Raw genomic sequence first — 144,179 nt, 5'->3', positions numbered from 1 at the left:
GTGGGTTGCCATGCCCTCTTCCAGGGGATCTTCCCGATTCACCAATCAAATCTGCATCTCTTACATCTATGTGCATTGGCAGGTGGGTTCTTTATAACTAGCATCACCTGGGAAGTGCCAATATTTATTCCATCACCTTATTACCTGGTAGGTCAGCTGGTAAAGAATCTGCCTGCAACGCAGGAGACCCCAGTTTGATTCCAGGGATAGGCCACCCACTCCTGTATCCTTGGAATTCCCTAGTGGCTCAGACAGTAAAGAATTTGTCTGCAAGCGGGAGACCTCTGTTTGATCTCTGGGTTGGGAAGATCCCCTGGAGAAAGAAGCAGTTACCCAGTTACTCAGTATTCTTACCTGGAGAATTCCATGGACAGAGAAGCCTGACAGGCTAGAGTCCATGGGGTCGCAAAAAGTTAGACATGACTGAACGACTTTCACTTCACTTCAGTCAACCTCTGTTTGAAATGTATATAGGGAATACAACACTATCTAAAGACAAAAAGACTTCAATAAAAATTACGTTTTGAAAAAATGGATATCTTTCAGGAGATTATGACATATTTTAAAACTGTAGTGTTCTAATAGCCCTGTTTCATTAAACACTTACTATGTTCATAAACTTTTGCACATGTATTACTTAATATACTCTTTGAGTAGGCATTGTTTTATTGCAGAAAGGGAAAACACAAAACAGATATTTAAAAAAAAAGACAAAAAAAAAAAAAAAAAAAAAACACCTCACCCCCAACTCACTTAGATTCTAAACAACATGACTAGATGTCAAATCCAGTTGTGATTGAATGAAGATAAAATTTCAAGCACTACACTGTAAGGTCTGTAATAAATAATAAATATCACGAGTAATGTCTTAAAATCCTGATGTAATGACATTGAAAGGAATTTGACAGTCTTGCTACTGAGTTTTATTGTGTTTGAATAGCAAGTACCTCTCCTCCACAGGGAACAAGATGACATCAATTGGCAATTTTCTTGAAAATTTAGTCTAATTTTCAATGTTTTTTTAAACAGACTGAAGCGACTTAGCATGCACACACTCACACAGAGAAATATAAAATTCCTCCCTACTGAGTTCTAACTTTCATTTTCTAGCTCCATTCTACCATTCCTTGCTAAGGATTATGTGGTCTTATAATACGATTTTATTCTTTTCCTAGTTCCCAAACCATGTCCATGGTCAGGTTTCCCTGGTGGCTCAGACGGTAAAGAATCCGCCTGCAATGCAGGGGACCCAGGTTCAATCTCAGGGTCAGGAAGATTCCCTAGAGAAGAGAATGATTCCATAGTCAGAGGAGCATGGTGGGCTCCATGGGGTCACAAAGAGTTGGACATGACTGAATGACTAACACACTTTCTTTTTCTAGAAAGTCTTCTCTTCAAGGGAAAATTGCACTCTTCTTTACACTTATTTATCATCAGGTTTCTTCAAGTAGAATTTATCACTCATTCCTTCTGATTAGATTTAAATATGAGCTATATTTTCTGATCCATTTATCCAAAATGAGTTATAAAATGCCTTATAAATGCCAATCACAGTGTTGGAGATAGAATGATTAACAGTATAGGTATAGTGTTAAACTCTAGATGATGCCTTAGGTAATTCAGTGATCCTTCCCTACACTTACCTTCTAGCTTTCTTTACCTCAAGAGCAGCATTCATATTAGTCTTTTTCAAACCTTTCTCAACATTCACATATATCTCTACATGCCTTTGATTTCAATATATAAGCAGGCATACCTGAAACACAGGAGCCATTTAAAAATTTTTATTTTATTGAAGTGCAATTTATTTATAATTTTGTATCAATTTTTTATGCAGAAAATTGATTATAATACTATATATATATATATATATATATATATATATATACATATAAAATTACTGGGCTTCCCTCATGGCTCAGTGGTAAAGAATCCACTTGCAAACGCAAGTGAAGCAGATTCGATTGCTGGGTCAGGCAGATCCCCTGGAGAGAGAAATGGCAATCACTCCAGAATTACTGCCTGGGAAATCCCATGGAGAGAGAAGTCTGGCAGTCAACAGTCCATGGGATCTCAGAAGGGTCAGACACGGTTTAGTGACTAAACAACAGCAATATTTACCACAATGAATATTCTTCTTCACATTCTTTTCCATTAAGGTTTATCACAGGATATTGATATTGAATATCGTTTCCTGTGCTCTACAGTAGGTCCTTGTTTATCCACCCTATATAATAGATGCCTTGATTCCCAATCCAGTGCTGCCTTTGCAAAACATGCCTTAAGACCAAATGTCCTTGGGAAGCTTCTTTTCATAAAATACATGCTTGCATCATACTGTTTAACCTAGCACTTCTACTTTTACTTTAGCTGATAATACCAAGGTTTAACATAGCGATTTCTAAGACATAATTTGAAGCATGTGACTCACATGCTTTGAAGGTCTCAAAAGGTCTCATATCATATTCCAAACACAATCCAGATTTCTTACCAAGGCCATGGAGCTTTATTATAATCTCACTGTGCATTTTTCTTCAGCCTCACCTTGCATCATTCTTTCTTTTTACCAGTAATAAGGTGGCCCTCCTTTCATGCATTTCACTTTATTGCATTTTCTCGATATGGTGACAGTTTGACAAATTAAAGATTTGTGGCAACCCTGAGTAGAGCAAATCTATCAGCACCATCTTTCCAACAGCATTTTCTCACTCTCTTCTGTCTCACATTTTCATAATTCTCACAACTGTTCACATTTTTCCATTACTATATTTGTTATGGTGATCAGTGATGTTTGATGTTGCTATTGTGATGGTTTTAAGCACCTCAAACCATACCCATAAAAGATAGCCAAACTTAATAGATAAAGGTTGTGTGTGTTCTGACTGCCTCAACCATTTGCTGTCCCTCCATCTCTTTCCCTCTCCTCAGGCCTTCCCATTCCCTGAGACACAATAATACTGAAACTAGGTCAGTTAATAAACCTAAAATGGCTTTTAAGTGTTCCAGAAAAAGGAAGAATTTCACTCTGCCACTTTAAGGCAAAAGCTAAAAAAGTTTAAGCTTAGCTAGAAAGGCATGTCAAAAGCTATGATAAACCTACCAACAGTTAGCCAATTGGTACATGCAAAAAAAAAAAAAAAAAATCTTAAATTGTATTAAAAGTTCTGCTCCAGGGAAAACACACTTGATAAGAAAACAAAACAAGTTTATTGTTGATCTGGCTAAGATAGTTCCTGAAGGTGGCAACACAAAACAACAGATTTTCAATGTAAAAAATTAACCTTCTTTTGGGATGATGACATTTAGCACTTTCACAGAGATAAAGGAGAAGTCAATGTCTGGTTTTAAAACTTTAAAGGACAGGCTGACTCTTGCTAGGAGCTAATGCAGCTGATGACTTCAAGTTGGCACAAATGCTCATTCACCATTCTGAAAACCCTTGGGGCCTTAAAAATTATGCAAAATCAACTCTGTCTATACAATATAAATGGAATAGTAAAACCTGAAAGACAGCACATATGGTTACAACATGGTTTACTGAATATTTTTAGGCTGACTGTTGATACCTACTTGTTGAGAAAAAAAAAAAAAATTTTTTTTTCTTTAAAAATGTTACTGCTCATTGACAATGCACCTGGTTACCCAAGAGCTCTGATGGAGATGGACAAGATTCATGTTGTTCTTTTGCTCGCTAATACAACATCTATTCTGCAGCCTATGGATGGATCAAGGAATAATTTCAACTTTGAAGTCTTATTACTTAATAAATACATTTTCTAAGGCTGTGGAGAGCATTTTGGAAATAATTCACCATTTCAGATGCCATTGAAACATTGTTTATTCATGGAGGGAGGTTCAAATATTAACATTAACAGGAATTTGGAAGAAGTTGATTCCAGCCCTTGTGGATAACTTAGAAGCATTCAGAATTTCAGTGGAAGAATAACTGCAGATGTGATGGAAATAGTAAGATAACTAGAATTAGAATTGAAGCCTGAAGATGTGAATAAATTGTCACAATTTCATGTTTTTTTTTCTTTTTAAAATTTATTTTTATTTATTATTATTATTTTATTTTTAATATAAATTTATTTATTTTAATTGGAGGCTAATTACTTTATGATATTGTATTGATTTTGCCATACATTGACATGAATCCTCTACAGGTGTACATGTGTTCCCCATCCTGAACCCCCCTCCCACCTCCCTCCCCATACAATCCCTCTGAGTCATCCCAGTGCACCAGCCACCGAGCATCCTGTATCATGCATCAAACCTGGACTGGTGATTCATTTCACATATTATAATATACATGTTTCAATGCCATTCTCCCAAATCATCCCACCCTCACCATCTCCCACAGAGTTCAAAAGACTGTTTTATATATCTGTGTCTCTTTTGCAGTCTTGCATACAATTTCATGTTAAAGTTGAATGGATGAGGAATTGCTTTTATGAATCAGCAAAGAATGTGGTTTCTTGAGATGAAGCCTATTTCTGATAAAGATGCTATTAATATTATTGAAATTACAAGGTTTAGAATATGATATAAGCTTTGTTGGCTAATGGCAGGGTTTTAGAATACTAACTATAGTTCTGAAAGAAGATTTACTGCCAGTAAAATGTTTTCAAACATCATTTTACATGCTAAAGAGGAAATACATTCATAAAACGAAGTGTCAATATATGAGGCAAATTTCATCATCATCAATTTTAAAAAGTTGCCAGTCACCCTAACCTTCAACAACCACCACCCTGATTAGTCAGTAGCCACCAACAAAGAGGCAAGACCTTTCACCAGCAAAACTATCACAACTCACCAAAGGCTCAGATGATGGTTAGCAGCTTTTAGCAATAAAACATTTTTAAACTAAAGTATGCATATTTTAGCCATAATGATATTGCACACTTACTGGACTACAGCAAAATGTAAGTATAAGTTTTATATGCACTAGGAAACAAAAACATTTGGATGATTTGATTTATTGTGATATGTATTTTATTGTAGTTGTCTGTAACCAAATCTCAAATATATTAGATGTTGGCTATAATAGGAAAAGGAGTACATCGACGCTGTATATTGTCACCCTGCTTATTTAACTTATATGCAGAATACATCATGAGAAACACTGTGCTGGAAGAAGCACAAGCTGGAATCAAGATTGCCGGGAGAAATATCAATAACCTCAGATATGCAAATGACACCACTTTTATGGCAGAAAGTGAAGAGGAACTAAAAAGCCTGTTGATGAAATTGAAAGAGGAGAGTGAAAAAGTTGGCTTAAGCTCAACATTCAGAAAACAAAGATCATGGCATCTGGTCCCATCACTTCATGGGACCAGATGGGGAATCAGTGGAAACAGTGTCAGACTTCATTTTTGGGGCTCCAAAATCACTGCAGATGGTGATTGCAGCCATGAAATTAAAAGATGCTTACTCCTTGGAAGGAAAGTTATGACCAACCTAGACAGCATATTAAAAAGCAGAGATGTTACTTTCTCAAGAAAGCTTTGTCTTTTAAAAGCTATAGTTTTTCCAGTAGTCATGTATGGATGTGAGAGTTGGAGTATAAAGAAAGTTGAACGCTAAAGAATTGCTGCTTTTGAACTGTGGTGTTGGAGAAGACTCTTGAGAGTCCCTTGGACTGCAAGGAGATCCAACCAGTCCATCCTAAAGATCAGTCCTTGGTGTTCATTGGAAGGACTGATGTTGAAGCTGAAACTCCAATACTTTGGCCACCTGATGTGAAGAACTGACTCATTTGAAAAGACTCTGATGCTGGGAAAGATTGAAGGTAGGAGGAGAAAGGGACGACAGAGAATGAGATGGTTGTATGGTATCACTGACTCAATGCACATGGTTTTGAGTAAATTCCGGGAGTTGGTGATGGACAGGGAGGCCTGGCGTGCTTCAGTCCTTGGAGTTACAAAGAATTGGACATGACTGAATGACTCAACTGACTGACTATCGTATATGGTCTTTACTGTGTCGAGGTAGGTTCCTTATATGCCATTTTTGAAACAGTTTTCATCATAAATGAGTGCTGAGTTTTTTCAAAGGCTCTTTCTGCATCTACTGAGATTATCATATGGTTTTCATTTTTCATTTTGCTCATATGGTATCACTGGAATAAGCCCAACTTGATCATGTCGTATGAGCACCTTATGTGTTGCTCAATTCTGTTTACTAAAATTTTGTTGAGAAATTTGCATCTATGTTCATCAGTGATATTGGCCTGTAGTTTTCTTTTGTGTGTGTGTTGTCTTAGCCTTTTGGATCAGGGTGATGGTGGCCTTGTAGAATGAGTTTGGGAGTATTCCTTTCTCTTCAATTTTTAAAAGAGTTTTAGAAAGATAGGCATTAACCCTTTTCTAAATGTTTGATAGAATTCTCCTGTGAAGCCATCTTGTCCTCGGCTTTTGTTTTTGGGGGAGATTTTTGATCACAGCCTCACTTATAATTGAGTTGTTCATAATTTGTAATTCTTCCTGGTTCAGTCTTGAAAAATTGAAATTTTCTAAAACTCTGTCCATTTCTTCCAGGTTATCCATTTTATTGCCATATAGTTGATTATAATAGTCTCTTATAATCCTTTGAATTTCTGCATTGTCTATTATAACCTCTCCTTTTTCATTTCTAATTTTGTAGATATGATTCTTCTCTCTCTCTCTCTTTTTCTTGATGAGTCTGGCTTACTTTGTTTATCTTCTCAAAAAACCTGCTTTTAGTTTTATTGATCTTTGCTGTTGTTTCTTTCTTTCTTTCTTTTTTTTTTTTTGCTCTGATCTTTATGGTTTCTTTCCTTCTCCTAGTTTTTGTTGTTGTTGTTGTTGTTCTTCTTCTTTTTTTTCCAGCTGTTTTAGTTGTAAAGTTAGGTTGTCTATTGGACTTTTTTCTTGTTTCTTGGGGTAGGATTGTATTGCTATCAGCTTCCCTCTTAGATCTTCTTTTGCTGCATCCCATAGTTTTGAATTGTCATGTTTTCATTGTCATTTGTTTCTAGAATTGTTTTGATTTCCCTTTGATTTCTTCAGTGATCTGTTGATTATTCATAAAACTATTGTTTAATCATCTGTGTTTTTTACATTTTTTTTTCTGATATGGTTGTAGTCAGAGAAGATGCTTGATATGATTTCAATTTTCTTAAATTTACTGAAGTTTGAAGTTTGATTTGTGACCCAAGATGTGGTCTATCTTGGAGAATTTTCCATGTGCACTTGAGAAGAAGGTGTATTCTTCTGCATTTTGATGGAATGTCTTGAAGATAACAATAAGATCCATCTCATCTAATGTATCATTTAAGACTTGTGTTTCCTTATTAATTCTGTTTTGATGATCTGTCCATTGGTGTGAGTGAGGTGTTACAGTCTCCTACTATTATTGTGTTACTGTCAATTTCTGCTTTTATGTCTGTTAATGTTTGTCTTATGTATTGAGTTTTTCCTATGTTGGGTGCCCAGATATTTAAAATTGTTATGTCTTCCTCTTGGATTGATCCCTTGATCATTATGTACTGTTCTTCCTTATCTCTTGTAATCTTCTTTATTTTAAGGTCTATGTTGTCTGATATGAGGATTGCTACTCCAGCTTTCTTTTGCTTTCCATTTGCATGGACTATATTTTCCATCCTTTCACTTTCAGTCTATATGTCTTTAGGTCTGAACTGGGTTTCTTGTAGACAGCATATATATTATATGGGTCTTACTTTTGTATCCATTCAACCCATCTGTGTCTTTTGGTTGGAGTATTTAACCCATTTAAATTTAAAGTAATTATTGATATATATGTTCCTATTGGCATTTTCTTAATTCTTTGGGGTTTGATTTTATAGATTTTTTTTCTTCTCTTGTAATTCTTAACTATATAAGTTCCTTTAACATTTCTTGTAAAGCTGGTTTGGTGGTACTGAATCTGCTGTGAAAGTGCTGCTCTCAGTATGCCAGCAAATTTGGAAAACTCAGCATTGGCCACAGGCCTGGAAAAGGTAAGTTTTCATTCCAATCCTAAAGAAAGGCAATGCCAAAGAATGCTCAAACTACCACACAATTGCACTCATCTCACATGCTAGTAAAGTAATGCTCAAAATTCTCTAAGTCAGGCTTCAGCAATACATGAACCGTGAGCTTCCTGATGTTCAATCTGGTTTTAGAAAAGGCAGAGGAACCAGAGATCAAATTGCCAACATCACTGGATCATGGAAAAAGCAAAAGAGTTCCAGAAAAACATCTATTTCTGCTTTATTGACTATGCCAAAGCCTTTGACTGTCTGGATCACAATAAACTGGAAAATTCTTAAAGAGATGGGAATACCAGACCACCTAATCTGCCCCTTGAGAAATTTGTATGCAGGTCAGGAAGCAACAGTTAGAACTGGACGTGGAACAACAGACTGGTTCCAAATAGGAAAAGGCATACGTCAAGGCTGTATATTGTCACCCTGCTTATTTAACTTATATGCAGAGTACATCATGAGAAATGCTAGACTGGAAGAAGTGCAAGCTGGAGTCAAGATTGCCGGGAGAAATCTCAATAACCTCAGATATGCATATGACACCACCCTTATGGCAGAAAGTGAAGAGGAACTCAAAAGCCTCTTGATGAAAGTGAAAGTGGAGAGTGAAAAAGTTGGCTTAAAGCTCAACATTCAGAAAACGAAGATCATGGCATCTGGTCCCATCACTTCATGGGAAATAGATGGGGAAATAGTGGAAACAGTGTCATACATTATTTTTCTGGGCTCCAAAATCACTGCAGATGGTGACTGCAGCCATGAAATTAAAAGATGCTTACTCCTTGGAAAGAAAGTTATGACCAACCTAGATAGCATATTGAAAAGCAGAGACATTACTTTGCCAACAAAGGTCCATCTAGTCAAGGCTATGGTTTTTGCTGTGGTAATGTATGGTTGTGAGAGTTGGACTGTGAAGAAGGCTGAGCGCCGAAGAATTGATGCTTTTGAACTGTGGTGTTGGAGAAGACTCTTGAGAGTCCCTTGGACTGCAAGGAGATCCAGTCCTTTCTGAAGGAGATCAGCCCTGGGATTTCTTTGGAAGGAATGATGCTAAAGCTGAAACTCCAGTACTTTGGCCACCTCATGCGAAGAGTTGACTCATTGGAAAAGACTCTGATGCTGGGAGGGATTGGGGGCAGGAGGAGAAGGGGACGCCAGAGGATGAGATGGCTGGATGGCATCATTGACTCTACGGATGTGATTCTGGGTGAACTCCGGGAGTGGTGATGGACAGGGAGGCCTGGTGTGCTGCGATTCATGGGGTCACAAAGAGTCAGACACGACTGAGTGACTGAACTTAACTGAACTGAAGGGACCAGATGCCATGAACTTAGTTTTTTGAATGTCAAATTTTAAGGAGCTTGTTCACTCTCCTCTTTCACACTTATCAAGGGGCTTTTTACTTCCTCTTCATTTTCTGCCATTAGAGTGGTATCATTTGCATATATGAGGTTGTTGTTATTTCTCCTGGCACTCTTGATTCCAGCTTGTGATTCATCCACCCCAGCATTTCACATGATGTAGTGCACAGATAAGTTAAATCAACAGTGACAATATGCAGCTTGTAATATCCCTTTCCCAATTCTGAACCAGGCTGTTGCTCCATGTTCAATTCTGACTTTGCTTCTTGACCTGTATATAGGTTTCTCAGGAGAAAGGTAAGGTCCAGAGAATACCAAAATCATGACTAACTGTTGAAGAACCATTGATAAGAGGACATTGAAACCCATCAAAACAAACAAACAAAAACGTAATCCACATCAAGGACAAGGGAGAAATTGCAATGAGATAGGAGGAATGCAATCATGTTAAAATCAAACCCCATACCTGAAAGGTGGGCGACTCATGAACTGGAGAACAGTATACCAAAGAAGTTTTCACTCTGTTGTGAAGATTCTAGGCTACAAATCAGACTTCCCAACCTGGAGATCTGGCAAAGGGACTGAGGCTTTGAAGTACAGAAGGATTTAATTACAGAACTTCCACAAGACTTGGGAAAACAGAGACATGGAGGGCACAAACAAAACCTTTTAAGTACCAGGACACAGGGGAAAGGAGTAGTTACCCCACAACGGACTGAGCCAGACCTACCTGTAAGCATTTGAGAGTCTCCTGCTGAGGTGTGGGTCAGCAGTAGCCTATTCCAGGGATGGTGGCTCTGGAAGCAGGGTTCTGGCAGGTGCAGGTTGGCATAAGACATTTTGGAGTTCACCAGTAGCCCCACCATAGAGCCTCCAGGAATGGTTTGCCTCAGGCCAAACAACTAACAGAGAGTGCAGCCCCACTCATTAGCAGACAACTGGATTAAAGATTTATTGGCAAAGCCTTGCCCATGAAAGCAAGACCCAGTTTTCCCCACAGCCAGCTCCTCCCATCAGGAAGCTTGCACAAGCCTCTTATCCCTATCCTTCAGGAGCAGAGAGAAGAAGCTGTGGCAAGAAAACATAACTGAATTACAAGTATATGATAGAAACCCACATAATGTACTGGGGAAATATGCTGCTGTAAGAATTTTTGCAAATGAATGAAATCTGTAACATTAAAGACAAAATTTACTGCTCATAGGAAAATTCTGAAAGAGATGGGAATACCAGACCACCTGACCTGCCTCTTGAGAAACCTATATGCAGGACAGGAAGCAACAGTTAGAACTGGACATGGAACAACAGACTGGTTCCAAATAGGAAAAAGAGTATATCAAGGCTGTATATTGTTACCCTGCTTATTTAACTTATTTGCAGAGTACATTATGAGAAATGCTGGGCTGGAAGAAGCACAAGCTGGAATCAAGATTGCTGGGAGAAATCTCAATAACCTCAGATATGCAGATGATACACCCTTATGGCAGAAAGTGAAGAGGAACTAAAAAGCCTCTTGATGAAGGTGAAAGAGGACAGTGAAAAAGTTGGCTTAAAGCTCAACATTCAGAAAACGAAGATCATGACATCTGGTCCCATCACTTTATGGGAAATAGATGGGGAAACAGTGTCAGACTTTATTTTTTGGGCTCCAAAATCACTGCAGATGGTGATTGCAGCCATGAAATTAAAAGACGCTTACTCCTTGGAAAGAAAATTATGACCAACCTAGATAGCATATTGAAAAGCATAGACATTACTTTGCCAACAAAGGTCCATCTAGTCAAGGCTATGGTTTTTCCTGTGGTCATGTATGGATGTGAAAGTTGGACTTAAAGAAAGCTGAGTGCCAAAGAATTGATGCTTTTGAACTGTGGTGTTGGAGAAGACTCTTGAGAGTCCCTTGGACTGCAAGGAGATCCAACCAGTCCATCCTGAAGGAGATCAGTCCTGGGTGTTCATTGGAAGGACTGATGCTGAAATTCCAATACTTTGGCCCCCTCATGTGAAGAGTTGACTCACTGGAAAAGACCTTGATGCTGGGAGGGATTGGGGGCAGCAGGAGAAGGGGATGACAGAGGATGAGATAGCTGGATGGCATCACTGACTCGATGGATATGAGTTTGAGTGAACTCTGCGAGTTGGTGATGGACAGGGATGCCTGGCGTGCTGCGATTCACAGGGTCGCAAAGAGTCAGACATGACTAAGTGACTGAACTGAACTGAAGGATTTTAGTCTATAAATTTGTTTTCCAAATAAGTATGGGTTACTCTGATGGCTAAAGGCATCATGAATGCAATGGACATGAACCTGGGCAAACTCTGGGAGATGGTGAGGGACAGGGAGGCCTGGTATACTGCAGTCCTTGTGTCATGAAGAGACGGACATGATTGGAAGACTGAGCAACAACAATGGGTTAAATTTTTTTGGCTACTACTTTATACATATACTGAAAATGAACATTAAGTAAAAGAATTGACAATATTTGGCAGTGATTCCTCACAGTTGCAGTAAGAATTTACAGATAAATAAAAGAGGGTAGAATGATCCATTTTGTAATAGATTGGCATTGGATACATCCTTTCGGAGTGAATTTAACTTAATATACATATATACAAAATATTTTACATAGAAGGGGCTATATAATATGTATATAGATATTCTGGTTTGCTTTCTCACCTTATAGGATCTAAAATAAACACTCTAGCAGCAAGTAGCACACTTACTCCTGGATCTTAGTTTCAAAAAGCATTCTCCAATAAATATAACTGGGACTCCTTGGAGAATTCGTGGATTCTAGGACTGGGCAGTAAATATAAAAAAGGAGTTTGAAGTAGCTAATAATGCCAGAACGTAAAAAGTACACAAAAAGAAATTGCTGATGGGGATATGCTGAGACACAGGAGCCACCTTTGAAAGAGTTCCCAGTGGTGAAGACAGGAATACTTTCAGCAGTAGAATAAAGTATTCTACTGAATTATAACCCAAAACATAAGATAAATAAGAGCATATAGGTGGCTCAGATAGCAAAGTATCTGTCTGCAATGAGGGAGACCTGGGTCCAATCCCTGGGTCAGGTAGATCCCCTGGAGAAGGGAATGGCTGCTCACTCCATTGTTCCTGCCTGGAGAATTTCATGGACAAGAGGAACCTGGTAGTCTACAGTCCACAAGGTCACAATGAGTCAGATGCTTTAACACTTTTCTAAACAGAGCAACTAACACTTTAACACTTTCATTATAACCCAAAACATATCATAAATATGAGCATACATTTATGACTAAATTAATGTTTTGAAAGTAAATGACCTCCTCTTCAGAACAGTACCAAATAATTAATCTAGATCCACTCTATAAGACAGCGAACTTGACTCTCCTCAAGTATGGGCTGTAGATATGGACTTCCTTACTAAGAGTATAAAATGGAAAAGAAAAAAAATGTAATTTTACAGTGAACAAAACTTATAAACACTACTTCAGCCACATGATTAATGTCAATATCAACAATCATAATGAATATTTATATGAAATACTATGATATGATGGAATAAATATCATACTTTATCTATGTGGACTTACACTCAAAAACCCATGGCCCCAGTATAACACCAAGAAAAACATCAGAAAAAAAAAATCGATAAAGAGACAACTTAATTATTTGATCAATATACCTCAAAATTTTAAGATCATAAAACCAAGAAAAGTCTGAGAAATCTTCACAGCCAAGAGGATCATAAAGAGACAATGAAATATTAGGCTTTAATGGAACCTGGATGGAATCCTGGGGGAAAAACATATAAACTAGGTTAAAACTAAGGAAATTAAATATACAATGGTCTCTAGTTAATTAAAAAATGTTTTAAAATATCTATGATTCTACTAATATGACATTTTGATAAAGGAAAAAAGAAAGAAACAAAGATTCAGTAAAAACATAACTGATTTCCAGAGGCTTAGGGCAAGAGGGTAAGTTAAGGATTAAACTCAGTGAAGGACAGGGGAGTTTTAGGGCAGGAAAACTATTCTGTATGATAATAAGATCTTGTTGCTGCTGCTGCTAAGTCGCTTCAGTCATGTCTGACTCTGTGCGACCCCATAGACGGCAGCCCACCAGGCTCCTCGGTCCATGGGATTCTCCAGGCAAGAGTACTGGAGTGGGTTGCCATTGCCTCCTCCAATTCGTGAAAGTGAAAAGTGAAAGTGAGGTCACTCAGTCGTGTCCAACTCTTAGTGACCCCATGGACTGCAGCCCACCAGGCTCCTCCATCCATGGGATTTTCCAGGCAGGAATACTGGAGTGGGATGCCATTGCCTTCTCCGTAATAAGATGTTAAATACATGATATTATGCATTTTTCAAAAAACATAGAACTTTACAACACAATTTTGAAACTTCATATATGCAAATTGAAAAAAAAATTGAAAAGTTGAAGACTGAGACAAGAGAAATTAACTAGATTATATATCTATTGAAAGAACCACACTATAGGTGAAGTGGGAAAAGCTAACCTAAGTAGCTTTGGAAATGAATGAAGTCCATAAGACAAAAGGAACAGCTAACTGTATAGAAGCAAAATACTCATTACACAAATACATGTGTTATTGATAGTATTCACCCTTGACCCAATGTGATGAAGTTGATCAAGTTGTTTTCCATGTGGGTAAAGAAAACAATTCTGATTTTATATATAAATATATATATATATATATATATATATATATATACACTTTGAATTGAACAATTTCATGTTGCTGCTGCTAAGTCACTTCAGCCGTGTCCAACTCTTCGCAACCCCATAGACTACAGTCTACCAGGCTCCTCCGTCCATGGCATTTTCCAGGCAAGAGTACTGGAGTGGGTTGTCATTGCCTTCTCCAGAACAATTTCATGAATTAATGGCAAGTGCTGAGTTTCTCACTCTTGAGATAGATATCCACAGACAAGCAATGGGAAGCCAGAATGAACCATGTGGTAATAGATTCAGTTCAGTTCAGTTCAGTTGCTCAGTTGTGTCCGACTCTTTGCAACCCCATGAATCGCAGCATGCCAGGCCTCCCTGTCCATCATCAGTTTCCGGAGTTCACTCAGACTCATGTCCATTGATTAGAAGTGGATATTCAGCTTAAACTCATGTCTAATGTAATGGATTATTATACATATATATATTTCCTGTTAACTGAAAGGGCTTAAACATGTTGACACAACAGTAACAATGAACACACTTACTAGCTAGATATTGGCTTCTAATGCAATCCTCTTAAGAAAAGGAATTGCTCCTTGGAGAAATAGCTGATTCTAGGACTTGGGCCGGAAATATACAAAATGAGTCTGAAGCATCTTATAATATACCAGTAAGTAAAAAACTGCTAAAAAATATAATTCCAATAAATAATATATATTCATAATTCTAGTTATAATCATTAGGAAAATCTCAATAAATTCCAACAAAGATGCATTATATATTATACCTGATCAATATTCCTTAAAACTGTCAATTTCATCAAAGATGAGGACAAACTGAGAAATTATTACAGACAAAAGAAACTGAAGAAGATATAACAGCTAAGTGAAATACGGTATTCTAGACAAGATCCCCAAACTTAAAAAAAGTCAGATAAAGACAATAAATATCTGAATAAACTATGCAGTTTAGCTAATAATACTATAAATGCATTTGTACATAAATTCTAACAAAAATGCACCATACTGGTATAGAATGTTAATAATAGGGAAACTTGGAGTTAGATATATATAATTCTCTGTTATTATATTATAAACTCTTATGTAACTGTAAACCTTAAAATATTACATCTTTTTAAAAGGTGAAGGAGGGATAAAGATTTTCTTAGGCAATCAGATCAGATCAGGTCCGATCAGTTGCTCAGTCGTGTCCGACTCTGCTACCCCATGACTCGCAGCACACCAGGCCTCCCTGTCCATCACCAAATACTGAAGTTCACTGAGACTCACGTCCATCAAATCAGTGATGCCATCCAGCCATCTCATCCTCTGTCGTCCCCTTCTCCTCCTGTCCCCAATCCCTCCCAGCATCAGAGTCTTTTCCAATGAGTCAACTCTTCACATGAGGTGGCCAAAGTAGTGGAGTTTCAGCTTTAGCATCATTCCTTTCAAAGAAATCCCAGGGCTGATCTCCTTCAGAATGGACTGGTTGGATCTCCTTGCAGTCCAAGGGACTCCCAAGAGTCTTCTCCAACACCACAGTTCAAAAGCATCAATTCTTCGGCACTCAGCCTTCTTCACAGTCCAACTCTCACATCTATACATGACCACTGGAAAAACCATAGCCTTGACTAGATGAACCTTTGTTGGCAAAGTAATGTCTCTGCTTTTGAATATGTTATCTAGGTTGGTCATAACTTTCCTTCCAAGGAATAAGCGTCTTTTAATTTCATGGCTACAGTCACCATCTGCAGTGATTTTGAATCCCAGAAAAATAAAGTCTGACTCTGTTTCCACTGTTTCCCCATCTATTTCCCATGAAGTGGTGGAACCAGATGCCATGATCTTCGTTTTCTGAATCTTGAGCTTTAAGCCAACTTTTTCACTCTCCACTTTCACTTTCATCAAGAGGCTTTTGAGTTCCTCTTCACTTTCTGCCATAAGGGTGGTGTCATATGCATATCTGAGGTTATTGATACTTCTCCCAGCTATCTTGATTCCAGCTTGTGTTTCTTCCAGTCAAGCATTTCTCATGATGTACTCTGCATATAAGTTAAATAAGCAGGGTGACAATATACAGCTTTGACGTACTTCTTTTCCTATTTGGAACCAGTCTGTTGTTCCATGTCCAGTTCTAACTGTTGCTTCCTGACCTGCATACAGATCTCTCAAGAGGCAGATCAGGTAGTCTTGTATTCCCATATCTTGAAGAATTTTCCACAGTTTATTGTGATCCACACAATCAAAGGCTTTGGCATAGTCAATAAAGCAGAAATACATGATTTTCTGGAACTCTCTTGCTTTTTCCATGATCCACTGGATGTTGGCAATTTGATCTCTGTTTCCTCTGCCTCTTCTAAAACCAGCTTGAACATCAGGAAGTTCACCGTTCACATATTGCTGAAGCCTGGCCTGGAGAATTTTGAGCATTATTTTACTATCGTGTGAGATGACTGCAATTGTGTGGTAGTTTGAGCATTCTTTGGCATTGCCTTTCTTTGACATTGGAATGAAAACTGACCTTTTTCAGCCCTGTGGCCACTGCTGAGTATTCCAAATTTGCTGGCATATTGAGTGCAGTGCTTTCACAGCATCATCTTTCAGAATTTGAAAGAGCTCAACTGGAATTCCATCACCTCCACTAGCTTTGTTCGTAGTGATGCTTTCTAAGGCCAACTTGACTTCACATTCCAAGATGTCTGGCTTTAGGTCAGTGATCACACCATCGTGATTATCTGGGTCGTGAATATCTTTTTTGTACAGTTCTTCTGTGTATTCTTGCCATCTCTTCTTAATATCTTCTGCTTCTGTTAGGTCCATACCATTTCTGTCCTTTATTGAGCCCATCTTTGCATAAAATGTTCCTTTAGGATCTCTGAGTGTCTTGAAGAGATCCCTAGTCTTTCCCATTCTGTTGTTTTCCTCTATTTCTTTGCATTGATCGCTGAAGAAGGCTTTCTTATCTCTTCTTGCTATTCTTTGGAACTCTGCATTCAGATATCTATATCTTTCCTTTTCTCCTTTGCTTTTCGCTTCTCTTCTTTTCACAGCTATTTGTAAGGCCTCCCCAGACAGCCATTTTGCTTTTTTGCAATTTTTTTCTATGGAGATGGTCTTGATCTCTGTCTCCTGTACAATGTCACAAACCTCATTCCATAGTTCATCAGGCACTCTATCTATCAGATCTAGGCCCTTAAATCTATTTCTCATTTCCACTGTATAATCATAAGCGATTTGATTTAGGTCATACCTGAATGGTCTAGTGGTTTTCCCTACTTTCTTAAATTTAAGTCTGAATTTGGCAATAAGGAGTTCATGGTCTGAGCTACAGTCAGCTCCCGGTCTTGTTTTTGCTGACTGTAGGCAATAGTAATAGGAATTTCAGTCCGGAGACTTGTACCTTTTCACTACGTTAATGTTCACAGGGTTCTCACAGCAAGAATAGTGGAGTGGTCTGCCATTCTCTCCATCAGTGGACCATGTTCTATCAGAACTCTCCACTATGATCTGCCCATCTTGAATGGCCCTGCACAGCATGCATCAAGGCTTCACTGAGTTACACAAGCCCCTTTATCACAACAAGGCTGTGATCCATGAAGGGTAAAAAATTAAGAAGTGTAGGACAAAGCTGTATATTTTCACCCTGCTTATTTAATTTTTGTGTGAAGTACATTATGCACAATTCCAGGCTGGATGAATCACAGGCTGGAATCAAGATTGACAGGAGATATATAAACAACCTCAGGTTTGCAGATGATATCACTCTAATGGCAAAAAGTGAAGAGGAACTAATGAGACCTTGATGAGGGCAAAGGGAAGAATGAAAAAACTGGTTTAAAACTCAACATTCAAAAAATTAAGATCATGACATCTGCTTCCATCACTTTATGGTAAATAAAAGGGGAAAAACTGGAAGCAGGGATAGATTTTATTTTGGGAGGCTCCAAAATCACTGTGGAAGGTGATTGCAGCCACAAAATTAGAAGACATTTGCTCCTTGAAAGAAAAGCTATGATAAACCTAGATAGTGTATTAAAAAGCATAGACATTACTTTACTGACAAAGATCTGTATGGTCAATGCTGTGGTTTTTCCAGTAGTCATGTGTAGATATGAGAGTTGGACCACAAGGAAGGCTGAGTACCTACGAACTCATGTTTTCTAATTGTGGTGCTGGAGAAGACTCTGGAGAGTCACATGGACAGCAAGGAGATCAAACTATTCAATCCTAAAGGAAATTAACCCTGAATACTGATGCAGAAGCTGAAGTTCCAATACTTTGGCTGCCTTATACCAAGAGAGGACTCGTTAGAAAAGACCCTGAGGCTGGGGAAGATTGAAGGCAAAAGGAGAAAGGGGTGGCAGAGAACGAGGTGGTTAGATAGCATCACTGACTAAATGGACATAAATTTGAGCAAATTCTGGGAGGTGGTGAAGGACAGGGAAGCCTGGTGTGCCGCAGTTCATGGGGTTGCACATAATGAAACACGACTTAGTGATTGAACACAATACACACCGAACGGTACTACAAAATATGCTGAAGGAAGTTTCTGAAGTAGAAGAAAGTTGATGCAATTTTCGAAACCCTATACATATAAAGAAGAACATCAGAGAGGTAATATGTGAATCAAAATATGGGGAACACATATATACCTGTGGTGGATTCATTTTGATATTTGGCAAAACTAATACAATTATGTAAAGTTTAAAAATTAAGGAGGGAGGAGGGTTCGGGATGGGGAACACATGTATACCTGTGGCGGATTCATTTTGATATTTGGCAAAACTAATACAATTATGTAAAGTTTAAAAATTAAGGAGGGAGGAGGGTTCGGGATGGGGAACACATGTATACCTGTGGCGGATTCATTTTGATATTTGGCAAAACTAATACAATTATGTAAAGTTTAAAAATAAAATAAAATTAGAAAAAAAAATAAAAAAAATAAAAACCAAAAAAAAAAAAAAAAAGAAGAGATTAGAACACACCAGGATGTGCGCCAACAGAGAAAAGACCACGTGAGGACAGTGTGAGAAAGAAGGCAGCCGTCCGCAAACCAGGAAGGGGGCCCTCACGAGGACTTGAACTGGCTGGCACCTAGAACCATGAGAAAATAAATTTCCCTTGTTTAAGCCAAAAAAAATAAAAAAAATAAAAATAAAAATTAAATAAAATTTAAAAAAATATATTAATTAAAAAATTTTTCTTATACTTAATTGCCCTAAACGTGACTTACTTGGAGCAACAACTATGACAATGTGGTAATTGTTTATACCATATGTAAAAGTAAAATGCACAACATAAAGGGACAATATCATAAGGAACAAGAGGGAACAATTGGATTTATTCTGTTACAATTCATTTTCACTACATGTGAAGAAGTATAAGATATTTGAAAATGGATATACATTACTGGAAAATATCAATCCAAGGCAAAATGTCTATCCAAGGCAGCAACCAAAATAATTTTTAAAAACTAGAAATGAAATATTCAGATAGGAGGTTAAATGGTGTTATCAGAGATGCTCAGTTAAAACCAGCAAAGGCAGAAAAAGAAATAAAAAAGAAACAAGTCTTAAGCAATGAAGAACTACAATAAAATAGCAAAATGGCAAATTCCAATCTAATTATATCAATAATTCCTTTAAATGTAAATTGTGTAAACACACAAGTTAAATAACAGAGATTGTCAGATTAGATTTTTAGAAAAAAGATCCCAACCATATGCTGTCTATAAGATATCCTCTTTACAAATAAAGAACTACTTTAAATATAAAGATTTAGGATAAAAGTAAAAAGATAAAAGGATAGAAAAAAATATACCATGCTAAAATTGATTAAAGAAAATAGAAGTAATAGAAATTTCAGATAAAACTGACTTTGAAACAAGGATGATAGTTGGAGATAAAGTAAAACACTATACAATAATAAAAAGGAATAATTTCCAATATGAAGGATTCCCTCGTAGCTCAGTCAGTAAAGAATCTACCTGCAATGCAGGAGACCTGTGTTCAATTCCTGGGTGGAAAAGATCACTAGAGAAGGAAATGGCAACCCAATCCAGGATTCTTTCCTAGAGAATCCCATGGACAGAGGAACCTAGTGGGCTACAGTCCATAGGGTCGCAAAGAGTCAGACATGACTGAAGTGATTCAGCACAATTTCTGATAAGATGTAAACAATCAAATGTGTATACAAGTAACACTCTTTGCGACCTCATGGACTGTAACCCACCAGGATTCTTTGTCCATGGAATTCTCCAGGCAAGAATAATGGAGTTAGTAGCCAGTTCTTTCTCCAGGGGATCTTCCCGACCCAGGGATCAAACCCTGATTCTTTACCATCTGAGCTACCTGAGAAGCCCATACATCCATGTAACAAAAGAATGTCAAAATTCATGATGCAGTAAGTTTTCAGAACTGAAAACAGATATACAGAAATTTACAATTATTATTGGAGATTTCAGTGTTCCTTGCTCTCTAACTGATACATCATACAAGCAGAAAATCAGTAATGACAAAGACAACTGAAACAGAATTCATAATCAACTTACCTAACACAGAATTTCTTAACAATCTTTTTGCTGTGGGAGTTTCAATGAAATATCTATATCTCTACTAAGAATAAAGTTTTTAAATGCATATTAGAAACAACAAAGAATATAAAGTATACTGAAATGCAGCTGATAAAATAATTTCAAATATTTGATATATAGCAAGCTTCCCTTGTGGCTCAGACGGAAAAGCGTCTGCCTACAATGCGGGAGACCTGGGTTCAATCCCTGGGTCAGGAAGTTCCCCTGGAGAAGGAAATGGCAACCCACTCCAGTATTCTCGCCTGGAAAATCCCATGGATGGAGGAGCCTGGTAGGCTAAAGTCCATGGGGTCGCAAAGAGTTGGACATGACTGAGCAACTTCACTTAATATATATAGCATTTTCTTTTTTTGCTAAAATATGAAAAGTCTCTAGCAATTGATATAATGATTGCTATAATTTTAAAGCAACAGTATGTATAAAAGGTATTTTCAGGTATCTCCTGGTGGCTCAGGCAGTAAAGAATCTGCCTGCAAAGCAGGAGACCCTGGTTCGATCCCTGCATCAGGAAGATGCCCCAGAGAAGGGAATGGCAACTCACTCCAGTATTCTTGCCTGGAGAATTCCATGGACAGAGGAGCCTACAGTCCATGGGGTCTCAAACAGTTGGACACAACTGAGCAACTAACACTTCTAACAATTTTGATGGAAGTGACAGCCTCACATCTCAGGTACAGCCAACACTACTCTGGCTTATTATCTACAATCAAAGTTGAATGTAATATATAAGATTAATTTGAGGTTAGGGAAAATAGGAAAAAAAAGTTATATTTCTCATTTGACTTGCAGATCTCCTAATTTCTATTCATGAACTCAGGGTTAGGGATTCATGGTCTAAAATCTTTGAACAAGCTAATCATCAAACTATAATTGGGCTAGGTTGAGATCTAATGTAGTTTTTACAGATCAAGATGTAAAATTTTGTCTTTGACCTCTGGAGACTAGAAATACCATCTTTGCTAGTTGGAGTCTCCAGGATACTTCATGAGACATTGTAGATTATCTTTATGTTTAAATGATTTGTTGAATACTTCATATAATAATGTGGTTTTTTGCCACTTTATTTTTTTAATTGAAGGATACTTTTCAGAATTTTGTGGTTTTATGTCATACATCAGCAAGAATCAGCCATAGGTTGCTTAATTTTTGAAATTTTATATCAGTCAAAAATATTGATTTAGAAGTAGAAATAAATTTTTTTCATTGTAAGTAAAAATTTATAAATGTGACAGTCTTGCAAGATTTGTCAACATGTTTAAATTTTCTATTAGAATTGTCTTCATTCTTTTTCTGTTTTAGGCTGTCAGAAATCTGTGAGTTAAAGTGTTGTATTACCACACACATATCCATACCTGGAATTATCTGTCAGGTCACCAACAAATTGTAATATATCACTAAATCTTTAGCATAATCAAAGAATGAGTCTACCCTTAGCAGGCACCTAAGATTTATCCTACCTATCTATTTATTTATCACAGCTAGTTCATATAGGAATACAAATATCAGTTTGGGAAAGATTTGCAATAAAAAATGATAACAATTCATTAGTCTCCTGTGAGTAAGCAATGTTATAAAATTACAAAGTTTTGAAGTTTTTGAACCACAGAAATAAAATATGCTTTTGTAGAGTTCTTCTTAAATTATTTAATCACAAGAACATTTGTCTCTTCAAAGATTTAGTGCCAGTGGATGTAGTATACCATTATATTACACTTTGTGGTTTTTGAAATTTTAAAGATGAAAGGTGCCTTTCAAGCACAAAAAGCTATTATATAATTACATGTCACTTTTTATTAAAACTAAATATAAGTGATCCTCTTGGGCTGTAATCTTTCAGTTGTTGATGAAAGCCAATTTCATTTTATGTAAATAACATTTACTTTAATACGGATAAATTTTAAAGATATTTTTAAAGTGGTATTTGTTCAAATGAATAAATAAAATTTTAATTTTAAAAAAGCACAGCATTTGAACAACTATAACCCTCTTTCTAGAAAGGAAAATTGCATTTATAAAACTCATTACTTTTATTTGTTTTTCTCACATTTTGAAATGTCATCATTCCTTTTATAAATGGAAGTTCACATGTTCACATAAAGCCATGTATATAACTGTGATAAACAGTCTTATCTGCAAGAGATTGCCAAATAACCTGTTTTCAGACTAAGTAAACTATTTTCTCACTTTTAAAGTATTCTCCTTGATGATTTCTATCAAGAATAAGAAATTCACTGGCAAAATAAAATATAATTAAGAAATATATATAGTCATTTCAAGCATAAAACAATATTAATTATAAATAAATACATATTGAATAAATATGGCTTAAAATATAAATATAGGTATATTCATTCAAGCAAGTTCAATAATCTCTTTAGAAATTTGAAAATATCTTATTAAAAATTAAACAAATTAAATATTTTTCATTTTCCTTACTATTTGCTTTCTCAACAACTTGGAAACAAAATACAGTTGATTAGTATGATGTCTGATGCTATTATTTTCTGACTGTGTCACCATTAAATGGAAGACAGATAGACAACAATGTTCTAAACAGTCACACCCTGTTCTCTGGTTTCATGGTGAGCTGAATGTCTGTGGACAAGGGAAGCCTAACCTAACTTTTCATCCCTCATCTGTTCTGTTTGAAACTGCCTCTGACAACAGCTCTCCACATAAGGATAAGAAATTTTGTAAGATGGACACTTGCACAGAATATTTACATTCAGATCAGATCAGATCAGATCAGTCGCTCAGTCCTGTCCGACTCTTTGTGAGCCCATGAATCGCAGCACGCCAGGCCTCCCTGTCCATCACCAACTCCCAGAGTTCACTGAGACTCACGTCCATCGAGTCAGTGATGCCATCCAGCCATATCATCCTCTGGCGTCCCCTTCTCCTCCTGCCCCCAATCCCTCCCAGCATCAGAGTCTTTTCCAATGAGTCAGCTCTTTGCATGAGGTGGCCAAAGTATTGGAGTTTCAGCTTTAGCATCATTCCTTCCAAAGAATACCCAGGGCTGATCTCCTTCAGAATGGACAGGTTGGATCTCCTTGCAGTCCAAGGGACTCTCAAGAGTCTTCTCCAACACCACAGTTCAAAAGCATCAATTCTTCAGCGCTCAGCCTTCTTCACAGTCCAACTCTCACATCCATACATGACCACAGGAAAAACAATAGCCTTGACTAGATGAACCTTTGTTGGCAAAGTAATGTCTCTGCTTTTCAATATGCTATCTAGGTTGGTCATAACTTTCCTTCCAAGGAGTAAGCGTCTTTTAATTTCATGGCTGCAGTCACCATCTGCAGTGATTTTGGAGCCCAGAAAAATAAAGTCTGACACTGTTTCCACTGTTTCCCCATCTATTTCCCATGAAGTGATGGGACCGGATGCCAAGATCTTTGTTTTCTGAATGTTGAGCTTTAAGCCAACTTTTTCACTCTCCACTTTCACTTTCATCAAGAGGCTTTTGAGTTCCTCTTCACTTTCTGCCATAAGGGTGGTGTCATCTGCACATCTGAGGTTATTGATATTTCTCCTGGCAATATTTACATTAGTGATTTGTAAAAACTCCAAATCATAGGAAGAGAAAAAACAAAACTAGGTAACTTTTTAAATAATTTAACATGACATGAATCAAAACTGTTCTTACTTAATAAAGAAGGTGAACTTCCTATAAAGAACTGCCTGTAAAGGCACATAAACCAAGTACTTGGGGTAGAAAATTTTCAGGTAGATATAGAAAGACTGAGTTCTGCACCTTTAGCTCACCTTTTGCTACAGAAGTTTGTGCCAGGGCTTATATAAAGCTGCTCCTTATTATCTACAATAAAATAAGTATTTTACATGATATATTATCATTCCATGATATGTTATCATAATATATAATCATTGTCTTAATTACTTTCATTCATTGATATTTAACTTTCTCAACAATCTTATGCTATAATTAGTAAGTTCTCTTTTGTGTACTTGAGGAAATTAATGCTTGGAGAAGATAATTAAATCTTTCTTAAGGTCAATTTTTTCTCATATCCCACAGCCAATAAATTAGCAAAGATTGTCAGCTGGAGCTTCCACACAGGTCTAGAACCTGGGCTATTCTCACTGCTTACACTGTAATGTAACTAATACCACTATCTTTTACTGACTAGAGTCTAGACAATTAAAGTCATTTTTGACTGGTTTATTCCATTGAAACTTACTTCCTCCTACTCTCTTATCATCTCCTTATAATACTGCCCTGGATTGAAAGTTTGTGTACTTCCAAAATCCGTATAGTAAGCCTTAATCCCCAGTGTAGTAGCATTTGGAGGTGGGGCCTTTGGGAGGTAATTAGGTTTAGATGAGACTGTGAGGGTGGGACCCCCATGATAGAAGTAATGTCCTTATAAAAAGAGGCCAAGACTCAAAGAATCTCTCTCCCCCTACCTTTCTGTCCCTCTTCACTCCCCTCTGTCTCTCATCTTTCATCCTTCTGCCATGTGAGGTTACAGTGAGAGGGGGACATCTACAAACCAGTTAGAAAGCCCTCACTAAGAACCTGACCATGCTGCCCCCATCATCTTAGACTTCCAGCCCTTGCATATTTATGAAAACTATATATCTGCTCTTTAAGCCATCCAGTCTGTGGCATTTTTTTTTATAGCACCAGTAACTGACTAAGAGAAGTAACTAGTGATCTTTTTGAAACTGTTAGATAAAAAAATTATAGCTAAATTCAAAATCCAAAGTAATTATCATAGCTCAAGTTCCAAAGGATGATTTTCAGTTGCTTCTCTGACTCTCTTGCCTCCTGCACCTTCTTTCTCTCACTCATGTACCAGCCCCACAGGACCTCTGTTCACCCTATCTGCCATTCACTTGTCTCCCTCAAAACATTACATGAATGTTACTTAGAAGAGTATCTTCCTGGATGTATGTAACTCCTCTTTTACTTCCTTTCTGTTTCTAATAAAAAGTTTCTACAACCTATCTAATTGTAGCTCTCTCAATCTGAGTTGAGCTGGGCTAGGCTTCCCTGGTGACTCAGACTAGGTAAAGTGTCTGCCTGCAATGTGGGAGACCTGGGTTCGATACCTGGGTCAGGAAGATCCCCTGGATAAGGAATTGGTAACCCACTCCAGGACTCTGGAAATTTCCATGGATGGAGGAACCTGGTGGGCTACAGTCCATGGGGTCACAAAGAGTCAGGCATGACTGAGAGACTTCACTTCACTTCTTCAATCTGAGTAGTCATATTACTATTTATGCATTTTTAAAATATTGCCTTATTCTTCTATAAGGTCAATAGGAGTAGGAATTTAAGTGTTTTATTCACTTTGGTACTCTAAGCTCAAAATAGCATCTGAATTACTGCTCCTTAATGTATATTTGTTGAGTGAATGAGTAAAGTTTACTCATTTTAACTAGTAAGGATCAGAGCCTGAATTTGGTCCTAAAATTCTCTGATTTCTAAACCTATATGATATTGAATTTTTATTTCTTCCTACATAGGTCTAAGAAGTTCAGCAATATTTATTTTGATGCAACTAGCTTGTGAGGAAAAGAAATCAAAATAAAAGCAAAAGCAAGCTGGCACAAACCTCATCAGACATTAGTCTAGATGTTAAGTTGCTCTGGAATGGTTATGTTCAAGAGTTCTTAATATGGCAAACCTGAATGGAATTTTACAACTCAAAGTATTATAAACAAAAATAACTAAATGACCCAAGATGAAAGTATAAGTGAACTATTTACTGATTTATTATTAATAATAACCAAGTATTCTGGACATCAGTACTATTACTTATGATACCATTTACACAAATGTGAAGATAGAAAGAGTATAAAAGAGGGGAAAGTGAAAGTCTCAGTCATAGATACTTAACTAATTTTGGCATTTTCTCTGATTGTCATTGGATTGGCCTTTTTCTTCTATTACAATAATTTTCCTAGGAGAAACCTACAGTGCTTCATTACTTATCAAACTTCCTATAAAATTACCTCATCCAAGATTCTAATAATAAGATTCATAGTTTCATAGTCACTAATGTATTAATCTGCCTTCTGTTACACTTTTATTTTTCAGCATCTTCTTCCATATATATATATATATATATATATATATATATATATATATATAAATTTATGTTAAGCATAGATTGCATGATGGGGCTTCCCAGGTAAAGAATTTTTCTGTCAGTGCAGGAGAGGCAGGAGACATAGGTTTGATCCCTTGGTAGGGAAGATATCCTGGAGAAGGGAATGGAAACCCACTCCAGTATTCTTGCCTGGAAAATCCCATGAATAGAGGACCCTGGCAGGCTACAGTCCAGCAGGTTGCAAACAGTTGGATGTGATTGAGTGACTGAGCACAGCACAGCAGCACACTGCATGATAACTGAGATATGGTTTTATATTCATAAGGAAGAATAGCAAGTTTTTTATTTTATCTAGTTTATTTGATAGACCTCTGCTCTTGATTGTATTGTATTTATTTTATTTTGTAGACCTATTTTTAGTTTCCAAAAAATCACTTTGTGATAAGCCAGCTTTTATTCAGTTTTTATTTTGTTCTTTGCATGTCTTTCTCAAATGATCTTTTCCATTGTATTGCTTTATCCTAGGGAAATAGTCAAGATGTATGTATCAGTTCTCCAAGCCAGAGGTTTTCAAAGATGTATTAACACACTCAACATATTAAAATATATTTTACATTATCTCTCTATAGATGCATATAAATTTGAAAAACTGATAATAAGTAAAATAAACTTTCAGGAAAAATGAATTGCCCCAACTCATATAATTTTCTCTACCTCTTTCTCTCTTTAGAAAGATATCCCCAAGAACAAAAAGAGATTGCTTTGTTTCAAGGTCCCTTCTGTTGCCAAGAATCAACCCATATCTTACATTGACTGCAAATAAAATTCATACTTAATTTCTATGAATAGAAAATACCACTTCAGTATTCTTAAATCATTCATTTAAAAAATTTTGGCTTGACAATTTATGTTAATCATATTTATTATTGAGGTTGATTGGTTTCTAATTCTATTAAAGCAGATTTACTCTAATAGCCAGCTAATAAAATCTCAGGTTGGTGAATCTGCGTTATTGCAAAGAAATTTCCATGCAGGCCTTTGAACTACTGTGTTTTCCCCATCACTGCTATCAGTCAAGTTTGATCACACTGAAGATTCATTTGTAAAATGTTCTATGCTTTCTTAAGATTAAAATTTGGGTTCATTAATAATAAATTTCCATCCCTACATAAACTAATGACTTCAATATGTTTGAAACATAGAATCTAGCTATAGATATTTACTAAATCTTTTCTTCATGAAAGAAGAATATAAGGACACAGTCATTGTTAGTTGAATCCAAAAGGTCAAAAGAGCAATTGTCAAGTGATAAAGTATTCTAAACCATTATACACTTAAAATACTGTTGAGTGCATATTGAGGCATTTGTGATGAGAGTGGATAAATATTTTTAAAACTATTGTTCTGTCACTTCCCCTCTGGTAAGAGGAGTCAGAAGGCTGTCAACTTGCTGCAATAGAAAGAACACATTATAGTCACAAGACTTGACTCTATGGCTTTAGTCTAGTCTGCAATTCTTTTAAATTCTGATGAAATTCAATTTTTCATACACTGACAGTGATGAACGGTTGTTATTTTTAGATCCAGTGCTGTAACAACGAGTCACAGTGTGAGAAGTGCCTGGCTAACATGGCGGCTGTTACAGCTTTGATTGAGATTTCCCCTGACACAGGTCAGGCAGAGCTGCAGACCGGGTCAAGCTGTCCTGGCAGTTGGCCTCTTTCTTGCCCTTCTGCTCTAAAGAAATATGAACCTAATTCAGACCATGCAGCATTTGTGCTGGTAATCATTTCTAATGGAGTGTGGTTACAAGATGTTGCAGAAATATATATATCATTCCACCCTGGTAATACATCTTTTTTCCATAGAGCAAACAGTGCCCTATTTAACAAGAATGGCCACATTCATCTTGATCTGCCTTGGGTGCTAAACTTTGCATGGTTGCTGAACTGATTCCCTAAACAAAAAGCAGTAGAATGCTAAAATATTTTGGAATATGGACAAACAAAATATTTCTACTTATATAAGGTTTGAATGTCAAGATCTCTCTTTTTAAAAAAAAAAATTCAGATGAGCATGATTTTAAATATCAGTTGAACAATATTCAAAGAACAAATGCTTCTGTTATATTTTGTTTAATCTGATTTTAAAGGCACTTAAATATTACTGACACCAATAGAGAAGGGTAAAGGTATAATAAAACTACTACAATGCTTTCTTCAAAATTTAGCTTACAAGTATTACCATTGATTTCTTCTATGTGGACCAAAAAGAATGCAACAAGGCAGATGGTAAATTCAATCTGATTCCATGGTAGAGAAAGATGGCTACCTACTCAATACCGATTATCTTCCTCTTCCTTAGTCACAGAGAACCAATTTTACTTCATGTATCTATGTGTCTGTTAAAAAAAAAATATATATATATATATATATATATATATATTTTGCAGCCTCCTTTGCCTGTAGTAGTGAATGAAATGTAAGTCAAAGGCATTGGGGGTACGATATAGCTAATAAGTTCCTTATTTTCCTTATCATTCTACCTGATCTTGCTCCTTGCATCTTGCGACAGCTTGGTGACTTCAGATAGGGAAGTCATACACTACGGATACCTGAGCAGAAAGACAGAGGAACTGCCATAGACTGACTTCCTTTTGCTTTCTTTATGAGAGAAAAATAATAATAACTTGTGTAATCATGGAATTAACAGTCATCCTGCTAGCATCAGAACTTCATTTCTACATTATATGACTCCAAATTTTGAGACAGGGAAGTTTCTCTTGGAATTAGTGGCATTGCTCTTTTGGCATTCAATTCTCTCAGAATTGTCCAGGCCCATCATAACTAGAGAAACGATGTTGCCCTGAAGGAGAGTAACCTCCACATGCTCTGCCCCAGGGAGCACTCACTCCTTACCTTCCCCCTGCAAATAATTGTAAATTAATAATCCATATGATTGTACAGTAATTCCTCACCTGTGGTTGAATTTACATGATGTAATTGAATTTCAGAAAGGCTAATGCTGTAAGATAATTCACAATATCTTTTCTGCATAGGAAAATTGTGGATTAAATGTAAATTTTGGCTGAGAAAGGCAATATCTACTTTCATTGAAGTGGGTATTAGTAATTGCATCAAAGATCACATATCAGGAGGGACAGCTGGACAAAGCAAATTGGAAGTTTTGCTTCCAACTTAATTATTCTGTTTCTTGCAGATTGTGTTTGTATTGTCTATCTTAATTGGTAAGCACTTCAGGGCAGGATTATATATGTTGTAATGCTTCTGTAATTTGTTGTCTTTGGGATAATTATCACTTAATCTTTGAAATTATTTTTTACACATTTGGTAAAAGGGAATATTAGAAAATATGTAGCTTCAAAAATAGTCTAGAATTCCAGACAAAGTGACAGTGGCAACAGTGCAGTTTATGAATATCCCTAAATCATCCCATGAAAATAACAAAAATACTCAAAATCGCTTATAAAGTTGTAAAAAAAAGTATTATAGTCAACTTAGGTAATACAAATAAGTGCATAGCAACTCCATGAGCCCCAAAGGACATGCAGAGGAGTCCAAATCACTGATAGTTCCACTACCAGGAAAATAATGGAAATGAGTATCTGATGGCCTAACCATAAACTTTTTTTTTTAATTTTATTTAATTTTTAAACTTTACATAATTGTATTAGTTTTGCCAAATATCAAAATGATGTAAAACAACTACTGAAAGACAAGTATTTTAATAGAATGAAAAATATACACTTGAATAAGAAAATTCAGTACCAAAAGTATGTCATCCCTTCCTAAGTTAATGCAAACCCCATAAAAATTCCAGTTTTTATTTTTAGTATTTGTTTGCTTATTTTATCAAGTCAGACAAATTCATTATAACAATCAGCTTGAAGAACAAGCAAGCAAGCATAGATAGGAAAAAACTTGGAGCATTAATGGGAGGGCGTTATCTTACCAAACATGCAAACACATTCAAAAACTCAACAACTAAAAAGAATATGATGTTGGTGAATAAAACGAACAAGAGTACCAACAGAGGAAAAAAAAAAATATATATATATATATATATATATATATATAGACAAACCAAGTTTTATACAAATGTAATATATATTGAAGGTAGCTAATTTAGTTTGCAAGAAAAATAATCTTTTAACATACTCTATAGCTATAATTGGTTTATTATAGGAAAAATATATAACTGGATAAATTTCTTAAAATCTACACAAAATTAATTCCAAATTGAGCAGAGATTTAAATCTAAATATATAAAATATTCAAGTAATAAGATAACATAGGGAATTTTATCTGCAGAGGGGGATAAATTTTTCCTACTGATGATTCAAACTCTAACTGCAACAAAAGAAAGATTGATAAATTTGTACAAATATAAGCAATTTTGGATAGGAAGGGGATGACAGAGGATGAGATGGCTGGATGGCATCACTGACTCGATGGACGTGAGTCTCAGTGAACTCCAGGAGTTGGTGATGGACAGTGAGGCCTGGCGTGCTGTGATTCATGGGGTCTCAGAGACAGACATGACTAAGTGACTGATCTGATCTGATCTGAAGAACACCATACGGAAATATTAATTTTTATTGATATTAGAGACCAATGGTAAGTATTCTTACTATATTTCTAAAAAATGGAGGTAAAATCCTTGAAAACTTAATGCAGTTAAGAAATATGAAGAGTCTTCAGAAAAAGAAATAGAAATAGTCTTAACTTCACCATTGGAAAAGACCCTAATGCTGGGGAAGATAGATGGCAAGAGGAGAAGGGGGTGACACAGCATAAGATTGTTGTATGGTGAAGGAAATGGCAACCCACTCCAGTATTCTTGCCTGGAAAAGTCTATGGACAGAGGAGCCTGGTGGGCTGCAGTCCATGGGGTTACATGACTGAGCATGTGTGCATGAGGGTGGAGGGTGATGGGTTGGTAGCAATAAACTGGTAGAACTAAAAAAAAAAAAAAAAGATTGTTGGATGGCATCACTGACTCAATGGACATGAGTTTGAACAAACCTCAGGAGATAGTGAAAGACAGGGAAGCTTGGTGTGCTACAGTTAATGAGGTTATAACGAATCGGACATGACTTAGTGACTGAGTAATAACATCCTTAGTAATACACACGCAAAAAGAAACTATACTTAGGAGAACATTTTCCATTTTACAGATAAGTAAAATCCAGAAGTCTGACCACACACTTTGCTATTGAGACATTAGGTAAACAAGCTGTTTTATGCATTGCTACAGAGAACGTAAAATATTTCAACCAGACGGAGGATTTAGCCATATGTAGTAACATCATATAATGCATGTGCCTTTTGATTATGCAGTCTCACTTCTAATAATTTATCCCAATGATATACTAGAAAAAAATATAAAAACATAAATTTACAATGTATAAGGGGAAGTGAATAGAAAGGAAAACCAATGGGTAATTAATTATATCAATATACACCATGGAATATCCACACAATGTCATATTATGCAGCTCAAAAAAAAAAAAAAGAAAGAAAGAAAAAATGAAGAATGTCTCTGAATGCTTCCATGGAAGGATTTCAGGTGATATTTTTCTAAAACAAAGCTAGAAAGAGAAAAGTGATAGATTTCCGTTTATCTATGAAAATACAAAGTTAAAATTTAACTCACCGTATACAGTTCAAGTTCCATTTTGTCTTTGGTATATATTAGCTGTATTTTCAAAAGGTTTCTTCTGCTTTAAATTATTTGAAGTGAAGTGAAGTGAAGTTGCTCAGTTGTGTCCGACTCTCTGTGACCCCATGGACTTTAGCCTACTGGGTTCCTCCATCCATGGGATTTTCCAGGCAAGAATATTGGTGTGGGTTGCCATTTAAAATAAAATCAATTAAACAAGATTTATTTAAAGAAGTATATACTTGCCCTAGCCTAGCTAGCATGTTTACTCTCCCTCCTTCCTCCTATTAGGAAGTTTGCACAAGGTTCTTAGCTTCATCCATCACACTGCAGACAGAATTAAAGCCACAATCACAGAAAACTAACCAACATGATCAAATGGGTCACAGCTTGTGTAACTCAATGAAACTATGAGCCATGCCCCACAGGGCCACCCAAAATGGGTAGGTCATGGTGGATATTTCTGGCAAAAAATGGTTCACTGGAGAAGGGAATGGAAAACCACTTTAGTATTCTTGCCTTGAGAACCCCTTGAACAGTATGAAAAGGTAAAAAGTTATGACACTGAAAGATGAGCTCCCCCAGGTCAGAGGAAGAGCAGAGAAATAGCTCCAGAAAGAAGGAAGAGACTGAGCCAAAGCAGAAACGGCATCCACTTGTGGATATGTCTGTTGGTGAAAGTAAAGTCCAATGCTGTAAAAAGCAATACTGCATAGGAACCTGGAATGTTAGGTCCATGAATCAAGGTAAATTGGAAGTGGTCAAACAGAAGATGGCAAAGTGAACATTGACATTTTAGGAATCAGTGAACTAAAGTAGATGGGCAGGGGTGAATTTAATTCAGATGACCATTACATCTACTACTGTGGGCAAGAATCCTTTAGAAGAAATGGAGTAGCCCACATGGTCAACAAAAGATTCTGAAATGTAGTACTTGGGTGCAATCTCAAAAATGACATGATGATCTCAGTTTGTTTCCAAGGCACACCATTCAACACCACAGTAATCCAAGTCTATGTCCAACCACTCAAGCTGAAGAAGTTGAAGTTGAATGGTTCTATGAAGACCTACAAGACCTTCCAGAGCTAACATCAAGGAAAAAAAAAAAGATGTCCTTTTCATCGTAGGGGGCTAGAATGCAAAAGTAGGAAGGAAAGAGATACCTGGAGTAACAGGTATATTTGGCCTTGGACTATAACATAAAGCAGGGAAAAGGCTAACAAGAGTTTTGCCAAGAGAATGCACTGGTCATAGTGAACACCCTCTTCCAACACAAGAGACGACTCTACACATGGACATCACCAGATGGTCAATATCAAAATCAGATTGATTATATTCTTTGCAGCCAAAGATGGAGATCTATACAGTCAGCAAAACAAGACTGGGAGAGGACCATGGCTCAGATCATGAGCTTCTTATTTCAAAATAAGAATTTTACTATAAAAATTTTCTGCAGTTTAGTTTTCTATGAGTGTAAATGCAAATATACAAAAGAATATATATGTATATATGTATGCATATATATATACATCCTTTTGTGTGTGTGTATATATATATATACATTCTTTTGTGTATTATATATATATATGCATACATTTTATAAGTGTACATGTATTTCATTGGTATATAACTATAGAAGAAGCTATTGTTAAAACTTGCTCTATGTTTTATTCCATTATAAAATGTGATTATTTGAAAAGGTATTTGTTTTTTACAATTGTATCACATTTAAGAACAGGGCTTACCTGGTGGCCCAGATGGTAAAATATCTGTCTGTAATGCAGGAGACCTGGGTTCAATCCCTGGGTTGAGAAGATCCCCTGGAGAAGGGAGCAGCTACCTACTCCAGTATTCCTGCCTGGAGAATTCCATGGACAGAGGAGCCTACTAGGTTCCATAGGGTCACAAAGAATCAGACATGACTGAGTGACTTTCACTTCATTTCACTTCTAAAAACAGTTGGTCTTTGCATTGTAATAATAGTGATAATGATTATTATGCACTTGGCAATTTTCTAAGTTCTTTGTACATATTAGCTGACATAATACACTAGCCCTGTGTGATAAGGACCATTATCATTATACTCATAATTACAGAAAAGAAACAGAAGCACAGAAAAGTTCAGTAATTTTCCTAGTTGTCACCACACAAGTATATCATCGAAAGTGTATTCAAACAGGCTCTCTGAGAGACATTTTAGGTCCCTAAACACCATGCATAATACATATTATTATCGGTCATGTCTATATCTGATATTATTGAGGAAGAAATTAGGAATTTTAAGAATTTACAAGTGGGAAGATAAAGGGTTCAAGAAATGAGCTAGGACTGGAGACCTCTATCTACTCCAGTTCCCCAAGCATTAAGGTATTCCCACAGTTTTAGGGACTGGAAGAATGGGGAGATTCCAAGTTTGGGGCCCATAGGGGAAAAAATGAGAGGAATTTGCAATTAAGGTATGCTTAATATGCATGGAGATTTCTTGCATATTTAAAAGTTTCTTTAAAACACAGTACATAAGATCCTTTAAATATATGAGTTTCAATGGTGCTGGTCCACTTATATATGGATTATTTCAAATCAATTTAGAAAAATTTGAGGAGACTTGTGACAGTTTAAAAAAAAATCACAGGTGAACGACATAGCCTAAAAATTAAAAAGAAAAAAGTTAGATATATCATGAATTTCATAAAACATATATAAATATATGCAAATTCTACTCTTTTTATAATTTATTACCATAAAATTCATACATAAATCTAGTATAAAAAGGTTAATTTTATTAAAGCTTACACACAAACACAGACTGTACAGGGTGCCATTCAGTGTTAAGAGAAATTTAAGTGGAAAAATGCAGTATTAAATCATAATTACATTAAAATAACTGCAGTGAATACTGTACTACCATAATAATTTTGTGACCATCTCCTTTTGCCATTGCAGGGAGCCTATGTTTTACCACTATTCAATTGAAACACCCTGTGATGTTAGTGATCTTCATTTGAGCAGTTTGTTTCACCAGTAAATTGCATGGTGCTCACAATTTTCCATATTTTTCATCATAAAGAAATACCTTAAACCTTGATAACACTGCAGGACTCATGCAAATCACCACTAGTGAGTCTGAAAGTGCTCCCAAGAAGTAGAGGAAAAATCATGAGATTGCAAAGAAAACCTGAGATTCTTGAGGACTGCTGCTGCAGTTACCAATATTACCCAGATGCTAAAACAATAAAAACACATTAAAATAAGAAAAGAAATCTTTGTGATTAATGTTTTCATTAATATAGATTCAAAAATCCTTAACAAAATATTAGGAAATCAAATATAGCATATAAAAATGACATTACATCATAACCAAATGCAAAATTGGTTTATCATGCAAAAATAAATGCAATTCATATCAACAGGATAATGAACAGTCATATGATTATTTCATTAAATGTAGGATAATCATTTAACAAAAGTCCACATTCATTCATAATATAAATTCTTAGCAATCCAGAGATATAGAGAAATATCCTCTACCCATTACAGGACTCTCCAAAACTCCTACACTATTACCATATATAGTATGAAAGACTGATTATTCTTCCTCTAAAGTTGAAGAAGTGAGAGGATGTTTATTCTCATAACTTCTATTCAATATTATACTAATAATTATAAACAGTGAAATGAGTCAAGAGAAATGTACTTAAAACATTTGGAGAAATATGATTTAAACTGACTATTCACAGACAGTCTGGTTGTTTTTGGGGAAAAATCTAAGGAATCTACAAAAATAGTGGCTAGAATTTAAAACTTTATATGAGATTCAGAATGCAAAGTAATACAAAAATGCATTTGGATATGTCACCAGCAAACTATTGGAAAAATATCATTTAAAAATAATATTTATGATAGTGTTAGGTAGTTAGAATAGGAAACAGGCGTCCAAAATGGTGGTGGCTAAAAGACAAAGAAGAGAAAAGCCCGTGAAAATAGAACAAAGGAAAGTCAAAGGAAGGTCTGAGGACCAGAGTGAGGCCCTCAGGTAGAACAAACAGCACTCCTGGCTAGCCCAATTTACATAGGGCAGGCCCAGGGGGGAGGAAAAAGCATATTAAAAAGAGGAGCCAAAGGGCCGGGGGTCTCTCCCCCGTGCGTGCACACACTCACTCTCTCTTTCTCTGCCTCTCTCTCTTCTTTTTGCGTCTTTTGGGTCGGTATGCCCTCACACCTCGAGGATGTATTTTCCTTTATTTTCTAAATAAAATAGAGCTGTAACATGGAGCTGTAACACTGATCTAAGAGCTATAACACAGTCTGTCCGAGACCTGAGAGCTATAACATGGTCTGTCTGAGACCTATGATGCACCGAGGGCTCTAACATCCATCACTTCAAATTTTTTTGAGACGAGACAGAACTGAGAATACACTCACCTGACAATAATATCCCCAAACATGACATTTAGGAATATATTTGCTACAATACAACATGTACATGATCTGTATGGTAAAGAATGCAAAATAATGCTTGAATAAATTAAAGGCCTATAATGTTATGATTAAATTTTAGTCTTTTACTGGGCATGGTGCCTGGGTTGTAACCTTCACAAGGGTTTCTTTCTTTTTCTCCCTTCCCCATTTAGGTGAGACAGGATGCCTAGAGAGATCTGGAGTTGGGTGGTTACCTTTATGACACTGTGAGATAAGACTCTGTTAAAGCAGTTTTCACTGGAAAAGTAGGCTTTTGTTATGGAAAATGCTGTTGTTAGTTGTTACTCATTAATGTTCCACTCTTTGCAATCCCTTGAACTCCTTTGTCCATGGAATCCTCCAGGCAAGAATATTAGAATGCGTAGCTGTTCCCTACGGCAGGGGGTCTTCCTGACCCAGAGGTCAAACCCGGGGGCCTGCTGCATTGCAGATAGATTCTTTACTGTCTGAGCCACCAAAAGCCCATGGAAAAGAGACCCTGTATTATAAAGGCTTCCTTTTTTTTCTTCTCTTGCCAGGTGATAAATTTTTCTAGAATGTGGTGGAGACCTGGAGGTAAACCCAACAATAGTGTGACCTCCCCCACCCCTAGAAGTGTGACTTTCATGAGTTTCTTACATTCAAAATAGTTCCAACTCAACCTCCAGCAATTCATCCAAATGACAGTTTAAGTGTTCCTACCAGTTTATGGTTCCTGCAGCTTCTACTCTAGGTAAACTGATATCAGCTGTGTTTCTTGGCATTTTACCTGTTTGTCCATATTTTGGGGTGGTTTTCCTTGTGACTGAAATTCTCTGATAGGTCCAAGAAAATTCATGATTCTGAGTTTAACACTGTTTTTATTGTTGTAAAGTCTGAAGTGATGAGTTCTAAACTCTTAAGTGACTCCTTCACTTTTGAAGGTTATTTTTGACTGATTATGAAAGTTTATGTTGATAGTTTTTTTTTTTTTTTCCTCAAGACTTTAAAGATTTTACTGCCTTGTCTTCTTTGTATAATTTCTAAGGAGATGTCTGCTGTAATTATCCTTGCTTGTTTTGAAGGCAGTGTTTTGCCTCCTCTCTGCTTTCACTTTTCTCTCATTATCTTTGGTTTTGGGCAGTTTATGATACACCCATTTTGTGTGTGTGTGTGTGTGTGTGTGTGCATGTGTGTGCATGTCCATGTGCTTGGTAAAACTGAAGTAGAAATTGCTAGTCAGTCAGTGTAGGACTCTGAGACCTCAGTCTTATTTTCAATAACATCTTGCCCCATTAGCCTAAAGTTATGCCCTTTGTTCCGAATTCCTGGAATATGTCCTTAGTCTGATAAATCATCAGCACTCAGATCCAGGGAAGGGCAGTAATTAGCTTCTGTTCCATATGCCTGAGTGAAAAACAACTGGTGATAATCTTTAGCCCGTACATCTGTTCCATTGTGAAATGACTAGAGGGGCATGAAAAAGGATGGTGATTTAATCCAAGGACCAAGAGAAGCCATAAGGATGTCAAGCTGAACGTTTTGAGTTCTAAACTGATTGGTTAGAAGGACATATATATACCTATGGTGATTCATGCTGATGTTTGGCAAAAACCAACAAAATTCTGTAACACATTATCCTTTAATTAAAAAAATAAATTTAATAAAAAAGAAATGACATATTTTAAGGACAGGAGGCAACCAAAAATGTACAGATTAATACTGGTGAGGATATAAATTGCTGCAAGTGCCATCTCTTTTGGGGATTATTTTCCCCCTTTCAGTGTCTATACTGAAAACTTTGTACTTTCTTCTCTTTAATGAATCATATTTGCTTGCTACCATGAGATTTTGGGTGTTCATTAAGTTCATTCTTCAGTTCCATGAACAAGGACTTGGTTTCCGATGTCAGTACTATTAAATCTACTTGTTGCTCTTTGAGTTGCTTGGTCCTTGGAAGCTGTATCAATGCAAGGTATACTTAGACATGGAATATTTGAAGCATAAATATATTCATAATTTTATTATAATGAGATTACTACAGTAATTTATCACTGTCCTCTTACAAGTTTGAAAATTTGGCTGTTACAAATTTCCAGTTTTTGTCAATTTGTGGGTTTAAAGTAATATCCCATTTTTAAATTATGAATCTGAATTAATTGTGTCAGTGAATGTATTTTTATTCAAGTATTAGCCACTTGATGGTCTCTAACTTGATTTGCTGATTCTACCACTTTCTATTCTCTGTTGAATGCTCTGTTTTTCAATATAATCGTCACAAATTTCTAAGATATAGTATATCTGAATTCTTTCTAATTTCAGGTTTGAAATAATCATCTTTCATTTGATCAGAATTTTCTTAACTTCTTCACAAACTTTTATTCCCCCTTTTTTTCCTACAAACTCTTAACCTAAGTGTATTCAAATACCTCAACCTTATATATTATCACAACTCAAATTAACACAAATAGATTCTTAAAATTTAATTTATTAGATGTTTATTTTCCTATTTCATATATGTCTTTAATTCATCAGACTTCACTTTGGCTTATAATGTTAAAGAAAGAAAGAAATATAGTGCTAAGTCATGTCTGACTCTTGTGATCCCATGAACTGTAGCCTACCAGGCTCCTCTGTCCATGGGATTCCCCAGGCAGGAATACTGGAATGTGTTGCCATTTCCTTCTCCAGGGGAACTTCTTGACCCAGGAATTGAACCCAGGTCTCCCACACTTCAGGCAGATGCCTTATCAACTGAGCCACACAGAAAGTTTATAGCTAAATGGGGACACAAATTTATTTTCTCCATATTCTAAACCAACTTTCACAATACTTTCATGAACCCTATTTTTAAAAAAGTAATTTAACAAGCTAAAATCTATAATTTTAAAATTATGTAATTATATAATTTTTGATACTTTTGGATATTTTCAAATTAAATATATGTTTTCAAACATAATACATTTAAACATCCTATTTATTTTATACTTAATATCAAACACTTAAAAGTAATGTAGATATACTTTAACAATCATAAATTTTGATTTCCCCATGAATATGCTTGTACATTCTACTTTCTTCCCCAATTTTTCCTATATTTATTTAAGATTTTTATTGCTGTAAATTCCTCTAATTTTGTATAAGAAAAAGCTCTTTGATTATCTTTTTGTTAAAATTAATGTCAATTTTATTTATAAAACTCAACATTCTGAATCAAATGATTACTTTAATTTATATTAGTTTATGATTAATTGACTATGCTAAAGCCTTTGATTGTGTGGATCACAATAAACTGTGGAAAATTCTGAAAGAGATGGGAATACCAGACCACCTGACCTCCCTCTTGAGAAACCTGTATGCAGGTCAGGAAGCAACAGTTAGAACTGGACATGGAACAACAGACTGGTTCCAAATGGGAAAAGGAGTACGTCAAGGCTGTATATTGTCACCCTGTTTATTTAACCTATATGCAGAGTACATCATGAGAAACGCTGGACTGGAAGAAGCACAAGCTGGAATCAAGATTGCCAGAGAAATATCAATAACCTCAGATATGCAGATGACACCACCATTATGGCAGAAAGTGAAGAGGAACTCAAAAGCCTCTTGATGAAAGTGAAAGTGGAGAGTGAAAAAGTTGGCTTAAAGCTCAACATTCAGAAAACGAAGATCATGGCATCTGGTCCCATCACTTTATGGTATATAGATGGGGAAACGGTGGAAACAGTGGCTGACTTTATTTTTCTTGGCTCCAAAATCACTGCAGATGGTGATTTCAGCCATGAAATTAAAAGACACTTGTTCCTTGGAAGAAAAGTTATGGCCAACTTAGCACATTCAAAAGCAGAGACATTACTTTGCCAACAAAGGTCCGTCTAGTTAAGGCTATGGTTTTTCCAGTAGTCATGTATGGATGTGAGAATAGAAGTGTAAAGAAAGCTGAGCACCAAAGAAGTGATGCTTTTGAACTGTGGTGTTGGAGAAGACTCTTGAGAGTCCCTTCAACTGCAAGGAGATCCAACCAGTCCATCCTAAAGGAGATCAGTCCTGGGTGTTCATTGGATGACCTGATGTTGAAGCTGAAACTCCAGTATTTTGACCACCTGATTCAGAGAGCTGACTCAGTTGAAAAGACCCTGATGCTGGGAAAGATTAAGGGCAGGAGGAGAAGGGGATGACAGAGGATGAGATGGTTGGATGGCATTACCAACACAATGGACATGGGTGTGGGTAGACTCCGGGAGTTGGTGATGGACAGGGAGGCCTGGCTTGCTGCAGTTCATGGGCTCTCAAAGACTTGGACATGACTGAGCGACTGAACTGAACTGAACTGAACTGAATTAATGTAATTTGCATATATATGTATAAGGTGATGCATGTATATATATATTTGATAAAAACAATCATGCAAAATTTTAATGAAAATGTGTTCATTTTTCTCTTAATTATAGAGATAGTATTTAATTCCAATTAAGTTCATATTGAGTGGCTAAATATTTTTTATTGCCAAATGAACAGGTTTCAGGATAAAATTTAGCTTAAGACACTGTGAATTGGAACGAGATGCAGATTTCAGAAATCTTAGCCTCTGTAAGTGTGTAAGTGAATTCCTTAAAAATCTCTCTTTCTCTATTTACACACACACACACACACACACACACACTATACATACATCATATTGATTCTGTTTCTGTTTCTCTGGGTTTCACTACCTCTGACTAATTTAATACAGGATTCTTCTTTAAACCACTCTATCCTTTAAACTTTCTTTAAATTATAAGCACAATTACACAATAATGTCAAGAAAATTATTTTATGCCCTATTAACTGATGATTTTATAGCTCTTCTTTCAAATTAGTTGAGACTAAGAATCAGAAACAAATAGAACATTATAAGACTCAACATTTTCATCATGGACATTCACTTCTGAATATGTGAAAAATATATCATATGCATTCTGAAACTTAGAAAATCATTATTAAATAAGATTTTATACTTTCATTTAAAAATATATTATTTAAACTCATGCTAAGAAAGCAATGATAAAATTGATATGTAAATTGGCATGCAAGGTACTTATACCCTGTTATAGATAAAATGTTTTTAATAAATTGTTTCTTATATTCCCAGTTTTAAATATACTTTTGTTAATCCTTTGGAGATCCAGCTCCCTTCATGGCAAACATTTACAGTATAAATTGTACAGTCAGTCCCATTTGCAAACCAGTCAGTCATATTAAAATTACTTTCTCCAAGGTTATTATATCTTCTATAATGTGCTAATATTATAATGAGAAATAATCTGACCTCTAATTCCAAGATTAATACACAAGTATAAGAGAGGCATTAGAAGAAGCTTGCCATGAATTTGTAGCCTGGATAAACTAAATATTAGCCTTTTGATGTATTTTACACTCTCTGCTTTGCTATCATGGATCCTACCTGAAAGATAATGCATCATTTGAAATTTGAAAATAAGTCCTTTAATAAAATGTATTAACATGCTGAAAGCCCCACCCCACTTAAATTTATAAATCATCCTATGAAATCAATGCCAAAACTTCCCTTAGTAGGACCATATGGGTAGGGAGGTGGGAGGGGGGTTCAGGATGGGGAACACGTGTACACCCATGGTGGATGCATGTTGATGTATGGCAAAACCAATACAATACTGTAAAGTAAAAAAAAATAATAATAATAAATAAATTTTTTTAAAAAAGAAAAAAATTTTAAAAAAAAGAACAGGGAAGGACATTCTATTTCAAATTTCTGAATACAATTAAAAAATGGCCTCTCTTTACAATTACTTTATTAAGTCCTAATATTTGAGAATACTTTGTCATTTTTGAATTTTTATTTTTACACATGGGCAATCAACCATACTAGGGCTCAGGATAACTTAGAGCTATTCTTTTCTCTGTTAAAATGGAAGAGTAGGAGTCATGGAAGTGAAGCTGGAAAATAAAAATCAGCAGGATTCTTGGAACACAAACCATTTCTTTAAGAACAAAGTTCAGATTTTGATTTTATTCTGTTTACTTACCAAATTCTCTCTCTCAATCTTTTCTTCAGGAATAGCTAATTCAACATATTTAAATCTACTTCAGTTACTATGATATACAACTTATTTGCTGCACCATTTGTGGGCTGTTTTTCATATAATTATCATTTATTCCTTTTTTGCTCTTTTTTCATAGTCATCTATTGAGTAAGAGAAATGCATTGGTGCTTATTTGACAGATATAATTTCCATTTTTATGATTCTGGCAATTACTCTTTATTAAAAGCCATGTATCTTTAAAATGTATCAATTTCTTAGAATTTATCAAAGTATACATCTTCTGCTTCAAACTAAATCTACACTAAGATTTCTTTTTCAGTCTGTCACTTATCACTTCCTTTTCAACCATCTGATAAGAGCCCTGAAATTTTACAAGTTCTAATTATATTTTGTATACACACTAAAAATTATCTTAAGACCAACCGCATCAGAACTACCAGATCTTGTTAGAAATGTAGACTCTTAGGACCCACCTTGGATCCAAATTGAAACAAAAGTGAATTTATCAAGATTCATTAGTGAATTAAAAGCATATTGAAGATTAAAAATAGGCTTAATAATAGTCATGCATGTGCTATAAATAATCACATTGCCTGGAACATCCTTTGAGTACTCAGTGTATAGAGCAGCACTTGTATTAAAAAAAAACAAACTGTGAACCAGGGTGCAAAACACTGGAATCACCTAGTTTGTTTTACATATGGCTGCTTAATTTCCCCCTAGAGATTCTGATTTGATTAACATCTGGTGCCATCCAGAGTCTGGAGATTTTTCAAAGGTTCCTGGGTGAAAAAAAAATATTCAAGTTTGAGGACTACTAAGCAAAACTTTCTGTTTCATAACTATAAAATGTATTCTCTTTTTCTTCTTTTTTGAACTTTTTTATTTTTAAATAGACACAAATGCCCTTTGTCATTATTTTATTCCTTTACATCATCCCACATTTATTTGTTTGTTTATTCTTGCTATAGTTCAGTTCAGTTCAGTCATGTCTGACACTTTGTGATCCCATGGACTGCAACACACCAGCTTTCCCTTTCCCTCAATAACTTCTGGAGCTTGCTCAAACTCATGTTTATTGAGTCGGTGATGTCATCCAACCATCTCATCCTCTGTTCTCCCTTTCTCCTCCTGCCTTCAATCTTTCCCAACATCAAGGTCTTTTCCAATGAGTCAATTCTTTCCATCAGGTGGCCAAAATACTGGAACTTCAGCATCAGTCCTTCTAATGCATATTCAAGACTGATTTCCTTTAGAATTGACTGGTTGGATCTCCTTGCAGTCCAAGGGACTCTTTTTTTTTTTTTTTTTCATTTTAAGTTTTTGAATGTTGAGTTTTTGGGTTTTTTTTTTCTAATTTTATTTTATTTTTAAACTTTACATAATTGTATTAGTTTAAGAGTCTTCTCCAACACCACAGTTCAAAAGCATCAATTCTTCAGTGTTCAGTTTTCTTTATAGTCCAATGATCACATCCACTTATGACTACTGGAAAACAAACAAAAAAACAAACATAGCTTTGACTAGCTGAATCTTTATTGACAAAGTAATATCTCTGCTTTTTAGTATGCTGTCCAGGTTGGTCATAACTTTTCTTCCAAGGAGTAAGCATCTTTTAATCTTATGGCTGCAGTCACCATCTGCAGTGATTTTGGAGCCCCGACCCACCTCCCCCCGCCCCCCCCAAAAAATAATAATAAAGTCTCTCACTGTTTCCATTGTTTCCGCATCTATTTGCCATGAAGTGATGGGACTGGGTGCCATGATCTTAGTTTTTTGAATGTTGAGTTTTGAACCAACTTTTTCACTCTCTTCTTTTACTTTCATCAAGAGCTGTTCAGTTCTTCTTCACTTTCTGCCATGAGATTCGTGTCATCTGAGTATCTGAGGTTATTGATATTTCTCCCGGAAATCTTGATTCCAGCTTTTGCTTCATCCAGCCTGGCATTTCTCATGATGTACTCTGCACAGAAGTTAAATAAGCAGGATGACAATATACAGCCTTGACTTCATAGCTTCAAAAGCTCTCTAACTCTCTAGGTTCAAACTTCAACTTTTCTATTTATTACCTGTATGATCATGGGAACATTTCTTAAATTACTTTCTTTTTTTAATATAAATTTATTTATTTTAATTGGAGCTAATTACTTTACAATATTGTATTGGTTCTGCCATACATCAACATGAATCTGCCACGAGTGTACACGTGTTCCCCTTCCTGAACCCCCTTCCCACCTCCCTCCCCATTCCATCCCTCTGGGTATTCCCAGTGCACCAGCCCCGAGCATCCTATATCATGCATCAAACCTGGACTGGCAATTCGTTTCACATATGATATTATACATGTTTCAATGACATTCTCCCAAATCATCCCACCCTCGCCCTCTCCCACAGAGTCCAAAAGACTGTTCTATACATCAGTGTCTCTTTTGCTGTCTCGTATACAGGATTATCATTACCATCTTTCTAAATTCCATACATATGCGTTAGTATACTGTATTAGTATTTTTCTTTCTGGCTTACTTCACTCTGTATAATAGGCTCCAGTTTCATCCACCTCATTAGAACTGATTCAACTATATTCTTTTTAATGGCTGAGTAATACTCCATTGTGTATATGTACCACTGCTTTCTTATCCATTCATCTGCTGATGGACATCTAGGTTGCTTCCATGTCCTGGCTATTATAAACAGTGCTGTGATGAACATTGGGGTACACGTGTTTCTTTCAATTCTGGTTTCCTCAGTGTGTATGCCCAGCAGTGGGATTGCTGGGTCATAAGGCAGTTCTATTTCCAGGTTTTTAAAGATTCTCCACACAGTTCTCCCTAGTGGCTGTACTAATTTGCATTCCCACCAACAGTGTAAGAGGGTTCCCTTTTCTCCACACCCTCTCCAGCATTTATTGCTTATAGACTTCTGGATCACAGTCGTTCTGGCGTGAAATGGTACCTCATTGTGGTGGTTTTGATTTGCATTTCTCTGATAATGAGTGAGGTTGAGCATCTTTTCATGCGTTTGTTAGCCATCTATATGTCTTCTTTGGAGAAATGTCTGTTTAGTTCTTTGGCCCATTTTTTGATTAGGTGGTTTATTTTTCTGGATTTGAGCTGCAGGAGTTACTTGTATATTTTTGAGATTGATTCTTTGTCAGTTGCTTCATTTGCTATTATTTTCTCCCATTCTGAAGGCTTCTTTTCACCTTGCTTATAGTTTCCTTTGTGGTGCAGAAGCTTTTAATTTTAATTAGGTCCCATTTGTTTATTTTTGCTTTCATTTCCAATATTCTGGGAGGTGGGTCATAGAGGATCCTGCTGTGATTTATGTCAGACAGTGTTTTGCCTATGTTCTCCTCTAGGAGTTTTATAGTTTCTGGTCTTACATTTAAATCTTTAATCCTTTTTGAGTTTATTTTTGTGTATAGTGTTAGAAAATGTTCTAGTTTCATTCTTTTACAAGTGGTTGACCAGTTTTCCCAGCACCACTTGTTAAAGAGATTGTCTTTTCTCCATTGTGTATTCTTGCCACCTTTGTCAACTTTCTTTGTTCAGTCTTCTCAGGTGAAAAATAAAGTTAATTATTATAAATAGAATGCCACATTTAGAAAAATAACTGGCATAGTATAAGAGCTTACAGAAAATTCTAGTAATTACTATTATTTTCATCTTCACTATTAAAATGACATTGATTTGTTAACTTTCTGACAACTTTTGTCTTTTACTTTTATTTAGGTATCCAGCATGTTTGGAATATACTTCTTAAACTTGAGGAATTTCCTACTTTTAGAAACTGGAAACCAGAAATTCACTTTTTCTGCTGCCTTTAGAGAGAGCTTCATTATGTAATCTAGGCTCCATTCCAAAGCACACATCCAGTGGAGGCTTCCAGAAAGAAGCAAGGATCCTGAAGAGTCATATTCTGACTAGGGTGATGTCTTTGAGAACAATATCCATGGATGTTTTGGTGCCCAGGTCACAGTATCAGTGGCGTCAGCTGATCTTTTCATGCCCAGCAGAAGTGGTGGCTGATGATCCTCATTATTTGCACTTATGATTTGTATTCATTGCCAGCACTGAACTGGAGAATATTGGACATCACTACTAGGGAAATACAGGTTTTATTTCCTGCAAGCCCCTGGTCATATTTCATCAACAAATCATACATTACCTTTTCATGTGTCTCTGTTTAGAGACATCTCATTTAATATATATTTTAATCCATACAAAGTATCTTTATATTATGTTGAAACAGCTGATTTAGCATGCCGTTCTCTATGAGACATTTCACAGCTGTCTTGTGTTTAGGAAAACTGGCAAACACTGTGGCACTGTGCTTGGGGGCATTTTACACAGCAAAATTACCAAAAGAAGAAAATACACATCCACACATATGGAACAACAACAGCAAAGCCGTGCAAAATAAAGGTTAATTATATTGCCAAAAGGACACTAGTGTATAATTGCCTTGGTAGACCTCAACTAGTTACTTGCACCTAGGTAACTCAAGTTTTGTGTAAATATTTTGGAATGTTAGGTCCATGAATCAAGGAAAATTGGATGTGGTCAAATAGGAGATGACAAGAATAAACATAAACATCCTAGGAATCAGTGAATTAAAATGGACAGCAATGGGCAAACTTAACTTAGATGAACATTATATCCAGTTCTATGGGCAAAAATTCCATAGAAGAAGTGGAGTATCCCTTATAATCGACAAATGAGTCCAAAATACAGTACTTGGGTGCAACCTCAAAAATGACAGAATGATCTCAGTTTGTTTCCAAGGCAAGCCATTCAACATCACAGTAATTCAAATCTGTGTCCCTACCACCAATGCTGAAGAAGCTCAAGTGGATCAGTTCTATGAAGACTTAGAAGATGTCCTAGAAGTAACATCTAAAAAAAGATTATTTACTCACCATAAGGGATTGGAATGTAAAAATAAGAAGTCAAGATATACCTGGAGTAACAGGCAAGTTCTGCCTTGGAAAACAAAATGAAGCAGGGCAAAGACTACCTGAATTCTGCCAAGAGAATGCACTAGTCATAGAAAATGCCTTTTTTCAACATCACAAGAGGTGACTTTACACATGGACATCACCAAATGGTAACTGTCAAAATCAAATTGATTGCATTATTTGTAGCTGAAGATGGAGAAGCTGTATATGGTCAGCAAAAGCAAGATCTGGAGCTGACTGTGGCTCAGATAATCAGCTTCCCTTAGAAAAATTGAAGCTTTAAAAAAAAACAGGGAAAAATACCAGGCCACCAGATATGACTTAAATCAGATCCCATATGAATTTGCAGTAGAGGTAATGAATATATTCAAGGGACTAGATCTAGTTAACAATGTGCCTGAAGAACTATGTGCAGAGGTCCATAATATTGTACAGGAGACAGTGAACAAAACCATCCCAAAGAAAAGGAAAAACAAGAAGGCAAAATGGTTATCTGAGAAGGCTTTACAAATAATGGAAGAGCAAAGAGAAGTGAAAAACAAGGGAGAGAGGGAAAGATAAATCCAAATAAGTGCAGAGTTCTAAAGACCAGCTAAAAGAGACAGGAAGTCTTTCTTCAATGAACAGTGCAGAATAATAGAAGAAAACAGCATAAGAGGAAAGACTAGAGATATCTCCAGGAAAACTTAAGACATCATCAGAGCATTCTGCTCAAAGATGGATACAATAGAGGATAAAAATAGTAGAGACCTAGTAGACACTTAACGGATCAAGATGAGATGAAAAGAATACACAGAATAACTGTATAAAAATGATGTTAATGAACTAGATCACTATGATGGTGTAGTCACCCAGAGTCAGACATTCTTAAGGTCAAGTGGGCCTTAAGAAGCACCACTGTTAATAAAGCTAGTGGATGCAAATAAATTACAGCAGAACTATTCAGATCCCTAAAGGAGGATGCCATCAAGGTTTTGCATTCATTAGGTCAGCAAATTTGAAAGGCCCCGAAGTGGCAACAGGACTGAAAAAGGTCGATCGATCCTCATCCCAATTCCCAAGAAGGGCAATACTAAAGAATGTTCAAACCACTGAACAATTGAACTCATCTCCCATGCTAGTAAGGTCATGCTTAAACTCTTGCGTGCTAGGCTTCAGCGTTCTGCAAACCAAGAATTTCCAGATGTCCAAGCTGGGTTTAGAAAAGGAAGAGGAACTAGACACCAAATTGCCAACATCTGCTGGATTATAGAGAAAGAACGCAAATTTCAGGAAAAAAAAAAAAAAATATATATATATATATGTTTCATTGACTACACTAAAGACTCTGACTCTGTGGATCATGACAAATTGTGGGAAGCTCTGAGAGAGATGGGAATATCAGACCATTTTATCTGTCTCCTGAGAAACCTGTCTAGGGGTCAAGAAGTAATATTTAAAACCCTATAAGGAACAACTTATTGGTTCAAGATCAAGAAAGGAGTACAACAGGGCTGTTTGCTGTCACCCTGTTTGTTTAACTTATATGCTGAGCACATCATGAGAAATGCCAGGCTGGATGAGTTACAAACTGGAATCAAGATAGGTGGGAGAAACATCAACAGCTCAGATAGGTGGATTATACCACTCTAATGGCAGAAAGCTAAGAGGAACTAAAGAGCCTCTTGATGAGGGTGAAGGAGGAGAGTGAAAGAGCCAGCTTAAGACTGAATAATAGAGAAAAAAAGTCAAGATCATGGCATATGACCCCATTACTGCATGACAAATAGAGGGGAAAAGATGAAAGTAGTGACAGATTTGCTGTTCCTGGGCTCAAAAATCACTGTGGATGGTGACTGACACCATGAAATCAGAAGACGATTGCTTCTTGTCAGGAAAATGACCAACCTAGACAATGAGTTGAAAAGCAGAGACATTACTGACAAATGTCCATTCTTCCCAGTGGTCACATATAGTTATGAGAGCAGGACCATAAAGAAGGCAGAACACCAAAGAATTGATGCCTTAGAACTGTAGTGCTGGAGAAGACTCCAGAAAGTCCCTTGAATAGCAAGGAGACCAAACCAGTCAACCTTAAGGGAGATCAACCCTGAATATTCACTGGAAAGACTGATGCTGAAGCTGAAGCTCCAGTATTTTGGTCATCTGTTGTGAACAGATGAGATTGGAAAAGTCATTGAAAAAGTCCCTGATGCTGGGAAAGGTTGAGGGCAGAAGGTGAAGAGGGCATTAGAGGTGAGAGGACAGGATGGCATCACCGAATGCAATGAACATGAATTTGGGCAAAACTCTGAGAGCTGGTGAGGGACAGGGAGACCATGTGTGCTGCAGTCCATGGGACCCCAAACAGCTAGACATGAGTGGGCAACTGTACAACAACAAAAGTCCAAGAATGATCACTAAAGTACTGTGAGTATTGATTTTGAGGATACAGATAAACTTTAGTGAGTGAATGATTTTCAAATATAGAATCTGTGAACTGTGAAGATGAAATGTCTCAGTTCAGTTAAGTCCCTCAGTCATGTCTGACTATTTGCGACTCCATGAACTGCAGCATGTCAGGATTCCTTATCCATCACCAACTCCCAGAGCTTGCTCAAACTCAAGTCCATCGAGTCTGTGCTGTTATCCATCTCATTCTCTGTCGTCCCTTTCTCCACATGCCATCACTCTTTCCTAGCATCAGGGTCTTATCCGATGAGTCAGTTCTTCCCATCAGATGGCCAAAGTATTGGAGCTTCAGCTTCAGCATCAGTCCTTCCAGTGATTATTCAGGACTGATTTCCTGTAGGATTCACTGGTTTGATCTCTGTTCAGTCCAAAGGACTCTCAAGAGTCTTCTCCAACACTATAGCTCAAAAGCATCAATTCTTTGGCAATCAGCTTTCTTTATATTCCAATGATCATATCCACATACGATTACTGGAAAAAGCCATAGCTTTGATTAGATAGACCTTTGTTGGCAAAGTAATGTCTCTGCTTTTTAATATGCTGTCTAGTTTGGCATAACGTTTATTCCAAGGAGCAAGCATCTTTTAATTTCATAGCTGCAGTCACCATCTGTAGTGATTTTTGAGCCCCTCAAAATAAAGTCTCTCACTGTATCCATTGTTTTTCCATCTATTTGCATGAAGTTATGGGACCAGATGCCATGATCTTAGTTTTTTGAATGTTGAGCTTTAAGCCAACATTTTCACTCTCCTCCTTCTCTTTCATCAAGAGGCTCTATAGTTCTTCTTTGCTTTCTGCCATGAGGCTGGTGTCATCTGCATATCTGAGGTTATTGATATTTATCCAAGAAATCTTGATTCCAGCTTGTGCTTAGTCCATTATGGAATTTTGCATGATGTACTCTGCATTTAAGTTAAATAAGCAGGGTGACAATATACAGCCTGACTTACTCCTTTCCCAATTTGGAACCAATCTGTTGTTCCATGTCCAGTTCTTTTTTTTTTTTTTTTCCATGTCCAGTTCTAACTGTTGCTTCTTGACTTGCATACAGATTTCTCAACAGACAGGTAAAGTGGTGTGGTACTCCTATCTCTTTAATAATTTTCCACTGTTTGTTGTTATCCACAAAGTCAAAGGCTTTGGTGCAGTCAATAAAGCAGAAGAAGATGTTTTTCTGGAATTATCTGGCTTTATCAATGATCCAATGGGTGTTGGCAATTTGATCTCTGGATCCTCTGACTTTTCTAAATTCAGCTTGAGCATCTGGAATTTCATGGTTCATGTATTGTTGAAGCCTAGCTTGGAGAGTTTTGAGCATTACTTTTCGAGCTTGTGAGATGAGTGCAATTGTGTAGTTGTTTGAACATTTTTTGACATTGCCTTTCTTTGGGATTGGAATGAAAACTGACCTTTTCCTGTACTGTGGCCACTGCTGAGTTTTCCAAATTTGCTGGCATATTGAGTGCAGCACTTTCACAGCATCATCTTTTAGAATTTGAAATAGTTCAACTGGAATTCTATCACCTCCACTAGATTTGTTTGTAGTGATGCTTCCTAAGACCCACTTGACTTCACATTCCAGGATGTTTGGGTCTAACCATCATGGTTATCTGGGTCATGAAGATCTGTTTTGTATAGTTCTTCTGTGTTTTCTTGCCTCCTCTTCTTAATATCTTCTGCTTCTGTTAGATCCATACCATTTCTATCCTTTATTTTGCTCATCTTTGCATGAAATATTCCCTTGGTATTTCTAATTTTTCTGAAGACATCTATAATCTTTCCCATTCTATTGTTTTCCTTTGTTTCTTTGCATTGATCAATAAGAAAGGCTTTCTTATCTCTCCTTGCTATTCTTTGGAACTCTGCATTCAGATGAGTATATCTTCCCTTTTCTCCTTTGTCTTTCACTTCTCTTTTCTCAGCTATGTGTAAGTCCTTCTCAGACAACCATTTTGCCTTTGTGCATTTCTTTTTCTTGGAGATGGTCTTGATCATCACCTCGTGTACAACATCATGAACTTTGGTCCATAGTTTTTCTGGCATCTGTCTATCAGATCGAATCCTTAGAATTTATTTGTTACTTCCACTGCATAATCATAAGGGATTTGATTTAAGTCATACATGAATGGGCTAGTTGTTTTCCCTACACTGTTCAATTTAAGCCTGAATTTTGCAATCATGATCTGAGCCACAGTCTGCTCCCAGTCTTGTTTTTGCTAACTATATAGAGCTTCTCTATCTTTGGCTGCAAAGAATATAATAAATATAATTTTTATGTTGACCATCTGGTGATGTCCATGTGTAGGGTCTTCCCTTGTGTTGTTGGAAGAGGGTGTTTGCTGTGACAGGTGTGTTCTCTTGGCAAAACTCTGTTAGCCTTTGCCTTTCTTCATTCTGTACTCTAAGGTTAAATGTGCCTGTTACTTCAGGTATCTCTTGATTTCCTACTTTTGCATTCCAGTCCCTGATGATGAAAAAGACCTCTTTTATGTGTGTGTTAGTTTTAGAAGGTCTTGTACATGTTCATAGAACCACTCAACTTCAGCTTCTTCAGCATTACTTGTTGGGACATAGTCTTGGATTACTGTGATGTTGCATGGTTTGCCTTGGAAACGAACAGAGATCATTCTGTTGTTTCTGAGATTGCACCCAAGTACTGCATTTTGGGCTCTTTTGTAATGTTTAACTGCTTAAAAATGTAATGTTTAAATAAAACTTTCTAACATCCTTGGAGATTCAGTGTGCTACCTCATATTCACTAATACATTATTTATATTTCAATGCTATACTAGACTATTCTATATTTGCAAGACCATCCTAATATGGCATTGGCATTGATAGTTGTTTCTAATTCACTGGCATCTTGATAGAATTTTTTTAAATTATTTTATGGATTTGAATTTTATGTGATGTTTGTGATTTATATCATATTCATACCAGATCAGATCAGATCAGTCGCTCAGTTGTGTCCGACTCTTTGCGACCCCATGAATCTCAGCACGCCAGGCCTCCCTGTCCATCACCAACTCCCGGAGTTCACTCAGACTCACGTCCATCGAGTCAGTGATGCCATCCAGCCATCTCATCCTCTGTCGTCCCCTTCTCCTCCTGCCCCCAATCCCTCCAAGCATCAGAGTCTTTTCCAATGAGACAACACTTCGCATGAGGTGGCCAAAGTACTGGAGTTTCAGCTTTAGCATCATTCCTTCCAAAGAAACCCTAGGGCTGATCTCTTCAGAATGGACTGGTTGGATCTCCTTGCAGTCCAAGGGACTCTCAAGAGTCTTCTCCAACACCACAGTTTAAAAGCATCAATTCTTTGGCACTCAGCCTTCTTCACAGTCCAACTCTCACATCCATACATGACCACAGGAAAAACCATAGCCTTGACTAGACGAACCTTTGTTGGCAAAGTAATGTCTCTGCTTTTGAATATGCTATCTAGGTTGGTCATAACTTTCTTTCCAAGGAGTAAGCGTCTTTTAATTTCATGGCTGCAGTTGCTAGTGTGTTATGTTTTTCAATTCTTAAAAATAATGATAAGTAATTTAGAACTAACATCAGTGAAACATATGATGTGCCAGGTAATAGGTTAGATATTGTATGGTTTACAAAACTCTCAAGAATGATTTATAATTTTCAAGGTATCATAAGGCAGTTTTAAAATGATATCCTATGAATACTTTTTTCCAAAACATTCTTGAAAGGAAACCTTAATTAAAAATAAAAATAAATATGCACACATATTTTATATTTACACACATAAGGTACCATTTATATAATTAATTCCTTTGATACATCCACATTTATTTTGGGTATTACTTTTCTCCTATCTGAAGAGAATCTTTTAGAATTTCTTATACTTGATTTCTTTCTTTAATTGACTATTTTTAATATAAATTTATTTATTTTAATTGGGGCTAATTACTTTACAATATTGTATTGGTTTTGCCATACATCAACATGAATCTGCCACGGGTGTACACGTGTTCCCCTTCCTGAACCCCCCTCCCACCTCCCTCCTCATCCCATCCCTCTGGGTCATTCCAGTGCACCAGCTTCAAGCATCCTGTATCATGCATTGAACCTGGACTGGTGATTCATTTCACATATGATATTATATATGTTTCAATGCCATTCTCCCAAATCATCCCACCCTTGCCCTCTCCCACAGAATCCAAAAGACTGTTCTATACATCTGTGTCTCTTTTGTTGTCTCGCATAGTGATTAATTTTTTAAACTTTCCTTGGTGCTGAAAATCTTTATCTTAATTTATTTTAATATATTAATTACTTTTTCTTAATATATTATCTTATATTTTCACTTGATATAAAATTCTAGACAGACATTTTAAAACATTTTGGTCTGCTCATCTTTTTTCCAAGGTATTTTTTTCTTATGGTCTGTTTCATTTTGGATAGTTTCTCTTGTTATTTTTCAAGTACATTGATACTTTTTCTTTGCTGACTAATCATCAGTGAATCTTATCAGAGTGCTGCTGCTGCTGCTAAGTAGTATCAGAGTACTTTATTAAAAATACCAGTTTTTTTGTTTGTTTGTTTTGTTTTAGAAATTCCACCTGGAAATATTTCATATCTTCACCTCATTATGCTCATGCTTCTTTCTACCTATGTAAGCAAATGAAACCTATTTGTAAAAGCTGTTTTACCATCCTTGTCAGCGAATTTAATACCTTCAGTAATATTTGAATCTGCTTTTTTAATTGAACAACATTTCTTCTAATTAGACATTAAATTTTCCAGTCTCTTTGTATGTCTGGTTATTTTGGATTTGATGATAAAAATTTTAATTTTTTGTAATGATATGCTGGTTTGTGTGTGTGTGCCCTCATTTGCATGTGTATATTACTTTAAATAGTGTTGGATTTATCTTTGCACTCAAGTAAATTATTTAGGATAGGTTTATTCTTCTTGTGGCTTGTTTTTTTTTTTTTTTTTTTCCTTTTTGGATTGTCCAGAACAACGTTAGTTAAAGGCCAGTTAGCACTATTAAGGGGATATTCTCCTTAGAACTCTATCCAATGTCTCATGCTGGTGTGAATATGAATGTTTTTTAAGCCCTGTGTAGGATCTTGGAATAATTTATTTGACCGGTTTTTAATAGTTTATTCCTGAGGTTAAAGGATTTTTCCCTCATGTTTTCACAGATCTGAAGGTTTCCATCTGCAGATATCTGGAGCTATCTCTTACTTTCCCTCATTTTTTCTTTAACACTTCCCTGAAAATTACACCTGACTTTTATTTATTATATTATTTTTTAAATTTTATTATTTAACTTTACAATATTGTATTGGTTTTGCCATATATCAACATGAATCTGCCAAAGGTATACACGTGTTCCCCATCCTGAACCCTCCTCCCTCCTCCCTCCCTGTACCATCCCTCTGGGTCGTCCCAGTGCACCAGCCCCAAGCATCCAGTATCATGCATTGAACCTGGACTGGTGAGTCGTTTCATGTATGATATTACACATGTTTCAATGACATTCTCCCAAATCATCCCACCCTCTTTCTCTCCCACAGAGTCCAAAAGACTGTTCTATACATCAGTGTCTCTTTTGCTGTCTCATATACAGGGTTATGGTTACCATCTTTCTAAATTCCATATATATGCGTTAGTATACTGTATTGGTGTTTTTCTTTCTGGCTTACTTCACTCTGTATAATAGGCTCCAGTTTCATCCACCTCATTAGAACTGATTCAAATGTATTCTTTTTAATGGCTGAGTACTACTCCATTATGTATATGTACCACAGCTTTCTTATCCATTCATCTGCTGATGGACATCTAGGTTGCTTCCATGTCCTGGCTATTATAAACAGTGTTGTGATGAACATCGGGGTATACATGTCTCTTTCAACTCTGGTTTCCTCAGTGTGTATGCCAAGCAGTGGGATTGCTGGATCATAAAGCAGTTCTATTTCCAGTTTTTAAAGGAATCTCCACACTGTTCTCCACAGTGGCTGTACTAGTTTGCATTCCCATCAACAGTGTAAGAGGGTTCCCTTTTCTCCACACCCTCTCCAGCATTTATTTCTTTTAGACTTTTGGATTGCAGCCATTCTGATTGGCATGAAATGGTACCTTATAGTGGTTTTGATTTGCATTTCTCTGATAATGAGTGATGTTGAGCATCTTTCCTATACACCTGACTTTTAGACTAGACTAGCATTTCTAGTCTCCCACATCTGTCTCCTAAACCTCGTTATATTGTCAGATTCTGTTGGGATTCCACCTTCCAGCACTGCATTCTAAAAGTTGCATTCAAGAAGTACGTTGTAATAGGACTTATTTCTTTTTCTACTTCTCTCCTGTTCCTGTATCTTCTGTTGTCCAATGGTTAAATGTCATTGTTTTTTATGTTCTGTCTAGTTTTCTAATTATTTAAGATGGAAGGGTATTGAAGGTTATTTCATTAGTCTTAGAAGCAGAAGTCTGGAACCCCTCTTAATAAAGCAGATAAACTTAGATCTATTCTGCTTGAAGTGAGAGTGAAAAGCTTGGCTGCTGCCACCTAAGCTTTACAGGCTTCCCAGTTGGCACAGTGCTAAAGAAGCTTCCTGTCAATGCAGGAGATGTGGGTTTGATCCATGGGTTAGGAATATCCCTTGGAGTAGGAACTGGAAACTTGCTTCAATATTCTTGCCTGGAAAATTCCATGGTCAAAGGGGCCTGCTGGGCTACAGTGCATGAGGTCACAAAGAGTGGAACATGACTAAGAGACTGAACAGACATACATTTCTTCTCTGCCCCACAGTATCTCCACTGCAAAGCATAGGCCCTTAAGAACTTTCAGTGAGGTGAATCACAGTTTGAAAATAGCTCATCTAGGAATGGCATATCAGCTTAGTAATAAGTGGGTAATTAAAATACACTTTCATTAATTCAATATGTATTTATTGAATATATGCTGTGTTTTAGGTATTACAGAATACAATAATGTGCCTTAGCATACTCTCAGTCAAATAGCATAGAGACATACGTATGAAAATAATTACAAAGCAGTAATTACAAATAAAACCTAGTACAGTTGTGCAATGGGGATGTCTGCCTGGGGAAATTTCAATTTCGCTGGGCTTACAACATTTGTGCCATTATGAATCAACAGTGGGACTATGCCAGCTGTGTAATATATGCTGAAGCATCCAAGGCAAGGGGAACAAGTGGGCAAAGGGCAGTAGCCTGGTTTGCTCTAGAAATCACAAGGAGTAATAATAACTTGAAGATTCTAGATGTGTCAGTCATCCCATTAAATAAAGCAGGAGCTAAAGCATAGTCATTTTATTATAAAATTTAGATTTTGTAATTAATTTGACATAAACAATTGATTATACTTTAAAAGATTTATGGTTTGGAAAGATAACATTATCTGCAATTTGGAAAATAGCTTAATGTTAGCATCCTTAACAGTGACTGCAAATTACACTATTTCAGTAGCTTTAAAATATATAGATGTCTGAGGCAAACTAGACAGAGATTATGGTTCTGATTCTGAGTCCTAGTTCAGGAACAGTATTTTCCCAAGCTCCATATATTCATATAACTTGAAGCAAAACTTTAAAACTTTATGTTCATAAGAGAAAGATCAGTGACATTGTTAGCTATTATGTTATCTGTCTTTGATAGAATTGATGGGCAACTATAACTATAGCTAATGCAAAAGCAAGGGAATTGGCAAGGAGGAGGCCGAGAGGCCCTAGGCAAGCAGGTGTAGAGCCTCAGTTCTCTAAATGTGATATGCAAATTAATTGATTGAGATATTAGTCTAGAATGCAGAATTTTTAACTCTGTTTTTCAAGCCCATCAAGTTTGTATATTTGGTATAGCATACATTTCCCAGGGATTCCCTTGTAGCTCAGCTGGTAAAGAATCCACCTGCAATGAAGGAGATCTGTGTTCAATCCCTGAATTGAGAAAAGCCCCTGTAGATTGGAAAGGCAACCCACTCCAGTATTCTGGCTTGGAGAATACCATGGACTGTATATCCCATGGGGTCACAATTTTCCAAGAGTATTAGGTGATTCTGAATCAGAGCTTGATAATTTCACTTCAAAAGGAAAAATATTTTTGAGATGCTTAGAGATTTATTTATTGGATTCTGAAACATGAAACACAAAGGTAGATAAATACTATAATTCCAACTACATGACATTCTGGAAAAAGCAAATGGAGATAGTAAACAGACCAGTGACTGCCAAAAGGCTAGTGGCAGAACAGGATGAAAAGTTGTAGAACAGAGAATTTCTAGGGCAGCTAAACTACACTGCTTTTAGGAAAATTACCTAAATCTGCAGAGTTTACAATAAGTTTGAACCCTCTGGTAAGCTATGAATAATGATGCTTTGGTTATAATGGTGTTTCAGTGTAGATATATCAGTGGAAACAAGCATACTATTCTGAGGATGGAGGGAGTTTTACACAGGTGAGAGCAGGAGCTATTTGTGAAATCCTATTCAATATTGCTGCAAACCTAAAACTTCAAAAATAAAGTCTACACGTGTACATCCAGGGCAGATGCATGCTGATGTATGGCAAAACCAATACAATATTGTAAAGTAAAAAAAAAAAAAAAGTCATATATAAAAAAAAAAAGAAATTCAATTAAAAGATGCTAACTCCTTGGATGGAAAGTTACAACTAACCTAGATAGCATATTTTAAAGCAGAGACATTACTTTGCCAACAAAGGTCCGTCTAGTCAAGGCTATGGTTTTTCCAGTGGTCATGTATGGATGTGAGAGTTGGACTGTGAAGAAAGCTGAGAGCCAAAGAATTGATGCTTTTGAACTGTGGTGTTGGAGAAGACTCTTGAGAGTCCCTTGGACTGCAAGGAGATCCAACCAGTCCATTCTGAAGGAGATCACCCCTGGGTGTTCTTTGGAAGGAATGATGCTAAAGCTGAAACTCCAGTAATTTGGCCACCTCATGCGAAGAGTTGACTCATTGGGAAAGACTCTGATGCTAGGAGGGGTTGGAGGCAGGACGAAAAGGGGACAACAGAGGATGAGATGACTGGATGCCACCACTGACTCAATGGACGTGAGTCTGAGTGAACTCCGGGAGTCGGTGATGGACAGGGAGGCTTGGCGTGCTGCAATTCATGGGGTCGCAATGAGTCGGACACGATTGAGAGACTGAATTGAACTGAACTTAAGAAATTCTACATTTAATTTTGTTACAAATAAAAATTCTTTTTATGCAATACAAATGTATGATTCAAAATAAAGTTTTTTAAAAAGTAAAAATTAAGACGTAAAATAAAATAAGTAAAAGCAAGCAAAAGAAATTCTCTCACATGTATTTTTTTGCTTAACACACATATATATTCATAAGCTCATAGATATATAGAGAAAATGCCCTCCTATTTAATTAAAAAATATATATCCATAATTGACTGGGTTAATATTGTCTCTGTTTTGAGAAAGTCAACATATTGTTTTTTGACAAATTTATATTATTTACTTCATAAGATTTTCTTAATAGTAGAATATTATTTATCATAATCCAAACTTCAGAAAAATTGAATTTTTATGTTCAGAAATACAGACACAACATTTTCTTCCGAGAAATAGTAGAAACATCAGAAAATACTTTTTTTTTGATAGCACTAGTTCTTCTGTGTTACATAGAATTGCAAAACAGAAATGCTATTGCTTTTAAGAGCTCTAAAGATTGCATTTATGAAACCTTAAACTTAATGTTTCAAAAAGAACCTTTTGAAACAGCTTTCTAACCTGTTATGCAAATGACTGGCTTATTTTGAAATATTAAGATTGTTTTTGCTAAACATGTAACTTCCTCTACTTCAGAGGCCACAGTCATTATATTTTGCCTTAGTGCTGCTGTATGGGAAGGAGCATGCCAGGTAAAATATCCTTGAGAACAGAGGTACTTGGAATAATTTCAATTAACTAGAAAACACTTTGTTTCTTATAAGATGCTTAATCTACCATGTGGACAAATAAATCAAGAATGAAATAGGGAGAAGAGGAAAGATGCTTTAGTAAAAGCAACTCACTATATTATTTTGGGTCAACTTTTTGAGTGAAATCAATAATAGCACATTTAGTCTACATATAGAGTTAAAATTAATGAAAATTTAATATAAAATTATGTAAGCAAAGGTATTAAAGGTCAATTGTTTATTTAACATATTTAACTGACACTTCCCTAAAACCTTTCTTAAATATCATCTGCTTCTTTGCCGTCAAATTCAATTTAGATAACTAATGTTAGATTGTTTGCTGTTGTTTGGTTATTGTCTTTATAATATTTAAACTTTGGGTAAAATAATATGGGTTTCCCAGCTATCTCAGCTGGTAAAGAATCCATCTGCAGTGCAGGAGACTCCAGTTCTATTCTTGGGTTGGGAAGTTCCCTGGGAGAAGGGATAGGCTATCCACTCCAGCATTCTCGGGCTTCCATGGTGGTTCAGATGGTAAAGAATTTGCCTGCAATGAGGGAGACCTGGGTTTGTTACCTGGGTTAGGGAGACCCCCTGGAGGAGGGCATGGCAACCCACTCCAGTATTCTTGCCTGGAGAGTCCCCATAAACAGAGGAGCTGGGTGGGCTACAGTCCATAGTGTTGCAAAGAGTTAGACATGACTGAGCAACTAAGCACAGAACAAAATGCATGTGGCTACAAAGAAAATGTGACTGCAGGGGGGAAAAAAGGAGAGATATTTAAACGATACTTAAAGGAGACATATTTGAACATTAGTAAAGGAAATTTACAGAGAATAAAGAAAGGGTAGACAATGTATGAAGAACAAAGAGAAAAACAAAGCCCACTTAACAAAGATTAATTTGCCCAAGGACATGTTTGTGGCCTCTGCATCTGCTATACAACTCCACTGTCCCTTACTGCCTCAAACAGAAACATGGTCCTCTATCAGTTATCCTTCTCCAAAAATAAGAGGGCTTTCTTAGAATGAAGAAATCACAAATATCTACTATTTCCTAAAAGTTCTTGAGGGATTAAATTGAGAAGTGGGAAAAAGTGACCTGATGAAATTGTTCACTGAATATTTTGTTCCTTTGGTCTGTCCTTAAAGGCAGTTGGTTCCAAAAGAAATTTGAGAAAAGCCTGGGAAGGGAATGTTCAAGGCTCTAGCATTTCCTTATCAATCATGGTCTAATAAATAATCTAGTGAATCATGCATCAGTGGGTATTATTCTTGGACTGATCTTACAGAGGACAAAAAACACAAGAAATATTACACAATGGGTATAAGAAAAGGACCTCAACCTGTGTTAAGTACATATCATACAGATGATAAAAGGTAGCTGAGTGGTAGAGATATACCTAAGCCAGATGCATTAGTGTTTAGGAAGTCTGATCCTGACTGTCCTTGGATTTAAAGCTTCATAGAGTAGTGATTCTCCTGGAAAGGCTCTACTCTTATTATGGAGGGTATGAGACTCATCATCAGGTGTCAGGACCTCTGAGGTACTACTCACCTCCTCTTGCTCTGACTTGCAAGCCTGGTAGGTAACACTGAGATACACACTTACACACACACACACACACACACACACACAAATACCCAATCAACTGGCTACTTGCAATAACTAAAAAAAGAAAAAGGAATAAATAATTCCAGCTATCCTAAGTTTGTATTTTGATCTTTAATTACACTTTGTATTTAGCACTCCAACAGCAAGGAACATTGGAGGATCAGCTCCATGCGAGTTTCATTTACCCAAAAAAAAAAAAAAATGGCTGATGGTTTGGTTTACAATTTTTACCTCCTTTTTAAAATTTAATCCTCCTAATAGTATCTGAGATAAGAAATTATCTAAATATAAATTTTGGAGACTGGAAAATGAGTTCTGGAGCCAAGAGATGATTTTTCCAAAATAGCAGTGATAGCAACTGGTTTGTACTTACATCTCTTTCATCATTTTGACCAAGAATTTCACAATTACAGAATTTTACTGCAGAAAATGAGACTCAGGAATAAATAGGGCTAAAGAGGATTTTGCAGGGGTCAAATTCAAATTTACTTCCTTTGAGGAGATAAGTGACTTTTTCAAGGTCAGTGAATGATGCAGAACTAGGGCTCATGTCTCTGGAATTCTTTATGCCAATTGATGGTGTTGGCTACTTGCATTTGCTATCTTAACAAAATATTTATTCCACCCACTAAACATTATTTGGGTAACTTTCAAGACACTACTACCTAGAGACTGAGTATTGTAATCTTTTTAAAAAAAAATTATTGAAGTGTAGTTGATTTACAATGTTGTGTTAGCTTCTGCTGTACAGAAAAGTGAATCGATCTTTTTCTTTTTTTTTAAATTTCTTTCCCATTTAGGTTACCACAGAACATTGAGCAGAGTTAATGTAATTTTTCTTTTTCTTTTTTTAAATTTATTCATTTTTAATTGCAGTATACTTGTTTTATAATATTGTGTTGGTTTCTGCCGCATATCAACATGAATTAGCCTTAGGTATGTCTCCTCCCTCTTGAACATCCCTCCAACCCCATCCCACCCCTCTAGGTTGTCACTGAAGTAAGTCAGAAAGAGAAAAACAAATATCATATATTAATGCATATATATGTATTTACATATATAGTATATATAATATGTATATACTATATATACAATAGTATACCACACTATTAAACACATGATTATAAATATATTTATTATTAATGCATATATATATATATATAATCTAGAGAGATCATACTGATGAACCTATCTACAGTGCAGCAATTGAAATGTAGACATAGAGAACAGACTTGTGGACACAGTGGGGAAAAGAGAGAGTGGGACAAATTGAAAGAGTAACATTGAAATATATACATTTATTCTAAGTTAATGTAATCTTATGAGGTGTCTATTTAATGACTACATCTTTAACAAAACAGTTTCATAAATTTTCAGTGAACCTATCTTGTTGCTGTTACTGGCATAGCAAAATCTTAATCTCCGTGTAGCTGGTAAGGAGGTATTATTATAAACCATATTAAAAGTTATCCAAGCACTTGAAACTAAATTGATTCCTATGCCCCTCAAATCACCAATCTTGAAACAAAATCAGAAACTTGGCAGAATGAGCTTAAATTCTTAAGTGAAAAGACTCAAACATCCCAATCTGAACTACAGACCTTTAAAGCTCTCTCACGAGTTTTAATTAAGGATAATGCTGTTCTCTTCAGGGAAGAGAGACACTTTAAAACTTTATGGGGGGGGGGGGAGCAAAAGATCTTAAATCCATGTGAGAACTCAGAGAGAAATACTACATTCTAATCCTACTTCTATAATTGAAGCTATTTTGAAGATTTAATTCTCAGTCCTCCCTTTTTGCCAAAGGCTAATGCTTTTGCATGCCAATGATAAGGTTCAATACCCACATGAGCTCAGAGATGTCTTCCTTGGGGCTTTAGGAAGCAATGCTGTAGATAAACATAGAACTGCCTCTATTATACTAGGAGGAATTATGTATGCACTATAAAGTGCTTTCTCCTTTTAATTATCCCCTTGCTTTTTATTCAAAGGTCCCGGAGCCTTCTCCCAAAGAGGCACTATTTCACCTTAGACAACCCTTTCCATTCTCATTGACTGTGATTTCCTTGTCATACCACTGAATAAAAAGTAAAACAAAAATAAATTTTAAAGAATTATTACATAAGACAATACAGTAGACCAGACTTCACCAACAGTACAAAACTGGTCCAGAGCTATGTTGTATGTATCATGGAGTATTAGAAAATATAGTATTAAAAAAATTAATTGTTAATATTTAAGATAAAGGGTACTACATTTAAATAATTTGAATTTCCAGTTTCTCCTTAAAATCTCGGAAGATCTACTAATATTGAGTCTATGTATTTCTGTGTAGAATCAATAGCTCCTACATTTGGTGGTCTGTAGTGACTCTAGTTCACCATTTATCCCAATCCTTCATATTAATTCAAACATCTTCCTATGGTTTTTGTTTAAGTTTTATGTACTTTTGAACTTTCCACATCTGCAGTAAACTTTTATGCATGCAGTACTTATGCATGAAATATTAGTGGTTTGTACAATCTGCAAGCAAAACTTAAGGTCCAAGATTTTAACTGATATGTCAGTTTACTGCAGGAAGGAGGTAACTTTATATTTACTGTATTGAAGTGTAAAGCAGCCTGTCATTGAGGTAGAGAGGGCCCCTTTCCAATCTCATCTCATTTCAACTTTATCTTTCTCAACTTTCCATTGAAAAGACAAAGACAAATAAACAGATGTTATACAGTATTTTTTACTTTGAAAATGATCAATTAGTATAAAGTAAATTTAAGTTCTCACAATAGAAAATAAGAGATAATAAATATATATAGAATAATGTTTAATAGTGTGATATTATATTCATCAGTCCAGGCCATGATGAAACCATGTCTAGTATTTTTGCCATAAACATCTTTGCTGTAAATATTTTTACCTCATTGGCCATAAGGGACTTTCCAGGTGGGCCAATAAATAATTGGCCACAAAGGGCTTCCCAGGTGGCTCAGTGGTAAAGCATTCACCTGCCAGTGAAGAAGATATAGAGGACACAGGAGAGATGGATTTGATTCCTGGGTCAGGAAGATCCCCTGGAGGAGGAAATGGGAACATCTTTCAGTATTATTGCCTGGACAATCTCATGGAGAGAGGAGCCTGACAGGCTACAGTTCATGGGGTCACAAAGAGTTGAACATGACTTAGCAACTGAGCCCTGAATTGGCCATAAGACAATTTTGCTATGAAAGATATCTGGTTGACAATTTGGTGTGATAGTTTGGTTTGAACTAATTGAAATGTATTAGCATTGATGGCTTTATTGAACTGACAGATCACAATGGTTTGCTCCAAGAGTTGGTTAATTATTTTGAAACTCATTAACTTTCAGAAGAATGAGGCTGAATGTCCCAAAAACACAAGGTAGAACTTACATTTCCTATACAACTTTGGAATGTCTATCATAAGACATGTGACCATATGTCAAGAGCAAATATCACTGGAGAAGGCTTTCACAGTGCAGTACAAAGCTGTTACAAATGTGCATCTTAGTACTTGGAAACTGATGCCTCTTTTAATGAAAGAAGAAATTTTAGTGAACCAAAAAATGTGTGATGCCTAAGGAGTGAGACAGGAGACAAATGGGCTCCAGGCTCACTCCTGTCTGTGCTTTGAGATATACACATCATTATAGAAATAAGAACAGAAGCAGGGTAAATAATTGGACTTTGAACACTTTAAGATAACAGTTATGGCAGGAACATAGAGAGGCTAAACCATGTTTAAAAAATCAAGGGGAAGGCGCCAAGATGGCGGAGGAGTAGGACGGGGAAAACACTTTCTCCCCCACAAATTCATCAAAAAAGCATTTAAATGCTGAGTAAATTCCACAAAACAACTTCTGAATGCCGGCAGAGGACATCAGGCACCCAGAAAAGCAACCCAACTCCTCGAAAGGAGGTAGGAAAAAATATTAAAGACAATAAAAGAGACAAAAGAGGGAGGGACGGAGTTCCGTCCCGGGAAGGGAGTCTTAAAAAGAGAGAGGTTTCCAAACACCAGGAAACCTTCTCACTGCCGAATCCGTGCCGAGCTTTGGAAGCACAGAGGACAACATAACAGGGAGAAAAAATAAATAAAAATTAAAACTCGCAGATTGCGAGCCCTACGGTAACTCCTCCAGCGGAGAAGCAGCGCAGACGCCTGCATCCGCCATTAGCAAGTGGGGGCTGGGCAGGGAGGCGCGGCGCGGGCTGCATCGCTGAGAGTAAGAATCTGGCCTGAATACCCTGAGCACTATCTGAGTGAAATAATTTGGGCTAGCAAACCAGACTGTGGGATATCTACCATGCGAAAAGCCAGCCCTAACCTAAGACACCGCCAGCCCGCGCACGGAACAAAGGACTAAACAGAGGTAACCGGCTGCAAACCTTCCCCCTCTGGTGACAGGCAGCCAGAGCCGGAAGGGGGCAATCGCAGCCCCAGAGAGACATTATCTATAAAACTGGCTTCTTTGCTAACTAAAACTTATTGGGGGTCTGGACGGTCAACATCTGCCTGAGAAGGTGCGCCGGTTTTACACCCAGATAACCAAGTGGCGGGGAGGCGATAAGTCGCAGCATTGGCGCTCGCCAAACACCTCATCACCTGAGCTGCTCGGACCTGGGAAGAGCACAAAACGCAGCCCCAACTGAGTCTGCGCCTCTGAGGACTACCTGAGTGCCTGAACCTGAGCGGCTTGGACCTGGGAGGTGTATGCAACCCAGGGCCAGCCTCGGATTGTTCCCGGCGGAACAACCTAGAGCCTGAGCAGTGTGGGCAGGGAGGCTACACGCGCCGTGAGCGGGGGCAGACCCAGTGTGGCTGAGGCACTGCGAGCGCACGCCAGTGTCATTTGTTTGCAGCATCCCTCCCTCCCTCCCCATAGCGCAACTGAACAAAGAGAAGAAATACAGCTCCACACACCAGAACACCGACACAAGCTTCCCTAACCAGGAAACCTTGACAAGCCACCTCTACATACCTACACACAGCGAGGAAACGCCACAATAAAGAGAACTCCACAAACTGCCAGAATACAGAAAGGACTCCCAAACTCAGCAATTTAAACAAGATGAAGAGACAGAGGAATACCCAGCAGATAAAGGAACAGGATAAATGCCCACCAAACCAAACAAAAGAGGAAGACATAGGGAATCTACCTGATAAAGAATTCCAAATAATGATAGTGAAATTGATCCAAAATCTTGAAATTAAAATGGAATCACAGATAAATAGCCTGGAGACAAGGATTGAGAAGATGCAAGAAAGGTTTAACAAGGACCTAGAAGAAATAAAAAAGAGTCAATATATAATGAATAATGCAATAAATGAAATTAAAAACACTCTGGAGGCAACAAATAGTAGAATAACAGAGGCAGAAGATAGGATTAGTGAATTAGAAGATAGAATGGTAGAAATAAATGAATCAGAGAGGATAAAAGAAAAAAGAATTAAAACAAATGAGGACAATCTCAGAGACCTCCAGGACAATATTAAACGCTACAACATTCAAATCATAGGGGTTCCAGAAGAAGAAGACAAAAAGAAAGACCATGAGAAAATACTTGAGGAGATAATAGTTGAAAACTTCCCTAAAATGGGGAAGGAAATAATCACCCAAGTCCAAGAAACCCAGAGAGTCCCAAACAGGATAAACCCAAGGAGAAACACCCCAAGACACATATTAATCAAATTAACAAAGATCAAACACAAAGAACAAATATTAAAAGCAGCAAGGGAAAAACAACAAATAACACACAAGGGAATTCCCATAAGGATAACAGCTGATCTTTCAATAGAAACTCTTCAAGCCAGGAGGGAATGGCAAGACATACTTAAAATGATGAAAGAAAATAACCTACAGCCCAGATTATTGTACCCAGCAAGGATCTCATTCAAGTATGAAGGAGAAATCAAAAGCTTTTCAGACAAGCAAAAGCTGAGAGAATTCTGCACCACCAAACCAGCTCTCCAACAAATACTAAAGGATATTCTCTAGACAGGAAACACAAAAATGGTGTATAAACTCGAAGCCAAAACAATAAAGTAAATGGCCACAGGATCATACTTATTAGTAATTACCTTAAACGTAAATGGGTTGAATGCCCCAACCAAAAGACAAAGACTGGCTGAATGGATACAAAAACAAGACCCCTATATATGTTGTCTACAAGAGACCCACCTCAAAACAGGGGACACATACAGACTGAAATTGAAGGGCTGGAAAAAGATTTTCCATGCAAATTGGGACCAAAAGAAAGCAGGAGTCACAATACTCGTATCAGATAAATTAGACTTTAAAACAAAGGCTGTGAAAAGAGACAAAGAAGGTCACTACATAATGATCAAAGGATCAATCCAAGAAGAAGATATAACAATTATAAATATATATCCACCCAACATGGGAGCACCGCAGTATGTAAGACAAATCCTAACAAGTATGAAAGGAGAAATTAACAATAATACAATAATAGTGGGAGACTTTAATACCCCACTCACACTTATGGATAGATCAACTAAACAGAAAATTAACAAGGAAAAAAAAAAAAAACATGTATCTATAAAGTTCACTAAAGCAAAGCACAGTAAAATGAGGTATGGCAATAAAAGGCGTTAAATTTATCAAATAAAAAAAAATAATAAAGTGCTGAAAAATTAAAGCTGTCAATTCTGTAATAGATATTCATTGAAAGTATCTTTTGAAATGGGGGTGAAAACACCTTCAGAGAAATGAAAGCTAAGGAAGCATGCACGAGCTATAAAAAATGATAAAGTCCTTTATGAATGATGATAATATCAAAACAAAACTTGGAAATACAGGAAGGAGTAAAGAGCACTACGAACAGTCAATACATGGATAAACATTAGAAACTATTCTCTTTTCTTAATTTCTTCATGGTAAACTATCAACATTATATTGTGAAATTTTCCAGAAAAAAAAAAAGAATATGGTATGACATAGTTCTGTCTTAGATATTATGCAAGTGGGATGAATACTGAAAATAACTAAAGTACCTCATGGTACATATTTTCACTTATAAATTGATTTCATTTAATTGGCTACTTGATAGTGTTATATTAAGCTTCAAGCTGAGTCAAAGATTTCCTTCAGGAAGCAATTCTTTTTTTAAAAATAGTTATTTGTTTGGCTGTGCTGGGTCTTAGTTGTGGCATGTGGGATGTAGTTCCCTGACCAGGGATAAAAGATGGGCCTGCATAAAAAAAAAAAAAAATCAAGATGTCATATCTTTTTCCATTCTTGGGGCAAGGGAAACACTGTACATGTGCAGAAAGGTTCCTTGGGGTCAAAAAGGCAGGGACCCCAAGATCATAACAAGTCTTACCATGTCCCCCACCCCCTAGATACTCTTGCACTAAAATCCATCTTGGCTGAGTGGTGTGTTCATACTTAGCAGAAGGCCCTGAGACAAATTAGTGACAGAGCCAAAACAAGACAGGTAGCCAAAAGAAAAACAAAGATGTGGAAGTTTACTGCCTTATGAAGGATTTAAATTTCTCAAAGGCACAAGTCTTGCTGAGTTTGCCTGTGTGTTTTGTTTTGTTTTTTTTTTCCCCACGTGTACTTTGCTTTTCTAATAAATGCTTACTTTCCCCTCTACTTTTCAGCCTTCTTATCAGAATTTTCTCTATAAGGCAGACAAGAACTAGAGATTTAGACTCTATCTGTTGCCCCTGTGGTCTAGTGGTTAGAATTCCTGATTTTCAACCAGGCAACCATTATTTGATTCTCAGTCAGGGAACTAAGATCTCACTACCATATGCTGCTCTCTGCAAGGTACCACTCACTGATGCCTGTATCTGAATTCAGGAGGAGACAAATCAACAAGTAAAAAAAAAAAAAAAAAAAGTAGTATCCTATGAATGAAAGACTTCAAGAACAGCACTTAGGTACAACTCACAAAATAAAATAAGTTACTTGGGCAGCACAGCATGAATTAACACACTTCTAAATATATTCAATTATTTTATCTATTTTTTTCATGTTTCATTATGTAATTTTAACATCTCCCTTTTAATTTTTGTTATATTTTATCTTTTGCTGAAAATTTGCCTTATGGCCAATTAGTTAGGAGGCTTACATATTTGGACAAAAATTTCTACTGCAGATATCTAAAATAGTTATATGTATGGCTAAAGTACATGACAGAAGTATAAATACATAAAACAAGATAGAAAGTCCAGAGATAAACCTATGCACCTGTGATCACCTAAACTATGACCAAAGAAGGCAAGATTACATAATCATGGAGAAAAGACAGCCACTCCGATGAGTGGTCCTTTGAAAACTGGACAGCCACATGTACAGAAATAAATTAGAACACTTTTCTGACACCATATGTGAAAATTAGCTAATGTAAGGCTGGACACTACAACACTCTTAGAGAAAAACATTTGCAGGACACTCTTTGATATAAATTTATATAAGATCCTTTCAGACCCGGCTCTTGAGTAATGAAAATAAAAATAAAAATAAGCAAATGAACCTAATTAATCTTAAAAGCTTTTTTTTTCCCCACAGTAAAGGAAACCATAAACAAGACAAAAACAACTCTCAGAATGGGTGAAAAATATTTTCAAAAAGAGCAGTTGATGAGGGATTAATGTTAAAAATATATAAATAGCTCATGCAATTCAATATTTTAAAAAATAACTGAACAGAAGACCTAAATAGATATTTCTCCAAGGAAGACATAAAAATGGCAAAGAGGCACATGAGAAGATGCTCAACATCACTAATTATTTGAGAAATGCAAATTAGAACTACAATGGGATATCACATCACATCAGGCAGAATGGCCATCATCAAAATATCTACAGATAATAAATACTGGAGAAGGTTTGGAGAAAAGGGAGCCCTCTTACATTACTGGTAGGAATGTAAACTGATACAGTCAGTATGGAGTTTCCTTTAAAAACTAAAAGCAAAACTACTATATCACCCAGCAATCCCACTCCTGGACATATACCCAGATAAAATAATAATTCAAAAAGATGCATGTACCCCAATGTTCACTGCAGCACTATTTAAAATAGCTAGGATATGGATACAACCTAAATGCATCTCAACAGAAGAATGAATAAAGAAGTTGTGGTACATATACACAATGGATGGATCCAAAGTCTGTCATACAGAAAAGCAAGTCAAAAGAGAAAAACAAGTATCGCATAATATTTCTTATAAGTGAAACCCAGAAAAATAATACAGATGAACTTATTTGCAAAGCTGAAATAGACATACAGATATAGAGAATAAACATGTGGATACTAAGAGGGGAAGAGGGGATTGGATGAATTGGGAGATTGGAATTGACATATATACATGGGTGGTGGTGGTGTTCAGTCACTAAGTCATGTCTGTATAAAATAGATAACTAATGAGAACTTACTGTATAGCACAGAGAACTCTACTCAATGTTCTGTAATGACCTAAATGGGAAGGGAATCCAAATAAAAGAGGGGATATATATGCTGTGTTAATTTCTACTGTACATAAAAGTGAATCAGCCATATACATATATATATATATATACACACATATATATATATATATATACATATATATATATTATATCAGATCAGCCAGATCAGATCAATCGCTAAGTCGTGTCCAACTCTTTGCGACCCCACGAATCACAGCACGCCAGGCCTCCCTGCCCCTCACCAACTCCCGGAGTTCACTCAGACTCATGTCCATCGAGTCAGTGATGCCATCCAGCCATCTCATCCTCTGTCGCCCCCTTCTCCTCCTGCCCCAATCCCTCCCAGCATCAGTCTTTTCCAATGAGTCAACTCTTCGCATGAGGTGGCCAAAGTACTGGAGTTTCAGCTTTAGCATCGTTCCTTCCAAAGAAATCCCAGGGCTGATCTCCTTCAGAATGGACTGGTTGGATCTCCTTGCAGTCCAAGGGGGTGACTGCAGCCATGAAATTAAAAGACACTTACTCCTTGGGAGGAAAGTTATGACCAATCTAGATAGCATATTCAAAATCAGAGACATTACTTTGCCAACAAAGGTTCGTCTAGTCAGGGCTATGGTTTTTCCTGTGGTCATGTATGGATGTGAGAGTTGGACTGTGAAGAAGGCTGAGCGCCAAAGAATTGATGGTTTTGAACTGTGGTGTTGGAGAACACTCTTGAGAGTCCCTTGGACTGGAAGGAGTTCCAACCAGTCCATTCTGAAGGAGATCAGCCCTGGGATTTCTTTGGAAGGAATGATGCTAAAGCTGAAACTCCAGTACTTTGGCCACCTCATGCAAAGAGTTGACTCATTGGAAAAGACTCTGATGCTGGGAGGGACTGGGAGCAGAAGGAGAAGGGGACGACAGAGGATGAGATGGCTGGATGGCATCACTGATTCGATGGACGTGAGTCTGAGTGAACTCCGGGAGTTGGTGATGGACAGGGAGGCCTGGCGCGCTGTGATTCATGGGGTCGCAAACAGTCGGACATGACTGAGCGACTGATCTAATCTGATATTTTATATATATATATATATATATATATATATATATGTATGGCTGATTCACTTTTATGTAGAGTAGAAATTAACACAGCATTGTTAAGCATTTGTATGCCAATAAAAACTAATTAAAAAAATTACAGATGCTCCCCACTTATTGAATCTTCCCTTTACACCACTCCACTTTTACAAAAGACCTGCATTATTAGTTGTTTTTGTTAACAGAAAGAAATCCAAAGATGATATTTGCTTTTACCTAAGAAGGCAAAAATCAAAAGTAGCAATCAGTGTTTGTTTTGCAGCAAGTTGTTATAAAGGCAGCATGTACTCCAAGCATTGAGAGTGGCACAGCCAAGCTCCTTCTCAGGAACCACACCAAACAACTCAGAATCAAGTTTATAACTGTGTCTGTGGGCATCTGTGCTTTATCTAATTTATTTTCTGTATCCATTAACAATATGTGTCCTAGGATAATTGCTTCTTTTCTTTATGTCTTTTCAGCTTAGGGAAAGTTTCATAGGAATGCTCTACTTTCAGATATTGGAGAAACTTGTACCTAGAAATAATGATACTACCATGGATATTTTGTTGAAAAACTGAAAAAAAAAAAAAAAACCCTATATTTATAATACATCCAATCAATGTCAGAGCTAAAGATAAATAGTTTATCAAGTGAAAAAAAAACCTTAAGAGTAAAATGAAATTGTACTCAACTTAGGTTGGTGTGTATAATGCAAAAGAAATATATAATTCTCCCTAGTAATGAGGTTTTCAAAAATGCCAAAGGACTACTTAAATACTCCATAAATTGCTGAAGTTAAATGTGACTAATCTGGTCCTATTTCAAGTAAAATGTAATTGAAACACTTTAAAAAGTCTTTGCTTCACATAATTTGTTCACTTTCAGGATATATATTTATTGAGTGACTTATATGATAAGCATTTTTGTTTGTTTGTTTTATGAGTCATACAGTCTAGTGGGAAAGATGGACATTAAGCAATCACACAGATAAAGAAATTTCACTGAAAGATTAATGGTTACCTAGAATTAGGGGTGGCAAGAAGAGGTGGCAAGAATAGATAGAAGAACTGTACCAAAGGGAAAAAAAAAGTTTTAATGACTCAAATAGCCACTATGGTGTGGTCACTTACTTAGAGACAGACATCTTGCACTATGAAGTCAAGTGAGATGTAGGAAGCATTACTAGTGACAAAGTCATTGGAAGTGATGGAATTCATGCTGAGCTATTTCAAATCCTAAAAGAAGATGTTGTTAAAGTGCTGCACTCAGTATGCCAGCAAATTTGGAAAGCTTTATAGTGGCCACAGGACTGGACAAAGTCAGGTTTCATCCCCATCCCAAACAATGATAACAGTAAAGAAGGTTCAATCTACCTTACAATTGCACTCACTGCACATGCTACCAAGATTATGCTCAAAATCCTTCAAGCTAGGTTCAACAGTATGTGAACCAACAACTTCTAGATGTACACGTTGAATTTAGAAAAGCCAGAGGAACCAAAGATCAAATTGCCAGTATCCTCTGGATCATAGAGAAAACAAGAAAATTCAAAATTTAAAAATTCTACTTCTGCTTCATTGACTGTGCTGTGCAGATCACAACAAACTTTGGAAAATTCTTAAAGAAATGGGAATATCAGAAAGCCTTATCTGTCTCCTGAAAAATCTTTATGCAGGACAAGAAGCCACAGTTAGAACCAGACATGGAACACTGGATTGGTTCAAAACGTGGAAAGGAGTATGTCAAGGTTGTATTTTGTCACCCTGCTTATTTAACTTATATACAGAGTACATCATGCAAAATGCTGGGCTGGATGAATCACAAGCTGGAATCAAGATTGCCAGGAAGATATCAAGGACAACTTGAGATATGCAGATGACACCACACTAATGGCAAAAAGTGAGGAGGAACTAAAGAACATCTTGATGAAGGTGAAAGAGGAGAGTGAAAAAAAAAATGACTTAAAACTCAGCATTCAAAAATCCAAGATGATGGCATTCAGTCCTATCACTTCATGACAAATAGAGGGGAAAAAATGGAAACAGTGACAGACTTTATTTTCTTGGACTCCAAATTCACTGCAGATGGTGACTGCAACCATGGAATTAGAACAAACAAACAAAAACAAACAAAAAAAAGCTTGCTTCTTGGAAGAAAAGCTATGACAAACTTAGACAGCTTTTCAAAAAGCAGAGACATCACTTTGCTGACAAAGGTCTGTATAGTCAAATCCCTGGTTTTTCCAGTAGTCATGTATGGATGAGACAGTTGAACTATAAATAAAGCTGAGCACCAAAGGGTTGATGCTTTTGAATTATGGTGTTGGAGAAGACTCTTGAGAGTCCCTTGGTCTGCAAGGGGATCCAACCAGTCAATCCTAAAGGAAATCAGTCCTGAATATTTATTGGAAGGACTGATACTGAAGCTGAAACTCCAATACTGTTGCTGCCTGATGGGAAGGGCTGACTCATTGGAAAAGACCCTGATGCTGGGAAAGATTGAGGGCAAGAGGAGAAAGGGGTGACAGAGGATAAGAAGGTTGGATGGCATCACCAACTCAATAGACATGCTGTTGTCTTTGTTCAGTTGCTCAGTCATGTTCTACTCTTTGTGATCCCATTAACTACAGTACACCAAGCTTCCCTGCCCTTCTCCCAGAATTTGCTCAAACTCATATCCATTGGGAGGGACTAGAGATCTCTTGAAGAGATATCCTCAATGGACACAAGCTTGAGCAATCTATGGGAGATAATGAAGAACAGGGAAACCTGGCATGCTGCTGCTCATGGGGTTGCAAAGAGTCAGACAGAACTTAATGACTGAACATCAACAACAATAATTAGGGGAATGGAAGAGGGGCATAAGTGTTAATTAACACTGCATTGCTTTTTGAGATAATGTGACAATTACAAAATTAGATAGCTGTGATGCCTACCAAATTCTATGTTAAAAAAAAAAAAAAAACACTGAAAAGCACACTTTCATACTGATGTATGGCAAAACCAATACAATATAGTAAAGTAATTAACCTCCAATTAAAATAAATAAATGTATATTAAAAACAAGAAAGAATACCAGAACAACAACAACAAAAAAAAAAGAAAAAATTTTTGTCAATTATATCTAAAAAAAAAAAGCTGTTATTAGGGGAAAAAAAAAGGATCATGCCTCTTCATGACTCAAAACTTACCTTCCAGGGATATTTGCCAAGTTTAGAATATAAAGAGATATTTAGAACTCAGATTTTAAAAGACTATATTTCTGACCCCAGTTACTGCCATACTATGTCTTACTAACTATACTCACAAACCATCCTGTTCTCTAAATGCCAAAATTATTCTTTCCTTAGTAGGCTTCACCCTTTCTCTTTCTCTTCACTCTTTTTCTCTTAACAGTCCTGGAAGGCCACTACCTTGGGTAATTTCAAAGTCCATTCTCTTTTTTTATTGAAAACTTTATTTTATTGAGAAAAACTTAGAGCTAACTTTTCTTTTTTTTATAAGAATAAAGTTTATTTTATTTAATTTTTTAATATAAATTTATTTATTTTAATTGGAGGTTAATTACTTTACAATATTGTACTGGTTTTGCCATACATCAACATGAATCCGCCACAGGTATACACGTGTTCCCCATCCTGAAACTCCCTCTCTCCTCCCTCCCCATACCATCCCTCTGGGTTGTCCCAGCGCACCAGCAGAGCTAACTTTTCTAAACCTAATTTCTCTAACTGTTCTATCCGTCTATTTATCCATATGGGCTTCCCTGGTGGCTCAGATGGTAAAGCATCTGCCTACAAGACAGGGGACCTGGGTTCAGTCCCTGGGTCAGGAAGATCCCCTGGAAAAGGGAATGGCACCCCACTCCAGTACTCTTGCCTGGAAAATTCCATGGATGGAAGGAGCCTGGTAGGCTACAGTCCATGGTGTCGCAAAAAATCAGACACGACTGAGCAACTTCACATTTACGTATACTTATCTATGTTATTTGATTTCTTTATTTCTATAACTCTAAATACTTGTTAATATTTAATATATAATTTTGTTTGTATGTGCTTCCAGGCTTCCTTTTTATAATGGGATGAAACCTCAGTTTTATATAATTATCTGGTGTCATCTTTTTAAATTAGTAAATGAAATCATGAATAAATTAAATATGCTGAGTATTTTTTAAATAATAAATTTATTTATTTTAATTGGAGGTTAATTACTTTACAATATTGTATTGGTTTTGTCATACATCAACATGAATCCCCCACAGGTATACACGTGTTCCCCATCCCGAAACCCCCTCCCACCTCCCTCCCTGTACCATCCCTCTGGATCGTATGCTAGTATTTTAAGCATGATATTCAACTTTAAATTTTAGATTTCTCAGTTGTAAAATGTGAATAACAGTACTCTATGTTTGAGGGTATATTATGGTTAAAAGTAGTAATGAGTGCAGAATACTTGCCGCATCTTCTGTTAACTATCCTAGGAGATAAGCATCCAAAACCAAATTTTCTCTGTAGAAACTAGAGACATCTTGAATTTTATCACATCTTCATAGGCATGATCATGTAAAGGCACTAATAATTTGCCTTATCTTAAAATATCTGTATGTACTTAAATAACAACAAATGAAATAAATAAGATTTTTAAAAACTAAAGTAAAAAACAAAGGAGTCATTTAAATATAAGATACTTTGAGATCTTGAAGGTCTATATTAGCATTTTTCTGAATTGCCTCAGTTAATGTCACAATAGCCCCTGGAATAATAGGTTACTTGTCCCACAGTATTTACTAAAGGAAAGAATTATTCAGGCCTGATGATTTACCCACAGAAATATTCCACAGAAAAGAGATGAGTTCTGTACCAATTTTAAGCTGTCAACATCTGAAAGAGTGTTGCCCAAAGGAAAGCACAAAAGCTTAACACCTGAAAATTCTCTAAGTTTTCCTGTTTTTAATTAAAGTAATAGCAATGGTGATGTGTAAATTTTCCTCACAATGATTTTTTAACTTCAGTTTTAAGTAAAAGAATACAAAGTAGACAAGAGTCAGGACATGTTCTTTAAAGGGGTATCTAAATAGGTCAATCATTTATTCAGATGAGAATTATGAAAAGAGGAACTAACGTGTTCATAGTAACTCTGGCCTTGAGGATTAGATTGAAGAACAAGACAGACAGATCACACGTTGTCATGGAGATTAGAGTGTTACAGGAAATACTGGCATTAAACCAAATGGCAAAAAATATAACGATGAATATAGATTTAAAAGCATTATAGGCTAGGGAGAGACAATAGTAACATTTAGATTCCACCAGGAAAAAAAAAAAAAAAAAGGCAATCCTGCAGAATTTAGTTTAAATTGTAATGAGATCAGCTTTCTTTGAAGGAGTGAAATTTGAGCCAAGTGAAAACTACCATGACAGACTCTTTGTGACTCCATTGACTGTAGCCCGCCAGGCTCCTCTGTCCATGGGATTTTCCAGGCAAGAATAATGGAGTGGGTAGCCATTCCCTTCCCCAGGGGATCTTACTAACCCAGGGCTCGAACTCTGGTCTCTGGCATTGCAGCCATCTGAGCCACCAGGGAAGCCCTTGAACTTTGGGTAAAGACATACAGATTTGGTTGGAGATAGCCAGGAAATGTGAGGGAGCTTTGAGAATGAACTTATGTTCAAAAGAAACAAGATACACATGCTCCTGACAGAAGACCTAATCAGACGTATTTGACTGAGAAACTGATCTGAAGTGGGGAGTAGACAAGGACCAGGCTTTTTAACGTGCTAATGTTTTTTCTTTAGAAATCTATCAGTTCATTAGGTTAGAGGTGAATTTGCTTCTACTAGGGTAGAGAGGGCAATGGCACCCCACACCAGTACTCTTGCCTGGAAAATCCCATGGACGGAGGAGCCTGGTAGGCTGCAGTCCATGGGGTCTCTGAGGGTCGGACAAGACTGGGCGACTTCACTTTCACTTTTCACTTTCATGCACTGGAGAAGGAAATGGCAACCCACTCCAGTGTTCTCGCCTGGAGAATCCCAGGGACGGGGGAGTCTGGTGGGCTGCCGTCTATGGGGTTGCATAGAGTCGGACACAACTGAAGTGACTCAGCAGGGTAGTCATCCAAGAGATAGAATTGTATGGACTGGAGATTTAGAGTTGGCAATGGCAGAATGTGAAGGATGAGAAAAATGAATCAAAAAGCATTTAAATGTATTTACTTGGAAATATGCATAGTGGAGACTCTTGTGGGTATCTATGAGACCACCTCTCCTCTATAAACACAATCCAAGACTCTAATTTGAATCAAGAACCAATATCGTTGCAGCTTTTCCAACAGACCTTAATAGTAATAATAATAATATATAATTGTTTGCATGTTATATTGGACTATAGGTCCTGCTTCTTAGCCATTGTCTCACTTATCCTTTAAAATAGTACTTTGGAAGAATTATCATTATTTCCACAAGTTTATGGTGGAGAGTGGATCTTAGAGAGGTCACTTAACTTGTTAATGTGGCTGAATCTTCACCCTAAACCATGCTTGTCTGATTCAAAAGCCACTATGACACTAGCTTTCAATGCTAAATCAACATATATGTCACCTAAGGTGCTAGATAAAATACATATTCTGAGATCTCAAACTCAGTTTTCTGATTCTATATTCTATATTCTATTCTATATTCTATATTCTATTCTGAGTTTGGGTCTAGGATTTTTTTTGCTTTTAATATACACACCAATGGAGAAGGAAATGGCAACCCACTCCAGTACTCTTGCCTAGAGAATTCTGTGAACATAGGAGCTTGGTGGGCTGCTGTCCATGGGGTCACACAGAGTCGGACACGACTGAAGCAACTTAGCAGCAGTATACACACCAAAAGGAATCTGATGAAGACCATATTTTCATAACAGATATTCGGGGAACAAGTGGGCATATAAGGTAAAGCATTGCAAGCCTACATTTCTGTAACACTCTAAATTCGAATTAGAAAGCTGCTTGCATTTTACCTTGTTTTAGGAAACTACTCCAGCCTGTAAAACTTGTCTTCCAATGCTGTAATCTGTAGAAGTATATTAGTGTCCAGACATCTAGGAAGTACAGAGGTAAAAGTTTCAATGTTCAGGTTACTCTCATTGATTTTCTTAGAGGATATTTTGTCTCCTGAGAGAGCAAGTTTAAAAGCAATGGGAAGAAGGAAAAGTGGATTCATCACTGTGTTAGAAAGAATACCTTTCAAATAATCAATAGTTACATGGAGTAGACACAGAATATAAATTCTGTCTTGTATTACTGTTAGCACATTCTTTTGCTCTTTGATGTACCTTCATTCTCACATCCAGAGGTTGTCTGTGCTGTAAACTGGGATAGAATCTAGAGGTATTATAGTGTACATTCATGTCAACAGCTTCTCAATTAGATGAAGCTTTCTATTTATTTGACACATTGGTAATATAAATTGTTGCAAGTAATAATAAATGATGTATAAAGTGTTTTTGCTCTGAAAAAATGCAATCAATAATATTCCAGAATATTGCTTTCTCAGATGACAAGCCAATTCTTATTGTGCTTGAATTCAAGAACTCAATCATCATTTTAAACCACTAATACATTCTAGAAGTACAGGGCAAGAAGACAGGATAAGAAGAGAGGACAAGAAGACAGGATTTAGAAAGAAGACAGCTTTCAAAAACATTAATGTTTAAACAAAAATTTTCAATATCTGAGCTTGTTCAAACTCATGCATGTGATTTTTTTCTACTTTCTATCATCATATGATAGCAAAGGAATACTACTACTACTACAAATAATACAATTAAAAATAATAATGGTAATATTCATGCATATATTCCTACAGCCATCGGTTATCTTCCTGAGAATGGAAACAGTACACAATGATGAAAAAAAAAGGAATACTGCATTAGTATAAATTTTAAAACACTCAATTTCAAAGAAATAATTGTGAAATTAAATAAGATTCAACTGGGCAATTGTTACCAGAAAGTAAGACCTGTCCTCTTTGAAAGACTACAAAGACACTGATAACTGTAGCTAACTGTTATCAGGATATAGAGGATGACCATAGAAACACAGTCACCAAAGGGGTTAAGATAAATGTGAATTTATCCATTCACTTATTTTAGAGTTGAGGCCTATGGTGATGATTGGGAGGCCTAACCTATCTCTGCTCTCTGAATCATTCACCCATGTACATATTTTCTGTTTGTTAGGTTTTCTAAGCAAAATATTAACCCCAATTTAGTCCTCACTGAGAAATAATTTTGACATGAATACAAGCATTTTGAAATGAGCATCTGACTCAGAAAATTTGAAAAAAAAATGGGGAAATTAATTTAACTAACATAAAAGCATTATAAAAGACTTCCCTGGTGACTCAGAAGGTAAAGAATCTGCCTGCAATTCAGGAGATCCAAGTTCAATATTTGGATTGGGAAGATCCCCTTGAGAAGGGAATGGCTACCCACTCTGGTATTCTTGCCTGGAGACTTCCATGCACATAGGAGCCTGATGGGCTGTAGTCCATAGGGTCACAAAGAGTCGGACACGACTGAGTGACTTTCACTTCTTTTTTTTTTTCCAAAAGCATTATAAAAGCACTAAGAACATGACAACAACTTTATGGCAATTTTACTACAGAAAAAAAAAAAAGTAACTCACTCTAGAGTAAATTCTAATGCCTTTTAGAATGTCCCTGACATTATTCCTCTCTTTGGACTTCATCAAAATTATTAATAATGAAAATTAAGCAAACTTTATAACATTATATGAGTGTGTAATAATTTTATTTATTTATATTCAGAAATAGTTTGGCGCCTACTACCATTTTGATGTATAATTATCAAGGCAGCTCAATCATATACATCAGTCAAAATGGGCAAAGACATTGCAACCTATAGGCCAATGAGTGCAGTGCAGTTCAGTTCAGTCATTCAGTCATGTCTGACTTTTGCATCCTAGCACACCAGGCTTCCCTGTCCATCACCAACTCCTGGAGCTTGCTCAAACTCAGGTCCCTCAAGTCAGTGATGCCATTCAACCATCTCATACTCTGTCATACTCTGTTGTCCCCTTCTCCTCCAGCCTTCAATTTTCCCAACATTAGCGTCTTTTCTGAGTAGTATGGGAACTTCAGCTTCAGGATCAGTTCTTCCATTGAACAGTCAGGACTGATTTCCTTTAGGGTTGACTTATTTGACCTCCTTGCAGTCCAAGGGAATCTCAAGAGTCTTCTCCAACACCACAGTTCAAAAGCATCAATTCTTTGGTTCTCAACTTTCTTTCTTTATAGTGCAACTCTCACATCCATCCATGACCACTGGAGAAAACCATAGCTTTGACTAGATGGACCTCTGTTGGCAAAGTAATGTCTCTGCTTTTTAATATGCTGTCTAGGTCGGTCACAGCTTTTCTTCCAAGGAGCAAGCATCTTTTAATTTCATGTCTGCAAGTCACCATCTGCCATGATTTTGGAGCCCCAAAAAAGAAAGTCTCTCAATGTTTCCATTGTTTCCCCATCTATTTTCCATGAAGTGAAGGACTGGATGACATGATCTTAGTTTTTTGAATGTTGAGTTTTTTGTTTTTTCGTGTTTTTTTGCTGGAGAAGACGCTCTATTATATTAGTATTATATTAGTATTATTTTAGCTAATTTATTTTTATGAAGAATATTTGCTTTACAGAATTTTGTTGTTTCTGTCAAACCTCAGTATGAATCAGGCATAGGTATACATATATCCCCTCCCTTTTGAACCTCCCCATCTGACCCCTCTAGGTTGATACAGAGCTCCTGTTTGAGTTTCCTGAGCCATACATCAAATTCCCATTGGCTTTCTATTCTACATATGGTAATGTATGTTTCCCTGTTACTCTTTCCATACATCTCACCTTCTTCTCCCCTCTCCCCATGGCCATAAATGTATTTTTTATGTCTGTTTCTCTATTGCTACTACTGTTACTGCTACTGCTAAGTCGCTTCAGTCGTGTCCGACTCCGTGTGACCCAATGGATGGCAGCCCACCAGGCTCCCCCGTCCCTGGGATTCTCCAGGGAAGAACACTGGAGTGGGTTGCCATTTCCTTCTCCAATGCATGAAAGTGAAAAGTGAAAGTGAAGTCGCTCAGTCGTGTCCGACTCTTTGCGACCCCATGGATTGCAGCCTACAAGGCTCCTCTGTCCATGTGATTTTCCAGGCAAGAGTACTGGAGTGGGGTGTCATTGCCTTCTCCGTAAATAGCACCTATTGCTACCCTGTAAATAAATTCTTCAGTATCATTGTTATAGATTCCATATACATGCTTTAAAATATGATATTTCTCTTTCTCTTTCTGACTTACTTCACTCTGCATAATAGGTTCTAGGTTCATCCACCTCATCAGAACTAACTCAAATGCATTCCTTTTTATGGATGAGTAATATTCCATTGTGTATATGTACCACTACCTCTTTATCCATTCATCTATTGAAAACATCTAGGTTGCTTCCACATTCTAACTATTATAAATAGTGTTTCAGTGAACAGTCGGATACATGTGTGTCTTTCAATTTTGGTTTCCTCAAGGTATATGCCTAGGAGTGGGATTGCTGGATCATATGGTAGTATTATTCCTACTTTTTAAGGAATCTCCATACTGTCTTCCATAGTGACTGGGTTAATTTACATTCCCACCAACAGTGCAAGAGTGTTCCCTTTTCTCCACACCCTCACCAAATTTTATTGTTTGTAGACTTTTTGATGATGGCCATTCCGAATGGTGTGGGGTGATATCTCATTGGTGTTTTGATTTGCATTTCTCTAATAATGAGCAATGTTGATGATTTTCTCATGTGTTTGTTAGCCATCTGTATGTCTTCTTTGGAGAAATGTTTGTTTAGGTCTTATTTCCAGTTTTTGACAGAGTTGTTTGTTTTTCTGGTATTAAGTTGTATGAGCTGTTTGTATATTTTGGAAACTCATCCTTTGTCAGTTGTTTCATCTGCTATTATTTTCTGCCATTCTGAGAGTTGTCTTTTCAAATTACTTATAGTTCTTTGTTGTGCAAAAGCTCTTAAGTTTAATCAGGTCCCACTTGTTTACTTTTTTATTTCCATTATTCTAGGAGGTGGGTTATAGAGGATCTTGCTTTGATTTATATCATTGAGTGTTCTGCCTATCTTTTCCTCTAAGAGTTTTATAGTTTCTGGTCTTACATTTAGGTCTTTAACCAATTTTGAGTTTATCTTTGCATATAGTGTTAGGAAGTGTTCTAATTTCATTCTTTTACATGTAGCTGTCCAGTTTTCCTAGCACCATTTATTGAAGAAGCTGTCTTTGCCCCATTGTATATTTTTGCCTCTTTTGTCAAAACTAAGGTACCCATAGATGCATGGGTTTTTTGCTGGGCTTTCTATCTTATTCCATTGGTTAATATTTCTGTTTTTGTGCCAGTACCATACTGTCTTGATGATTGCAACTTTGTAGTATAATCTGAAGTCAGGAAGGTTGATTCCTCCAGCTCCATTCTTATTTCTCAAAACCACTTTCTCTATTTGGGGTCTTTTGTGTTTCCATATGAATTGTGAAATTTTTTATTCTCATTCTGTGAAAAATGACATTGGTGATTTGATAAGGATCACATTGAATCTGTTGATTCATTTTGTAGAATATTCACTTTCACAATATTGATTCTTCCTACCCAGGAACATGGAATGTCTCTCCATCTGTTTATGTCATCTTTGATTTCTTTCATTAGCATCTTATAATTTTCTGTGTACAGTATTTTTGTCTCTTTAGGTAAGTTTATTCGTATATATTTGATTATTTTTGTTGCAATGGTGAATGAGATTGATTCCTTAATTTCTCTTTCTGATGTTTCATTGTTAGTATATAGAAAGGCAAGTGATTTCTGTGTATTGATTTAGTACCCTGCAACATTGCTAAATTCACAGATTAGTTCTAGTCATTTTCTAATACTATCTTTACGGTTTTCTATGTAGAATGTTGAGTTTTAAGCCAAAATTTTCACTCTCTTTCACTTTTATCAAAAGGGTTTTTATTTCTTCTTTGCTGTCTGCCCTAAGGTTGGTGTCATTTGCATTATCTGTGGTTATTGATATTTCTCCCAGCAATATTGATTCCAGCTTGTGCTTCATTGAGCCCAGTATTTTGCATGATGTACTCTGCATATAAGTTAAATAAGCAGGATGACAATATACAGCCTTTTCTTACTCCTTTACACATTTGGAAGCAGCCTATTATTCAAATGTCCAGTTATATCTATTTCATCTTGATCTGTATACAGATTTCTCAGGAGGCAGGTAAGGTGGTCTGGTATTCCCATTTGAAGAATTTTCCACAGTTTTTTGTGATACACAATTAAAGGCTTTGGGGTAGTCAATAAAGCAGAAGTAGATGTTTTTCTGGAATTATCTTGCTTCTTCGATGATCCAATGGATGATGGCAATTTAATCTTTAGTTCCTCTGCCTTTTCTAAATTCAGCTTGACTATCTGGAATTTCACAGTTTGTATACTATGGAAGCCTGGCTTGGAGAATTTTTAGCATTACGTTGCTAGCGTGTCAGTGAGTGACACATGAGTGAAAATGTGTGGTAGCTGAACATTCTTTAGCATGGCCTTTCTTTGGAATTGGAATGAAAAATGACTTTCTTGTCCTGTGGCCACTCCTGAGTTTTCAAAATTCATTCAAAATGCTATCATATTGAGTGCAGCACTTTAACAGAATAACCTTTTAAGATTTAACATAGCCCAGCTGGAATTCCATCACCTCCACTAGCTTTGTTCATAGTTATGCTTCCTAAGGCCCACTTGACTTTGCATTCCAGGATGTTGGGCTCTAGGTGAGCTATCACACCATTGTGGCTATCTGGGTCATAAAGATCTTTCTTGTATAGTTCTGTGTATTCCTGCCACCTCTTCTTAATATCTTCTTCTGTTACTTCTATAGTGTCTCTGTCCTTTATTGTGCCCACCTTTGCATAAATGTTCCCTTGCAATCTTTATATTTCTTGATGAGATCTTTAGTCTTTCCCATTCTATTGTTTTGCTCTATTTCTTTGCATTGATCACTGAAGAAGTCTTTCTTGTTGTTCTTTGCTATTCTTTGGAACTCTACATTCAAATAGATATATCTTTCCTTTTCTCCTTTACCTTTTGTCTCTCTTCTTTTCTCAGTTATGTGTAAGACCTCTTCAGACAAACATTTTTCCTTTTTGTATTTCTTTTTCTTGTGGATGGTCTTGCTTACTGCCTTCTATACAATGTCATGAACCTTCATCCATAGTTCTTCAGGCCCTCTGTCTCTCAGAGGTAATGTCTTGAATCTATTTGTTACTTCCACTGTATAACCATAAGGGATTTTGGTCATACAAGAATGGTCTAGTGATTTCCCCTACTTTCTTCAATTTAAGTCTAATTTTTGCAATAAAGAGCTTATGGTCTGATCCACAGTCATATTCTGGTCTTATTTTTGCTGACTGTATAGAGCTTCTCCATCTTTGGCTGCAAATAATAGAATCAATCTGATTTCAGTATTAACCTTCCGGTGATGTCCATGTGTAGATCCTTATCTTGAGTTGTTGGAAGAGGGTGTTTGCTATGACCAGTGCATTCTTGTGGCAAAACTCTGTTAGCCTTTGTCTTGTTTCATTTTGTACTCCAAGGCCAAATTTGCCTGTTACTCCTTGTATCTCTTGACTTCCTACTTTTGCACTCCAGTCCCCTATGATGAATATGGCATGTTTTGGGGGTGTTTAGTTCTAGAAGGTCTTGTAGGTCTTCATAGAACCGTTCAGCCTCAGCTTCTTCAGCATACTGGTTAGAGCATAGATCTGGATTACTATGACATCAAATCATTTGCCTTGGAAAGAAAGAGTTATCATTCTGTAGTTTTTGAAATTGCCCCCAAACACAGTATTTTGAGCACTTTTATTGACTATGAGGGCTACTCCATTCTTTCTGAGGATTCTTGCCCACAGTAGTAGATACAGTTGTCATCTGAATTAAATTCACCTATTCCAGTCCATTTTAGTTCATAGATCTATATTTGACACGAAAAATTTTCAAGAAAACTTCCCTTTGTATGAAACTAGAGGAAGTATTTCTTGAGAGGGATGAAAAGAATACTGTGCCTACCGTCAATTTTGCTATCTAAAAGTCCCATAATGCTGATAAAAGTTCTTGCCTACAAGACAAACACTAGGAATATTGTTATCAGAAGACCAAGATAAACAGGCCAACCTACACATTCAGAAACAGTGCTATAGAACAATTGTCTCTGTCTCAGTTCTGCATGACTATCCTGGAAATTGTCAAGAGCCTTTGAAAGACTCGCTGCAAACACTCCTGGGATATGAAGCACACATTTGTGGACAGTGCCCTTCAACAGAGAATGACACTTGATGTAACCCAAAAACTGGTCTTCCCAGGTGGCACTAGTTGTAGAAACCTCACCTGCCAATGCAGGAGATACAGGAGACATAAGAGATGCTGTTTTGATCCCTGGGTTGTGAAGATCCTCTGGAGGAAGGCATGACAACCCACTCCAGTATTCCTGCCTGGAGAATCCCATGGACAGAGTAACCTGGAGAGCTATCATCACAATAAGTTGGACATGACTGAAGCTACTTAGCTTGCTTGCACAACCCACAAATCTAAATGCAAGCATATCTTGAACTTCTGTACAACTCAGCAGAATTTTAAGATGGGTATGCACTACTTATTGTTGTGGCTCACTTTTCTACGGTTAGGAAAAGTACAAAAAAATCTCCTAACCAGTATGAGTTTAAGAAGGCTAAGCTTGTTAAAAAAAATCTGTTATTATGAGAGAAAAGGTCACTGGTTTTCTAAACACAGAAACTTAGCCCCACCATAAAATTGAATTTATTTTATTAAGTGAATGATGAGCCAAGAATGTTACAGTGTCTTGAAAATCACAACAGCAAGCCATGAATTTATAAAGCTTGGAAGAGCTATCATTCAAGAGGCCCAGGATTATTATACAGTTTGGTAAAGTGCAAATGAATAATAGCAGGCCATGAGCTTATAAATCTTAGAAGAACTTTCATTCAAGAGGTCCAGGATTATTATACAGTTTGGTATTTACAAGTCTGGCAATGAAGTAGGGAGTCTAAGATGGTGGAGTGGAAGGGTGTGTGCTCATCTTCTCCTGTGAGAACTCCAAAACTGCAACTCACTGCTGAACAACTATCCACAGGAGAAAGTTGGATCCCACTAGAAAAGATACCAAGGGCATCTTGGTATCCAGGGGTAAAGGAGAAGTCCCAATAAGATGGTAAGAGGGGCAAAATCACATTTAGAATTAAACTCCATACCCACCAGAGATGCTCAGAAAGCTCAAACAAAACCTTATGCACACCAGGACCCAGAGACTTCACAGAGACTGAGTCAGACCTGACTTTGAGTGTTTGAATGTCTCCTGCAGAGGCATGGATCAGCAGTAGTCTGCCACTGGCACAGGGGCTCTGGTTTCAGCAGACTTGGGAGACACAGTATGGGTCATAAGTCTTCTTGGAGGAGGTCACCATTAGACCCACCATAGAGCTACTGAGCAGATGACCCACCAAATGGAGAACAATCATACCCAAGAAGTTCTTGCACTGTTTAGAAAGTTCTAGGACCCACAACAGATTTCCCAACCTGGGGATCTGCAAAAATAATAAGAACACCAAGGGACTTTGACTTTGAAGGCCAGAGGATTTGATTACAGAACTTCCACAGGACTGGGAAACAGACTTTTGGAAGCCACAAACAAAATGTTGTATGGACTAATGACTTTTCCTTTTAAATCAGTTAGCACTGATTGAACATTCTTCATGTACCTGGTACTTAACAAACCGATTCCCATACAGTTTAGCATTTCATTCTTAAAATAACCATGGGGATTTTTATTTTATTTTTTCCATTAGTATCCCTTTTTTAATTACTAGGAAGTTAAGATGAAAAGAATAGAGTTGATAGAGTTGTAGAAGGTAGAGATAGTAGGTAACTTCCCTAGGGTCTCATCATCTGGGAAGTCAGGAGACTTCACACAACAGCCTGATTTCAGAGTTTGTAGCCTTAACAAATGGAGAAGGCAACGGCACCCCACTCCAGTGCTCTTGCCTGGAGGATCCCATGGACAGAGGAGCCTGGTGGACTGCAGTTCATGGGGTCGCTAAGAGTCGGACACGACTGAATGACTTCACTGTCACTTTTCACTTTCATGTATTGGAGAGGGAAATGGCAACCCACTCCAGTGTTCTTGCCTGGAGAATCCCAGGGACGGGGGAGCCTGGTGGGCTGCCATCCATTGGGTCACACGGAGTCGGACACGACTGAAGCGACTTAGCAGCAGCAGCAGCAGCAGCCTTAACAATTACACTATGCTGTCTCTCATGGAGACTATTTGCCTTGATCCATGGACCTGACATTCCAGGTTCCTATGCAATATTGCTCTTTACAGCATCAGACCTTGCTTCTATCACCAGTCACATCCACAGCTGGGTATTCTTTTTGCTTTGGCTCCATCCCTTCATTCTTTCTGAAGTTATTTCTCCACTAATCTCCAGTAGCATACTGAGCACCTACTGACCTGGGGAGTTTCATTTTCAGTATCCTATCATTTTACCTTTTCATACTGTTCATGGGGTTCTCAAGGCAAGAATACTGAAGTGGTTTGCCATTCCCTTCTCCAGTGGACCATATTCTGTCAGATCTCTCCACCATGACCTGCCCATCTTGGGTTGCCCCACGGGCATGGCTTAGTTTCATTGAGTTAGACAAGGCTGTGGTCCTAGTGTGATTAGATTGACTAGTTTTCTGTGAGTATGGTTTCAGTGTGTTTTCCCTCTAATGCCCTCTTGCAACACCTACTGTCTTACTTGGGTTTCTCTTACCTTGAGCGTGGGGTATCTCTTCATGGCTGCTCCAACAAAGCACAGCCATTGCTCCTTACCTTGGACAAGGGATATCTCCTCACCACCGCCCTTCCTGACCCTCAACGTGTGATAGCTCCTCTAGGCCCTCCTGCGCCTGCACAGCCACGGCCCCTTGGATGTGGGGTTGGTCCTCCTGACCACTGCCTCTGGCCTCGGGCATGGGTTGCTCCTCCCGGCCACCGCCCCTGGCCTTGGGCTTAGGGGCATGGGGTAGATCCTCCTGGTTGCCACCCCGACCTTGGACGAGGGGTATCTCCTCTTGGCCGCTCCCCCCGACCTCGGAGGTGGGGTAGCTCATCTCGGCCGTTCCTGTGCCGTCGCAGTCTGGTACTCTCGGCCACTGCCCCTGACCTCGGACGTGGGGTAACTCCTCTTGGTCACCGCCCTTCGGGCATGGATTCCTCCCGGCTTATGCCCCTGACGGATGTGGGGTGGCTCCTCTCGGCCGCACTTAGCGCACCAGTTGCAGCCGCCTGCGCTTTTAGAACTAACACCCAAAAAAGATGCCCTTTTCATTATAGGGGACCAGCATGCAAAAGTAGGAAGTCAAGAAACACCTGGAGTAACAGACAAATTTGGCCTTGGAATACGGAATGAAGCAGGGCAAAGACTAATAGAGTTTTGCCAAGAAAATGCACTGGTCATAACAAACACCCTCTTCCAACAACACAAGAGAAGACTCTATACATGGACATCACCAGATGGTCAACACCAAAATCATATTGATTATATTCTTTGCAGCCAAAGATGGAGAAGCTCTATACAGTCAGCAAAAACAAGACCAGGAGCTGACTGTGGCTCAGACCATGAACTCCTTATTGCCAAATTCAGACTTAAATTGAAGAAAGTAGGGAAAACCACTAGACCATTGAGGTATGACTGGGAGTGAGAAATAGATTTAAGGGCCTGGATCTGATATAGTGCCTGATGAACTATGGAATGAGGTTCGTGACATTGTACAGGAGACAGGGATCAAGACCATTCCCATGGAAAAGAAATGCGAAAAAGCAAAATGGCTGTCTGGGGAGGCCTTACAAATAGCTGTGAAAAAAAGAGAAGTGAAAAGCAAAGGAGAAAAGGAAAGATATAAACATCTGAATGCAGAGTTCCAAAGAATAGCAAGAAGAGATAAGAAAGCCTTCTTCAGCGATCAATGCAAAGAAATAGAGGAAAACAACAGAATGGGAAAGACTAGAGATCTCTTCAAGAAAATCAAAGATATCAAAGGAACATTTCATGCAATGATGGGCTCGATAAAGGACAGAAATGGTATGGACCAACAGAAGCAGAAGCTATTACGAAGAGATGGCAAGAATACACAGAAGAAGTGTACAAAAAAGACCTTCACGACCCAGATAATCACAATGGTGTGGTCACTGACATAGAGCCAGACATCCTGGAATGTGAAGTCAAGTGGGCCTTAGAAAGCATCACTACAAAAAAAGCTAGTGGAGGTGATGGAATTCCAGTTGAGCTATTCCAAATCCTGAAAGATGATGCTGTGAAAGTGTTGCACTCAATATGCCAGCAAATTTGGAAAACTCAGCAGTGGCCATAGGACTGGAAAAAGTCAGTTTTCATTCCAATCCCAAAGAAAGGCAATGCCAAAGAATGCTCAAACTACTGCACAATTGCACTCATCTCACACACTAGTAAAGTAATGCTAAAAATTCTCCAAGCCAGGCTTCAGCAATATGCGAACTGTGAACTTCCAGATGTTCAAGCTGGTTTTAGAAAAGGCAGAGGAACCAGAGATCAAATTGCCAACATCGCTGGGTCATGGCAAAAGCAAGAGGGTTCCAGGAAAACATCTATTTCTGCTGTATTGACTATGCCAAAGCCTTTGACTGTGTGGATCACAATAAACTCTGGAAAATTCTGAAAGAGATGGGAATACCAGACCACCTGATCTGCCTCTAAAGAAATGTGTATGCAGATCAGGAAGCAACAGTTAGAACTGGACGTGGAACAACAGACTGGTTCCAAATAGGAAAAGGAGTATGTCAAGGCTGTATATTGTCACCCTGCTTATTTAACTTATGTGCAGAGTACATCATGAGAAACACTGGGCTGGAAGAAACACAAGCTGGAATCAAGATTGCTGGGAGAAATATCAGTAACCTCAGATATGCAGATGACACCACCCTTATGGCAGAAAGTGAAGAGGAACTCAAAACCTCTTGATGAAAGTGAAAGAGCAGAGTGAAAAATTGGCTTAAAGCTCAACATTCAGAAAATGAAGATCATGGCATCTGGTCCCATCACTTCTTGGGAAATAGATGGGGAAACAGTGGAAATAGGGTCAGGCTTTATTTTTCTGGGCTCCAAGATCACTGCAGCCATGAAATTAAAAGATGCTTACTCCTTAGAAGGAAAGTTATGTCCAACCTAGATAGCATATTCAAAAGCAGAGACATTACTTTGTCAACAAAGGTTTGTCTAGTCAAGGCTATGGTTTTTCCTGTGGTCATGTATGGATGTTAGAGTTGGACTGTGAAGAAGGCTGAGCACCGAAGAGTTGATGCTTTTGAACTGTGGTGTTGGAGAAGACTCTTGAGAGTGCCTTGGACTGCAAGGAGATCCAGCCAGTCCACTGAAGGAGATCAGCCCTGGAATTCCTTTGGAAGGAATGATGCTAAAGCTGAAAGTCCAGTACTTTGGCCACCTCATGCAAAGAGTTGACTTATCGGAAAAGACTCTGATTCTGGGAGGGATTGGGGGCAGGAGGAGAAGGGGACGACAGAGGATGAGATGGCTGGATGGCATCACTGACTCGATAGACATGAGTCTGAGTGAACTCCGGGAGTTGGTGATGGACAGGGAGGCCTGGCATGTTGTGATTCATGGGGTCCCAAGGAGTTGGACACAACTAAGCAACTGATCTGATCTGATCTGTTGGAGACTATATAAAACAAGACCAAAATAAAACTAGCAAATGAAGATGAAAGAATGGTAAATGTTTTTCCTACCACAAAAATGTCTAGCAACACCAGTGGATAAAATATAACTTTGAAGAAAAATACCTATATCTATTTTAATATGTATGCACTATTTCAGGAACACTTTAAATGAAAATTGTCTGACACATTTGAAAGGCAAAATTCAAGAAAGAAAATGAAATTATAACTTATTCTTAAAAATCTATTAAGCAAATATTTTTTGTATATTGGTAAGGTGTTTTTATTGTGTGGGAAAATACATTATTCAAATTTGCAAATATGAGGATTGAATATGACAGATTTTAGGACTTTCCAAGGGATAGAATGAACAGCTGATAACACTGAATAAAATACAACCTCCCGTGTCTTCTCTACTTCTCTAGGACTTTTGCTTCTAAAATATTGCTCTCTTTTTAAACTCAATAGAGCTTTCATCCTTTACTGAGAAAAATAAAATCTTGAGGATTAATCCATCCTATTTTAAATGGATCTTGGAATTTTTTTTTTAAACAATGGCATCTTTATTTCACTGTTGTCCTTAAAACACGCATGATTCATAATCCTGTGAAACAAGCCTAAAAGGGCATTTTAGTAGTCAAGAATCACTCCCTTCGTATTTACTGTAATTGATTAAAATATTCACTTTTGTAATTGAAGGGGTGCCTTATTCTATATTTTAAAATTCTTCTTTCTAGGCTTTCCTGGTGGTCCCAATGGTTAAGAATCCACCTATCAATTCAGGGTACATGGGTTTGAACCCTGCTCCAGGAGGATACCGCATGCTGCTTGGCAACTGAGCTCCTGCACCACAAGTTCTGAGCCCAGGGTCTAGAGTCCACAAGGCACAGCTACTGAGCCCATGCACAACAACTATGAAAACCTGAATGCTTAGAGCCCCGTTCTTGGCAACAAGAGAAGCCACTGCAATGAGAAGCCTGAGCACCACCACAGAGAGTAGCCACCAGCTCGCTGCAACTATAGAAAGCTCACATGCAGCAGCAAAGACCCAGAACAGCCATAAATAAATACATCTTTTTAAAAAGTTATTCTTCGTCCAATAAAAATAAATACCTTTCATGAATAGCAAAATATAAGCCCACAGTAACGTTTCATTTAAAAGCAAACATACTATAAGGCCTGTGTTATAAACTGATTCACTTACAGAACAGTGAAGCTGATCCACAGAAGGGCTTTGCTGTCCTAATTAGGAGAAACTGATGAAATATTTCAGGGCTTCCCAGGCATCTAAGTGGAAGAAGCCACCTGCCAATGTACGAGGTACAAGAGACACTGGTTTGATTCCTGGGTGGGGAAGATCCCCTGGAGGAGTAAATGGTCATTCACTTCAGTATTCTGGCCTGTAGAATTCCATGGACAGAGGAGTCTGATGGGCCCCAGTCTAGAATGTCACGAGAAGTTGGACATGACTAAGCTTGCACACACACACGATGAAATATTTCAGGTTTCCTTACAGCCTAGCCTTTTTCAGGGCCTAGAATGTTCTTTATATAATCTGTTTGCATCTTTCATGTGTTTGTTCAGGTCTTATAATATAATTTCATAGAATAAGTTTACATTTTTAAAATTGCATTTGAATTTAAATTTTTAGCTTCCCCCACAACTCTTAAGAATATATATTCTTCATTTGAGTAGTCCCAATACAACTCAGTACTACTTTCACTAGAGGCCCTAAGCTTAAGAATGCCCTTTACCAGGCAACCAGTGTAAATAATGCAGTCTGACTTGTGTTCATTGGAAATGTCCCATTGTAGAATCTGAGCACAAGCTGCTATGTACCTAACACGTTTATGGATCCACTTTACAATTCCTTTGCTACAGACATACTTCTAGATTACCTACTCTAATACATTCCAAACACTTTTCTAAGAGCATGGAGGATTCAGTAGGGTTAAGAGCAGAGAAACATCCCTGTCTTCACGGCTTTATTTAGTATAAGATTTTATTAAGTTATTTTGTACATGGAATGCTACCAAATAATCTGTATTTTGAAAGTCATTTCTGTTAAAGTTATAAAACAATACTATTTATTGCTCTTTCATAAAGTGAGATTCAACCATTTAAACATATACTTATGATGTGAAAGGACTTCCCTGGTGGCAAAAGAATGAAAATGTAAGTGATTTCTTTTTTTTTTTTTTTTTAAATCTGTATCTTCCTCAGATATTTTTACATCTTCTTCTGTAGATGATTGAATGGTGCTGTTTGGAAATAGGAAATTCAAATACTTGTTTTTTCCAAGTTTCCTTTACTTTATCCTTGTAAAGTTAAAGCATGTAAAAATCATATAACCTTAGGCAATCTTTAGGATAAATAAAGAAATGCAGAAATGAAAAAATTAAAATCAAGAAATAAAGAATTCCATAGCAATCAGCATTTGACACCTTTTTGTGTATAGATGTGTGGGCAAAATAAAATAGCTACAACAGATGTTTAAAAAGTCATGAATTCATTAAATGAGGATTTATCCAAATTTGTGTTTTAAATTTCTACAGATTATTACCAGACATTGTCATAATGAATTCAACCTGAAACACACCATCACCCTCACACTGATCGAAAATTAACAGAAATAGACAAACATTAGTGAGGCAAATCATGTTATCAGGCTGGTGGTTTACAGACAGTATCATGATGATGGCATACAGACCACTTCTGTCAGAAGGCAAACTGCACAATAATTAGATTCTGTGTCTCACAGGAGAATATAGAAAGTGTCCACAGGAGAGTCATTTTTTTCATCTACTCTTCTGTCAGAGAATAAAAAGTGACTTTTATAAAAGGAAGCTATATTTGAGATATAAAAAATTATCTTTAAGTTTTGATTTTTAAAGTAAGTATTCACAACTAATCATCTAATAATTACATGGTCTATACTAACTAAATGCAAAACATTTATTTGGTGTACAGACCCAGAACTTGAAAACATGAATTCTAAGGAGAATGAAACCACAAAGACTAATCTGTTAGTGCATCATCCATCTAAATCTGTATGACAATGACTTTAGTTAGCTAAATCATTTGATTCACATGTATATTGTTCCTATAATTGTTGCAATATTGTCTTTTTGGAAAAAAAAATAAGAATATTGTACTTAATTGCAGAAAGTAAACATATCCCTATGTTAATAGAAACCACTTTTATTATGTATAAAATGAAATCATTTAGATATTCTGAAAGTGCATGAAAACGTAAAGATTGGGAATTTAATTTTGGTCTCTGACTCTGAATTGAATGGGCGCTCAGAATCTTCAATCTTCTCATTTGAATTCAATTTACATAATTATACTTCTTTCTAATTACAGTCTATGGGATACGGCCTAGTTATAATTCTTCTCATAATAACAAGTTTCCTGAATTAACCTTTATCATCTATGTCTTTTAAACCTGTTTTAGATGACACAGGAGAATCACTTTAAAACTTTTGATTCAAAATCATGGGAGAATGGCATTGAAACACGTATAATATCATATATGAAATGAGTCGCCAGTCCAGGTTCAATGCACAATACTGGATGCTTGGGGCTAGTGCACTGGGACGACCCAGAGGGATGGTATGGGGAGGGAGGAGGTAGGAGGGTTCAGGATGGGGAGCATATGTATACCTGTGGTGGATTCATGTTGATACATGGTAAAACCAATACAATATTGTAAAGTTAAAAAATAAAATAAAATTAAAAATAACAACAAAAACAAAATCATGTCTTTTTCACATTAGAAATGAAAACCTGAAGGAATATCACAAATGTATATAAAAATCTTTCAGATATAATATACAGAGTGTATACATTTACTTATGCAAACATCTTTAGTGAATGTTCTTATCATATTTATTTTATTATTTTGAATATATGGCATGCTGTTCTTGGGAACCTTGACATTATCATAAATATTAACTAAACTACCTAACCTTACATATTTCTTTTATCAGCACAATCCTGTTCCTTATTACAGAGTGGTGTGGAGGCTTAGTTCAATTTTACAGAGAGGTGACTTTTTCTATCAATCTACTTGTGCTTTTTTTTTCAAGTGATTATTTTGCTATAATTTTACTATGAAAGCTGAGGTTAAGTAGATTATATAACTTTCCTTAAATATAAAGTGTTTTATAAAGAAGTGTGTCCAATAGAAAAAATAGAAATAATTTATTAGATTTTGTATAAAATTAACATTCAAATAGATCAAATTAGTATATAATTTAAAATGGTTAAACTTGTGTTCTAAACAAAAAAGATATATGTGTGTGTGTGTGTTACTTTATATAACCCAGTTAATAGAATATACTCACATACTAGTTAAGGGTAATAATTATACAATAATGCAAATCATAACATTAGCTATTTATTGGGATAAAATTTCATGATAAGTAATTGATATGTGATAATTCTAATTCTCATAAGAATCATGCAAGTTAGGTATTTTTCTCTCCACTTTGTAGTTAAGAAAAATATAAGCTACAGATTTTAACTCACTAATTGAATTTTAAGTGATGGATGAATAGCATAATACAATCTTATATTTTGTGGATGGATAAATTGCCAACACCAGAGTAAATACATGTTCATTTGTTTCTTTACTTGTCTATTTGGTTTGCTCCACGTACTATTTTAAGCATCTTATAATATGAATCTATGACAACAGTATCTAGGCTTAATCAGATAAGATATTGCATATCTATGTAGTAGATGATATAAATGCTTTTCATTCATAATCACATGTAAGTGTGAGTTTATAAAATATCTTGCTCTGATTATTAATGCATAATGTGTTAGCTTTGATCCATATTTTTCAGCAAATTCTTGACTATTGTCAGGTTAGTTGCTTAATTTAACTTTCAAAGTTTATATGGACTCTATTGTAAGGCAAAAACTTTAATGTCAAAATTTTTATCATATTATTATACAGGTTAAAATTATATTATTTAAAGCAGCCTATCAGAGTACACACAAGTCATGTGCACATGTAGAATTGATAACTCAGTTGTGTGGCTATAGCTATAATTGGCTACATTGCCTCTCCTGAAAGATAAGCCTCAGCAGGATATTTCATAAGAATATTTTTTAATCATTGGATTTTTTCTATGTTATCATTTATTATATTGTTTAATAAAATGTTACATTTAAAGCATGGGCTTCTCTGATGCTCAGATGGTAAAGAACCTACCTGCAGTGCAGGAGACCTAGGTCTGCTCCTCGGTTGGGAAAATACACTGAAGAAGGGAATGCAACCCACTCCAGTATTCCTGCCTGGAAAATTCCATGGACAGAGTAGCCAGGCATTCTATAGTCCATGGGGTCACAATGAGTTGGACATGACTGAGTGACTAACACTTCCAACTTTCAAGGTAGTTACTTAGATTTTCTAGATCAGTCTAGAGGCAATATTGTTTATTTAATCCATTCATTTAGTATTTTGTTTTTTTGGAAATAATAGTATTCATGTAAGTCAATTATAAAAAAAGAACATGTAGATGCCCTTTCAAGTAGCATTATTAATACAGTATTCCTCATTTGTATAATATTGCATTGTCATATAACTTTCTAATTGTAGTATAGGTTAAGCATATCAAAAGATAAAAGGATATCTTAGTGATTTTTAATTATGATTTGGTGTGAATATGTTTGAGAAAAATAAAATTGCTATTTTATTAAATAATGATAAAAGAGATCTTTCCTGGTGTAATATCCTGTGTTTATAATGAATCAGAGATAGTCAGGATGACAATTCACAGAATGAAAACAGTCTCTCTTAATATCATTGGGTTCCTTTCTCAGATATCCATAGAATATCAGTATATATTGGTGAAATAATTTATTTCCTATTAGTTTCAGTTTCAAAAATTATAACGTCATTATTTTAATCTGTGAAAACCATAAGCCTCCATAATAATATGGTACACATATTATCAGAATCAACAAGATGTAATAGAAGGATGTGGAGCTCACCTCCCCTAAAAATACAATAAAATTATATTGACATGGGGAAAAATTGTCACTGAAAACTATCCAGAAACTGGCAGAAAGACTCCTGCACAATCAAGGCTGTAAAAATAATCCACACAAAATTGGATAGAAAGGGAAGAAAAATTATCAGATTGGAACCTGTGACTCTGGGAGGGGACTAGGTGGAAAAGGAAAATATAGGGCAGAGGATAACCCTGGAGAGTGAGTGATTTGAACCACAAATTGTGAGCCCCAGTCATAGGGTCCAGCTTGAGCCCTGTAGGCTGGATGGAGGGCCCGTTAGACTAACAGAGGGCTGTGGGAACCTGGAGCCCGGCAGTGAGTATATGCTTGCTGCTGCTGCTGCTAAGTCGCTTCAGTCGTGTTCGACTCTGTGCGACCCCATAGACGGCAGCCCACCAGGCTTCCCTGTCCCTGGGATTCTCCAGGCAAGAACCCTGGAGTGGGTTGCCATTTCCTTCTCCAATGCAGGAAAGTGAAAAGTGAAAGTGAAGTCACTCATTCGTGCCCGACTCTTAGCAACCCCATGGACTGCAGCCTACCGGGCTCCTCCGTACATGGGATTTTCCAGGCAAGAGTACTGGAGTGGGTTGCCACTGTCTTCTCCAGAGTACATGCTTACTTGCTCACAAAGTGGGGAGGAGAGGTGGATTGGCAACTGCACCAATGGCTGCCCAGTTTCCCATGAACCATTCGAGACCAGACTGAGCTAAGAAAATGCTCCACTCCCATTTGCTTCATGATGCTTCATGATGCCTCCACACTAGGGCCTGGGCTCAGCTATGTGACACAGATAGCTCAGACCTGAAGCAGCCTCCAAGCAGGGAGCCCCCACTGACACATAAATAGGCAGTTCATCAAACACCTTCTGGGTACTGCACACCAGCTGGACAACCATAGCCTGTGCCCTGATCCAGGCCAAGTACCCACACCAGCTCTTCTTGATCCAGGACCTCGCCCCTGTGGGATAAGAGTGATGGTGCTAGGAGGGTGGGAGAGCATACATTCAAAGGGAAAGGAGCCAACATAGACTTGACCCTCAGGATTTCTACTCAGCAACTTGGGGTCAAATCTCACCTGTAATAAGCAGTGACAGTCACTGAGCAGAGGGCCAGACCCATCTGCTACTTAGGTCTGTCCCTAGCTCTTCCATCTCCAGCCCCACCTCCTACTAAGGTGATAGCTGACTGCACACCCTGAGGAAGGAAGTAATGCATTTATGTCAAATCCAGCATTCCCACCAAAGCCATTGGGCACCAGCATACTGTAAAGGGACACTCCCACACAAGGACATCTCATTAAGAGTGCAATAGGTTACTGCCATATTTTAGAATAATAAAGTCCATTTTTGACAGACAGTTAACTATTAAAAGTGAAAGCTGAAAGATTTTCCTCTAAAATCAGAAACGAGATTAAAGATGCTCACTCTTACCACTTTCATTCTATATAATATTGGAAGTCTTAGCCACAGCAATTGGGGAATAAAAAGAAATTAATGACAGTCAAAATGGAAGGGGAGAAAAAAACTGTCACTATGAGCAGATGACATGATACGATATACCGAAAAACCTAGTTTTATAACTAATAAATGAAGTCAATGTAGTTTCAGGATACAAGATTATTATTATTATTTTTTTTGGATGTCAGGCATATAATTGAGACACAGTAGCCATAGTTTGTTAATAGTATTGCATTAGTACATGTAAAAGTTTCTATCTGATCAGTTATTATTACAAGTTCTTGTGGTGGTTCAGTCATGAGTTGTGTCCGACCCTTTGTGACCCCATGGACCCTTCAGGCTCCTCTGTCCATGAGGTTCTCCAAGCAAGAATACTGGAGTGGGTTGCCATTTCCTTCTCCAGGGATCTTCCCAGATCAGCGATCTAGCCTGCATCTCCTGCATTGGCAGGCAGATTCTTTACCACTGAGCCACCAGTTTTTATTTCTGTATTTGAGTTATTGAGTCATGTCCAACTCTTTGCAATCCCATGGACTGCAGCACACCAGGATACAAGATTATTATATAGAAATCTGTTATTTTCAATATGTTAATAACAAACTCAGAGAATGCAAGAACAGAGTCCCATTTAAACCCACAGCAAAAAGAATAAAATAACTGAAAATAAACATAATCAAGGAGGTAAAAGACCTATTCATCAAAAACGATAAAATATTGGTGAAGGAATTTGAAAATGAAACAAATAAATGGAAATACATCCCGTATTATTGGATTGGAAAAATTAATTGCTGAAATTTCTATACTATTCAAAGCAACTTATAGATTTAATGTAATCCTTATCAAAATACTTATTTGATATCAAAATACATTTTTCATAGAATCAAAACAAATAATTCTAAGATTATATGAAATCACAAAAGACCTTGATAGCCAAAGCTATATTGAGACAAAAGAATAATGCTGGAGGTATCATGTTACCAGACTTCAGGTAATGTAATATAGCCCAGGTAATGTAATATATTACAAAGCTACAGCAATTAAAACAGCATGGCACTGGCCCCCATAACAGACACATGGATCTAAACAGAAAAGACTAGAGAGCCCACAATAAGTTCATGCACCAATGGCCATGAAACCATAGACAAAATGGAAAAACAATCTACTGAATAAGAGAAAATGCTTGCATGTGATATGACTGATAAAGGGTTAATATCCAAAATGTATACAGGGCTCGTGCAACTTAATATCAAAAATACAAACAATCAAATTTTAAACATGTGTAGAAGACCTGAAGAAATTTTTTCCCCAAAAAGACATATAGAGGGCTAGCAGGCTATGCTGATCACATTAACCATCAGAGAATGCAAATAAAAACCTCAATGAGATGTCACTTCACACCTGTCAGAATTGTAATCACCAAAATGACTGCAAACAACAAATGTTAGTGACAATATGGAGAAAAAGGGAACAGAAATGTAATTTGGTTCATCAACCATGGAAAACACTATGAAGGAAACCCAAGTGCCTATCAACAACAGATAGGGTTATGAAGATGCTATTTTTATCTATCTATCTATCATCTATCATACACACACAATGGACTATTACTCAGCCATAAAAAATAATGAAAATCTTTCATTTTTAACAATGTAGATAGACCTAGAGAGTACTAGGCTTAGTGAAATAAGTCTGAGAAAGATATTCTCTGTTATCATGATATGTGATATTTAAGCAACAAAAGAAAGTATATAACAAAATGGAAACAGATTCACTGATTGTTAATAGAGAAAGAAAAGAAGGGAGAAGTTCAAAATAAGGGTAGGGGATTAAGAGACACAAATCACTGTGTATAAAATAGATATGCAGCAAGCATATATTTTGCAGTATAAGGGATTGTAGCCTTTATCTTTAATAAATTTAATGAACATAATCTGTAAAATGCTGAATCACTATGTTGTACATCTTCATTTTATAATACTATAAATCAATATTATAATCAATCAATAAAAAATGATATGCATGGACTTATCCTTGAGGATCTAAATTGCATTTAGAGCTGTATGTACATGTCATTTTTCTCAGTCATTTTTGAAAGAAAGAGGAAGAATCCTTATTAATAAAATATGACATTATTATGTTAAATGCAGTGTGTGTGTATAAAACAATGCTATATATACATGTGAGATAGTCTTCTTTTGTATGTATTAATATTCATCAAATTTTATATTTAAAATATTTTTAATCTGAAGTGAGCATACATTGAAGGCAACATCATTAGGCCCAGTTTAAGATAAAAATATGGAAGTATAATGCAGAAAGATTAAGAGAAATAAACCAATTCAGGATGAAGTCTGATTCAACCTGCCCATATCTCATCAATTATTGTGAGTCTTCACATACTCAAGCACTAAAACTAATTATACATGAAGATTTACTATTTGAAAAAGAAAAACAAAACAAAGTATGAGTTTTAGATGGTTTCTCCAAGTATTCTTATAAACTTTGCCTTTGTCTTCAAATCTCTATAATCACTTAATTGATGTGTTTTTTTCCTTCTCTGAATCAAATTTCATTTACTGTCAGTATCTTTCATTTCACAACTCAGATCCCCTGGAAGACTAGAGTGTAGGAAAAGCAGCAACAACTTGGGAATCCTGACAGCATGATTGGTCTGATGTGTGAGCTTGGACTTGTTACTAGACTTCCTGAGAGGAGTTCAAAGGCTATTGATAGGGCAGGGAGACAGGTTTGGTGAGAAGCAGCCTCACCCAGAGAGAGGGAGCAGATGGAAGTGAAGAGGAACTAAAAAGCCTCTTGATGAAAGTGAAAGTGGAGAGTGAAAAAGTTGGCTTAAAGCTCAACATTCAGAAAACGAAGATCATGGCATCCAGTCCCATCACTTCATGGGGAGTAGATGGGGAAACAGTGGAAGCAGTGTCACACTTTATTTTTCTGGGCTCCAAAATCACTACAGATGGTGACTGCAGCCATGAAATTAAAAGACGCCAGTCCAGGTTCGATGCACGATACTGGAGGCTTGGGGCTAGTGCACTGGGACGACCCAGAGGGATGGTATGGGGAGGGAGGTGGGAGGAGGGTTCAGGATGGGGAACACATGTATACCTGTGGAGGATTCATTTTGATATTTGGCAAAACTAATACAATTATGTAAAGTTTAAAAATAAAATAAAATTGAAAAATTAAAAAAAAAATAAATAAAAGACGCTTACTCCTTAGAAGGAAAGTTATGACCAACCTAGATAGCATATTCAAAATCAGAGACATTACTTTGCCAACAAAGCTCTGTCTAGTCAAGGCTATGGTTTTTCCTGTGGTCATGTATGGATGTGAGAGTTGGACTGTGAAGAAGGCTGAGCGCCGAAGAATTGATGCTTTTGAACTGTGGTGTTGGAGAAGACTCTTGAGAGTCCCTTGGACTGCAAGGAGATCCAGTCCATTCTGAAGGAGATCAGCCCTGGGATTTCTTTGGAAGGAATGATGCTAAAGCTGAAAGTCCAGTACTTTGGCCACCTCATGCGAAGAGTTGTCTCACTGGAAAAGACTCTGATGCTGGGAGGGATTGGGGGCAAGAGGAGAAGGGGATGACAGAGGATGAGATGGCTGGATGGCATCACTGACTCGATGGACGTGAGTCTGAGTGAACTCTGGGAGTTGGTGATGGACAGGGAGGCCTGGCGTGCTGCAATTCATGGGGTTGCAAAGTGTCCGACATGACTGAGCAACTGATCTGGTCTAGAGTCAGGTAGGGTTTGCCTGACTTATCACATTTTTCCCCCCAATTCTTTCATCTGTAAAAGAGATGTTTTTTCCAATTCTTTCATCTGTGATTAGTATTAGTAAATTCTCACAGGTTTGTTTTGAGAATTATATGTGTGGTTTCAGTGTTTCCAATCACTGCTATTACACAGCCTATTCATGTTTCTTTTATATGATGCTATGTACTCATATTTACATCCTATATCTTACATTATTTGAATTATGAATTTTAATGTAATCTTAAACTGGATCCATTTGGCCTCCATCACATATTTCTAAGTAGGATATTGTTTAGTAGCTAAGTTGTGTCTGAGCCTTTTGCAACCTCATGGACTATAGCAAGCCAGGCTTCTCTGCCATGGGATTTTCCAGGCAAGAATACTGGAGTGGGCTGCCAATTCCTTCTCCAGGGGATCTTCCCAACCCAGGGATCAAACTTGTATCTCCTCCTTGGCAGGTGGATTCTTTACCACTGAGCTACCAGGGAAGCCCAGATAGGAGATAAGATTTGTCCAAAGGCAGAAAATACATGGTGGTATATATTATTCCAGGTAAAAGTCAGTAGATAGTAAGAAAATAATTAAAGCAGAGAAGTGAATAACAATGTTGCCTAATTTTCAACAAAGATAGTCCAAAATATAGTCTTTCCTGTTGGCTTGGATGGCAAAGAATGTGCCTGCAATGAAGACCCAGGTTCAAACCCTTGCTAAATTTGATCTATCAAAGAAATCTTCAGAGTTTCTTCAGGAAAGTTCTCAATTCCTCTCTTGGTTGTAGTCTAGCCTTTAGATGCAAGACACATCACCTACCTTAAAGTAGGAATCACCTCTGCAAAAATAGGTATTATATCTCCGATTACTTAAAGAACAGTCTAATTTATAGCAGAAAAGTTAACTGGACCCCACATGACCTGAGAAGGCTGTCAAGTATTATTAGTAAGATTGGGACCATGATCTATTAGAATCCCAGACATTAAAAAAATTAAAAAAAGGAAAGAAAAAAACACAGAAAAAAGTGGTTTAAAACCACATATTATGGATGATAGTGAAGGATAATCAGGAATATTGGATATGGACCAAAAGTTAGATCAAAACTTTACAAATAAATGACAGCCAGTAATAAAAATAGTTTAAAAGGGTAGAGGATTATGATATTCTGAATTATGGTAAGCAATTTTATTAGCATATAATTGATATTTTCTTAAAATTTTGCTAATTAAAGAATGGTATCACTAACACTTGACTGTAAACTTCCAAGTTGATTTCATCTTTAATTTCATTCTTAATTTCAACATTTTGTTACTGCCATCTATATTTGACAAAGAAAAAGCTCTAATCATTAGCATGAACAGACAAGCAATAAAAATTTTAAAACTTTGGACAGTGCATGTCATATCAGTCTTTCAGTTACTAGAGTATCAGGAAGGTGGCTTTACACAATGTTTCCTGTTTTAAAATTATTTGGTAATAACCTTAGGTGTTTCAGCTGAATGTAAATACTGCTTTTGGAATCTGCATACCCCCTGGCATTAAGAGAAATTGAGATTCAAATGCATTTTCTGTTGAGATTCTAAACAAATTTACCTGTGACTTTTCTTTTGTAGTATCATCTTCAAGGAAGAGAGGAAAAGCTAAAATAACATTCAATTGATAATGTTTTATACTAAGTACTAGCAACAGGAAACAAATGTTAACTTGTGCTATTTTAAAGTTTTTGCATATTTTATGATCTAAATCACAAATTCTATAAGCTTGAAGTGAAAATTAGCTTACTTCGGAAGAAAGAGTAAAGAAAAAATATTGCAGTTATATGCAAGTCTAAAGGATCAGAAAAGATAGCCCAGTAAATTTCTTGGAGACATTTGTGGGTATTTCTTGCCTCCTGAAAAACAGTCTGTGGATTGGCTCTCAGTGTAAGGCATTTCCTCCAGTGAGACTGAACTCGTCTCACCGTGGTCCTTAAATAACTCAGCTGAAACTTCTAGCCATCTTCTTGACAGAATTTATCATGTGTCGGCAACTCATCTAAGAAAAATCTTAGACTTTTTTTCTTCTGAGATAAGATTTCAGTTGAATTATACTGTTTATAATACCTTATAAACATTACAAAGTAATTAAGAGTTAATGTCTTTGTCATTTTTCCTTTTTTTTCCTTTTTTTGGTTTCTCCTTTTCTGCTTACTCTACTTTCCTTGCTCTGTTTCTCTCTCTCCTGTCCTCCCCCCACTCTTTTCCTTTCCCTCTTTCCTTCTACTTTATTACAAGAGTACACTGTTGCTCAAGACCACACAATGTAGTGTTGAATAAAATCTTTGACAAGCTTTTTGGGGGCACTTAAAATCTGGGCTTCTTCTGATATGAACCTCATCTTCTGGGAGCCATAACCTATTCAAGAATTTCTTCAGTGACTGGGTCTTTAAAATGTCATAGGGATAAATATGGCTGATACACCAAGGAACCAATCATCATGATTTCTGCCTGTCTGTCCCTTTCTGGTCTCTATCCTGCCATCTCTGTGGGCCCTACCATGAAGACACAGGTCCCCACCTTGCATTGCACTTCCTGACTGTGTGCCCACGAGAACTAGCTGGCTCCATGTGATCTAAAGGACAGTGTAAGATCATATCTTCCATATGAAGAACTGACCTCCCTCATAGCAATGAAAATTTGGTTACTTGATGTCTTCCCTGCAGTTATCAGAATCTAGAATTTATTTTAAGAAATGGAATTTCAACAGTTATAAATAGTCCAAAATAAATATTTCATATAGCATCCACTACATTTATAGATATAAGGTGCATCATTTTAAAAAGAAGATCTTCAGGTCTTTGGTTTTCAACCAGGTGCAAGCACCTGTACATTTTTACCACTCCCAGTATCTCATTTCAGGGAAAAATTGGTGAAATTTTTAAGCAGTTGAATTTCTCTGGAAAACTTGTTTAAATAAAGAACTGGGAAAATTGTCTAGATGAATCAGTTAGCAATCTAATTTTAGTTGATTACTTTCATGGTAGGAGCTTTTATGCACAGTGGGGTAGCTTTTTTCTCAATGCCTTTCCTGTATCTATGTTCTTTTATAGAGCCCTCTCATATTATCCAGGGCATGACTGACTTTGTCAAATGGTACAACAGTTACTGTGACACATGCAGAAGCCTGCAATGGTATACATTTTCTTTTTTTTTTTAATTTTATTTTATTTTTAAATTTTACATAATTGTATTAGTTTTGCCAAATATCAAAATGAATCCGCCACAGGTTTACCCTCTCCTTTGTTATTTGAAGCCCTTCCAGCATTAAGACTAAGTAGCTTGCTAGACCTGGAGAAGGAAATGGCAACACATTCCAATATTGTTGCCTGGAGAATTCCATGGACAGAGCCGCCTGGCAGGCTACAGCCCATGGGGTCACCAAAAGTTGGACATGACTGAATTGACTTTTCACTGCACAGCCTGCTAGACATCCCTGGTAGCTCAGTTGGTAAAGAAACTGCCTGCAATACAGGAGACCAGGGTTCAATCCCTGGATCAGGAAGATCCCCTAGAGAAGGAAATTGCAACCCACTCCAGTGTTCTTGCCTGGAAAATCTCATGGATAGAGGAGCCTGGCTGACTACAGTTCATAAGATCACAAGGGTCGGAGACAACTTAGCACTAAATTCCTACAGCCTGCAAGACAGAAGACTACAAAGAACAGAGATCAATCTGTCTCAGCTTAGAACTTCCTACAGTCTTTTTGACCTTTTATCCCTAAAGAACCATGCTCTAATGCTTTAGGGTATCCAGTATGACTGATGTAATGAATTATATCTTTCACATGCAACTAAAATAATATTAATTGCATACTACCTTTGGGATAATTTTAAAGTTGGAACACAAATAGTGCTCTGTTCTAAGGTCGAGATGAGAAATTTTAGTTGACAAATATCATTCCTTAGGCAACCTGGTTCAGTTCAGTTCAGTTGCTCAGTTTAGTTATGTCTGACTCTTTGTGACCCTGTGGACTGCAGCATGCCAGGCTTCTCTGTCAATCACCAACTCCCAAAGCCTACTCAAACTCATGCCCATCAAGTAGGTGATGTCATCCAACCATCTCATCCTCTGTCATCCCCTTCTCCTGCCTTCAATCTTTCCCAGAATCAGGGTCTTTTCAAATGAATCAGCCCTTTGTAACAGGTGGCCAAAGTATTGGAGTTTCAACTTCAACATCAGTCCTTCCAATGAATATTCAGGACTGATTTCCTTTAGGATGGACTGGTTGGATCTCCTTGCAGTCCAAGGGACTCTCAAGAATCTTCTCCAAAACCACAGTTCAAAAGCATCAATTCTTCGGTACTCAGCTTTCTTTACGGTCCAACTCTCACATCCATACATGACTAACAGAAAAACCACAGCTTTGACTGTATGGACCTTTCTTGGCAAAGTAGTGTCTCTGCTTTTTAATATGCAGTCTAGGTTGGTCATAGCTTTTCGTTCAAGGAACAAGCTTCTTTTAATTTCATGGCTGCAAGCACCATGGAATTTTCCAGGCAAGAATACTGGAATGGGTAGCTTTTCCAGGGGATCTTCACAACCCAGGGATTGAACCCAGGTTTCCCATATTGCAAAAGGATTCTTTACCAGATGAGCCACAAGGGAAGCAGGCAACCTGGTACCTGATTGCAAATCCATGAATGATCTCAGCTGAGACTATATGAAGTGCTCTACAAAACTATGGTTAGCTCACCACCCCTCAGAATCATAACTTAATACTTTGTCATAAACTATTTTGTTTTGTTTAGAGGTGTTTCTTCTTGCAGTATTAGATAACCAATACAATCAAGAATTTTCAAAGGTTAGTTACTGATGACAATGAATCCAACAGCTTGTGCCATAGATAAAACCACATTTTCAAAATCATCTTATTTTTATCATGACTTAATATTAAATAATATTACATAGCATACATTGGGCAATTGATCTAATAGGATTTCCAAATCATATTTCCACATATGCATTTCTTTTGAACTCCTCCTCATTCAAACTTTTTCTTTGTTTCATTTCATTACCATTATATAAAATTTATTATGATTTTTTTTTATTTTTGCTAAAAGGAATATTTTTATTTATTTTTATATTTTTATTTTTTAATTTAAATTTATTTATTTTAATTGGAGGCTAATTACAGTATTGTATTGTTTTTGCCATATTTCAACAGGAATCTGCCACGGCTGTACACGTGTTCCCCATCCTGAACCCTCCTCCCACCTCCCTCCCCGTACCAAAGAGACACAGATGTATAGAACAGTCTTTTGAAAATTTTTAAATAAAATATTAGCCAAATTAAAGAAAGTTAAAATATGACAGGTATGTGCATAAATAGAAACTTGTTCATAAAAATAATATTCAAAATATAAATATTATATGGAATAGCCCTACAGATTCTAGAATAGAGCATATATTTAAATGTTTCTGAAAAATAGTTATGAATAAAACTAAGTTAAATCACATTATCTTTTATAAAATTTTTAATCAAATTCAGCATTTACTTTTTTCATGCTTTATATTTTATTTTTCTTAATATACTTATAGTTGTATAACATAAAGACAATATAAACTTTGAATAAAAACTGAATACAGTTAAGGTACCCAACATGATGTTTTGATGTCCACATGCACAATGAGTGGAATGATTATTACAGTCAAGGTCATTAACTCATCCATTTCCTGTCTCAGTTCCCTTTTGTGTATGTGTTGTGAGAGCACCTGGACTCTACTCAGGGTAATGGCCATGGTTAACAGTACAGTATTGTATATTGGAAATTTGCAATAATGATCTTGGTCTTAAGAGCAACAGTAAGAAAAATGCAGATATGTCATTTTCATTTAACTTTATGCATTAATTACAGGGTTTCTGTGAATAAATTATTTACAAAGCTGGAAGTAATTCAGTGCTCTGTCTTGAAGGTTAAGTATATAACAATACAGAATTTGTCTGGGTTTATTTGGGCCAGAAAAAATGTATATTCCTGTAGGGTAAGAATCTGAACTAATTTGTTTAGTAGCTATTTAGAATTTTCTTTATGATGTAACTATTTAAGTTATAATTAAATGTAGCCTACCGTGTTTGCCAATTTAATACATAGAAATAACTTAAATTGAAATAAGGAAAAAAAATGGCTAGAAAGACTGATAGGAAAAGCTGCTGGAATTTTTAAGATGATAACTAAAATCAAACTAATTAAGAAACCAAGATTGTTCTCTGGGAGGCAAGACGATGATAGATTCAATTGAGGAAAAAATAAAAGTGGGAAAACTAGGTCAACAGTGGGTTTGCCATCTGTCTTGTTCTAAGTCATTTTGGTTAAACACTTTATTCTTTCCATTTTCCCCTTTTAAAAATTCTCTTACAGTAATCTCCTTTTGATTCTTCAACATACTGTTTTATCATTTTTTAAATAACTTGATAGGCCAAAATAACCATAAAAATAATAAAATTTGAAGAAGCAAAATTAGTTACAAGAACTAGATATATTTATTAAACTTCTGCTCTGTGTGCCAAGGAATATACTGATTAGGACAGGTGTACCAGGCCTGGTTTCTATCCTTGAGAAAAACCTAGCAAAAGTTGGTAAGCCTTGGAATTGTAATGCTACATTATATGTTGTTCACTTATTTCCCATCATCTTCGAACATTTTATTAGCTAATGCACCAAAAAAGTCAAAGAATTATTTGAGGTTTTATTATATGGATTTCAAGGAAACTAATGCAAAGTTTAAAGTAATATGGAATAAAATAATGTGGTTGGAAGTATATATTGGCCTAGAAAAAAGGACCAGTGAATACAACAGGAATAAAACTTGATTAAAAACATATCTAGGAATTATGATGAAGGCAAAATAGAAAGGAAAGCAGATAACTGAAATTTTAAAATTCATGCACTGTCTGGGTAGCTTTCAGACACTCCATGGGTGATGCAGTATAGCAAATTATTATATGTCTCAATACAAGGCTTAGAAAAGTGCATAAAAAGAAGCACATGCCTGGGGCTTTCTGGAAGAAATTAATGGAAATGCTCAAGTATTTAGTGAGAGAGATATTTAAGTTGGCTCTAAGAACTGAGGACTGGAAATATATTAACATTTTCCCCTAAAAGGACATTGTGCTGAGTGAGAGAGAAAGGAATTAAGCAACTGAATTTAGAGATGAAGCAAAGAGGGAGCACCATAATGTTCTCCGCTGTTCTCTGATCTCAATAAACTGATGATCAATATGCTTGAGTCTAGCCAGTATAGCCTGAAAATTATTAGCTAAAATTATATTTGTTAATTAGGTCTATTATATGTATGCATTTCATATTTCTAGATAATTTAGACAATTGTTCATGAGATGGCTAAATGGTTCATGGCACTCTTCACTAATCCACATGTGTATGCTGATTTGTCAAAGTTTACTTGCCATCATAAAGCAGGAGAGAGGGAAGGAGACACAGAGAAAAGCCATTTATTTTTATTCAAAGGGCAGAGAAGAAGTGGTGGTGACACTGCCCTTACTAACACTGAAACCTTTGTTTCCAAAGCAGTCCTTTCTCAAGGACCATATGATCTCCCTTCATCTAGGACAGGTTGCCAGTGGATGCCATGTGAGTAATTCCTATTAGACAGACATAACATAATGAACCCCCATCTTCAGTTCCTTGTAGGAGAAGGTAAATGAAATGAGCCATGTCTTTCTCCCATATCTAGGGATTAGCTGTCTCCTGGATTACTTGCACCTGTACCACCTCCTTCTCATCAACAGGAAGGACCTGCACATACAGTGGAGTTCATCTCTTCCAGAGTGTTTATAAAGCTGGAGCCTAGGTAATTTTTAGCTTCATCACCCCACTCCAGTACTCTTGCCTGGCAAATCCCATGGACGGAGGAGCCTGGTAGGCTGCAGTCCATGGGGTCGCTAGGAGTCGGACATGACTGAGCGACTTCACATTCACTTTTCACTTTCATGCATTGGAGAAGGAAATGGCAACCCACTCCAGTATTCTTGCCTGGAGAATCCCAGGGACGGGGGAGCCTGGTGGGCTGCCACCTATGGGGTCGCACAGAGTCGGACACGACTGAAGCGACTTAGCAGCAGCAGTAGCAGCTGTATCTTACCAGGCAGTTGAGTAACACTAAGAATTAAACAATTCTGTAGCTAGGTTAGAGATAGACATTGCAAAATTATTGTTTTATTTTCTCATTTGATCATAATGAATAAGTAGCTTGACCTTGACTTGCTTTCTTCACCTTTAAAATGAGGTTTAGGATAGTAGCAACTTTATAAGTTGCTATATTTAAATGGGTTAGTGCATGTAAAATGCTTATAAACTTATCTCAACAAAGTGTAAGTACTGACTATTTTTATCATTACTACTTTCCTGGAGAATCCCATGGACAGAGAAGTCTGGCAGGCTACAGTCCATGGGGTTGCAGGAGTCGGACAGGACTTGGCGACTAAACCACCACCACCACCCTTATATAATATGCTTCTACCAGCCCTAATCACAAAGTTACTAAAGTTAGGACCTCAACTCCGGGGACTCTAGATCTCTTTAGACTTTGTTCAGGACCTACTATTCTTGCAGAGATGAGGTGGACAGCCAGAGACTCCAAGAACACAGGTGCTGGGCCTTGTAACCATGATGGCTTGCAAAGTGTTGGTTTACCACAGTGACATCTATGGGTCAATTTTCTGAAACACAGTTGGATCTCAGGAAATTGGAGGAGGATGGGTCAATACAGTCTTAATCCTTTTACTTTACAAAGAAATTTTATTAAAGGATAAAAGGAACACAACGCTGTAAATCACCTATTTCATTGTTGAGTCACAAAGAGTTGGACACAACATAGTGACTGAATGACAGCAAAATAATTGATTTTCAGTGTTGTGCTACTTTCAGTTGTACAGCAAAGTGAATCAGTTATACATGTACCTGTATCCACTCTTTTTAGATTATTTTCCCATATAGGTCATTATAAAGTATTGAGTATAGTTCACTGTGCTATACAAGGGGTCCTTGTTGGTTATTCATCTTACATATAGTAGTGTGTATATGTCAGTCTGAATCTCCCAATTTATCCCTCTCACACGTTCCCACCTGGTAACCATAAATTCATTTTCTACATCTTTGACTCTATTTATATTTTATAAAAAGTTCATTTGTACTATTTTTTATATTCCTCATATGTGATATCATATATATTTGTCTTTCTTTGTCTCCTTTTACTTTTTTTATTTTCATGTTTTATTTGTTCCCATTTACTTGTTTATAATTTATCTCCTTTTAAGAAAATCTCATAATTCTTTAAACATTTAAAAAAAATTTTGTATAATTTCAGTATTTTATATTGTTTTTTTATTATTATTATTTGCTTTTATATGTTATCTTATAGCTTAATATTTATTTCACTACTTGGCAAAGACCATGGTCAAGAGATAGTGGTAACAAATAAACCCATACAAGAAAAATAAAAATTTGAAAGTCTTCTGTCCTGATCTATGCTGAGAAAGACCCTTACAGATTCTCTGGTTATTCTTCCAGGACTTTTCTTCTCTGAAGTGGAACCCATGATTCTACAATATTGATAAGTACTCTGGTGATCCTGATGCAGGATATATGCAGACCCTGCCTTCAGAAAAGCATTTGCAAGTCACTTATGGAGCCAATTGTTCATTTACTCATTTATTAATTTATTCACTCTTGGTCATATGTTTTACTGCTATAATTTCATAATTTATATACATCCTCTCTATATTTTCAAAAAATATAATTATCACTATTGCCCACTACTTTTTCTGGTATACTGCAGCATCATTTTTGGATACTCATAAGGAAATAATGATGTACTAGTTTTGGTGTCTCAGGCCGTAAAGAATCTGCCTGCAATACAAGAAACCCAGGTTCCATCCCTGAACTGGGAAAATCCCCTGGAGAACAGAATGGCTACCCATTCCATTAATCTTAGCTGGAGAATTCCATGGATGGAGGAGCCTGGCAGGCTATAGTCCATGGAGTTACAAAGAGTTGGACACGACCGAGCAGCTAACACTTTCTCTTAACACAGTGTGCATCATATTTCTATAATATTCATGATGGATTCAGTATTCATTTTTCGAGCATTACGTAATATCTTTATGTATTTTTTGACTTTCCCTTTTAAATATCTCAGTAATGTTTTGAAGTTTTCTAAATATAGTTCATTCACAATTCTGTTCAAAGTTATTTCTAGGCAATTTTTGTTGAAACCATTTTTGAGATATAGCAAACATAATGCTGGTTTAGATATAAAAGTAAGATGAACAAGGTGTTACTTTACTTCCTGCTTCATATAAAAACAATTAACTTTATTGTGTGTTTTTTAGGGTACTGAAAATGAGAAGGTTTCATGACTATATAAGAGAATTGGAATATTAGCATAAAAAGAAACAAGCTAATTGTGATACTCAATGGCTTTCATACAGTATTATTGATTTTTTTTTTTTTTTGAAGCTTTTACATTCTCACCAATTCAGGAGAGCTTTTGAGCACTTATGGTTTCTTGAGGAACAAAACAGACTGTCTTTAACATCCTGTCTCTAAAACTCGGGTTGAAAGTTTCAGTTCTATTCCATTGCAACAATGCCTCCACCATAGACACATACTTATATCCCAACAATATGAGGAATGTTGTTAAAGCATCTAGTGTAATTATTAAAAGGTTATTCAGACAAGAGATAGATTTATCCTAACAAATCCTGTCTGTTGTGGAAGAGACACAAAAGAAAAGAAATAACGTATCCACTATGTGGTGAAAAAATAATATGTAAGAGTCAATGAAGGATTTTGATCTTCATTTTTTTCTTTTAGGAATTACACCAGCTTGCTATAAATCAACTTTCATTGGTAAATATGTACTGTTCCTAAAATGTTTTTGTAGAAAAAAAGCTAGAGGCCTTGAGAGCATGATCATTTCTGTGGTTCTAGGGGTTGTAAAACATCCATACCCAATGTACTCTTTTATTATTATTATTTTTTAAAGTGGAAACAAACAAAAAGACTCTCCTGAATTGGAGATTAATAGTCTTTACTTGCCATTTACATGAGTTTCTAAAGCATACATTTATTATTTTATCAGAAAATATTTTTTGCTTATTTCCCTAATGCCAATCATCCTGATAAATTCATTTGTGTGACAGACTGAAGGATACCAGAGGGACAAGATCCATTAATTTATTTGATAACACACAGTATTAGGAACTTCTTAGTGATGTATGTACTTTTGTCTGAAATTGTTAATTAAAAATTGAAACTGGTTTTCTGAAGCTTAAGGAAAACTGGACAAAAGAAGATAAGTTTTGGGCTATCCAAGATCCAAGTGCTTTCCATCACTTACTACTTTTCCTTTTTCTGATAGGCCTATTTTTTTTTTATAAATATTATTTAATCTTTAAAATGTCAACACATCTTTTAATCAGAGCACAAATCATTTTGATGTCATTCCATTTGAAGTACTTCAGCAGTTAACTTTGTACTCAATAACTTAGTATACTTATTTACTGTTTTGTTTTATCCAATATTGTTTTACGGTTTGTTTGAAAGTACTTAAGAAAGATTCTGGCAAAATCTGTTACACTTCCTTTGCCATTTCTCAGAAGCTGCTTGACCTTGAATGATTTTAAAGATATAAAAACAATCATGTATCTGAGCTATTCATTTTACAATAGATGAAACTAAATTTGAGAATGATTACTGACTGGTTTGCTTGCAATAAAACTGATTCTAAAATCTGAGTCTTCTAATTCTGATAATTTTTCCTTATTTAAGCACAATCTTTTTAAAATATCTTTAGCCTCTAAAAGCTCTAAAAGTAATAATTTTTAGAGGCCTCTTTAGCCTCTAAAAGTAATAATTTCCCATTATATGTGTCTTTAGTGTTGTCTGTAATTGAATATTTTATAATTATTTTCATTGAAATATATTTGACTCACAATGTTACATTAGTTTCAGGTACTCAGAGTGTTTCATTATTTTTATAGATTACTCCAGTAAAAGTTATTATAAGATAATCATAATAATTCTCCATGTTATATATCATATCCTTGTTGATTATCTATTTTTTATATACTAGTTTTATCTCTTAACTCCATACATGCAATTTGTCCTTTTCCCTTCTTTCTCCCCTTCAATAAACACAAGTTTTTTTCTATGCCTATGAGTGTATTTCTGTTTATTCATTTATATTACTTTTTAGATTCCACATAGAAGTATTATTATACAGCATTTGTCTTTGACTTATTTCACTAAGCATAATGTTCCCTAGGGCCATCTTTGTTGCTGCAAACAGCAGAATTTCTGATTAGATAGTTTTCTAAAAAAGACATACAGGTGGCTAACATAAGATGTTCTTATGTTAAGAAGATATTCAACATAAGAAGATGATCAACACATAAGATATTCAACACCATTAACAGAGAAACGCAAATGAAAACTACAATGAGATATCACCTCACTCTTGTTAGAAAGGCCATCATCAAACAGTTACAAATAACAAATGTTAGAGAGGATGTGGAGAAAAGGAAACCCTTCTAAACTGTGAGAATGTAAATTTGCATGGCCAATATGGAAAACTACATGGTTTTGCAAGAAAAACTAAAAACAAAACTATCATATAATCCAGCAATTCCATTCCTGGATAAAATTCTGGATAAAGTGAAGACATTAATTTTAAAAGACATCTGCACCCCAAAGTTCACAGCAGCACTGTTTACAATAAGCAAGATATGGAGGCAAAATTAAGCACCCATCAACTAATTAGTAAATATTTTATAGTTATTTAATTGTGCACCTAATTTTCAGTGACTAAAAGTACAGCTCAAATATTATTGAGAAAATAAATATGTTGCAATTGATTTGTTAATCAATTGGTTATGTAGTTTTATTATTTTTAATCAAGGATTGAGTAAGTCTGAGGCTTCCCAGGTGGTGCTAGTGGTAGAGCACCTTCCTGCCAGTGGAGGAGAGAAGAGATATAAGAGATGCAGGTTTGATCCCTGGGTCAGAAGTATCCCTGGAGAAGGGCTTGGCAATTCAGTCCAGTATTCTTGCCTGGAGAATCCATGGACAGAGGAGCCTGGTGGGCTATAGTCCACAGGGTCACAGAGTAGGATACAACTGAAGCGACTTAGCGTGGGTTAAGTCAGAATCATGAAGTCATGTAATCTTCTTACACTCTCTTCCCCATGCTATCTATTCATTCAACATGTCTCAATAAATATTGATTAGCTCCACTGCATGAGGCACTTTGGAAACAAATGGTAATAAAAAATAAATATTTATGAACACTGCTTTCACCTTAGTGGAATGTACAGTCTTTCAAAATAGACTCAGTCAAATAAACAAGTTCAGTTCCACCTGCACACACATGCATGCAAACACAGACACACTTACACACATTTTAACAGACAATATTTAACCAGGTCAAGTATGGAAAAGAAGACACATACAGTGGATCAGTGAATATATATACCTAGGAGTTGACAGCATGAAGAAGAAGAGTAAGATGACTTTTGAATAGATTCTAGTGGTCATTTCTAAGGGATGTAGAGAAGCTATTTTGGTTCTATTCACTGAAGTAGAGTACTCTGGAAGGGAATCAGATTAGGCAGAGTTGGCTTAAATTCTATTTTCTTATTTTGCCATAAGATATAGTGCCAAATTTTCTGTAATTGTGGTTTTCATTCTGTCTCCCTTCTGATTGATAAGGATAAGAGGCTTGTGGAAGCTTCTGGATGAGAGGGAATGGCTATGGAGGAGTCTCGGACCTGCTTTGATGGGCAGGGCCACGCTCGGTATATCTTCAAGTCAGCTTTCTCTTGATGGGTGGGGCTATGTACCCTCCCTGTAGTTTGCCCTGAGGCGACCTTCTTCAAAAGGACTTATGCCAGCAATCTGGGGCTCCTAGGACTGTTGTATTTAGTGCTCATGACCTCACAGCAGGCCACTGTCAACTCACAGCTCTGCCAGAGAATCCTGGACACTCACAGGCATGTGTGGCTCAGTCTCTTGAGGGGTCACTGCTCCTCTCTCCTGGGTCCTGGGTCCACAAGCTTTTGTTTGTGCCCTACAAGAGTCTGTTTTCCCAGTCCTGTGGAAATTCTGTAATCAAATCCCACTGGCCTTAAAAGTCAAATTCCCTGGGGCTTCTCAGTCCTTTTGCCAGATTCCCAGGTTGGAAATTCTGCTGTGAATCTTAGAACTTTCACAACACTGTGAGAACTTCTTCAGTATAATCATTCTCCAGTTTGTGGGTCGTCTGCTCAGTGGCTCTGTGGTGAGACTAATGGCGACCTCCTCCAAAAGGACTTATGTCACACACCATGCCTTCCAAGTCTGCTGAAGTCAGAGTCCCTGTCCCTGTGGCAGGCCACTGCTGATCTGTGCCTCCACAGGAGACACTCTAACACTCAAAGGCTCAGTTTTGGTGGGCTCTCTGGGTCCTGGTGCACACAAGGTTTTGTTTGAGCCTTCTGAGCATCTCTGTGGGGTTTGATTCTACACGTGATTTTGTCCTCCCTCCTACCATCTTGTTGGGCTTCTCCTTTGCCCTTGGATGTGGGGTATCTTTATTTTGGTGGGATTCAACATTTTCCTGTCAATGGTTGTTTAGCTGTGAATTGGAATTTTGGAATTCTCACAGGAGAAGATGAGTGTATGTCCTTCTACCATGCCATCTGGTTTGTTCCCCTTATATTTCAGTAATGAAAGCAGTGCCTGGATTCAAACACCAACTTTCATTTAATTGCTTGTAACTTTGACAATGTCTTTGAACATGTTTAACCACAGCTTCCTCACCTGACCCAACGCCAAGGACTTCCCTGGTGGCTAAGTTGGTAAAATGTCTGCCTACAATGCAGAAGAGCTGGGTTCAATCCTTGGGTCAAGAAGAGCCCCTATTGCAAGTTGGGAACAGGTGGTGATGAAGGACGTGGGCCTCTGCTGTGGAAGGCCTCATTTGATTGATGTGTGGCTTAACTCTGGTCCCAGGGGCAGGCATCTGATTTGCCACACATGCTGGGGACAGTTGAGGTGCTCCTCCAGAGAGAGACTTGCAGGTGCTACCACTAGATGTCTTTGCCCTTCCCCAGCCTTGGCACCATCTTCTCTCCCTTGGACATGTAGGGTGCTCCCTGCCTCCCCAAGAGGGAGGCTGGCAGGCACCACCACTAAGCTGCCTCTTCCCTGACCCAGTTCTGGCTTCATCTTCATCCCTCTTCTCTCTTCATTGTTGAACCCAATGAAACTATGAGCCATGCTGTGTAGGGCCACCCACGATGGACGGGTCTCAGTGGAGAGCTGTGACAAAATGTGGTCCACTGGAGAAGGGAATGGCAAATCACTTTTCTTGGCTTGAGAACCCCATGAACTGTATGAAAAGACAAACAAATATGACACTGAAAGATGAACTCTCTAGGTCAGTAGGTGCCCTATATGCTACTGGAGAAGAGTGGAGAAATAACACCAGAAGGAATGGAGAGACAGAGCCAAAACAAAAACACCACCAGTTGTGGATGTGACTGGTGATGAAAGTAAAGTCCAATTCTGTGAAGAGCAATATTTCAAAGGAACATGGAATGTTAAGTCCATGAATCAAGGTAAATCAGAATTGATGAAACAGTTGATGGTGAGTGAACATCAACATTTTAGGAATCAGTGAACTAAAATGGAATGGGCAAATTTAATTCAGATGACCATTATATCTACTACTGTGGCCAAAATCCCCTTAGAAGAAATGAAGCAGCCCACATAGTCAACAAAAAAGTCTGAAATGCAGTACTTGGGTGCAATCTCAAAAATGACAGAATTACCTCTGTTTGTTTCCAAGGCAAAGAATCCAATATCACAGTAATCCAAGTCTATGCCCCAACCACTGATGTTGAAGAAGCTGAAGTTAATGGTTCAATGAAGACCTACAAGAGCTTCTAGAACTAACACCCCCAAAAAAAAGAAAGAAAGAAAGAAAGATGTCCTTTTCATCATAGGGGACTAGAATGCAAATGTAGGAAATCAAGAGATACCTGGAGTAACAGGCAAATTTGGCCTTGGAGGACAAAATTAAGAAGGGCAAAGGCTAACAGAGTTTTATTCTATTAATAATACTTTATCAACACTGATATTTGTTCTCAGCATCTCTGATTACTCAGCCCCTGGTAGTTTTAAATATAGGGATTTGTGTTTCTTACTTCAATAGATTATTGAAGGCATTTTTTTTAATTGAAAATTTCATCCAGGGTGTAGATTTCCACATTATTTTAATGCAGGGTGAAATGCCTTCGAATTATCTTAATCTGAACTCCCAATTCCACTGTCGACTCAGTGCTTTGGAAAATTTAGTGACTCTTCAAATCATCCAGGCAGCCATTAGTTACATTTCTGCAGAATTTTCATGTCTCCATTAAGATTTTATGTGTTCTTAAGACTTGCTTTTTAATTGTGAAGTAGTTTGCTACTGATTACTTCAATGCATTATCTGCTGGGAAGACTCACATATGACCAGCATGAATTTAATTTTAAATTTACATCACCACCCCATGTGACAGTTTCGTATGAGTCACTTCTCACTCAAGAACCACATGCTATAGCAGAATATATTAAATTGAGTTTGAAATTCTTTTGAGCCAAGTGGTTAGACATATGGGTCTGGAGTTCAGAGGAGACATCTGTGCTAAAGATATAAATGGTAGTTATCCAAGTGTGGCTGATTCCTGAAGGCCTGCTTGTGAATGAGATTATTTATGGTAACAATATAAACTGAAAGTCAGAGGCTAGAACTGACCTGGAAGAACTCCACCCATTTATAAACATGATCTTGAGCAGGAAATAGAAAATGGGTGGGCTGAACGTCTTAGGGAAAGCAGGACAATGAATTCTAGCATCTGTGGGAAGAGGAAAGATCACAGTTCAAATATTCTCACTTCATCACCCCCTTTTATACCATGTCAAAAATACTAATTCCAAATTACATAAAATTAAAGCTACCTAAGAAAATAGCACTTATGTATTAGGGTGCTTATCAAATCTATTCATACTGACTTATTTAAAAATTTCAGTGTACTTGGTTATTCCTCCTGTGTGTACATGTATTTTTATGTAAAGTTATAAGCATATCCTTGTGTTTTTTTTTCTTTTAATCTCCCCGACAAGATAATAAATAAATGACTCAAGTGAGAGCTATTAGAGACACTATGTGGAAGTGCTAAATTTGTACCCTTCAAAAAGAGCAGAGAAGAATTTTTACAAAAGATTATATAGACATAAAAATCCCACAGATATGCCAAAGAAAAATGACATCTATACCTTGGCTGACAATGATACATGATACATCTGTAACTGCTCAAAAGTTTGTGCAGTGATTCTAAGACATGGAATTCTGCTAGAAGCCAGGAGCCACTACTGAGGAACACAGACCCTGGCATTAGGAGATGCAGAGATGATAAATGATGACTTGAACCAAAACTGGGTACACTGGGAAACTTTATGCTAAAATAGGAACATACATAAAGTAGGAAAAGCAAAAAAAAAAAAAAAAGAGAGATATTTTTAAGAGTTTCTGTTAAAGTGCATTTTGAATAGTAGAAATAACTAAAAGCACAGTGAACGACAATTCTAAACTTAAAAGAAGATACTGGAATCAGATTTAGAATCACATCTTTGAAAATCAACTGTATGATTCCCAGTGACTGCAATTCTAGCACAGTTTTACAGGTCTCGGCTTTTAGAACTGAAACCAGCATAAATCTTGTGTGATTATGAGCTGAAGGGAGTTTTACTCTCTTTTTCATGTGGCTCTCTACTCTCACCCTTAAGAGTAATGTGAAAGCCTCTTAACACCAGCCTGCTCAGGGTTTTGTGTAAATAGATGGAAGAGTGAAAGGCAGTGAGGATGAGCAAATGTTCTTGCTCCTGCTTCAGAAGCCCTCCCAGCCCATTTAAAAAATTGACTCCATGATATTTACAAATTTATATTCCCATGCCTTCTCTCCATAACACCCATCATCAGTACAATCTATGTTTGTGTCCACATTTGAATGTGTACACTTTTTAACTTGCTTTTTCTAAAATTCTTCTATAAGAAATAGTATAACTTAAGTAATTTGAATTATAGCATGGTCTATAATGGGAGACCATTATATAGTCTCCTGTGGGGTCAGGTTGCTTATCAAGTAAAATAGCTTTATCAGAACATTTCTACTTGTTTTCTATTCATAATGAAACTTCTAAATGGATTGGATTCAACAGACTGCAATGCAGAAAAAGGTTTTTATTTCTTTTTTAAATTATTTTTAAATTTTGTTTTATATTAGAATAAAACTGATTTACAATGCTGTGTTAGTTTCAGGTGTACAGCTAAGTGCCTAATTCATGCATATACATATGTCTATTCTTTTTCATATTCTTTCCCATTTAGGTTATTACAGAATATTGAGTAGAGTTCCCTGTGCTCTACAGTAGGCCCTTGTTCATTATCTATTTTATATATAATAATGTTTTTTTGTTAATCCCAAGCCCCCAGTTTATTCCTCCCTTCCCTGCTACTTTTCCCCTTTGATAATCATGTTTGTTTTCAAAATCTGTGAATCCATTTGTGTTTTGTAAATAAGTTCATTTGTATGTTTTTCTTTACTTTTAGGTATAAAGAAGAAATTTCATTTTTATATAATTTCAACTACTCTACATCTCATTTAAATTACTGTTCCCCTCCACACACACACAATCTCAGGCCTGACTCATACTTTGCAGATAACAATGTGGGGAGGAACATGGGAATTAAAGAAAAAGTGGCAAAGTTGTATACAGCTGATGATATATTATTCTAGCTCCTGGAAACTCTTCTGGCAGGATTCTATAGACTGTCTCAAACACACCAGGTACTTTGGTTGGTGCTTTATAGATGAATGACTTCCAACATTGCACAGTTCTAGAAATGGGCTATGGGTCATGGTGAGGCATTCTGAAAAGATTCTTAATGTTGGAGTCTCCTCACTCAGAACAGCAGTGCTCAGGGCATGTTCCTGTCAAGATTACTCTCCTTCTTAAGTGCAAGGATTGTACTTATTTTCAGCTAAGCTCCTCAAACTGCACTTGCCATTTAATTGACATCAGAGGTAGAGTAAGAGCCTCCCCCACACGCCCACATCCTAGTCCTTGAAAGTAAAAGTGTTAGTAGCTCAGTAGGGTCCGACTCTTTGCGACCCCATGGACTGTAGCCCATCAGGGTCCTCTGTCCGTAGAATTCTGCAGACAAGAATACTGGAGTGGGTTTCCATGCCTTTCTCCAGAGGATCTTCCCAACTTAGAGACTGAACCCAAGTCTCCTGCATTGCAGGCAGATTCTTTACCGCTGAGCCACCAGGGAAGCCCCTATCATAGTCCTTGGAACCCTTGAGGACGTTAGGTTCCATGGTGAAGAGCAATTAAAGTTGAAGATGCAATTATGGTTGCAAATTCCTTATCAGCTGTCCTTGAGAAGCGGGGATTACTGGACTTTGTAATCCATGTGTAATTACAAAAATACTTGTAAATGGAAGAGGGAGGCAGAAGATCAGAATCAGAGAGGGATTTGAACACAGAGTTGGCTTTGAAGATGGAAAGAGATCATAAGCCAAGGAATGCAGATGGCCTCTAGAAGCTGGAAAAGACAACAAAATGGATTCTCCCCTAGAGCTTCTAGAAGGAAACGCAGCCCTATTGACACCCTGATATTAGCCCAGTGAAACCCATTTAGGACTTCTGATCTCTTCTGAACTTCTTTAATATAATAAATTTCTGTTAAGTCAAAACAAAACAAAAAACATGTCTCTCCAACCCAAATCCTTATCAGGCACACATACAACCCAGCTAGTCTAGGAGTGTGAATGGATCATAGTTCCAACATCAGAGACAGATGCAGAGACTATATTCTTACCTTTAGATTTTCACTGGAGAGCCAGACACCAGTTTTTAAGTGGATGAAAGACCAGGAGACTCAATAAGAATGGAGTAGGTCTCTTCAAGTCAGTCAACTTGAAATTATCTTGAGCAAGATGAGTGAAGAACACAGTACACAGACAACTCCCTTCAGATAATCAACTAATGATTCCTTTTTCAAATTGGTTTCCTGGTTTTCCCTATATATCACCTGGGTTGGGAATAAACTAAATTTCATTCCTGTGGCAAGACTTCTGTTTGACCTTTGGAGAATATTTGCAACTCTTCTTCCTAAATTTGGATTTTCATCCAAATTAAGACAAAAGGAAGGTTTATTTAACATCCCATTATATTTCTTTTTATATTAGGCATATATTTCAAATGCCTAATGATCATTTCTTAGGCATTTGAATCAGAAAGTGGTGAGAAGTAAAGTATGAGTTATTAAAAAAAAGCAGAATATACACGTAGGTGTGATTTGAGTGGCATAAAGTTTATTAGTTGGAAGAATTATTGTTTACAGGTAAAATTAAATGATTTGATTATGGACAGACCACCTGGATATTCAGAGACATACTTTTTAACTTATTAATCAGAAGAAAAATACTTTAAGAACTAAACTTTTTAAAATGCTAGAAAGATTTTTTAAATTTCAATAGATAATTCATGTTAAATATTTGCTTAATATTTAGTATTAATATATAGCTTTGTGTTATTAAAAGATGTGGCTATAAATATTGTTCAAGTGTTTGATGTTAAAAACTTTGTCTTCCTTAGTGGTGATTAAGAAATATAATATTCTTTAAGTTCTATGAAACAGTGGTTCTAATTAGAATGTTCTTTGTATGCAGGAAAATAATGTGCTCTTTCAAAGAAAGAAAATTGGCATTTAATAACCAGTGAAGTTGTATAAGATACTATATTTCTGATACAAAATAACACATACAGTTTGATATTTTAGAACTGACACAACCTCAGTTCATCATCCTGCAAAAGTTATTCAGGGATCCAAGTACTTCATATTATATTCTTTGTAAAACTATATATTTTGTAGCTATTTGTGCTGGGTAATGCAAGCTCTATTTCACCTTCAAATCTGGATTATCTCATTTAGAGTAAAGAGTAGAAATTCTACTCCACAAATATGTTAATATCAGAAGTGAAATAAGAAGAAATATGGATAAAAATGATCTACAGCAAACTAAATAAAGATTAAGAATAATAATATAGCATAATTAGAAGGAAAGATAATTATAATTGTGGAGAAAAATCCATTTTAAATAATCTCTTCTAAATATTATTATTATTTATTTTATTTTTTAACTTTACAATATTGTATTGGTTTTGCCATATATCAACATGAATCCACCACATGTATACACATGTTCCCCATCCTGAACCCTACTCCCTTCCCATACCATCCCTCTGGGTCATCCCAGTGTACCAGCCCCAAGCATCCAGTATCGTGCATCGAACCTAGACTGGTGACTCATTTCATATATGGTATTATACATGTTTCAGTGTCATTCTCCCAAATCATCCCACCCTCTCCCTCTCCCACAGAGTCCAAAAGACTGTTCTATACATCAGTGTCTCTTTTGCTGTCTCATATACAGGGTTATTGTTACCATCTTTCTAAAATCCATATATATGCGTTGCTGCTGCTGCTAAGTTGCTTCAGTCATGTCCGATTCTGTGCAACCCCATAGACGACAGCCCACCAGGCTCCCCCATCCCTGGGATTCTTCAGGAAAGAACACTGGAGTGGGTTGTCATTTCCTTCTCCAATGCATGAAAGTGAAAAGTGAAAGTGAAGTCGCTCAGTCGTGCCTGACTCTTAGCCACCCCATGGACCGCGGCCCACCAGGGTCCTCCATCCATGGGGTTTTCCAGGCAAGAGTACTGGAGTGGGGTGCCATTGCCTTCTCCAATATATGTGTTAGTATACTGTATTGGTGTTTTTCTTTCTGGCTTACTTCACTCTGTATAATAGGCTCCAGTTTCATCCACCTCACTAGAACTGATTCAAATGTATTCTTTTTAATGGCTGAGTAATACTCCACTGTGTATATGTACCACAGCTTTCTTAAGGAATCTCCACACTGTTCTCCATAGTGTCTGTACTAGTTTGCATTCCCAACAGCAGTGTAATAGGGTTCCCTTTTCTCCACACCCTCTCCAGCATTTATTGCTTGTAGACTTTTGGATCACAGCCATTCTGACTGGCGTGAAATGATACCTCATAGTGGTCTTGATTTGCATTTCTCTGATAATGAGTGATGTTGAGCATCTTAAAACTTTATCACATGCAAAGCGAAAGAACAAATGAGGTTACCTGGGCAGGTATTTGGGAAATATATGTATTCTCAAGAAGAAGCATTCTCAGTATCCACAACAATACCCAATATCAAAACAGTTCATAAATATTTTTTAATTTTGTCTTATTTTTGTAGCTATGGATGAATTTATTATTTTTTGATGTAACCATTCAACATGTACAAAGTAAGTAAAAATTTCCTAGAGTGTCAGACAGTTTTTAGGCAATTGCTAGACAATTGCCTTTAGGTTTAATTTCCAAGTTTGGGAGAGGGAAAGGGAGGAAATACATTTAAACATATTGTTAGTGACTTGGAAATTTCTGAAGGATTAATTTTGATTGATCATTTATTTTTATATAATTTGTATGTTCATAAGATTATGCCAGCTCTTAGAGATTAGGAGGAAAATATTTGAGTTGATGCCCTCAGAATATTTCCAGTCTTTGTATTGTTAGTTGTATCTATTCTCACTCATGATCACTAAATCATCTTCAGTTGTAAGTCCCTGGTAGTTGGTAGGCAGCAGTATTCTTATTGCTTTATCTATTGAAGGGATTTATTGCATATAATATTCTAGTCTGATACATATTTGATTGAAAATTCAACTCTGGACCTCAAACTTCATTTATATATTGCACTACTGTAATAAATCAGGAAAAACAAAACATAAGCATTATCAATGATTACCAACACTTATCTCAAGAGCTCAATGAAACAGTCCTAAGAAGCTTGCTCTCTTTACAAGCTGCCCCCTGTCCTTACCTTGATATTTGAATTTTAAGGAGGAAATTGGCTCCCAAATGAGTGTCTGCATCCCAAGTTATATATAGAAGATAGAAGTATACAAGAGAAGTAATATAGATAAGACAAGTAGATGTCCAGTTGTTTTACAGATCAAAATTCCAGTACCAGGACAGTGGACTAACAGCATGTCACAGAAGACATAATTTTGTTGCAGATTCATAGCAGAAGTCTCCCCCTAGGGTTGGGACAGTAAAGAGTATCTGTGAGTTTTCTCTAGAACAGTGCTTTTATACCTTTTCTGGATAACATTCTGTTAAAATGAAAATGATGAACTCATTCTGATTAAAAAGAAAAAATAAAAAGTCAAGAATATAACCTCTGCAAAGCTGTACAGTAGAGCTAACACAACATTGTAAAGCAACTATATGCCAACAAAAATTTTAAAAATAAGTAAATAATAACAGGGGAGTAAGGAAGGAGGAGTGCTTCCCTGATGGCTCAGTACGGAAAGAATCTGCCTGCAATTTAGGAGACACAGGAGGTGCAGATTCAATCCCTGGACCAAGAAGATTCCATGGAAAAGGAAATAGCAACATGCTCCAGTATTCTTACCTGAAAAATCCCATGGATGGAGGAGCCTGGTAAGCTACAGTCTGAGGGGTCACAAAGAGTCAGTCATGATTGAGTGACTAAGCATGCATGCAAGCAAGGAAAGAGGACTTGAGAGATGAGCCCATATGCATTTATTTTATCATATTCAGGAAGCTTTGCATTTGTGTCTGGTGAAATTTCTGAATTTCTATTTTTCCCGAACAAGAGAATTAAAAAAGAAAAAACCTACTCTATTAAAAAGAAAGAAAAAACATCAAAAATACATATATCCAAACAAGAGAATTCTTCTCAGTAATAACCAGGAAAGAATAATTAATAAACAAATAATTGAATCTCAAAAACATTATGCTGAGTAAAAGACACTAGATATAAAAAATACATACTGTTATGATTCTAATTCCATGAAAAAGGCAAACCTAAGCTATAATGACAGACTGAAATGATTACAAGGAAGTGAAGGAAATTTCTGGAATGTTGAAATATTCTTTATATAATTAGGTAGTAATTACACAATGTGAATTTTTGTTTTGTTAAACCTCATATTAATACATATGAATTAAAGCTCAATAAATTTATTATAAAAATAGTCACATATCTCAAAATGGTACATTGAGACCATACAGGGATAACACAGACCCTATGGACTCCTTCAACATATCTCCTAAGTATCTTTGAATCTGAGTCTGAGTAATAAAATATAGTAGAAAGTACAGTAATAAACAATGGAACTAGATTATGAAGGGTCACAGTAAATTAATATTACTTCTGAAGGAGTGAAGAAACATAAACAATTTATACTGAATCCAAATGTACACACAAAATTTTGTGTTTATTTCATGTATTGACTTGGGTCCAGATAAAAAATAATTCTGGAGTTCTAAAACGTATAAACAAAATGAGCAACAGATCTTTTGCATATATTCTGTAATATTCTGATAAGTCCTGAAAAAAAAGATATTATTTATACATACTCACAGGCACTTACAAACACATTGTAATAAACGAAAGTTGGGAACAAACAAGTAGATTTTGATGTGCTGGTAAGAAGTGTTGGAGTTGAGGGGAGTTAACCACATCCTCTGCTTTGCTCTGGAAACTAAGAGATGAAGAACTTTATTGTTCAAGGCGGAATATAGAGAATGAGCTTGAGGAGAGTAATAGAGGTTAGAGTAGGTGCTGCAGGGCTCAGAGGGGAGTGATGGAAAAACAAACAAGCAAAGGAATGTTGTGCAGGGTGACAAAGACAATCATCATAAGTTGGAATCAAAGAAGTTACATGGCTTTTTTTTTTTTTTCTTCCAATGTGCTTAGTAGCCTAGATGGTGAGAAGACCTACAGCTGGATTGAGACAGAGATGGAAGTTTGAAGGTCAGTGTGTTAGAAGGATGAGAAGCTGTCACTGCTTTGTGAGTGGGAATCAAGGCTCTGGAACTTCAGATCCATACTGAACTTGAAGGAAAACAAATCAGAAGCAGAGGGCTGGTAAACTGGGGAGAGGGTGAGGGAGAGACTGGTTAAGACACAGGTATCCTGAGGAGGCAAAGACAAGTATGTAAGACCTCTGAATAGGGGGAGAAGATGCTGCAGGCAAAGTGTAGTGTAGTTAGTCTTTAAAATTTCAGAGGTACAGCTGTGTACTCTTAGATGGCTGGGCTTTATCATCTTCAGATGCAGAGAATGAGCCTTTGGGCTTTCAATGGAATCTGAAATGGAATTTGAGGAAGTGACCTACTTACTAACTCACCAGACAGAGATATAGAACTTGACAGGAAAAAAAAAAAAAAAGAAAGAAAACTCATCTAGAAACTCATTTGCTTTATCAAGATTAGCTAACAACAGAGTGTAAGAGATATAAAGAGTAGGGGAGGAATGACTGCATTGAATAAAGATCAGCGATTATGCTTTGCTTTGGGGGGCATCTAATTTACTATCTTGCTGCCATTTCTATTCAAAATTCTAGCTACCTCAGTCTCTATCAAAAGGTCAAGGAAAGTGGGGTTGCTTCCATATGGCTGATTAAGTCACTGCTGTAAGTAAAGTTAAATTTGCTGCCTAAAGCCACATACTGGTTGTGATATAGGGATTTTCTCAGTGAAAACTCTGAGCACATTTCCCACCAGCTTGTGTTTCAAGAGTGAAGGTGTGTGAGTTTTTAATAACTAAAGAAACTCTGCTCATCTTAATCCTGATTCACCTGGTTAGGTTTATTTCATTAACACCAGTGTTGACCAAAGAAAAGAAGCAGAGTACAGGTACTTCTTCACAGTCAGTTTCCTGGAGGCTCAGGGATTTTATTTTTGTGTTATGTAAATTACAGTCCCTAAATAAAGTGTAATTATGGATGCATATATCTAGTTCAAAGAGTTTTCATTTGTGTTATTAAAAAAAAAAAATCTAACGAAAGGCAATCAGTCTGGAAAATGCATTTTCATATATACCAATCAAACTCTGCTCAAAATTGAAGGGAAAGTTCAACAGGAGGCACACAATACACAATAATACCACGTGTTTCCACAGCATTTTATCCAAAAAGTGCTTTCTAGCTCATCAGTTGATCCTAACTAAATTTTGTGAGGTAAGAAGTATTCCCATTTTAAAACATGGAAAACTCAGTTTAGATTAAATTACATGTTAAAAGTCACAAGGACAAAATTTCAGAGAATGAATTATCCATGAAAATATGCTATCTTTTGAGAAAATTTCTGAACCCAAGTTTACAAAAATCCAGTTGTGGAGAATAACAAGGAATTCATCATGGTAAAAGATTTTTGTTCCTTTAACATTTTACTATTGAGGGTCTGTAGGGTGAAGGTGCTGCTTGAAGAACTGGGATTGCAAAGTCAAGTGGCAGCTTTGCCTTCATAAAGCTCTCACTGCAGTAATATTTACATATTAAAGCAGTGTGAGTTATATAAATAAATGTTAAGGGGCAATTAGAAAAGATAGCATAAGTTGTGAAGCAACTATTTTGAGAGTTGGGCATAACAGAGCACACACACATAAAAATATTTTGAATTTCAGAAGAGGCATGCCTATTTTTGACAGAAATGGTCATATACGGTATAGAGTAAAGGTGGTTCTGAACAATCATCATAATGAACAGGGGAGACAGAACCAAGTAAACCCTAGATTTGAGGGTGATTCAACTTGGACAGATTCTGGGAGATGGTGAGAGACAGGGAAGACTGATGTGCTGCAGTCCAGGGGTTCTCGAAGAGTTGGACAGGGCTTGGTGACTGAACAATGACAGCTTCCTAGCTATTTCCTAAAGGTCAGGAGAATTTAAAGACAGAGTATGACAAGGAAAGAATCAAAGCATGAAGTCAGGTCTGTGAGGGGCAATAGAGACTAATGGAGGATCCAAAACTGTAGGACCCCACAGCATCCAGGTAGATCCAACTTTATATGAAGAAAGGGTGATGGACTGGTTGATGGGAGCCATGGCAAACTGGAAAGCATGTAAGATACTCAGGAAATTGATTACTAGTCAGCCTAATTCTTTGTACCTGATTATTCTCAGATATTTAATTACTCAAGAAAGTGTTGGAGATGTGACCACCTAATGATCTGGGCAGTAGAGGCTTCTTATCTCCTTTGCTGTCTTGGAAATGTATGCTTTGCCAACAGTTCCCATAGCCAAGCCATTAACAACTTTGAGAGCTGGTCTGAACTGTGTTAGCCAGGAGATCTAATCATCTGTGGCTGCCTGAAATAAGCCTCTTTCTGAAATGAGGCTTATCTACCAGCAGTCTGAAATGATCGGCCTCTTTCTTCCATCCCTCTTTGTCCTCCATGTTCAGGGGCCAATTTCAGATTTCACCAAATCTTTGAACCAATAGAGTTTTTGAACCAACAGAGAGGAATGAAATGAAGGTTTTTAGGTGAAATATCTGAGTTGCTAAAATTTTTCACATAATTTAAAAGTGTGTACTAAAATTGTGTGAATGCGTGCAGCCAGGTAACAGTCTAAAGATGTCTGTTTTATGCTTTCTGTTCTGAAGGAAAGGAAAATACTTTCATTGGAGTAGGTATTAGAAGTTTCAGTACCTCCCCTAGTGCCTCTGGCTTGCTGTATGATACAAAACAGTAACTTAAAGGCTCTTTGCTTCTGTTGTCAAATTCAAGTTTGTATGCTTGATGTACAGTGAGGCCAAACAAATAAAAATTTTGGACTTTGGAGAGGAGAAATGTTCATTGCAGGGCCAGGCAAGGAGAACAGGTGGTTTGTGTTCAAAGACCCTAAACCCTTAGATGGGTTTCAGGGAGGAGTTTTTAAAAGCAAATTTGAAGGCAGGGCTCCACTGTGCACAACTTTCTTCTGATTGATTGGAGGTGAGGTAATAAAGCTGAATCTTGCCTCTGTACCCTGACACTGAATTAAATCTCAGAGAGAGAAAGCTTTGGGTGAAGTGAAAAAGAACATGTCTCTTGCTTTGGCAGAGAAAGTGGGCCACTGCAGGCTAATGCCCTCAAAGTTGTGTGTCTTCAATTTTATAGTAATGGTTCATAGAGGGCATGATCAGTTTGTGTACATTTTGACTGGTTGGTAATGAGGTAAAGGGGAGTCAGTATCACCAACTTTCTTGTTGGAACTGGTTTGAAATCTCTGTTGAAACGGGAATCTGAGTTCTTATTCAGAGAGCAAAAGAATGAACTTCACGAACATGCAAACATGGAAGCAAGTGAATAGGACTTATTAAAGAAAAGGGAAATACAAAGCTCTCAGCATAGACACTGAAAGAGGGTAAACAGCTCCCTAAAGGCAGGACTTACAGTAGTTTGTATGCTTACCAGTATTAAACTGCACATTTTCGGTTGGCTCCCATCAACATGTCATTTCAACAATCATTAAAGGAAAATGTTAACTAACGTCTTTAGGCCTCTTAATCCTGATAGTCACACCTTTTTATACCCTTCATTTACAATGGCCAGCTATATGGCTAAAGATAATGATCACTGTGTTTTCCCTCGGGCAGATCTGATGCTGATATTTATGCAGACCAATTGACCTTCCAACAAAGATACTAGCTTAGTGGATCAACATGTCTATTGGAAACAAGACCGAGGTCTCAGAGTCTTACACTGACAGCCTAGCAATTTCTAACTCACTATGTTTGTGGGTAACATACAGTTAACTTCTCCCACCTGGTAGAGGTTTCAGTACTTGCGAAAAGGCTCAAAGATACTGTTATGTGTATCCCTTGACCAGGACCTTGCCCTAAATCTGCGCAGTTGTTTCTCTTGACTTTTTCTTCCTTGTTTCCATATCTCCTTCTTTTCCTAATTAGCAACTGTTTGAATGTGCTCACTCAGAGGAGGACATTGAGGCTGACTGAAGCCTATTTCTTATAATAAAGAAACAGGAGACACAGAAAGGCTTGTGTCTCCAGGAGCCCTACAGGGTCCTGTTTAGTAAGTAACAGGGTGGTGTTCCCAGAATCTCAATCTTCAGCCTTCTGGTTCCAACCAGTCTCAGGTGCACATGCTTCTGCTCAGGCTAAAGTTAACCATCTTCTACCTGGGTGGGGGAGCTTTAGTTCCTACAAAAGAACTGAAAAGTATTGCTATGTATATTCTTTCCAGAGGAACAAAAACTTTGCTTAATGGCTGCTCTATTGTTTCCTGACTGTTCGTCCTTTGTTTCTGCATTCACTCCCTTCCCTGATTAGCAACTGAATCTTTCCTTTGGAACTCAGGGAAAATTTAAGAGACTGAAGCCTTTTTCCTACAACCAGGAAACAAGGGAAACAGGTGGGCTTTGGTATCTATGAGGGCCCCAAAGGGTCTTGTTGGGTTTCACTTCCACTTACTCACCAAAACAATGGGGATGATATCTGACATCTTCTATCTGAGGTCTGCTATGGGGGCCAAGTGAGACAATATAGAATGGGATCTGAAAGTTTGAAAATTTTACTGAGAAATAATTTTATTATTGATAAAGATGATTATAAATCATGACAAAGATCCCTTACTGGTCAATAATAAGGCATTTTCCCTATGTTGTCAATTCTGTTTTCAACTTGGAGACTTGTTTGTCTTAGAAGAAGCTATTATCACTTTGAGATGTGTAAAATATCACCAGAAAGCACAGTTTATCACTTGGCCAGACTCAGTAGGAAGTAGGTTACTGTGTTCCTTTAGCAAATGCTATTTAGGCTGTAAAATTTTAAAAGGATGTGGGTTCCCTGAGACTGAGGGTAATCTTGTTATGACTGATACTTTACAAGTCCTCTTCATTATGACTTGTAACTAAACTGAATTTTTAGAAAATATTTTAATCATTCCTCAGTGCTCTTAAATAAATGAATAGAATTAGAAGTGAGAGATGTTTTGACAATTTAAATACCACTTAAAATCTTAATTTCATGCCCTTCATGAATAATTAAAATATCTAAGAATACTTAGCTTTTCATAGCAAGAATTAGTGAAACTGAAACAGGAGGAAAGGGGACAGGGTGCAACCTTTGAAAGGATCACATCACTCCAGGACACGGCATAAGCTGGTTAAAACTAAATGGTTCCAAGATGGTGGTGAAGTCAACTTCCACCAGAACTTGAGCATCCATATAGCTCATTGTAACATATCAACCCCCTCCAAGGATCACTGTCCTGTCATGGTGAAGGGGCTAGCTTAACTCAATGAAGGTATGAGCCATGCCATTCAGGGCCACCCAAGACGAATTGGTAGTAGCAGAGAGTTCTGACAAAACGTGATACATTGGAGGAGGGAATGGCAAACCACCCAAGCATATTTGCTGTTAGAACCTAATGAACTGTATAAACGGCCAAAAATATATGACACCAAAAGATGAGTCCCCCAGGTCTGAAGGTATCCAGTTGGAGGATAATTATCAATAACCCCAGAATGAATGAAACAAATGGGCCAAAGAGGATATGATGTTCAGTTGTGGATGTGTCCAGTGATGACAGTAAAATCTGATGCTACAAAGAACAGTATTGTATAGGAACTTGGAATATTAGGTCCATGAATCAAGTAAAATTGTACATGGTGAAGCAGGAAATAGTAAGAACAATGATAATATCAGACCATTTTATCTGTCTCCTGAGAAACCTGTAGGTAGGTCAAGAAGCAACAGTTACAACCTTGTATAGAACAATTGAATGGTTCAAGATCAAGAAAGGAGTACAACAGGGCTGTCTTGTTGGCACCCTGTTTGCCTAACCTATACACGGAGCACATAATGAGAAACGCTGGGCTGGGTGAGTTACAAGCTGGAATCAAGATAAGCAGGAGAAACATCAGCAACCTCAGAAATGCGGATGATACTCTCTAATGGCAGAAATGAAGAAGAACTAGAGTCTCTTCATGAAGGTGAAGGAGGAGAGTGAAAGGACCATCTTAAGATTAAATATTAAAAAAATAATAATAATAAGATTATGGCATCTGCTCCCTTACTGCACGGCAGATAGCAGGGGAAAATGTGGAAGTAGTGACAGAGTTCCTTTTTGGGGCTCCAAAATCACTATTGATGGTGACTGCAGCCATGAAATCAGAAGACAACTAACTGCCTCTTGGCAAGAAAGTAATGACAAACCTAGACAGTGTGTTGAAAAGCAGAGACATTACTCTGCTGACAAAGGTCTGTAGTATCAATGCTATAGTCTTCCAGTGATCACAGATAGTTGTGAGAGCTGGACCATCAAGAAGAAAGAACGCCAAATAATTGATGCCTTCACTGGAGAAGACTTCTGAAAGTCCCTTGGACAGTGAGGAGATCAAACCAGTCAATCTTAAGACAGATCAGCACTGAATATTTGCCGGAAGGACTGATGCTGAAGCTGAAACTCCAGTATTTTGGTCATCTGATGAGAACAGATGACATATTGGAAAACTCCATAATGCTGGGAAAGGTCAAGGGCAGAAGGAGAAGAGGGCATCAGAGGATGAGATGGCTGAACAGCATCACTGATGCAATGAACATGAACTTGGGCAAACTCTGGGAGATGGTGACAGATAGGGAGGCCTGGTGTGCTGCAGTCCATGGGGTCAGAGAGACAGGGGCACAACTTTGTAGCTGAACAACCCAAGAACTGCAACACATCAACAAATGAAGTTACACAACCATGGGTGCCATAACAGTTCAAGGCTGACCATCAAAGATTAAAATTGGGGTGATGTCCCAATTCCTGGAAATTTCCACTCCTTCCTCCAAAAGAGTTGGAATAATCCTCCCATTCATTAGCCTGTGAAATTTGTTTTTGTTTCATTACCTAGTTATTTCTGACTCTTTGCAAGCCCATGGACTGCAGCACACCAGACCTCCCTGTCCCTCACTACCTCTAAGAGTTTGCCCAGTTCATGTCCATTGAGTCAGAGATGCCATCCAACCATCTCATCCTTTGTCGTGGCCCTCTTCTTCTCCTGCCTTCAATCTTTCCCAGAATTAGGGTCTTTTCCAATTAGTCAGCTGTTTGCATCAAGTGGCCAAAGTATTGGAGTTTCAGCTTCAGCATCAGTTTTTCCAAAGAGTATTCAGGGTTGATTTTCTTTAAGATTGACTGGTTTGATCTCCTTGAAGTTCAAGGGACTCTCAAGAGTCTTCTCCAGCACCACAATTGGAAAGCATCAAGTTTTCAACACTCTGCCTTCTTTATGGTTCTGCACTCACATCCGTACATGACTAGTGGAAAGACCACATCCTTGACTATATGGGCTTTAGTTTGGCAAAGTGATGTCTCCTTTCTAACACACTGTTTAGGTTTGTCACAATTTTCCTGCCAAGAAACAATTGTCTTCTAATTTCATGGCTGTAGTCACCATCTGCAGTGATTTTAGAGCCAAGAAGTGAAAATCTGTTACTGCTTCCACATTTTCCCCTTCTATATGTCATGAAGTAATGGGACCAGATGCGATCATTTTAGTTTTTTATTATTTAGTTTTAAGCTGGCTTTTTTACTCCTCTCCTTCCCCTTCATCAAGAAGCTCTTTAGTTCCCTTTGCTTTCTGCCATTAGAGTGTTATCATCTGCATATCTGAGGTTGTTGATATTTCTCCCGGAAATCTTGATTCCAGCTTGTAACTCATCCAGCTTGGCATTTTGTATAATGTGCTCTGTGTATAAACAAACAGAGTAACAGTAAACAGCCTTGTAGTACTCCTTTCTCAATCCAGAACCGGTCAGTTGTTCCATACAGAGTTCTAACTGTTGCTTCTTGACCCACATACAGGTTTATCAAAAGAGAGGTAAGATGATCTGGTATTCTCAATCTTAAAGAATTTTCCACAGTTTGTTATGATCCAGATAGTCAAAGGCTTTAATGTAATCAATGAAATGTAGATGTTTTTCTATACTTTCTTACCTTTCTCTGTGATCCACTGAATGTTGGTAATTTGATTTCTGGTTCCTCTGCCTTTTCTGCCCGACTTGAACACCTGGAAGTTCTTGGTTCATGCAATACTGAAGCCTAGATTGGAGGATTTTGAGTACAACCTTAGTAGCATGGGAAATGAGCTCAGTTGTCCAGTGGTTTGAACATTCTTTAGTACTGTCCTTCTTGGGAATTGGGATGAGGATTGAACTTTTCCAGTCCTGTGGCCCCTGCTGTGTTTTCCAAATTTGCCGGCTTGTTGAGGGCAGCACTTTACAGCATCTTTTTTTTTTTTTTTAAGATTTTAAATAGCTTTGCTGGAATTCCATCACTTCCACTACCTTTTTTGGCAGCAGTGCTTCCTAAGGCCCACTTGACTTCAGACTCCAGAATGTCTGGCTCTGAGTGAGAGCCTACACCATCATGGTTATCCAGGACATTAAGACCTTTGTGTACAGTTCTTCTGTGTATGAAATTACCCAGCCCATAATAGCTAACCACGCCACAATTTGAGACTGCACTGGCCTTCCATGACGGCCCACACCCTTGTCTGTGAAGCTTACTTCTCCTAAGGGCACTCTTTCTTCTGAGATGGCCCACACATTTATCTGTAGGATGTGTTTCTCTCTAAATACATCCACTTCTTACCTATCACTTTGTCTCTCAATGAATTCATCTGCAATAAGACATCAAGTATCTGAGTTAATTAGGCCTTGAAATCAGGTGTGTGACCTCAGTTGGAAGACTGTTGTTTTGGCGAAGTTTGAGTCCCAGCCACATTGGATTAGCAGAAAAGGCAATGGCAACCCACTCCAGTACTCTTGCCTGGATAATCCCATGGATGGAGGAGCCTGGTAGGCTGCAGTCCATGGGGTCGCTAAGCATTGGACAAGACTGAGAGACTTCACTTTCAATTTTCACTTTCATGCATTGGAGAAGGAAATGGCAACCCACTCCAGTGTTCTTGCCTGGAGAATCCCAAAGATGGGAAGCCTGGCGGGCTGCCATCTATGGGGTCACACAGAGTCGGACACGATTAAAGCAATTTAGCAACAGCAGAAGCAGCACATGGATTAGATTCATAAGCAGGTGAGTCCTCGCACATGGATTCAGGTTTCAGTCTGAGGTGATGTTCAGAACTGAGTGGTGACTGTTCATTTCAGCCGGTTAGTCAATTCAGTCACTCAGTTGTGTCTGACTCTTTGCGACCCCATGGACTGCAGCATACCAGGCCTCCCTGTCTATCACCAATTCCCAGAGTTTACTCAAACTCATGTCCATTGAGTTGGTGTTGCCATCCAACCATCTTATCCTCTGTTGTCCCCTTCTCTGCCCACCTTCAGTCTTTCCTAGCCTCAGGGCTTTTTCCAGTGGTAAGTTTTTCGCATCAGGTGGCCAAAGTTTTGGAGTTTCAGCTTCAACATCAGTCCTTCCAATGAGTATTCAGAACTGATTTCATTTAGGATGGACTGGTTTGATTGCCTTGCAGTTCAAGGGACTCTCAAGAGTCTTCTTCAACACCACAGTTCAAAAGCATCAATTCTGTGGCATTCAGCTTTCTTTATAGTCCAACTCTTACATCCACAATGACTACTGGAAAACCATAGCCTTGACTAGATGGATCTTTGTTGGCAAAGAAATGTCTCTGCCTTTTAATATCCTGTCTAGGTCGGTCATAACTTTTCTTCCAAGGAGTAAGTCTTTTAATTTCATGGCTGCAGTCACCATCTGCAGTGATTTTGGAGCCCCAAAAAATAAAGTTTGTAACTGTTTCCACTGTTTCTCCAACTATTTGCCGTGAAGTGATGGGACTGGATGTTGTGATCTTAGTTTTCTGAATATTGAGCTTTAAGCCAACATTTTCACTCTCCTCTTTCACTTTCATCAAGAGGTTCTTCAGTTCATCTTCACTTTTTGCTATAAGTTTGGTGTCAGCTGCATATCTGAGGTTATTGACATTTCTCTTGGCAATCTTGATTCCAGCTTGTGCTTCATCCAGGCCAGCGTTTCTCATGATGTACACTGCATATAAGTTAAATAAGCAGGGTGACAATATACAGCCTTGGCATACTCCTTTCCCTATTTGGAGTCAGTCTGTTGTATCATGTCCAGTTCTAATTGTTGATTCCTGACCTGCATATATATTTATCAAGAGGCAAGTCAGGTGGTCTGGTATTCCCATCTCAAGAATGTTCCACAGTTTGTGGTGATCCACACAGTCAAAGGCATTGTTATAGTCAATAAAGTAGAAATAGATGTTTTTCTGGAACTCTTTTGCTTCTATGATGATCCAACAGATGTCAGCAATTTGATCTGTAGTTCCTTGGTCTTTTCTAAAACCAGCTTGCACATCTGTAAATTCATAATTATTAATGTATTGCTGAAGCCTGGCTTGGAGAATTTTGAGTATTACTTTACTAGCATCTGAGATGAGTGCAACTGTGCAGTAGTTAGAGCATTCTTTGGAATTATCTTTGGCATTGGAATGAAAACTGACCTTTTCCAGACCTGTGGCCACTACTGAGTTTCCCAAATTTGCTGGCATATTGAGTGCATATGCCATATGACTGTTCATTTAGGTAGACTGTATGCCTTCTAATTTGCCATGGGCACATTATTAACCAGCCCCTTCCCCTTCCTAAGTGGAATTTAACTGGTCATGTATGGATGTGAGAGTTGGACTGTGAAGATAGCTGAGCACCAAAGAATTGATGCTTTTGAACTGTGGTGTTGGAGAAGACTCTTGAGAGTCCCTTGGACTGCAAGGAGATCCAACCAGTCCATTCTGAAGGAGGTCAGCCCTGAGATTTCTTTGGAAGGAATGATGCTAAAGTTAAAACTCCAGTACTTTGGCCACCTCATGTGAAGAGTTGACTCATTGGAAAAGACTGATGCTGGGAGGGATTGGGGGCAGGAGGAGAAGGGGAGGACAGAGGATGAGATGGCTGGATGGCATCACCAACTTGATGGACGTGAGTCTGAGTGAACTCCAGGAGTTGGTGATGGACAGAGAGGCCTGGCGTGCTGCGATTCATGGGGTTGCGGAGTCAGACATGACTGAGCGACTGAACTGAACGGAAATGAACTGAAACAATTTAAATGCAGTGGTGAGATGAAATTGGGATCAATGAATATGAATGCTGCCAAAATTACTAGACTGTACCTGTTTCCTTTGAGGAGCTGGGAAGTTCAATCTCTAGCTACAAAAATATATTAAACCTGGACTTGGTTTGGGCAGTGACCAGTATCAAAATGTAAACTTTTATAATCAAAGCCTTGTACCTCTATAGAAGTCTGCATTTGCTTTTCAAGGAGGTTCAGTTCCAAGGAAAGTGTCCACTTATATCTGAGGGTTGAAATAGTAGACTCTAAAAGCCATATCCATAAGTCACTAAAACATGAATAGAATCATACCCTGTGTATTCTTTTGTATCTCGCTTCTTTTGCTTAGTGCTTTCTATTTTAAGATCCATCCACGTTGTTTAGTGTTTCAGGAGTGAATTTTTTTTTTTCCCCATGGTGCTAGCTCTATCTTTCTCTCTTGATTGTTTAAAGATTTCATCAATAATGTGAACTATGGCCTTATTAATTTTTTTCTATTGTTTGTATTCTATTGTATTAAGTTCCTGTCTTATTTTTATTGTTTTCTTTCTTCTATTTATTTTGGGTTGGATTAGAAAAGATATCCAGAGCTGGACAGTAGTGAAAGTGGTAGAAATAGATTTTATTCAGGAACTATTATAATAGGGGGAAAATGCCTCAGTGCAGAATTGGTTCATTCTTTACGTCAGACAGTGTGGGCAGATGGAGATGTACAGTCAAGGAGCAGGGAAGGGCCAGTGATAGAGCAGTACTAAGATGTAGCATCTGGAATAAGCACGGATTCTGTCTGAATCAACTCATCAGTATTCTTGTTGAAGGCAGCCCAATGTGATCAGACCTCACCAGGGGACTTGTGGAAGATGAGGAATTTGACATAAGCTCAGATATTGAGGATGGAGGATTTCCCGTTAAATGGCTTAGCAAGCTTTTGCTAAACTGGACAACACAGGTCCAAAAAGGATGAATAGGAAAGCCCAAGGTGGAAGTCTAGTTGAGAAGTGGCCTTAAGGGAGCCAGACTAAAATTCATTCAAGAAAATTGTCTGTTTCAGTTGAATTCACTATTATATTGGTTTCTTAAGATGTCAAGTCATTTATTTTACAATTTCTTCTTTTCTGGTATAACCATCTGAAGTTATAAATTTCTGTCTAAGACTATTTTGGCAGCATTCCACACATTTCAATATGCTGTGCTTTCATTATCATTCAGTTGAAATATTTTCTGGTCTTCCTTGAGCTATATTCTTTCTTCATGGGTTGTTTAGAAGATTGCTTAATCCTCAAATTTGAGGGAGTTTCTCAGGTATTTTAAAGGTTATTTTGCAGTTTAATATTATTGGGATCAAATAAAACTCTTTTGTGTGTTTTTAAAATTATGGAGTGCATTGAAGGTTATTTATGACATAGTATACAGTTTGTCATGGTGAATGTTGATATGTCCTGGGAATGAATGTGTATTTTGTAGTGATTAGCTATAGGTAAGTCACTTCAGTCGTGTCCGACTCTGTGCGACCCCATAGACGGCAGCCCACCAGGCTCCCCTGTCCCTGGGATTCGCCAGGCAAGAACACCGGAGTGGGTTGCCATTTCTTTCTCCAATGCATGAAAGTTAAAAGTGAAAGTGAAGTCCCTCAGTCGTGTCTGACTCTTAGCAACCCCAAGGACTGCAGCCTACCAGGCTCCTCCGTCCATGGGATTCTCCAGGCAAGAGTACTGGAGTGGGGTGCCATTGCCTTCTCCGAGTGATTAGCAATAGAGTTCCATAAAAATTACGTCAAGTAGGTTGATACTAGTATTTATGTTGTGGCCTCAGTAATATTTGACTGATGTTTGAATCACAGAGACAGGAGTGTTACATTTTTCAAAAATAATTGTGGATTTGGTTATTTCTTCTGTTTGTTATATCAATATTTGCTTTCTGTACTTTTGGACCACTGTTATGAAATGCACACACATTAGTCCACATAAAATCAATCAACACTTTTGTCTTTAAGAAATGCTCCTCTTTACCCTGGTAATCCTTTTTTTTTTTTTTTTTTTTTTAAGCCTACTGTGACACTAACATAGCCATACCAGTGTTCTTACGTTTAGGCTCTGCCTGGTGTACTGTTTGTTCTTCTGTTTACTTTACCTTGCCTATGTCTGTGTAGTTAAAATCTATCTCTTATAAAACCCATGAAATTTGATCTTGATGTTGTATTTACCTGAAAGCCTTTGCCTTTAGTTAAAATAGTCAGTTTTAATGTAACATAAGGATTGACATGCTCTGTCTTTTCATTTCTTGTCTTGTTATAGATTAAGTAATTTTTAGTATTCCATTTTTATTTTCTATGGGATTACATGTTGGAGATATTGTGTTTGTGTGTGTGTGAGATGTGGGTGTGTTTGTGTGTACGTGTCTTCTACTCAAATGTATCTTCAGCCTACTTTATCATTTTACTCCTTCCCAACTTCAAGCAACTGCTCTCTGTTCTTCTACAGAAAAATTGGAGCTGAATTAAGTATCACTCATTTTTGGGAAAATAGTACATTTTGAGAGAACGTTGTTTTAGTACAATTTTTTTTTTTTAGTACAAGTTTTAATCTCTTTATAAACAATTGTTTAATTAAGCTAAATTATTCCCTAATTTTGTGGATACGTGTGTCACAGCTGCCTGCAGGTCTGTTAATTTTTCTATGTTGTGGCTTTGAGAAATATTTAGGCTTGTGGAAGGTAAAGCATTTTTCATTTCTTAAAAATCTTTTACTACATATTTTCTTTGTGTCTTATTATAAATGAAAGCATGGGTGGTTTAAAATATATTCTTGCTGCACCTTTGAATTGTACCATTTTTCAAATTCTAAGAGGATTCCAAGATTTTTTTTCTTGGTGTAGAACTAAGAATGAATTATAATCTCGAGCAAATAAAACCCTTCCCTAGATGACGGTTATAATTAAAGTTTAAAAAATATTGCATAGGCCATCCTTTCTATTTGTACCTATTTTAAAGTGTAATTATCTCCATTCTAATATATTTATCTGCTTCTGAGTCAGAAGTCCACAACTCCATCAATCTCTAGCTTCTCAAATTTCCCTTTCCACTCACTACTTCATAACGACATTACTTTGGTGGATTATATACCTAATGGGCCTTTTTTTTTTCTCTCTCTTTCTTAGCAAATGCCTTTTGGAGGTTAATGGGACAGAAGGGACCCATAAATAAATATGCTCAACCTGAGAAGATGAGTCATGTTTGGTCTAACCCAACTGGGGAAATCCTGTTCCTTTATTCCGGTGTATGACAGACTATGACCCAGATCTGACCAATCAACGTAAAAGGAAGTCTTGTGGGGGGAGGCCGAGATGGAGAAGTCTTCCCTCTCTAAACGAAAAACAGGCACAAAAGAGAAAATGCTCCTTTTGCGTTCATCATCTTTCTTGCTGCTTGGGAAACTTCTATAAGGATTTGATGCTTCACATAGAAAGTGCCACAGGACAAGCTCCAAACATTAAAGAAAGAGGGGAGATGTTTGACCTTTGATGGTATGTGTGTGTTTAGTCTCTCAGTCATGTCCGACTGTTTGCGACACTATGGACTGTAACCTAAATCCACCGGAATTGCAGGTGGATTCTTTACTGCTGAGCCATGAGGGTAGTCCCTTTGATGTTATAATTAAATCAATAATCCAACTCTGGAATCAAAATTTTCAAGACTTTTTGCAATGTAAAAAATAATGTAACTTTATAGATTATAACTCTTTCTGTAAGGTTTCATGGAAAAGAAGGCATTCTAACTGAAACAGAGTTCATAAGAGAGACTAGAGTCAGCTGAATTATAAGAATTTCATAGAATACTTTCTGTCTCTATTTCCTTGGGGCCAGTGACCTTGGGGCTTTCCTGGTCACCCAGATGGTAAAGAATCTCCTGCAATGTGAGAGACCTGGGTTTGATCCCTGGATTGGGAAGATCACCTGGAAGAGGCCATGACAACCCACTCCAGTATTCTTGCCTGGAGAATCCCCATGGGCAGAGGAGCCTAGCAGGCTACAATCCATGGGGTCGCAAAGAGTTGGACAGGACTGAGGGACTAAACACAGCAGAGCACAGTGACCTTGACTTTCCATATCATGGAGATAGCAAGATTTCAGATTTGGGAGTAGGCTTAGGAAAAATAAAAGATACTGGCTTGGTTTCAGTTTGGGGAGTTAGACTGTCCCTAAAACACATGTGCCATGTGATCCATGGAAACCAGCTAGGCAGAGTACAATACTGAGTTTCTTAAATTTGGGTTCGAAAAGAAGGTTGGTTAGTTGAACGCTATTCCTCTAAAATTGATTTGTATGTATGTATGTATGTATTCTCTCATCTGTTTATCTATCATCTATCTATCATATCTATCACCGATTTTCTACTTATCTATCCATCTGTCTATTCATCCCTTGGAGAAATAACTGAGACTGAGTTAGAGTTGATTGTGCTATTTCAGAAATAAAGTATCTCTAGGTCTACTGAATAAATATCATCCTAACTATTACGTGCTGACTCTTTGTGACTCCATGGATTGTAGCCTGTCAGGCTCCTCTGTCCATGGAGATTCTCCAGGCAAGAATACTGGAGTGGGTTGCCATGCTCTCCTCTAGGGGATCTTCCCAGCTCAGGG

This window comes from Bos taurus, chromosome 9, assembly GCF_002263795.3.
Source record: "Bos taurus isolate L1 Dominette 01449 registration number 42190680 breed Hereford chromosome 9, ARS-UCD2.0, whole genome shotgun sequence".
NCBI classification, from domain to species: Eukaryota; Metazoa; Chordata; class Mammalia; order Artiodactyla; family Bovidae; genus Bos; species Bos taurus.
Note: the sequence above shows the minus strand (reverse complement) of the source record.